Raw genomic sequence first — 128,704 nt, forward strand, 5'->3', positions numbered from 1 at the left:
TATTGTTTTGCTGCCAGCAGTGCTTTGATGTTTTTTTTTAACTTGTGATGATGAGAAATGATTGCTTTACGATGAAACTAAGAGTAAGGAAATGACTATTGTGATACCACTTTTGTTGTGGTGACCTGTGAAGACCTTCTGATGGATTGGAAAGATAATGAGGTGCAGTGTAGTGCTCCATTAAAATGGAACAATATCCGTGAATTCCTCTGAAAGGGGCAGGCGGGGGGAAAAAATACTAGCGGCAACATATTTTTCTACCTCATGGCTACCGTCATGGTGTTTACTGTCAGTCTTTCCAAATGAGGGGCGGGAGATTAAAAAAATGCACTGAAAAGTTATATAATAAGAAAAAAATGGATGACGATGAATTATAACATTTGGTCTACCTCGGATGACATTTCAACTGAGGAGCCAATTTGCATTCAACGGATGCCGGCACAGAAAAACCCACACATATGTATAATCAAGACAATATTTTGTCAGCTACTTTAGTGAATGTGTGTATATACGTATGTATATGTGTATATATATATATATATATATATATATATATATATATATATATATATATATATATATATATATATGTGTATATATATATGTATATGTATATATGTGTATATGTATATATGTGTATATATATATATATATATATATATATATATATATATATATATATATCTGAGCACTTTTTGTTTACTATTCTTGGTTCTTTTTACTTTTGTGTTTGAGTGTGCTGAATTTTATAGTGTTTTATCACACTTAACCAGTGTGTGATTGATGTTTGTTGTAAATACATGCAAATCCAAATGTGCACTTATAAGTTTTTCACATACTGCCATTCTTGTTGCCGGTAATTGTATTTTAATGTAATCAAAGGCAACAAAAAGTCATTAAAAGACAAATGACAATTTTCTTTGGGCTTAGTTCTTGTATGTGGAAATCATCTTTGTTATTTCTATTCACGATACCACATAAGTAAGCATGGTAGTAGAAGAAAGGGTACTCGGTCGTTTGGTCGCCCGGAAGGTTATTGATAATTACCATTTAAATCGTTGCTCAAATTCCCAAAATACAAACTGCGAATTATTATTTAGTCATACTTAATTCTCTATTAATTATTAGGCTAAAGAAAAGCTCCAAATTTTCCGTACTTTTATTGTTTTTTGTTGGAGAACTTGTTAAGACCCTGACTGATGTACCTTCCTAAGGGGACAACTCGTGTACATACAAACTCTTATACACTCACATGTCGGCCCAGGGAAACTGCTCAGGACCATTGTTGGCTTTTATTGATGCGTAGACCGTGTTGTTTTACCTTGTTTTGTCGCCGGTCTTTTGGTCGCCCATTGTTTGGGTCCGAGCGACCAAAAGACCGTGACTAAAAGATCGGCGACCAATCGACTGCACACGGAAGAAAGTGTTCATCAAGTGATACGCTAGACTTGAAATCAAACATTTTCTGAACCGCTTCTCAGAAGGAGGGGGGGAACAGTCTGCTGGAGCCCAGCCAACTATGGACACCAGGCGGGGGACTTCCTGAATCAGTGGCCAGCCAATCGCAGGGCAAAAATCACTGATAGCTAGCGGCAATTTAGGGTGTGCAACAAGCCTATCACTCATGTTTTTGGGATGTGCGAGTGAAATCAAACAGTTTTTCAAAATAATAGAGCAAAAATGTATGGCTTCTCGCCTACTTTTTCCGTTCGTATAATAGTTGGCCAAGATTAAATGTCTCACGTAACCCTTTTAAGAATGTGATCACAAAAAGACATTTATTTTTTTCTTTACTTATTCACATAAATACTTTTCCCCCCTTCCTTTTATCATCAGTAACCGATAGCTAAATGTTTCGCATCTACTTCTAAAAGAAAGCCAACATTGGATTTAAAATCCCGTTGCTGTGATAATACCAAGTGTTGTAACCACCCAACAAATCTCTAATAAAATTGCATCAGTGATATGTAAAATGATCTCATCAAGCCTTTAATCGTTTATAACATATTATTGAGAATGTAGCGGAAAAATCAGAAAGGTTAGTTTCTTTTTCAAAAATGTTGAAGCCCAAATGTCCTCCCATTCTGGAATGACACATTTATTATTCCAAAATATTCCTCTATGCATGCCAGCAACAGAACAACAATGAAATGCTCCTCTTTTGGATCGCACAATATACAATTTCCCTGCTAAGCCACCTGTTGATAGTCAAACAACTGAATATATCATAGCACAATGCAAAAATAGTTGAAAAATAAATTACTAGGTGAGGGAAAAGACCAAGCACATCTCATTATAAGAAAACTTTCACTTATAATCTACAGCAAAGTGGTCAAAAACATATCAGGTCAGTACATATTCTCCAAAATTAAATCATTTGAGTTGTCAACAATGAAAATGATTAGCAATTACAATGAAGACTGGCAGAATTGCACAAAAAGCTAATTCAATGTTTTTGTCTTTTGTTTTTTTAGATTTGATAGGCATGTTGCAATCAAAAAGGAGGGGACTACAGATTTTGTTACCATGACAACCAGAGATCCACTTCTATTTGTGGGTTCAGAAACAAGCACGTGAAATGAAAGCCAGCACCCATAAAGACAATAAAAAGATTTAACGTGTCATGAAGGCGCTATGCGTTGTGTATGTGGCCGTAGACTCACCAAACACAAAATGGCTCACCATCACAAACTTCATGGCGCAACCAAGTAGGTAAGAGAACCACTAATTCCTTCTAGAAATACAAAATGCATCTCTGCTTCCTTTCAGATTTGACATTATAGCCCATTGTTGATGTTTTTGCATACAATGTTCATCAAATTTTATTGATTGAAATGTAGATTCCATTTTTTTTAGACATTTCTTGTATGCTTCCTCGTTATGAATTCTTTCCTGTTATTTTATGTAACAATGCCTTCCCTCTGAAATGTAGAGTATAGTTGATGATTTAAAGCAACAACGTTTATATTGTTCTAACATTGTGGTCGGTGTGTTCCAATGCAGCTAGCCTCAGATGAGGATAAATTAAAGTGTAGGAAGACGTGTGGTTAGGTGGATGAATTGTTGGCCGGCATTCATAATTCATATTCATGGTTAATTGAAAATGATTTTTTTTTTCAATTTCAAATGTTCCCCTATAATCGAGATACATTCTCTTTATGACTTCATCGAATATCTTTATCTCTTGAAAGACTTAAAAAGGACATCATGGATGTTTTTGTTGGTGTTTTTAATCATTCAAAATCCCATCAAGATGTGTGGAAATATTACTCATGTAGTTTTTTAACAAACTGCTTTAAAGGCGTTGTTAAGACTGACACATAAACACCACTACGCTGTTATTCTTCTTTTCCTGCTCCTGAAAACCGCATCATTAGCGTATCTTGTCCAATGCTTTATACATAATTGGAAGGAACAGCTATTTTTGATGTTCTTGACCTTCCCCTTGTTTTGTTGCAGAATCTTAACTAGAGCGCACGGAACACGTCTCCGTGCACAAAACCTTTCTGTCAACCCAACTTGTTTCTTTCTTTTTGATGACTTGGCTACAACAGGAGTCCATATGTGAGGTCATATATGCAGTAAACAGATTCCTATTAATTGTATTCAACTCTTGAATTTTCTTGCTCATGTTTGTGATGTAGCAAACAATATTGCCCGAGTTTTGGACAACTTTCTTTGTAAAGTTGAGCGATTGGTGGAAAGTGTTTACGAGCAATCTTAGCGTTCTTGTAGGCTTGTGTGCTTCATTTTTTTTCTCTAAACACTGCACCGAAATAGCAAAAATAAACGCATCTATGGCTGCTTTAATGTAATCCCTACAATCTTAATGCATTGCAGATTTTCTTCCTCTCTAAAGATGAAAGTCTGTAGTATTCATATCAGGTAAGTGTGGGGGTTAAGAATGATCAACATAACGTGTCTAGAAATGTCCTCTGAAAATTGCATCCAACTACTAAGATGTGTAGAAACGAGCACCAACCTGTTGAACATACCCAGCTCATATGGAATCTCAATGTGGATGAGTGCTATAGAAAATAGATAAATAATTACAAAAATAATAACGGACTGCTAACGTACTGGGTGTTACCACGGCAACCCAAGACATTCTCCCTTTATTATATACCAGTAAAGCAAATGAAAAGAAAAGCCAGCAGTCAAATCATGTACTCGATGAATAAGGCAAGAAAAACTGGGGGAGGAGGCACTGAACCTGTACTTTGTCCACTGGTGCTCCACACTCATCAGTCAGAATCCATCTTTGTCAATCACTCGCTTCCTCCCTGGCCCCTTCCTCTCAAATACCCCTAACCTCCCACCTCAATCCTCCAAGTCCTAAACATGGCACGTGGCTTTTGCCCTAGGGCCCGTCAGACTGACAGCCGTTGGTTTAGATCTCTCCAGCACATGCCAGATGAAGAGGCATTCGGTCATTGGCAATCCTATTGCATTCTTTGACCCAAAAGCTGATTTAGCGCTACCGGACTTCAACAAGGCCCACGGTGATAAAGTCAATTGTCAACACGCATGCAAAGGTAAGATTTCCAGTACCATGTTGACAAAAATGTTACATTAAAAGACACTGTACGCTCTATTTGATGATTTGCTTCTAATGACGTGAACGTTTGAAGATACGTGCTGAAAACACGGGCACACGTTGAGAACCAATGAGTGCCAAATGTCTGAGCTATAGGCAGAAACTCTTGTTGTCTAGCTTTTTGCCAGGATTTGTTTTAGACGACTTTAAATTGCGGCCGTGTCATCACGGCCTGCTTTGGATTGGATTGGATAACTTTATTCATCCCGTATTTGGGAAATTTCATTGTGACTGTAGTAGAGGGTGATTAGACAGAACAACAAAGCCAAAGCACAAAGTACAAAGCAAATCAAAGTAAATGGGATCATTGAGAATCAACAAATCTTTCTGGTCCATCCCTATCACTACATAACCTTTACTGGTTAGTCAGTGGGTTTTCCATTTTAGCAAGGACCATTAAAATGAATGGCTTTAATATACACATCCCTTGGATCCCTCAATAAACTAAACAACATGGAGACCTTATTTAAACTGGCGAAAAGTTTGTGGATCAAAAAAGACTTGTTGGTATGCCGCCTTTGTAAAAGTGACGTGGTGCAACCCACTCAAAAATGATAAACAACATAGTGTCAGAAGTGTGAAAGGACATTTTTGTGACTGCAAAAAGACAAGCGCAAAAAGGATTTTGTATATTATACTACAAGTAGAAATTTGCAGATTAAAACAGGCGACCTGAGATGTGCATACAGAGTTGTCCATTCAATGTGTAGTACAAAACTCAAACCAAATTATAATCCATTATGCCTGTTTGTCTCTGGTTAAATTTGGTATGTGATCCGATAAATATGTGTGTAGTTTATCAAGAGGGCTTTGGTATACTAGACTAATGCAAATTTTTAGAAGGATAGTATAGTCAGCGACACACACTCAGTCAAAACCCTCCAGAAGACAAGCAAGCTACCCCTCATGTCAGTCGTTCTGCTAACGCGGCAGCCGTCCAAGAGTGACTGTGAACGCAGTGGGAAAGCATCGCCATCCTGACAAACACCCTGCTCCCCTCTGCACGCACACACACACACACGCACACACGCGCACAAACAAAAGGGTGTTTCTGAAGGTAGCCTCCTGTGACAAGACAGGTTGTTTTTTTATCCACTGATGGATGGAAGTGGCCGGTGACACTGAAACACTCCACTGAACCTACTTCAATGTTCCTTGAACATCACCCCAGAGTGTGAAAAATAACCTAGAAAGTGCACTATTTAACTTGAAAAATACCAGATTGGAGAAAAAGAACATTTCTAGTGTCTTAGTGTCAAAATGATTTGAATTAATATTCTTCCAATTTGGCAAATTTATTTTAAAATGAGATGGTTTGAAACATTTTGAACAATTTTAACAAGATACAAACTCTTTAAAATTGGAATGCTCTTGGGTGTTTTTGGTATGCTGACATTCCAAGACAAAAGTTATAGAACCTGTCACTTAAATCTAGCCGTAGCCTTCCTTAACCAAATCTCACAAATGAAAAAAAAATTTCAATGGATCAATTCATCATTATCTTATGTACATAACTGTAGCTCTAGCAATTTAAAATGTAAATCTGAGCTCCACAACGCCTGCTTGGTGCCTCTGGCCACGCTAGACCATTTTTCTTTTCCGTCTTTATCCTCCCCCCAATATCGTTTAGACTCTCAATCAAACCTGTGCCACATATTAGCTATTTGCCTCCGGATTAAATTGCGCCGTGTAGTCAACATTTTCAGAAACACGGGCGCTGATAAGGCAACATTTGTGCTATATCATTTAGACTCAATTAGGCTTCTTATAAACTATGAGATCATTTCAATTAGCAGCTATGTTTGCTTATGAGTCTCCTGCAGGGGTGTTCTGACTATATAGCTAACTGGGACCACTCTATTTCAGCCATTGTTTCAGACTAAGTTAATTAGGTACAGATAACTAATTAAACCCATTTAGCACATGCATTTAATCAAGATAGGTAGTCACTTATAGCTTTAGACTCTAGTCAAGAATGTTACAATTATCAGGGACTCGTTGCCTAAATCAGAGCTACAAGAACATCAGACTGTATGAGCTAATCTGATTCAAAGTGGTCCGTATGGCAGGTCGCAAACCTGATATGTTTTCCAATTACAGTGATACCTCTATTTACGAATGCTTCCACAGTTCAGGTTACGAAACCCTTTAATATCAAAGTACTGTTCCAATATACGAAAACAAGATCCAAGTTACGAAATCCCCCGAAACGTCAATACATTTCCTCTTTGTTATTTTATTTTGAAATTGTCACGGTAGTGTAGAGTCTTTTTTTGAGTGTTTAAAGCTTTATTTAAACATTTCTGGCGCGAATTAAATAAAGATACAAGAATATCAAATATTTGTGCATGCTTTTTATTCATTTTAATACATTAAATAATTTTCTTATCATTTTCTTATTTTAGTTTCTCATATCTTTCATACAAAATTGGGATATATTGATCATTTTTAAAGAGCTTAGTTGATTGTTTTTTTTAGGACATTGGAACAAATTAGAGAATTTGCATATAAAATATTGCTCTAAGGAATATCCAAGTTACGGAACAATTAATTTCGTAATTATAGGTACCACTGTACTTTGTAATTACAATAACTTGCCCATTTCTGATAACACGATTGTGACATTGTGCACCCGGATTGCAGGTCGATATTAGAATGTTTAGCTATTTTTTGAAAATGAGTGACATTAGAATTTACAATCCAAACAGCGTTTAGAATCCTCCTTGGAGTAGCCACGTACACACTATCAATACCCTTACATTCCCCAATTCAATTACCACATGCAATTATGAAATCTGTGGGAAAAGAGTTGTTCATTGGATTCCTTGTGAATGTCAATTGATCCGATGGAATTTGCATGGGAATCCATTCGGTCCAAGGCAAAAGAGCAGCATCGATCAGATGAACTAAAGGCCGCTACGATGTGCCGCCTCGCTTCCAAAGGTTAAGGTGAAAATTAATTTGCTTGTTTGTCAGTTCAATCCCGAGATTAGGCCTTGCAAATAATTCCAATGGGAAAAGTGAATGTGACTTTGATCGCCTTGTGTCTCCCCACCCACCTCCACACCCACGTGTGATCTATTGACTCTATGACTGTGAATCTCGAATACAAATGTTTAAATACGAACCGAAAATGAACCCTAAAGAATTTGTTCAAATGAGTATCTGATATTTAGCTGGCTACTTCGTATTAATCAGCACCCCACGAAAGCAGTTCAAAAGTAATTTACGACTCAAGGCTAAAGTCAGAACTCTTTTCAACATATCATCTTAATTTGTATTTGAGCATTTATGGACAAACAGATTTTGCGTTATTGCATTTTCAAAGGTGAAAAGAAGCAATCGTATCACACATTGCCAGGGCAAAAAATAATGATAGAGCCTGAAATTAGTTTATTTGGAAGCCCTTTGTAAATGGAGGACTGTTACAATTGAACATAACACGGCCATTTCTGTACTGTTTCGCGCCAGCTTTGTTTTATCTCATGTTGAAACATTTCACACATCCAAGAGACAAAATGCAAACATTTGAGACATTATCAAAGTGAATTACAAATGAGTACAGGTATTTATCTTTGCTCCCGTCTTGCATCTGACAATGGCAGCTATGTTTTTAACATACACATGGGTAGAGTAGAAGAAAGGTGGGGGCCTAAAGAGAAAGCACTCCCAAGTCAAGGTCCATACCTGTAGTTATTGTATGAGATAGTTCTTGTCAAAGATGACAGTTTGAAACACTTGACCCACAAAAATGAATTCTTTGCAAGGGCCAAGTGACAGCTATAAGTAATTCATTCTTTTGAAATGTTGAGGCAGATGGAGAGAGAATGTTAGGAGGGGAGGGGGGGGGGGGGGGGGGGGGGACATGGAATTTGATAGAGCGAGACAAAAGGGACGCCGAAATGAGGCAGGAATGAAAATGAGCCAAACAAAGAGGATTCATATGCAAGGACAACATGGGATGGATTAGCATTACTATGTGTGATATTCATTGCACCATAAGAACTTCACATCACCTCTTCATTTAACCTCGGTACTTTTCAAAAATCAAGTATGATGTACAGTTGTGGTCAAAAGTTTACATACACTTGTGAAGAACATAATGTCATGGCTCTCTTGAGTTAAAAGAACCAAACTTCATGAATGTTTTTTGTGACAAAGAAGTATCTGTTTCAATCACTCTATCAGAGAAAAATCAGAGTTGTAGAAATAACTGGAAACTCAAGAGAGCCATGACATTATGTTCTTCACAAGTGTATGTAAACTTTTGACCACAACTGTATTAGTATCGCAGAAATGTATGAAATAAAAAGTTCCAAAAAATAAAAAAAATCTATATACAATATCCCGTGCTCATAACTCAAAACTCTTAAATTGTCTTATCCATGTACTATTAAATACACTTTTTTTCTGAAATAATAAGGCCACATCATTCATTTAGTAGCTTCTGATAGGCTTGCGTTATATTCTTGTAGTAACAAAATTTCAAAAAAACAAACAGTGCCATTAATGCATTACGGTTGTAGAAAACCATCTTTTTGAGGCCATTCCCGATTCAAGTTATCCTCTGGTGAATCCTTGGTCGACTCGGGTGGCTATTCACCTTAGTTTACACTACATTGTGCTTCACAGATAAAAAAATATTCTACCAGTGATTAAACTTAATTAAACAACAGAAAAGCAGATAATGGCAGTTTTGGGTCAAATGCAAAAATAAGGACACAACAAGCCTTACATTTAAGCTTCTCTATGTGCCTGCCATAACATCAGCAAGCATTCATCACGTGACCCTGGAGCAACATTACACCACACTAATGGCTTATTCTAGCCTTGTGAAAAACCATTAATCCACTGTTGCACAGCAATATTTTCACTTCTAAAGTGGTGGGTGGCGACCAGCTATAGAATGCCAACACAAAAACATGCAAGCACATTGGCTATTTCACTCCATTAGAAAATGTGTAATGGCTTTTTGAAAAGCAAATTATGTCGTGATATTAACCGATGAGCTGAAAGTGAAGCGAAGTGCAAGCAGTGCACGCCACTTTGAACTGTAGCAGTGCGACTTTGTCTTGGCTTAAAGCTCATTCTCTCTTTGAGGAATTCAAGTTAGTGGAAAGGAAATCATTTAATTAATATTTACTTGCGCCTAACCACAATATATTGTATATCACTGAGTATTTGTATTGTGTCGGCAACCAATTTACAGATTTTGCCGCAGAAGTTCAGGGAGTAAATCAGTTTCAGAAAATTTGCTAAGACTAGGCTCCAAAACATAATTGTCTTCATTTTTATATGTGATATGCTATACTTTAAATTTAAATTGTTGTCTTCACATCTTCAAGTAGTTGATATGTGTGATAATAAGTCAAGCCTGATTAATTCAGTTCAATCCAAAAATATATTGGCGTTATAAATTTAAAATTGAATCCACTTGTGAGTGACAACATGTACATTTGCGTTTGTAAGTTTACGTTGCCTGGCAGAATTAGCCGTGAGCTCAGAAGGAAACATAGAAATTGTAGTGAAATTGAACAATAAATCAAATAATGAAATGTCCTTGTGTTCTTAAGAATGGAGGAAAAAAATGCAATTAAAATTTCAATTGATATATACATGTTTAATGCAGCGCATGTAATGAGATGAGATGAATTGAAATAGATACTGTATAATTATGGCTTTTGTTTTATTTTGCAATTTTTAACAGTACAATAAATATAACGCAATTTCATTTAGTTTCTGTGATTTAAATATATATATATATATATATATATATATATATATATATATATATATATATATATATATATATATATATATATATATATATATATATATATATTAATTTGCACTGCGATTGGCTGGCCACCAATTCGCGGTACTCGTAGCTAGCTGGGATAGAAGAAGCAGTTCAGAAAATGAATGAATAAATAATATTTTGCAATTGATGCTGCCTCTTTATAATAAAACTAGTGTATTGTATATGCTGACATGCACACCTTTTTCCAGCTAAAATTTCAGTCTAAAAGGGTTTCTCTTCGTGTTTAAAGTGGCAAAAATGTCAAGAACCCACTGAAATGGAAAGACTCCACATTTAAACAATGATGATGCCAGTTGGTCTCTTCACTTATTTGACAGGTGCTCCCAAAAATATGTTAAGCACAGTGTACAGAGTAGCACTGTCTTCTCCCATCAAATGTGCTGGCTCATAGGTCACCCAAACACCAACTGCTTTGACAAATATTCATCGCGCTCTTAGAAATATTTGGTTTCAAAGAAGGAAAAAAAAGAGGAAATTAAATAACCTCTGGTCATGAAAACAAACTGCGTGCTGAAAAAGGATTGACTATGCTTTGAGATAATCACAATCTACTTGTGTGATGTCCATGAAAACTTTTGAATGCTAATAGCTCGACAAGCAGCGCGCACGACGAGACGGAAGAAGGGGGGGGGGTGGTCTTTGAATGCGGCGCCGTCCTTCAGATGGCTGCTGGCTGCACGCCGCTCTTTGTTGAAATTAGCAGAACTTGGCAGCAATCAACATCCTCAAATAACGACATCTCTAATGTTCTGTGTTCTTTGCAGCCCTTGAAATTAAGACAACAAAAAAGGAGACATGCAGGAGGGACTCTAGTGATGTGTGAGGAAAGAAAATATATGAAAGTAAAGAGCTTAAAATACAAAACTGGGCTGCCATTGGAAGAATTGCTGTCACATCTGACCTTTTAACTTTTTGCAAAACGCCGCTCAATGTGACAGACAATCATTGGTGAGAAGCTTTAAAAAAAATCCGTTACGCTTAAATAAAAGGATACTAGATATAAAGGAAGACTAGACAGCAGTGAAAAGTGAAGAAAACATTGAGGTTGGGAGTTCAGATCTTGTTCTCTTACATTCCAAAAAGGTGCATATATCAACACAATATACAGTACATGTTTATGGTTGAAAATCTCATAATCAGCACATGTTAAAAATAAAGATGTTGTCCGATTCAATCTTAAAGAGGGCAGGAAGGCAAGCTAAATGTTATTCCTGGGCTAATTTGCAATCTGCATATTAACATGCTAGGTTTAAAATGTAAATATGTCATTAAGTATGCTGTGATTAAACATTGGTTGGCCCACAGGTCAAGCCCAGCCACAGTTTGCAAGCAAAAGTGTACCCTCCGTTTCTTCTCATCTCCGTCTTGAATTGTTAATAGTCTTCTATCAGTTAATGCAGCTTGACTAAAATCCTAATGAGATCTTATTTTAATATCTGCGCCTAGCAAGGCTGATCACTTGTATGCCACGGTATCATAGCACCATTTCATGATGCTAAATTGGACTTGGTTGCTGGTTAAATCAAGACCATCTCTTGCAATTTTGCTTTGAGCAAATCCATTTAGTTTGATGTCTGTTGCGTCACATTTGAAAAGTAAACACAGAAAATTCAATATGTCGCACCATTCACTTCTCTGAAAATAATTATATACGGTGGTACTGTGCTGGAATGTTAAAGATCCGCTTATTAAAGATTTAGATTTAAGCATAATTAGAAAATGTGTAAAAATATACACTATATATCGTTCTAGGTCCTTGACTGTCTTGATGAAAGCATACAATTGTAGATTTCGGTGCAATTCTTTGTGAGAACTCTAAAACTAGAAGAACGTGTGATTGAAATGCTATTGTTCATAAAGCTAAAACATATGCTAGGGAAGGTGATTTTTAAATGAGCCATTTTCCACTTTCCCTCTTCTCAGCTCAGAGTTAAGAGAGCAGCTGATGTTTTAATCATTTCTCGGGTCCTCATTGTGATGTACCGCCATCCCTGCGTTATCTAATTGTCTCTGGCCAGGCTGATCGGCCTCCGTCTGGAATGGTAAATGAACTTGTGATGAGGACGCCATAAAGTGAAGCGTGTCTGTTTGGTGTTTTTGTGTGCATATTAAGATGAGGAAATTGAGATGTGTGTGTTGGCATTGCCTCGTTCTTCCAGTTAAATTAAAAGGCTGCTCTCATCATTCAGCAAATGCCTCTACTTGAAATAATCGCATCCATTTTTTTCCTGTAATGACAAACCAACCTACTAAATGCAAATTGTAAAATTTCCCCAAATGTTGGCATTCCCAAATCCTCAAACTCGCGCGACAAAACCACCCTAAAACTCATTTTGTATTTTTTCTTTCCAGTGATCCTGATTGATTGCAAGCCTACTTTTACAAAGTCGGCTGTAGCAAGTCCAAGGTCAAATGTTGCAGTTCATAATAGTTGTCCTTATAGGTAAAGTGAAAGACTGTATTTTTTTCTTTCTTTGCTACCTCCCACACGCAAATGGCAAGAAATGGCCTTATGGCCTTATTAGTGGCGCGCTAGGTAACATCATGGACATACAGCACGTATGGCCCAATGCTGGGAGGTTTTAGTCGTCAGTCTGATTCATCGGTTACCTTTTCCTGTGTCCTCAGTAGGTGGCCTTGTCAGTCCCCGTTATAATGCGCATTTGATTTGGCTTTTGGAAAGACCCACCATAAAAAGCATTGCTAAAGCTCGAAACCTGCATCCCTTTGCTTCCCAATGCCCACAGGCTAAAACTCATTGCCCTAATCCCTCCTCATCTCCTTTTTTTTTTTTATGACAACTCTACCCTGTTGCCTTTTTGAAAGTTTATTGCCTGGCTTGAAGGTGGAAATTTAAGAAAAAAGCTCAGTTTATTGTACTCTCACATCACAATTGCAACCCCTTTCCACTTGAGAGTTGTGAGATTTGTTTCCTGGAGACTGGGAGCGAGTGTAACACTAGAAGAGTCCTTTTTGTGGTTTATCAATGCTGGAGCCTATCCCAGCTAAGTACGGGCACCAGGCGGGGGACACCCTGAATCGGTGGCCAGCCAATCGCAGGGCACAACCAATTATAGCTAGGGGCAATTTGGTACACGGTCGATTGGTCGCCCGGAAGGTAAGTGATAATTACCATTTAAATCGTTGCTCAAATTCCCTAAATACAAACTGCGAATTACTATTTAGTCATACTTAATGCCCTATTAATTTTTAGGCTAAAGAAAAGCTCCAAATTTCCCGGACTTTTATTGTTTTTTGTTGGAGAACTTGTTAAGACCCTGACGGACATAGCTTCTTAAAGGGACAACGCATGTACATACAAACTCTTATACACTCACACGTCGGCTCAGTGAAACTGCTCATGGCCATTGTTGGCTTTTATTGATGCGTAGACTGCGTTGTTTTACCTTGTCTTGTCGCCGGCGTTTTGGTCGTCAGTCTTTTGGTCGCCGGTCTTTTGTTCGTCCGTTGTCTCGGTCGGGGTGACCAAAAGACCGCGACCAAAAGACCGGCGACCAAAAGACCGGCGACCAAAAGACCGGCGACCAATCGACCGCACACGGGGCAATTTAGAGTGTTCAACCAGCCTCCCCTGCATGTTTTTGGAATATAGGAGGACCCAGTGAAAACCCACGCAAACCCAGGGGAGAACATGCAAACTCCACACACTCAGGACCAACCTGGGATCGAACCCTCGACCCCAGAACTGTGAGGCTCACTCGTCCTAATTTTATTTAATTCAATAATGTGATGTAATTTGACATAAAACAAGTTCAAATGGACTACGTCTGTCTGGCTTGCTCCCTACACATCTCCTCAACCCAGAAATGTGATAAGCACACACTAAGAGCACGCGCAACCTCCCCTGTATAACTCGGAACCTAGAGGCAACAATAAGTCTGTCGTTAATTAATCATTGTCATTGAGTTAATCCCTTCTTGGAACATATTCTTCCACTTGAGTAATTTAGGTGAGCACTTTGACAGTTTTGCCTCCTATGTACACAATATGAAATTGGATAGGAAGCCAGTGAAGTATTGGTGTAATATGCTAATATTGCTAATATGCTATCCTGGCAGCACAGTTCTGGATGTGGTACAGTTTTGGAAGACTATAAAGGGGGTGTTGCAATATGTCCACCTAAAAAAACAAAGGCGATTCAGTATCAGCGTGAGATGGGGGTGGTGCATGGTTATATTTGTAAGATGGATCAATGCAATTTTACAGAGTTGATGGACATGTATGTGGACGAAGGGGGGGCTCTTAACCTCACTCACTGTGCCGATAAGAAACTGGGAGAGACACATCACTAGACGAGTGATGGACAGGAGATAGACAGGACTGGATCAGAGTGTGTAGATAGGCAACGGCTCCACAAAGTATTTTTGTATAAAATTTGAGATCTAACTAGAATATGGTCTTTTTTTTAAACGGGGCATTAGGATGGCTGCTGACATAAATTTGCTGCTTTGTCTTCAGATTTGACTTTGAGCTCTCGAGGTTGGCTTTGTCACATTACATCAAATAAAGACAAAAAGGAACTTCAGACTACTCAGCACAGATTTAAAGTAACAGACAGACACATTTGGGCATCAAAAAAGATATACTGTAAAAGACTGAAAAAAAAAACAAGAGAAATTTCCCTTTATTTTAATGACATGTATCTTAATTATACATCAGCAAGAGTCACTCTTAATAATGAATGCATTATTGATCTCCACTAAAACTCCCACACACCACGCTAGAAACAAGAGATGTTAAGGTTAATCCAGCGAATGTGCTGAGAAAAATGATGGTTTTTGGATTGTTGATAAATCAAACAACTTATTTTATGAACAAAATAATGATAAGATAAAATTCAACACATTTAAGACTCCTTTCCCCCTAAAATATTCTGATTGAAATTGTTTTCCAAATTCTTACCACCCCCTCCAAAGTTGCAACATTGTAATGTATTGTTTAAGAGAAAAATGCAGTGCAACATTCTAAACCGTCATTAATGATTACTTTGGGCTTTCAACTAATACATCGTAGTAACGTTAACTAACTAAATGTTAAACTCGAGAAAGAAAAAAAACGGTGTCATTTATGCATAAATGCTGCTCTCCAGTGGTGGTAGGAGGAATAGCATGTAGCATATTTACATTCTCATCAGTCCATCCTTGCATTGGTTTTTCTGCGAGTAGAAAAGACGACTCCGCCCATTCAGTAATGTTATAGTTTGACCGACAGAGGGCGGCAGAGTTTGCTTTTGTTTTTCTGCTGAAGCGGGCGCCGCTTTATTAGTGCTTGGAGATAATTCAACAACCTTAAGACAACCCTAGATACTTAAAAATAAACAAATAAATAAACTAATTTTAATTGAGAAAAGTTTTAAATTTAATTTGAATTGGGACAGCAAAAATGCGTTACTACTGCAAGTGTTGGTGCTAAACTAAATATACACGAGTATTTAGCTATCTGTTTGTTGCAATCTTTTTAAAGACAAAAAAGGCTTCACTTCTTTCTAATTCACTTTCCAATATTTTGCTTTTCTGCGGTGGTTGATAAATGTTGTTTTGCATCACGTTGTCCAAATTCAACGAATTAAAATCGAACGTCTAATATTTGTCTTTTGACCTAAAATGTAGTTAATGCCCAAAGCAAATGAAATTGGCCTCCCTCAATAATTTTGGAATAGTGTAGGTGGTACAGTGCCTTTTCTCTTTTACACTTCAATTCTAGCTCAGCTATGGTACTATCATCTTTTTGCATTTTATTCTTTATTCCCACATTTTCTTACTGTTATTAGCCTCAAATCAGTATAGATTGGTGGGCCAATGATACAATATTGGAAAGATGGAGACTGGGCAAAGACAAAGTGGCCATATTCAGCAGGTCTTCGGGCCCTGGGACAATTGAAATCATAGCTTGTAAAATGATAAATTAATAAAATGATGTAGTAGTAGTTTTTATAAGTGAACAAATAGAAAACATTTATTTGTTTGCATATTTTCTCCATGTTTGAGCGAATTTCTGAACATGAAGACATTTAAAAAATCAGTTCTGAGCCCATCTGCTTCAAAACAAGAACTTAGTAATTAATTTTGAATGGCATTGGAATGAACATGGCCAACCAACTTGAGGTAAAATTGTTCAGTATGCTTTTCTCTTTGTTTTTCACGTTTGGAGTACACAGCAGTTTCCATGGCAACTGAGGCTGCCATACTCAAATCTGTAGAGCTGGCAAAACAAAGGGTCAAGATGAGACAGATAGAGAGGGGGGGTATGTTGTTATGAAGGCATTTTCATCATCATCATCGTCATCATGATATTGACTACCTAATTGGACCTTAGTTAAACAACAACACCTTGAAATGTCTAATATATAAAACCATACTTTTAAATCATTTTCACACAGAGTGCAAGTTGGCACGTGTACATATTCTAGCTAAAAATAGTATGTATAATGACCCAAGAGCCCTGCGATTGGCTGGCCACCAATTCAGGGTGCCCCTGCCTGGTTGGCTGGTATAGGCTCCTGCACCCCCCGTGACCCTTGTGAGGATGAGCGGAATGGAAAATGAATGAATGAATCACTAATGTGAGGAGATACACACTGTAGTAGCAAACTAACAATTGATGCTTTATTTCCCAATTCATTCTCTCTTGCATTCATTTTTCCCCGTGCTGTCGTAAATTTGTAGATTATCTTTGTATAATTCCAATACGTATATCCCCCCAAAAAACTCATTTAAGGGAATGTGTCATCTGTATTTTTTAACTCAGTAATTTTGAATGGATAATGTGTTTTTTCTGCACTATTACTGTTTACAAAGTTGTCTTTGCATGACACTAATTTAAAATTCCTGTTCTTTACTCAAAGTTCATTTAATAAGCATCCCGTATTAATTTAATTTGAAAAATGATTGAAAATTCTAGTGCTATGTGTTTATCACAAAATATATACTTTGCATCACTGCATGACTTACACTGACATTAATTGATTTTCACAAAAAAACTAAGGCATGATTCATTTAATAATAATCATTTGGACAGATTACAGAATTATTTACACTTGAAATAACCTTGTAGAGTAGTTTTCAACACAACACAGTATAAATCAGTGTTAAAACCCACCAAAGTAATTTTTCTTACCTCTGTTTTTAGTGTGTATTCCGGGAGAAATTAAAGTGCAAAATAATACAGATGTAAGTGTACTCAACTTTGTCTTTGTTTATTGTTTTTATTCTATTTTATTTGAATTAATCTCTTGGCTGTGACTTTAAATTTTCAAGCTAAGGGGAGTGTGGGAGCAAACTGCAAAATTAATCTTATCTGGCTCAAAAAGTGCTTGAAAAGGACAAGCGGGTCATCGGTGAGGATCTGTAGGTTGTACTTGCCAGACTTTTGAGCTGTCATGGTGACAGTGACCGGACAAAGCAGCTACTTATGCAGAAGTTCCTTGCCTGCTAAGCTGAACAGCATTGCTCTCAAAAGATACCAAGAGCCTACATACACCCAGGTGTGAATGAGGGCACTCTTGATAAATTTTCCTGACTTCTCGCCACTAAACATTTCTACACAAATTACTCCAACATGAAAGCAAGTCATGTCATTTTTATAAATTTATATAAATAGGAACTAGGAAGATAAATGCCAAATTGTTCATGGAGCTATTATGCTGTGATTCAAACCAAGAAAATTCCTGCGCAGTCCAAGCATTGGCCAAGGCTTGTTTATCTGCAGCCATTTTAGTCTCAAGATCATGATCAATTAACACGCTGCAACATTAAAAACAAATTTACCAATATGGAACTGTCTAAAATTCAATGTAATTGTTCAAAACTAATACAAAAAAACATGTCAACCAGTCTCCCTGTTCTGCTACCTATTGTTTAGGCCACACATTTGTTTCATAGTTAACATTCTTCTCATTTTTGTTTCAGTCATTCCGACCAGTTGCGATTGACAAATTCAGGGTGTCCAGTCCATGTTTTGCCTTTGTTGGGGATGTGTGCACGGTACACGGTCGATTTGTCGCCGCTCTTTTGGTCGCCGATCTTTTGGTCGCCCGGAAGGTAAGTGATAATTACCATTTAAATCGTTGCTCAAATTCCCTAAATACAAACTGTGAATTACTGTTTAGTCATACTTAATGCCCTAGTCATTATTAGGCTAAAGAAAAGCTCCAAATATCCCAGACTTTTATTGTTTTTTGTTGGAGAACTTGTTAAGACCCTGACTGACATAGCTTCTTAAAGGGACAACGCATGTACATACAAACTCTTATACACGCACATGTCGGCTCAGTGAAACTGCTCATGGCCATTGTTGGCTTTTATTGATGCGTAGACCGTGTTGTTTTACCTTGTTTTGTCGCCGGTCTTTTGGTCGCCCGTTGTCGTGGTCGGGGCGACCAAAAGACCGCGACCAAAAGACCGGCGACCAAAAGACCGGCGACCAATCGACCGCACACGGTGTGCACTATCATTCTAAAAAAAAAAACATTCTCCATCACTTGTGGATGGATCACAATGAAATTTGCTAGATGTATTCCCTGTATGTATACGAATCAATCCTATAAAAGCCTGACTTAAAAAAGAGAAAAGAAGTCAGCCTTCTATCAGGGCTGATTAATGAATATCTGGCATACTGTTGTTGCCTGTAGGTAATGAGTTAGTCAGTATAGGGTATGCTTGCTCTTCTTCATAGCCTTCAGCCTGTCGTAGCACTCTCGATTTTCCATAGAGTGGAAAAAACATCAATGATGACAGATTATTTTTTTAGTGGCTGTTGATGTTTTGAATAAATCATTCTTTAGGTATTATCTGTCAAGCACACCAAATAATATGTAGCTAATAATGTTAATATTCTTGAATAATTTGTATCCACAGAAAATGACCAGTGGAATTTTTAAAGAAAAATCCTTGCACAAGACACGCCCACCCTGCGTCTGTCAGCACTTTTCCCCCCCTCAAAGCACCCCACCATCCTTCGTCCCTTTCCTTCCCAGCCACCCAAGCAGCATCCATCCCCGATAGCATCCAATCCCCCCCCCCCATCTCCGCCCGTCTCCTGCCACACGTCTTCCTCGCAAACAATGCGGTGCGGCCCCGTGGCTGCGTGTGTGCTCCGGCGTCGACACAAAAGATCATTTTGGAAATGAGGAGCGACTGCTTTGATTTTTTACACGCAAACAGGCAGGAGCGTCAAGCGTGCGTCATGGCTGGGATTTTTTTGACCATCATGACTGACTGGTGACAAAAGAAAGCCGTTGTGTGGAAGGAGAGAGAATCATGCCGGTCCGGAGGGGTCACGTGGCGCCACAGAACACATTTCTGGGGGTCATAATTCGCAAATTCGAGGGACAAAGTAAGTACTCTTAATTAGGACTTCTTGCATTGAGATGCAAAATTGGATTTACAGAAAAAAACAAAAGCCTGGTTGTGCTATTTGATTTTCTTGTCCTTTTTAAACTCTCCTGCACAAGCCAAAATTATTTTTTTATGTTGTATTTTCCTGGAAAGAAAACACGCTAGCTATTAACAGTGTATTTTTTTTAAAATGAAAACAATATTCTGTGGTTTGGTGCTGCAAAATAGGAAATCCTGTCATAAACATATTAATGTCACAAAAAGTTGCTATTCTTTTTTGATGGTAGCCTTGTATGAAATGCAAAAGGTACTGTTTATAAAATTCCTCATATTACCAATGTCATCATTACCATTATCATAATCTGCGTCTCATATCCCCACATGGCTGGTTCAGCCAACCATTTATATACATATATTAATTATTGTTTCTAAACAGGCTATATGGTGGGGTTGTGGTTAGCAAGTCTGCCTCAGAGTTGTTGATATTGAAGGTTCAACCTCTGGGGAAACCTTCCAACATTCCTTTGTGGAGTTTGAATGTTCACACTGGGCCTGCATGGGTTTTCTCTGGGTACTCCAGATGTTGAACCAAATGAAAACTAAACTGATACCATTATTACACCTAACAGTGTTGTAATAATGACCAATTCATCTTTTTTGTTGCCAGACAAGAAATTCATTATCGCCAATGCTTGCGTGCAAAATTGCGCCATCATTTACTGCAACGATGGATTCTGCCAGATGACCGGTTTCTCTAGGCCCGATGTCATGCAAAAGTCGTGCACCTGCGACTTCCTGCACGGCCACTTCACCAGTCGGTACGCCATCACCGAAGTGGCCCAAGCCCTACTGGGCTCGGAGGAACGTAAAGTAGAGATCATGTACCAACGGAAGGATGGTAAGTGGCCCGTACTAACTTAGTCTAACTATTTAAGTGCACTGCTTTTTTTGTTTTTTTGTTTGTTTGTGTATATACCATTAGCTACTCTGAAAGCCACTTTTCTTTTTCCTCTTTTGTTTTTATCATATAACCAATATATGAATTGTCTGCTCTTCCTTGTCACCTTTGTAGATAGCACTTAATACTCTGAGCAAAACCTTATCATGCCATTCGAGACATGAATTAGTTTCACTGGATTGCTTTTACTTTCCAGCGTTATTGAAATTACCTGAGTTTGACGGAGTCACTTTTTCAGGAATCATTTGTTGGCATGTTTCCAAATGACAGGTAGGTTATTTTAAACTCAATTATCTGAAAGCAAGGAAAGCGACATGGTTCCCGTGAGTAACGTATCCCCTCCTGCCACCCTACAAATGCTCCTGGCTTCCCTCTCGGGTCTTGTCATTCGCCCGTTAATGAGCTGCTCACTGTGTAGCTAGGCACCATCCATCCTGGAGTGAGTAAGGACTACCAAAGGGAGATTGATTTCATCCCCCACCCGTACAGATTTGATCATTTATTCATAGTACATTGTATCATGTTTCATGATTAAAGTTGGGAGAATCACTCTTCCTACCACTGCCCTAGTTGAGCTAATAGCTTTAGTTGGAATTTCTTTTCAATTTATTTATGCCTTTCAAAAGGAACATTTTAAAGTTTAATTTTGAAAGGACCTATCTACGGATTCACTGTTTGAAAATCCACAATTGTTCTATTGTAGGATGAAAAAAGACCCATTAGGCCCCATTAGACATCTTTTATGCTTTTGTTGTTGTCAAAGCAGTGTTTTTTTCATGTAATTTTCAAAAGAAAAAAATGTGGAGATTAAAAGATTATTTCCTTCAGAGATAAATTGTTTACTCTAAACTATAACATTAGTAACAGTCATTCATTCATTTATTTTCCATGCTGGTGGTGCTGTAGCCCATACCATCTAAATAGATGGGATACACCCTGAATTGGTTGCCAAATCACAGGGCACGCGTTACCAAAATCAGATAACAATAGTATACACTTTTAACATTTTATTAGACGTAATCCCCTATATCCAACACAACCACCAACACAACACACACACAGTCAATCAGAAGTAGTTGAAGGTACAAGACCACATCTTACGCAGTATTGCCTGACTCCTGCCAAAGAGAACACTTCATAACTCCTCTATATCTAAGGAATGTTAAGCATGTGCTACATATAAGTCCAGTATCATTGAGGATTAGCTCTTTGGTGCATTATCGCTCAACACATGCGGTTGCAATGCAACATGATCAAAACACATGTATACAATACGCCTTGTTTATTTAATTTTGATAACGGCATTACCATCAAATAATGTCAAAATGTGTAGACTGTCATCGACAAATTTGATGTGAAAAGACGGCAGGAATCTTAACTTAACGGGGATCCATCAAATTGACCATTTGAAGACCTTTACAGTTGTTTTTTGTTTCAAATTGGTAGTCAAAATGACCTTTTGGGTGATGCACCAAACTTGATTATTTTGTCTTCAACTGTTACGTGTTGAGTGAGGTTTATAGACCATTTTAACAATTCTCTCTTTTTTTGTGGATGGGAAAAAGAAAATTACATAATTTTCTATATGGAAAGTATGATTTGCTTGCTTCCTTTTTCTAGTTGCAAACTAAAAATGACTTATTAATATACCCTCCATGTCTTGGTGACAGTGATGTAAAATTGGGGCCATAACCTTGCTTAGCTCATCAGAATCAAGGCTCACTAATGCATAAATCAATTCATCTGTGAAGTACTTGAGTCGTTATCTTACGACATTAAAAAATGTATAATTCTTAAATTGAGGGCTGGACTAACCTATCATTAGGGCATGTTCTTTATTTTCTTGGCCATTTACATTGTCAATTATTACAAAAGGTATCAAAATTATGATGGACACGTGGAATAATGTACTTAACAAAAAGGTTCATATTCTTTTATATTCTAGTTTTCTAACCACCATTTTCTATGATTACGTGTTTGCACACTCAATGAGCTTCAAGAGATAGTCGCTAAAATGGTTGTCACTTCAAAGGTATACCTTATCAAAGGGGAATTTCTTGCTTTATCAACAAGGTTTGGAGCATCATATTTTTTGGGGCCGCCAGATTGCCAAGAGTCGGTTCATAAATTGAGGCAGAGTGAGCTATAAATAACCTCCTGGCGACAGTAGACGAGCCTGGTTTGGCTGTGAAGATCTTATTTACGTGTCAATTTTCAAACTAGATAAGGAGAAGAAATCTTTCCAAGCTTTAAGAGCCGTAAATAAAAATATGGAAAAAATTGCAAAACATTGCCAGAAATTAAATATTAACTTGTCACTTGCAGGGGTTCTCACTTTTGCCAATGAATTACTTTTTCTTTTTAGAGGTCAGGAAATGACAAACCAGCAAACATATGTACTTTATTTGACCTTTAAAAAAAATGAAATACACAGTATACAGAATTAAATCCATGAGGTATATTGAGGAGAGATTTTGCTTATCTTTCAACTTACAACACACATGGATGGAGGAATGTCTTAAAAGTCCAATATTTGTAATTGTGGTAGTAACACATGATGAATTGTGGTTTAAATGCCAGTTATTTCATCCTTTTTTTTGTCAGGTTCAAAGTTCTTCTGCGCCACACACATCATCCCGATGAAGAATGAAGACGGTGTGGTTATGATGTTCATTCTTAACTTTGATAACGTTCTGGATGTGGGCAGCAGTGACTCACTGGAGAAGCTATACCATGCCTACCCGTCCAAAGCCGACCAACGTAAGTGAAAATATGGACTAACCGCTCAGAAATGGTCTAGCGAGATAAGAGGATTTTGGAACAACATAATGATATTTCATGCGAATGTAGCTTGCGATCCATTGAGATGGCAAGAACGTGGATAAGTTCTGTCTCATGAGGATTCTAAAATTGCCTCCTTCAGTTCCTGTTTGGCGGTAGACAGCCACTTACCCTTGTAGATCTTTCATTGAGAGCACTGTCTTCTCAATCGAATTAAGGTCTGAGGCTGATGATGATTGATCGCAGATTCGCAGCCACGGCTTCAACGGTATTTTGTGTTGTGTGGGTTGGAATGTTGTCTAGCCTGGCAAATTTCTCCATTGCAGATGGCACAATTTTACGCATGTGTTTGTAATTATTTTTGGTCATTCTTTGCCACTGTTTTGCATTAACCAACCATAGGATGTTAATTTGGTCTATTTCTCCAGGCAAAAGGAGGTTCTTCCATTTTCGTTTTCCCGTTTTATCGCTTTTGGGCATTAACAAGCAGTCCCTGCCTCAGGAAGACCCTGACGTGACAGTGGAGTCTCCTTGCCACAGCATTGACTCCGTGGCAATCTGCGACGAAAACCCAGTCAATGCCCCTCAAATCTGGAATCCCTCGAACCCCAATGACAGCAACACCCTCATCGCCCCAAGCTTCTGTTCCACACCCGTGTCTTGTCCATTGGATCACACGTCACCCAAAGCTCCTTGGGACAGATTACACCAAGCCGATGCTGCGACCCAGAGCCAGGTGGACACGGTGATTGTTTCTCCATGCATCCCAGGCCTCACTCCAACTGCATCCAGGGAGAGTGTATGTAGTATTCGAAGAGCCTCTTCTCTCTACAACATGGATGGTTTTAGATCCAACTCCAAAATGGACTTCAGGGATCGACACGCCAGCGAAGGTGAGGTGCTCTCCACTAACCATGCAAGACTTAAATGGTAATTTTACACAATTTTTTTGTGCTACTACGAGTCAAACAACAGCACTCTTATTTAACGTACTACGACGAGCATCACTATTGCTGGTTGGAACAGCATACCTGTCAACCTCTGCCGATAACTGCCCTTATAAATGATTATGATTCCCCTTACAAACCCCCCAAAAACCTTACAAACACCGTACGACTCGTACGGTGTTTGTAAGGTTTTTTGGGGGTTTGTAAGGGGAATCATAATCATTTATAAGGGCAGTTATCGGCAGAGGTTGACAGGTATGGAACAGAATTAGCCTGTTTTGGATTCAAACATGTCACCAACCCAAAGTTATGCTGATGTAGTTTCCCTGTTGTTGTTTTTCAAACAGCTGGAGTGTCTTTGAATATTTTCTGTGCAGGCGGTGTTAATCTGGTTACCTTTCAGTGAAGGTGCAAATCATTCTGTCTGTATACGGGCCTTGTGATTAATTTACGATCATTCCGCATTATACTGCTTTTCGCCCGATGCGAGCTGGACTACGGCGCCATTCCCCGTCACCTTTATCAAGATATACTATACAGAGAGAGGGTTTTAATGGAGTTTTCGCAACTCCTCTCAGTTCATGTCTCTCTCAATCAGATCTTTACTCGCTTTTGGGACCCTGAAATGCGTTTGGTTGGCTGCTCTCTGGTAAATTGAATGAAAACAGTCGCGCTTTAAATCCAAGTTGTCAACCTCGGATTTTGAGAGGGTGAAGAAACTGAGACGATAATCTGCTTTTTTGGTCTCATAGATTTGCTACACAAAAGTAGGGAAGTTAAGACCTACTTAAAAGGATTTACAATTCAAGTCGATTTACCGTTTTAAAGGCTTGAATTGAGAAAGTCAGCAGTGAACTCACTAGTGATACACTACGTACTTTAATCCTTTAAAGCCCAAACCACAAAATAAATGACAGCAAATTAAAATTCTTCAAACTGTGCCTAGAACTAACGGTAGAAAGATGCTGAACATGGAGACACCAGGAGAAAAGGAGGAAGAACAGAGAGGAAATGCATGGATGCAATTACACAAGTCAAGTAGTTAACTGGAGTTTTCAGCAGAATTTGTGGGAAAGAATTATTTACTGCAACAACCTCGCTGTTACAACCGTTTAAATCATTTTGATATGTTACTTTACTTTACAGATGGCCATAAAATAATCAGCATAACACAGTAAAAGTAATGAATGTTGTTTAGGAGAGCTGTAAGGGTAAAATCATGTCATATCCAATTTGCCAAAATGGAAAAACAAAGGGTTCTTTGTCTCATTTTTCCCATTCTTGTTCCTCAACGCCTTCTCTGATATTATTTCCGTCATCAAAGAAAATGGTAGCAATATCAAAGGTACCAAAGGGAAGCTTCTTGCATTTCCAATGAATTATTTCTGACACATTTGTTGCTTAACACGGATCAAGTGCACAATTAAAGCAAGCTTACTACACAAGAGGCGCTGAATGGAAATCAATGATTACATTGCGTTTGAAAAAAATGAATGAGATTTGGTCACATTGCCATGATGATGATGATGATGATGATGATGATGATGGGGCATACACACTTCACCAGCACACAGACAGAAATGGAAAAAAAATCATCATCAAATGTAATGTGGCCAGACTGTGGCAACCAAAAAAAAAGCCTGGTCTCCACACAAAAATAAAGATCATTCCATGGCTGATGACATATAAACAATGACAATCTACTTATTTGGACCACATTAGCTCATTTTATGGTTTATATAGTGAATTAAAGGGATATACCGTAACTAATTACGTATTTTCAGATGATAATAATATGATACTGGGCAATTAAGGTTACTTTTTCCCCCTTTACCTCTAGTTCCCTGCACCTGGATGGCTAGTGGTATGGCTTAAACTGGTTCCCTTGAAGTGCATGTGTCCTCACGTGGCTTGAAGCTGTACATGCATATTTCATCCTCAGCTGTCTGTTCCGTTGCCCTCAATCACTGTATTGTATGGACTTGTCAGGGTCAGGGAGCGGGTGGGCGGACCATGCGACTCGTCTCTGTCAGCCGGTGTTCACTTTTGGTTATTCATGTCAGTGTGTGACTCCCTTATTTTTTTTTTAAATGCAGGTGAAGTCCTGAATATATTAGCCACGTGTAAACACAGCGGTTCCTTGATTTACAAGTGTTATTCATTCCAACACCATTATTGCTTATTTAATCAATATTTCTTGCTCTCAGAAATCAGAGCATTAGATTTTTAATATTTTTGATGAAAAACATTTCTAGGTTGTATTATAACATACTGTAAAAACATAGCAAGAGTGTAGAGGAAGCAAGTTTGGCTAGCTGAATGTGTGTGTTCGGCCATTTTCTACTGTAAACAGATGGTCGAAATTGCATGTGTTTCTTTTAACACGTCTCCTTTTGTTGTTTTTCACTCGAGCTGTGGCTAATTTCAATCTCGCTCATTAAATCTGCAAAGCAATACAACGTGACAAAGTGACAATTTGTAATTGGAAAAATCGCAATTGGGGCACTTGAAACTCAAGGTACCTATGTTTACTCAAGATTTGGATGCGTATGTTGTTGTGTAAATGTCAGTGCTGTGACAAATATATACAGTATGCTCCATCTGTATTGACATGTGATGAAACAAACACCATGCTTCACTGCATATGTATTAAATTCATATGTATATGAACACAAGACTGCCCTCTAACATCCATTTTCATTTTTTCAGGTCCTCTCATCCAGATAAAATCAAGTATGCTCTGCTCTACCTCTGACTCCAACCTAAGCAAGTACAGCACTATCAACAAGATTCCCCTCATCACGCTTAACTTCTCGGAGGCCAACATTGAAAAGAAGTGTCCCTCACCCCCTTTGTCTGAGAAAACCGTTATTGCTTCTAAGGTCAAAGACCGCACACACAATGTCACGGACAAAGTCACACAGGTAAGATGTCGAAAAAAACACGCATGAGTGTACTATCGCCCACTACAGGCTGAAGGCGGTGCACACACGCCTTCGATTAGCTCAAATGTAACCAACAGCAACATTAGGTCCGCTTAAGTGGCAATTTGGTAAAAGGAAAAATACATAAACGCTATACAGTAACTATTGGCAAGGGATAGTGACTCCCCGATTAACTCGTCTGCCCCCTCTTTTCACACATGCCTTAACAGCTGTGTCATCACAGTATTTCTGGACATGGCATGCCGTAGGCCTATAGCTATGGTCAATCGTGTATAGTGTGAAGAAAAAGGGAGACAATATTGTCCTCTGCGGCACCCTAGTTTTGCACACAAGGGCTTGTGAGACATCTGCCCCACACTGTAGCCTGTCATTTAGATGTCTACTTGAGAAAAGTAGGATTCCCTCCCATCTATTCCATCTTCCCTGTTCAACTCCGAGGCTGAAGCGTGTCAACAGCCATTGTAAAATAAAATTTAAAAAAATCAACTGCATATATATGATGTTGCATGCACAGATAAACAAAACAAGAATACAACTAAACTATGAGAAAGAACTTCTTTTTTGGTTTTGATGGTCAAGCATCGTCATAACCATCCGTCACCCCGTCCAGGTTCTTTCCCTTGGTGCTGACGTGTTGCCCGAATACAAACTCCAGTCCCAACGCATGGACCAGTGCACTATTCTTCACTACAGTCCCTTCAAAGCTGTGTGGGACTGGCTCATTCTGCTTTTGGTCATCTACACGGCCATTTTCACCCCTTACTCTGCAGCCTTCCTCCTTAACGACATCGAGGAGCAGAAGAGACGAGAGTGCGGCTACTCTTGCTCGCCGCTTAATGTGGTGGACTTGATGGTGGACATCATGTTCATCGTAGACATCCTCATAAACTTTCGGACCACCTATGTCAACAACAATGAGGAGGTAGTGAGCCACCCTGGCAAGATAGCCATTCACTACTTTAAAGGTTGGTTCCTCATAGACATGGTCGCCGCCATCCCCTTTGACCTGCTCATCTTTGGATCGGGATCTGACGAGGTGAGGTGCTAAGTTCATTCGTATTTCAATTTGTATAAGTGTATCGCTTTTGACAATGACATCACGTGTTTGCACTACTACAAACAAACAATTACGTCATGTCACCAAGGCAGAGTTAGTGTGAAAGCAGACTAATTGGAGAAACACCATAGTTTTTTTATTTTATTTATTTTTTATTCTCCATTGGTGTTATTGTGAGTGTGAAAGGCTGTATGTCTATATTGCCTGCAACTGACTGGCAACCAGTTCAGGGTGTACTTGGCCTCCAGCTAATAGTTACTTGGAATAGGTTCCAGCAAGAATAATATTACCACTGATGTATTCAGGAATGGCAAATATTAAATGCTGTGACCATGACATTTTGATTCATGAGTCAATGTGATCGTTTGCACGTAAAATGTAAATGCATCACGTCTAAATTGAAAATGGTTGCAAGTAATGTAATAAATCAAATGTGCTCATTTGGCTTTTGACCCGAGCTAACAGTTTCATGTTGGATAGCTTTTCATTTGGCGGGTTCATGGCCAGGCGCAACCAAGGCCTGGCCAAGTTGTAAAAAGAGACATTTAACGATGCCGAGAGGCGCATTGCGTCCTTATCAAATGGGCAACTCACTGAAGTGCGTGAAGAAGAGAGATGGTTATTTTTACCTCCTACAAGTAGAAATACATGTTTTACTGCTTTAAAATGAAATGTGTGTTGCTTAGTGCTGAAACAGGGTTTATTTTTGAATCCACTGTAATAATGGGTGCTAGGGTTGCCTAGAAACCATTTTGCAATCCTTTTTTGGCACTGATTTCATTGATAATCACATGGCAAACTTTTATAACCCATTCTAGATCATTTAGTACATGATGGGAGTATTTGTTTTTCATGATCCATTTCTCAAACCTTCCTATTAGCAATGTTTAAGTGAAACTATCTTTACAGTCATACAAGTATGAAAAGAGGTCATTTTTCCTTACAACAATGCAAATATTTTCTGTGTTTTCCATGCACATTGTCGTGAGGGTTTCAGTAAAAATTTCAATTACGTTTGCATGTTGACATATCTGTAACATAATATTATACCAGATGTGCATCGACTGGACAATGAGCAATTTTTACAATGTCCTTGTTTTGCATTGCAGACCACCACCCTAATTGGTCTTTTAAAGACGGCCCGCCTTCTGCGCCTGGTACGCGTTGCACGCAAGCTGGACCGCTACTCGGAGTACGGCGCCGCCGTGCTTATGCTGCTAATGTGTATTTTTGCACTCATCGCTCATTGGCTGGCCTGCATCTGGTATGCCATCGGCAATGTAGAGAAACCTTACTTGGAGCACAAGATTGGCTGGTTGGACAACTTGGGCCTCTCCATAGGTGACTCACTGGTTAGTTATATTTCAGGAAACCTTTAACATTTCATGATGCTATCATTTTCCACTCTAGGGAAAAAATATAATTACAGTGACCCAAGCTCAGGGCCGTCCATCAAAGACAAGTATGTCACCGCACTGTACTTCACCTTTAGTAGTCTGACCAGTGTGGGCTTTGGCAACGTCTCCCCCAATACCAACTCCGAGAAGATTTTTTCTATTTGTGTCATGCTCATTGGATGTGAGTGACTTTCATGGCAAAAAGAAGGGTTTTTTTTCTTTCTGAAATGCTGTCCAAAACCTTTACTTGACTTGGCTTTGTGTTTTTCTTAGCCTTGATGTATGCCAGCATCTTTGGGAACGTGTCCGCTATCATCCAGAGGTTGTATTCCAGTACGGCCCGCTATCACCTGCAGATGCTCCGCGTCAAAGAATTCATCCGCTTCCATCAGATCCCAAACCCACTTAAGCAGCGACTTGAGGAGTATTTTCAGCATGCCTGGACATACACTAACGGCATCGACATGAACATGGTATGAGGGAAGCGCTCTAGTTTTACTGTGGCATGCAATTTACGCCTATAGGCTCTGCGTTGTAGTCAGTACCTGATCTTGTCTATATGTTGAGGGTGCATGTTTTCTGACATCTAGTCTTGGCTGTTCTTGGCTGATACTCAAAGTCATATAGGGTAGGCTACATCTCACCCATGTCAATGAATAAAATATCATTTCGGGACTTTTTTAAGCAGTGTCGGACATCTTTATGTAGAAAATGTAATTTGGGTGAGTTTCCATGGGGAAGTTTTATAACCAAATATATTTTAGGGATCATTTCAAAAAATAAGTGCCGTGTAAAGCACAGTGGACAGTGACGTTAAAAGTTGTGTTTGATTTCTACTCCGTGTCTCACATGCAGTCTCTGGTCAGTATGTAAAGTCAAGATACAGCTGGGCGCTAACACCATCTTATTCCAAGAAAGTTGATTTTTAAAAAAAGATAAGACCCCGGGTTTCGATTTTGACTAATATTATGCAATCTATTTTCGGAAAAAAATACATCTGTTTAATTAGCTGCATTCCAAAAAGTCAATGTTGAAAGCAATATTGTTGATAGTAGTTTGTCTTTTTCATGTCTGCCTCATGCCAAATGGAATGATTGGACCACTCTGGTAAGAGCAGGAGGTACATGTGTACAGTTTATTAATGCTGCTATTTTTGATATTATGTTCCAGAGGGTGACTCAAGTTTCAAGTTTTCTTTTTAAACATCTTTTTTAGCATGATTCTGATATGAAGCCCAACTAGTAAAATAGTTTGATAAGGTAATAAAGTGATATGGCTCAATTCACTATTCTAACAAATAGCAATGCCACACAAAAACACAAGCAAAAGTCAGTCAACAAATATTTCAACAAATGGTAGAAAAACAATAACAAACACATTAGGCCATTTCAGTCATCTCAAATAAACATATTGACGTGTTTAAACACACACAATGCAATAAAATATAGCTGACATTTGCAGTTAAATATTTTCAAGTTGTTTATGAAATTAGATTAGATTAATCGTATGCAGGAAATTCACTTTGCTTTGCTGGGAAGTTTACAAGAAAGAACATGTGGATATTGTGTGATATTTGTCAGATTTAAAAATGTGCTTCATATTCAAGAACTCTCATAGTTTTCGCACATCTTTGCAGAGAACATTTAAAAAAAAAATAGCAAATACTACATTAGCTCTGATCACAAATATGTGTGTTTTTAGGTCCTGAAGGGTTTCCCAGAGTGCCTACAGGCAGATATCTGCCTTCACCTCAACAAGAACCTCCTGCATGGCTGCAAGGCATTCTGCGGCGCTAGTAAAGGTTGCCTCCGGGCCCTGGCCATGAGGTTCAAGACCACACACGCACCCCCTGGAGACACACTGGTTCACAGCGGAGACGTGATCAGCATGCTATATTTTGTCACCCGTGGCTCCATCGAGATCCTCAAAGAAGATGTTGTTGTTGCTATATTAGGTAGGTCTCAAACTATTCATTCATTTTCTGGACCACTTGATTTAATAACTAAAGTAAGCCAAAAAAATAAAATAAAAAGTCTGTTGTAGGTTCTTTTTATTCCCATCTTTAGTTTGTAAACTCATAAATTGTGTGAGTAGAATGACCATCCCATGTTTCTCCATTTGTTAATTCTATCGTATCACATTCTCCATCATGGAATTTTAATTGAGCAATAAACCTGTTATAACTTTGTGTTGAAAAGCAACCATCAGATCACGAAATAGAGCAGCAACTGCAAACCAACTCACATTTGGACACATTTCCCCTGATCATTTGATCATAATGACGTGTGACAAAGTAGCTCATCGGTCAGGCGTGTCCTCTGCAGGCAAGAACGATATCTTTGGCGAAATGATCGACCTGAACGCCAAAACAGGAAAATCGTGTGCTGATGTGCGGGTGCTGAGCTACTGCGACCTGCACACCATCCAGAGAGAGGAGCTCTTGGAGGTTCTGGACATGTATCCAGAATTTGCTGACCATTTCCTCGCCAACCTGGAGCTGACTTTTGACCTCGGTGATGAAAATGCAAAGGTAGAATATAGATCCAAATTTGTTTTACTGAGGAAAAGAAAAAAAACTTGACAAGAATTGCCTTATCTGTAACAATTGGTACTCGGACGTTTCGTCGAAAGACGTTTGGTTCCCGGACGTTAGGTCCCCGGACGATTGGTCGACCGGACGTTTGGTCGACCGGACGTTTGGTAGAATGGACGTTTGGTAGAATGGACGTTTGGTCGCCGGGTTCGCGAGTCCCGAGGTTTGAGTCAGGAGACTTTCATTTGTTTAACCCTATTCACTCAATGTTAAATAATAGTCATTAAATGCCTATTCACCCAATATTAAAATCTATCAATTGCATGCAAACCTGTTCTACTAAACGTCCGTTCTACCAAACGTCCAGTCGACCAATCGTCCGGGGACCAAACGTCTTTCGACAAAATGTCCGGTCACGGTAACAATTTCTACAGGCAAAGAATGATTATATTGCATACTGGAATTGACAACAGTCCATCCCATTTCAACTGGAATTATCATTCAAAAATGTTTGCTTTATTTTACGAGTCTTAATATGACAATACAATTGATTTCTCTGCTCTTTTATCAGATGCCCTGCCAACAATACGCCGATTCCAATATGGATGCTAGAGTTTGTCGAAGGAGATACTCAGGCATAAGGAAGTCTTCCAATGGTTGGTAGTCATAGTTTCCATCATTGGCAGCAAATGACTCAATGAACTTTTTATTTTAAATACATCTTGGTCATTTCTAGAATCGCTGATATCTATATTTTTTTTTAATCAAGGTGCTCATCAAAATGAATTCAGCACGCCGCATGGAGATGAAGACAAGGAGGAGGAGGTAATTGAAGAGACAAACAAAAGGGAGGTGGAAGAGACACAGAAGCCTTGGTCCTCCAGCACGCTGGGCTACCCGGTGGTAAAAGACCAACGCTTTGGCATTGACCTCAGCAGTTGTGAAGATGACGCCCATGCAAAAGGTTGGAATGGTTTCTCAAATTTGATTTGAAAAGACATGTTCATGAATCATTGCTAATGAGTCGTACATACACAAAGATAATGAAAGTTTCGTAGACTTGTTAAAAGTGTTCAGAATAACTGTTTTCCAACAGAGCTCCTCAAAAATGACTGGACTTATGCAGGTTGTCACATGGAGGAAAAGCAATCGTCCTTGTTCCAGGCTGCAGGTGGTCAGAATGAAATGAATATGACGGATCTCAGCTACGTGGAAGTGGAGCAAAGGCTCGACAGGCTGCAACAGCACCTTGACAGGTGCGAGAAGGAAATGAATGTCTAAAAGGGCCCGGTGGGATACGATGTGATTATCCCAGCACAGAAATATCGAGTTTGATGCCATTTCATTACGCCCACAGGCTGGAATCGCAGATGACGGGAAACATACAGGCCATCCTCCAGCTCCTCCAGAGGCCAGCTACAGCGTTCCCACCTGCCTACAGTACCATCCAGCCCAGCGAATCAGAGGCTGACCATCGGGTTGCAGCCGGAGTCGACCAACCAGACGACTCCCAGAGTCGCTCGTTCGAAACCTCCATCTCTGGTAAGACAACACTAGGGGTTCTCAAACAGCTTTCCAGGACCCCTTGCAGGGAGACTTTTTGGATATCTAAAGCTCATTTTTTTAAAATCAATATGTAAAAATTCACTTTCAAATGTAAAATAGGAATCGGCACATCCTTGCCACCATCCAGAGTGCCTTAATAATGCTTAAATGTTAAAAATACTTTTAGTGGTAGTTTCCCCCAAAAAATGAGAACACCAATGAAGGAGTTTGGAAAATTTATTGGCAGTTTACTACATTCATTAAGACAACGATCACCTGCCGGACGTTTGTTCGCCCAGACGTTTGACAACATGACAGAGTTTACTGTAGAAACCAGCTCTCAAAATTATATTCATGAGAAAGTTTAATATCTAAATATCTACTGTTGAAAGCAGCTCTCAAAATTATATTCATGAGAGTTTAATATCTAAATATCTACTGTTGAAACCAGCTCTCAAAATTATATTCACCCGGGCGACCAAACGTCCGGGCGACCAAACGTCCGGCGACCAAACGTCCGGCGACCAAACGTCCAGTCACAGCCAGGTTCAATAGAGAAAGTTATGAAGCAAAATTGAAGTTACTTAGATGAATTCAATTCTACTCGATTCTCTTTTTCAGACCTGCAGCCCCGAAGAGATTGCGCTCCACACAGAGACTCTGCCAGGTGTGACCACAGCTGTACTCACGCAGAGACTCCCACTGGGAAGCGTGCACCGTGTTAAACGATACCAGCGTTCCCTGAGGCCGTCTTTCGATAACAGTCCCAGCTGCTCGCCACCGTTGGGACTCCATTGACCCTTTTCTGACCTGCAATTTCCTTAGTAGTTGCCCCCGCCAACACCCTTGAGATGTCCAAGGACATTTTCTGCACTTTGACTCAGGGTCGAAGAAATAGAATATGCAAAGGAAGGTACGTTATTTTAAACGATATCTCTTCCCAGTTGTAATTTCAATATCTCAAATCCATGTATACAGCAGTATTTTTTTAGAGCTGCAGATATTGATAACATATTTCATATCATCGACAGATCGGATGAGTAATTTAACGATTGATCAATTAATCAGATAGGTGGCACTTTCTGCAGTTACCTTCACAGTTTAATAACAGTAATACACAATACTAAAATATAAACGGTGTTTGATTTACTCACATGTAATCTTTGAACGAAAATTCACCAGTTTTTTTAAACAAAGAATGTAGCACCAATATAAAAACAACCCAGTGTAAAGAAAATGCATTTTGTGTAACACAATACTGCCACCTACTGTACACATGATTGACGGCAGATTAGAAGCAACAATTAGGTGCATGCTGCCACCTTCTGTGCAAGAATGGGCACCACCCATTTCCTTAAGCACACTGAGAACCCCCCAATAGTCGGCGAAAATAGTCGATAATCAAACTTATTTTAATTTAATTCTCGATTTTTATGGATTAGTTGCTCCAGCCTTAATTTATATACTATAGAATGCACATGTACAGTATAATTACAGTCGACTGTAAATGTATTTGAAATACAACATTGGCAGTTATAAAAGATATGCATGTTTTTTTATTTTATTTTACTTGTTATATTCTTTTGAAGAGCGTTTTTTTTTGGAGAGGGAAGGGTGTGGGGGGCTAGCTGTACCAAGTTTAGTCCAATTTGCTTTTCTATTTGTCTTCCTCACAAAGAACATCGTCTGAAATTCTTTATTGGGCATAACCACTTTATGTGCACAAAAGTTGAAACTTGCCAAGGAATTCCTTGTATATATTTCAGTGTGCCTACTTTTTTACCATATTGCCACAACAGATGTCCATTTCCAGTACAATCTTAAGTCTCATAACAAAAGACTAATGAGAGCAAGAATGTTGACCTGCTTTGTTAATGGTCACTGAACATGCTCTAGGATTATTACCACATCTATAAATCACTTACAGCCTGTCCTTTTTTTGACACACTCTTTATGTTAGAGCAACAAGCCAAAGGTTCAAGTAAGTTTGTAATTGAAGATTAAACTCCTGACAAAATGTTCGGTATGGTCAATTTCAGGTGAAATTTCACAAATAAATCTACAGTAATAAATCCCATAAGGAACTAAATATTACATTTATAAAATATGCCTTAACTGAGAAATTTCCATGACCCTCCCAGGTACATGTACACTTAAAAGGAAAGAAAACACCTGCATCGTGTCTATCCCACCAGAATAAATCCTGTTTTAATTAACAGAATTAATTTTTTTCTGATGTCTAGGAGTGGGAAAACTATTTATTCATTGCGGTCACTCATTGAAAAGAAAATAATCCTAGGGTTTGGAATGATTGGATTTTTTCAAAAAACCATTTTTAGCTTCTTTCTAAACACCTCCGGTCTTAAGACCCTAAACGTTTTTATCGATTGGAGATTTTGCCGGCAAAATTTTATTGCGTCCCCATTTCCTGGTATTAAGTTTACGCCGTTTTGCCACACAACCAATTGCGTATGCGTAAAAAAAAAATTCCTTAAGGGGAAGACAAAAAAAAACCCTTCAAAGAAATGTTTGCTTTTTTCCCTCATTCCCTACTGCTAACAGCAAAGTGTATGAGATTATGTGGGCATTTTTGCTTGTTATGAAATTAATGGACACCTTTTGTAGTACAAGGTTACTCATGGATGTGCAAATTTTTGCCCATCTAAAAAAAAAGCTGTATTGATAATATAAATAGCACATTTTTCATTTAGTGCTGGTCACGTTTAACTGATTGACTGCCATTGAGAGGGATAGACATCCAACCCAATTGAACTGGGAATTCTGGAAGCATCTTCTTTTGTCAAATTTTAAAACACAACAGAAGGGTTAATAAAAAAATAAGAACCACGTGATTGGAAGTCTATCATCGTCGATGGCACTGATAAGAGTTCATGAAATGCATTATTTTGTTGTTTGCCAGCATGTTATGCAATCCAATATTTTTCACATCTTATCTGAATGTTTGTGTTTAATGAAATTGAGCAAAATGTACAAGTACTCTTGAAAGATGCACAATTGTAAAAAGTTAATAAACACATGATGCATACAGGATTCATAGAACTGTGATTAACAAAATAGAATCTCTTCTACAACATTGGTTAGATATTTAAATCTCTGGATATATATACACAGAGAGTGTGATGCAGGTTATAAAAAGATATATTTAAATGATGAATTTGTGATAAGACAAATTGGTTGACACTTTCAGTTGATAATAAATGGCTATGACAGGGTAATAAGGCCAAAGAATGGGGGGAAAAATAGGACTAAGAGGTTAAAGGCATATTATTTGATTTTTGTTCTAGTACTATTAGTACAACTGTTCACGTAATAATACTACGACTTGAATCTCGTACTACAGTACTTCTCCTTACAATGGCACAGGTGTCAAAGATTTTTTTTCTTTTTTTCTTTTTTCAAACCACAGATATCCCTTGGCTTAACACCTTTTTAAATGTTACTATATGTGCACACCCATATATAAGCAAAGACATTCTTACAGTTATAGCAAGCTACACAGGCAACACGCTTACGTTTTGTTAATACATCCAGAAGACTGACTGGCCATGATTTGTTTTGCTGGACAGGGATTGGTCCAACAGAAATCCCTGATTGGCTCACCACAGTAAGTTGGCCTCGTTACTCTGCCCACCAGCAAGGCTCAAATTGCCATTGTGCAGAGAATAAACTACGGCAAAAAGAAAATGGACAATTTTAGAAATAAAGACTAGGCATAATTTGGATGCACGTTAAAATTCACTGAAAATTCTGAAGAGTAAAAATAAATGATCAACCCATATATACATACCTGTCAACCTCTGCCGATAACTGCCCTTATAAATGATTATGATTCCCCTTACAAACCCCCAAAAAACCTTACAAACACCGTACGAGTCGTACGGTGTTTGTAAGGTTTTTTTGGGAGTTTGTAAGGGGAATCATAATCATTTATAAGGGCAGTTATCGGCAGAGGTTGACAGGTATGTATATAGATATATAATATCAAAAAAAATTGCATATTTATAAAATAAATACATTTAAAGTTAATTTATTTAAATGTATTCCTGTCCCTACTGCTAAAAAAATAGCGGTAACATTGTATGAACTTGGAGACACAATCAGGCTGAAATTTTTTTCATAAGTTGAGAACCCTGCATTTTGTAGAGGGAAAAAATTATAAGCCATGACCAAAGAGGTCCCTAAGAGAACCAAATTGAACAATGAAAACCAAAAGGGTTGAATCCAAATTGAACAACCAAAATGGTGACTTACATCATCATAAGCAAAGAGGACAGAACCTTGCTGCCTGGTATCTCTTCTCCTAAAATGATCTGCAATGGGAATGAATACACATACATTTAGTTTAACATCAAATTCGTTTTAGCGCTACAACTGCCTCATTGCCATAATGTGAGCTCGGTACCTGTAAGCGCACGGAGCTTGACACAGCAGGCCACGTAGTCGTCAAAGTAAATGCGCCCGCCTTTATTGTAGCGCTTGATGATGGCGTTCAGAGCCTGAGGACTTATTCGGTATCCTAGTAACAGTAAGAGGGAAAAAAAAAAGGTTGACATTGGTACCAAGATTTAGGAATAAAATTACTTCTGTGACAGAGATTGTAACTTTGGATTCAAATATCAAATCAACTTTTCTCATTGAAATGAGTTACATTTCCATTATATTTTTATTTATTTCTCTCTGCTGTGTATAGTAACTTCCGATCCGATCTTAAATTATCTTCAGTCGCTCACCCATTGAGCTGATTGCCTGGGTCATCTCATGTGGTTCAACAGTACCACTCCTGTCCCGGTCAAACATTGTGAAGTTCTGCTTCCAGCCATTCAATGCCACAAACAGCTCCTTGAACTCATTAAAGCCCATCTTACCTGTAAAGTCCCTCTGGTGATGGATTTAGTCAAGGTGCAACAGCTGATCATGTGGATTTACATCCTGTGATTACCCACAGTGACAATGCAAAGGATACGTCGAGCATGGCGATCATGATTCTGCATGTCTCCAAGCTAAATGCTGCGACATGAAATAAAATGACAATATATTAAAAACTACCCCAGATTTGCATGGCTCAAGAAGCAAGGCCACATACGGCTGTACGTTCCGGTGAATCCAGCTTGAGTTAAACACCTCTGCAGCTCCACTGCATCAACCTCGCCGTCCTGTACACAATCGATCCGTTCTAATTGTACTTACGTCTGTTGATTAGTGATGCAGTTTGGCAAAGTGATAAATATACCTGTCCAGCAATGTTCGTGAAGTAACCCCACGCTGGGTCATTGACAGCAGGGCCAGCAGGGCCTGCAGTACCATATGCTGGATATCCTCCTCCATAAGCAGGGAAACTAGCACCCTGAGGCATTGGGCCCCCCATTTGGCCCCCCATTTGCCCCCCCATTGGGCCTACCATTGGTCCACTCATGTGCATCATTGGTCTTCCAGGCATTCCTTGGGGTGCCATCGGACTACCATACTGAAAGAGGAAACAATCGTTTTTAAAAAGGGACAATCCAATGGAAATCGGTGTTAACATTTCTGTACAGCTTTCAACTACATTCGGTCATTGTGAAATACAATACAGCTAAGCGTACAAAGTAATTTCGATATTACAAAGAATACAAGTAAGTTCGATGTGCCATGTAAGTTTTTCTTTTTTTAATATTGGAAAAGGGCACCTGCAAATTCCGGTTCGATCGCGTAACGAGAGCGCCAAATAAGGTCATGCTCTCGCGATTCCGCCGTCAAATCACGTTTCGCAGTGTGCGTCGGACAAAAAAAAATGCGTAAAGTTACGACCGGTCTATAAAATTGCTAGAGTTGATAAAACAGCAGTATCTTTTGTGATTTTGTTGCTAATTACAGTTATTCGTTCACAAATAAACTTTTATTTTAGTAATTTAGTTTAACACTACAGTTGACCAAGTGCTATTTTTTTCCAACCAGGAAGTCGTTTATATGGTTTACGCAGACATATTTTTCATTTTGTTATGCGTGACATGAACACAAAATACAAAAAAACAAACATGTTTGGCCAAAGATAAAAGCAAAAACAGAAAAAATGTGGCGAACGAACCACCTACTGAAATGTTGTTTTAAAATAAAAACATGAGAGCATTAACTGTACTCACACCACCGTATCCCGGGTAAGCCATAGTTGTGGGTAAAGAACAATATTAGCACGAATGGAAAACTGTGGGAATAACGCGAGTAAGGCGAAGTTTCTTCTTCCGGTAAATCGGAGCCAGTAGCGAAGGCTCAACCAAAATGGATGGGTGAGATAAGATTTAGACCGGCATCCTGTTTAACGCAAATTTGTACGTTAATTTTGTCGCCATGTTGAATGTGGCAAAGTCGAACCAACTGCCCTGCAAACGTTGTGGGCTCTTTCTGCTTTCTTTCTATCCCTTTTCAAATCTTGATTTTTTCCCCCCCGGGATTACATTGGCAATAATAACAATTTGGAAAAGGATAGTATATTGATCCTGATTATTAGATGGTGATTTCCAAAATCGGGACCAAGGCATTAACCATCGACCGTGGCGTTAAAAACGATGCTTTTTGACCACGAGGCGGCACCCAAACTGCAATTTACGTTCCACAGACTCTGGGTATTTGGGGCAGGTCCGGGTTCTATATAGTATAACTAAATAATTAAATATTTGATTAGATTGATTTGTATTTTGGGTTTTTTTAAACTCAAAGTTTTGTATATTTTATACATATTTTGGAGTTCTACCTATTAATTTTAATATTTTTCCCCCTGAACAATTTTTGGAACCACGGTTTGAGTGCAATTCAAAATCAATTTTATTTCTGTAAGAAAACAATGTTTTTGACTTCTTTTGCCACAGGACATGTGAAAAACACCATAGTTTCAAAGTAAAATTTTTGCCATTGATCAATGGAGACCTGTGTGAATCCCTCTCATGTATTTAAAATGACAATTAAAAACTACCTAAATATACTATCCAGATTTTTTTTCAATCATTTTTTTCACTCATTGTGCTAAAAAATGAAACAATTTTGCAGCTTGGCTTCTGCTGTCCAAACCGTCTACAGTCAGTTGGACCACTGTGAAAGAGAAAAAATATTACTTAAGTGGAGTCAAAGAAAAAAAAAGGAAAAAGAAATAAAACAGCCCTATTTAGGTCGTTTAGAAATCCTTTACTGCTACACTGAGACCAAATGTGTTCAAAATGTCACCTATAAAGGATTTGGTTTAGTGGCATATAAATGGAAAGGTTGTACTCCTCAAACAAAGCATGCTGCATTAGTGAAGATTTGTTTGCAGAGGATGTCTGCTCTGAGTAGAACAAGTGATGAAAATGGTGTTTATTCCCCATAAATGTGGAGCTTTTTTTTATTTGTTAAGCTTTCAACAGGCTTTTACTGTTTACTGTGACTAATCATCACCTCACACCATCCGGCATGACACAAATACACTTGGACTCCTGCGTAGCTGCACTGATGAATGATACTGTTTTCACAAATGTTCAATTTTGTTCAGTCTATTTTAATTTTTTGGGGGCAAAAAACACATCATGTGTAATTTAAAATTTTCAAATGCCTATCATTTGTGAAATATGTGTATGTATATGTATTTATATATATATATATATATATATATATATATATATATATATATATATATATATATGTATATATATACACACATATATACATATATATGTCTATATACATATATACATATATATATATATATATATATATATATATATATATATATATATATATATATATATATATATGTATATTACATGAAAAATAAAAAATAAAATGGCATATAATCTTTTTTTAAGCTGAATACTACATAGGTGGGTGGCACCTTAGAAACTGGTTGCCACATACACTTCATAGTTCTAGGATCAAGGGTTCAATTCCCAAAGGGTTCCGACCTTCCTGTGTGGAGTTTGCATGTTCTCCTCGTGCCCGCGTAGGTTTTCAGCCGGGTACTGCGATTTCCTCCCACATCCCAAAACATGCATTTGGACACTCTAAATTGCCCCGAGGTATGAGTGTGAGCTTGAATGATGAAACTATGCAAAATTTTAGCCCAGAGCACAAATTTGTTTGGAAACACATCAAGGCTGTTTCATTTTAAATGACGTTAACAATAAGCAACAAAACTGCTAAAGTTGACCAACTTGTCAAACCTTGTTCAGCTGTTTACACATTTATTGGCTTACCTTTGAAACCAAAGGTAATATTTAACAGCTATGTTGTTGGATTGACACAACGATCTGTGAGCACACTTTTCCGTTGCTCTCGCTTATGTTTTGCTTTAGTTCTGACTATCGTGCTGTTTTACTCGTTTGGTTTTCACCTGTCTGGTTTTTGTTTGTTTTTTGTTTTTTATTATGGTAAGTTCATTGACACTTCTTTTTGTGGGCAGTTTCCACCAGTATTCTCAGTTTTATGTTCTTCATCTACGTAGGTCTCCATTGGCAAGGTGGTCCTCGGGATTTTTGCACTAGTTGTTGTTGTTGTTCTCATAACTGTGCCAACTGTGATTTATCTCAACGGTATGTCTTCTCTTTACACCTTGGGTCATTTGATTTGTTGTATGATTTCATTTCTCAAGGCTATTCTTGGGGCGGAAATAAAAAGTTAAATTAAAGTTAATAGTTAACAAGTCATCAGCAGTTGTGATCTGTTTACAACCCTGAAGAAGGATGTACAGTTGCCTTCCCGCTTCCTCTCTTTGTTCATAGTTGTTATCATGTAAGGAGCATATGAAGACACTCAAAATTCAGGTCCAAATTGGATTTTCTTTACTCATTCGCCAACCTGTCTGAAATTATTACTTAATTTGGGCCTTTTGCCGGGAAAGCGCACTTTGTGGAGAAGCACCACCAATTTCGTCATATGCAGCTGGGTATGATGACAATTAGGCTTTTATCGAGTCAATGATGATGACAAAGCCTATGTCTGATTATTATTATTATTATTATTATTATTTAGGCAGTGGAAATGGCTAAATCATAAAGCCAATCAGCAATAACATCAAAGACCTGTTAAAGAAAGTGATGGAGAATATTCGTGACAGTTGTAGTAGAGGCTTTGGTCTCACAATTTAATATGCAAAAATTTCCAGAGCTCTTCAGATCTTCAGAACATCATGTTTAAATGGTCTTCAGGTTTTGAGAGAGCCCTAAGAAACATCTATATAGTCTTTTTCCATAGCACTAATGCTGAAAAATGGCCACAGGGCTGCTGGACTGCATGCTAGCTGACTTTGAGTATGTTGCAGGCAGAACTTGTTGCCAGGTAATCAGAGGGCACAAAGATAAAATATATCATTCACGTTGACATTCACATTTACAGAAAATCCAGTCTTCCTTTACTTTTTCCCCCATTTTTTGCAGTTTTTCACATTTCGCGATTTTTGCGTTTTCGTGATGTAACGCAAAAACCGTGAAACGTGAAAAACCGTTAAAAACGGGGGAAACTGTGATTTTTTTTCTGCAGTAGTCCCCCATTTTTCTCGGTATACCACAAAAAGCGTGAATATGCAAAAAACTTGTTTTTGTTTTTGTTTTGGTGAAGTAGAAGGAAAGCAGGAGTACCTAAATATATCCAGAAATTGTATGTACCCGTAATTTGGAGTCCTTGATGATTCCGAGAAGAAGCAGGAGTCCATAAAGGACAATCAGTGCTCAGTGTGCATTATCAACTTTTCATAATCATTTCAGAGGAAGACAATGCCCTTGAGCAAAGGACTTTCACGTTGGAAGATGTCTTCAACTCTTCTCTTCAACCTAAGGGTTACAACATCTGGTGGCTTTCTGGTGGGTATCTGGTGTAATCAATTTGGAACTTTTAGTGCCTATCCGAATGGTTTTCACTTTAAAATCTTTTTGTGTTTTTAATTGCAAGCTCATTTGTCTTGTAGATGACGAGTATCTGCGAAGTCAAAACGGCTCAGTCTATGTTTATAATGTGAAGACGGCGGAATCCTCTTTGTTCTTGAGCCGAGAAATATTTGTAAGTTGTATCGGGCTGACGTTGAAAGTGTGACTGACGCTTGAATTTTGACTACAAGCGCATTCCATTTTACACAAGCTAATTATTTCATCTAGGATCTTTTTCTATTCTGTAAAATCAATTGAAGAAATTGTTAATCTGACAAATAGCACAATGAATCATATTTGAAAGTGGGCCTAGAACATGGTTGTTCAGAAAATGTTTTTTCTCTATTTGCGCAGAATGAAAAGAGGGCTTCTGACTACAAGCTGGCTGCTGACCGCAGATATGCAGCATTTATGAGTAATGTCAGCGCGGTAAGGGTTAACCTTTGTTGTCATGGCCCTACATCACTTTAAAGGGCGCAAACATTTAACAGACATACTACTACATTAAAAAAAAGTCTAGTATTTAAAAAAAATGTCATCATATGCATGTTGTTGAGGATAACATGCCCATCTGTCGTAGTGAAATAACAATTGATATAAAATCATTAGCTAAATGCTGACATTCGCCCAAATGCGCTTGCTTGAGATCAAGCTCACCCGTTTTATGCTTTGCAGTTATTCTATAAATTAAAGTGTAACTTTACTTGTGTACAGTGGTAAGGATGGTTAAAATGTAAAAATCTAATTTTCAAGTAGGGCCCTTTATGGAGAAACTGATTGTGACTTTAATCCAAATCTTAAAATATACATAACACCTGTACATTTTCCGTCCATATAGGTGTGGAGGCATTCATTCACAGCTTCATACTCACTTTTTGACCGAAATTTGAAGTACGTATTGCAGAGTTCGTATTTGGAATCGTTGTCTTCCTTGTTTTTGATACTGTCGTACTTTATCCCAGCGAGTTTGTAGAATCTTTTGACCTACCTGAAAAAATCCAATATTTGGCTTGGGCACCTGTAGGGAACAAACTGGTGAGTGTGGTTGACTGACATTTTACTTGCATTATTACCTATGGGATGCATGGTAAAAACTTTGATCTGCCTTGTCCAAACACTTGTGTGTTATGCTACTAATAGATTCATAAGCCCTCGTTGACCTTTTTTCCTTTGGTTTCCTTAGGCCTATGTTTTCAAAAATGATGTGTACATAAAGACCAGCCCAGAGTCGCCACCCCTGCAAGTGACATTCAATGGCGAGGAGAATCTGATTTTAAATGGTGTTCCAGATTGGGTGTACGAGGGTAAGGAATTGTAAGCGATATATGTGTACATAGTACTAGGTCTTGGTGCCTTTCCTCACAATAATGTCCGAAAAAAATGTGAATGATTACTTTAATAACTTGACAGTGACCTATCCACTGTAAATCTACCTTTATATAATTAATGTTAATCAGCCAGTCTAAATTCATTGTGAGCCATCCGAGTTTTTGAAAGCAAAACAATATAAACATAACCTCCTTTAATGTCATCCAAGTGTATATGACTTTTTTTTTCTCCACCTCTACTAGAGGAAATGTTTTCATCCAATCAGGGTCTCTGGTGGTCCCCTGGAGGAAAATATGTGGCATATGTCCAGTTCAATGACACACAAGTCCACACTATCGAGTACTCATGGTATGGAAATAACCAATATCCCCGTACTGTTTCTATCCCATATCCGAAGGTGGGTACCCATAAATATAGTCAAACTTAAATCTAATGTTGAACATCCATCCACAAGATGTCCTGAGATAGTCTTTTGTATTGTCCCATACAGGCAGGTTCCATGAACCCAGTGGTGAAGCTCTTTGTCGTTGACACAGATAACCCCACACTCATCGCTGAAGTACTTGTTCCAGAATTATTCAGCTCAGAGTAGGATAACTTTTCCGCCTAGTAGTCTATAGGTATATGTCAATTCAATCTGACGTTTTCCCATCTCTGGGCTAATAGAGAGCACTACTTGGCTACAGTGACTTGGGGGAGTGACCAGCGTATTGCTGTCCAATGGCTAAAAAGGCTCCAAAACCACCTCATCTTACAGATTTATGAACTCCAGAATTCATCCTGGGTCGCAGCTAAGGTACAAAACAAGCGGTGCGCCGTGTGTACGTGACACACTAGAAACTAATAACAATGGTGTTTTAAACCTTTAAGCAACCAATTTCGCATTACAGTCTCTTAATAGAATTCTCCTCTGCAAATATGAGTAAGGTTGGCCATTTGAGGAGCAGCGATATTATCATTCTATTGGGGAAACAAAAAGTTACTACTCTAAATATCTGTCATTTCGGTATTAATTTTCAACTACTATTACATGGTGTCTTATTATGGTATTACAAATCATTTTTTGTGGGAGTAAAGAACAAATAAATGGCAATTTTATTCATGTAAATGGAGAAAAAGATGATTAGAGAGAAACAGTTACTGTCAGGTAGAACCATTCTAGTGTACTATTGGTGGGTAGAAAATGTTTATAAATGTTTATTAATATTGCAATTCTTCTCTGTCTTTCTTCTTGGTAGCCTCTAGAAATAAAAAGCCCCTCAGGCTGGATTGGACGGGTAAACATTTACATGCTACATACTTTAACTCTCAAACAGGAACAATCTATGAGCTTTTGCGAAATGCTAACATATTTTTTTCTGGCTAGTTTTCGCCGTCAGAACCAATATTTGCTGAAGACAAGAAGAGTTACTACTTGTTGTTGAGTGACCCCAAAGGCTACAAGCACATACATCATGTTATAGAGGTTGGCTGGACCGAAAAGCTTGACAGAATGAAAGAATGGATGGCAATAAATTGAAGGATGACGCAACTTTTTGTCAAATTTTTATTGCAGGGCAATGCTACGGCGATTACCACGGGAGAATGGGAAGTTATTGCCATTCAGAAAGTAGTTGCAGATAGTGTGTAAGACAAAGATATATATTTTTTTAATCAGTGAGCACTTTTATGGTGTCCCGTGACTCAATGTGATCATCTATTTGAAGAATGGATGTCACTTTGATTGATTAGATTCTGTTGCTTTCCCCCTCCAAATATATCACAGTTATTACTCGAGCAACCAAGAAGGTGGGAAACCCGGTGGAAGGAATGTTTATAGGTGAAGCCTCTATTCTGTTGTTATACTTTAATACTTTAAATGTGTAGGCTAATCCAAACACATGCTTATTTCAGATGGACCCAGGGAGAGGTCAAATGTCTAACATGTAACTTTGGCGGTGAAAACTGCCAATATAATTCTGCTGATTTCAGCCACAATTCAAGCTTCTACCTCATGAGATGCGGCGGTCAGTTCTTGTTTTTTTATTTAAAATATCTTAAAATGTTGTGTGACTTCGTAAATATGACATGTTTTTCATTAAAGGTCCTGGCATCCCTTATAGTTCTCTTATTGATAACAGAGAAGGCAAAGGTGAGAACTGCTAGCTCTATAAAGAAAAAGAAAAAAAAAGACAGAAGAGACTTGTGTTTAATAACCTTTCTTCATTTCAATCATTAGAGCTGAGTGTTTTGGAGGATAACATAATTTTCACCCAACTGATATCTCAAGTGCAAATGCCCACCATGCGTCGAGGAACGATCAAAATTGCTGGCTATAGTGAGTTCATTCTATCCTATTTGTATTCGCATATACATGATTTGCAGCTGGCGCCTTACTGAAAAAACAGTAATCTTTCCAAATTAAAAACAAAAATTATATTTGTGATTTTTTTTTAGCTTAACTGTTTAAGGCAATTATCACTGTTATGTGGCGTGTGCGGTCTTTTGGTCGCCGGTCTTTTGGTCGCCCGGACCCAAACAACGGGCGACCAAAAGACTAGCGACCAAAAGACCGGTGACCAAAAGACCGGCGACAAAACAAGGTAAAACAACACGGTCTACGCATCAATAAAAGCCAACAATGGCCCTGAGCAGTTTCACTGAGCGGACGTGTGACTCTATAAGAGTTTGTATGTACATGAGTTGTCCCCTTAGGAAGGTACGTTAGTCAGGGTCTTAACAAGTTCTCCAACAAAAAACAATAAAAGTCTGGGAAATTTTGAGCTTTTCTTTAGCCTAATTTTTAATAGGGCATTAAGTATGACTAAATAATAATTCACAGTTTGTATTTAGGGAATTTGAGCAACGATTTAAATGGTAATTATCAATAACCTTCCGGGCGACCAAAAGACCGGCGACCAAAAGACCGGTGACCAAAAGACCGGCGACCAAAAGACCGGCGACCAAACAACCGAGTACCGTTATGTGGTCAGCATTATATTTTCATAAATGAGGGAAGTCGAAATTTGCCCATTGGTGGGAATGGTTGTTTGTCTTTTGATACAGTGATGTGATTAACAGGTCCAGGTAATATTAGTAAGAAATTTTGACACGCCAGCTTTCATATTTAGACTACTCTAGAAGTATTATCAATAATTCTATTTAACATTTTGTCAAAAATATTCTATGATTTCAACTGAATCTTACTTTTGTTTGTTCACGACAGAGCTTTGGTACCAGATGTTTTTGCCACCAGACTTTGACGAGTCCAAGAAATACCCCTTACTGATAGACGTGTAAGCATGGAAGCAAAAAAACACACACTTCTCCACCCGAATCTGAAATTCAACCTCCTGATGTGGAAAGCTTTGTAGATTAAACCTCCAATTTACCTTCCAGGTATGCCGGTCCTTGTAGCCAGAAGGTGAACTTTGGTTACCGAGTGAGCTGGTCAACATATCTGGCCAGTACAGAGAAAGTTATCGTCGCCAGCTTTGACGGAAGAGGTAGCGGTTACCAAGGCGACAAGCTAATGCACGAAATCTATAAACGTCTTGGAACTTATGAAGTGGAAGATCAGATAACAGCAGCCCGGTAGGAAGTGTGCAGCATCAACAGAACGTTCTTCTCCTACGAGAAGGCTTGAACTAAGTGTCTATTTTTAGGGAATTCATCAAAATGGGATTCATCGACAAACATAGAATTGCTATATGGGGATGGGTGAGTAGTATTTAAGTGGGAGTTCATTTTCCAATTGGGACTTTATGGCCTTTAAGTTTTGTGTATCTATGTCAGTCATATGGTGGATATGTAGCTTCCATGGCCTTGGGGAGCGGAAGTGGAGTCTTTAAATGTGGAATGGCAGTTGCACCTGTCTCCAAATGGGAGTATTATGGTACTTATTTCATATTTTTACATTACATTTTCCCACTAGTACAAACAAAAATCAAGTGTCTACACTTTTTTTGTTTTCCAGATTCAATCTACACTGAGCGGTACATGACAAAGCCAAGTGACAATGCAGTAGCCTACACCGTAAGTTTGCATACACATACCCATGGATTTATGAGTTGTGTGTTCATATCTAATTCCATTCTGTTCAGAATTCAACAGTTACTGCCCGGGCTAAGAACTTCCACTCAGTGCAATATCTTCTGGTTCATGGAACAGCTGATGGTGAGTCAACATTGTTTAAGATTTTTTAGTCTAAGATGAGCTGTGCTTATGTGGGTTGCCGCCGTGGCTTCCTCCCACATTCCAAAAATATTAATGCTGCTTTGTCAATATAAGATTCTGAAGTTTTTGGGTTTCTTTTTTGTCCTGATGTCATTTGGAAGGATTGTTTACGCCTTGCCTATGGCTCTCAACCAGTCCAACGTGTGCACCATATTTATTTATTTTTAAAAACCAACCTTCCCAATTATTTATACAATAACAGCCTACACGGCAATGTGGTCCCACTTTCTAGACAACGTGCATTTCCAGCAGGGGGCTGAGATTTCAGAAGCTCTGGTGAGTGAGCAAGTGGACTTTGACGCAATGGTGAGCTCACTGATGATGATGATTTTCAGAATGTCAAAATGAAAGAACTAATGTGGTAATGCTGTCTTTCAGTGGTACACGGACAAGAATCATGGCCTTCCTGGTCATGCCAATCAACACGTTTATACTCACATGAGTCACTTCTTACAGAGATGCTTTGCATAAGGTCTACTAGAGCAGCACTCCAGAAGCCCTGTGGCTCACACGCAGCAGACTAACTTACTATGTTTACTCGTTTGGTTGTGTAAATGATGTACTGTGGTTAAAATGGATGTCAGTGTTGTCGCATTAATGGTAATAAAGGTTAAAACAGCACTCCACAACATTATTCAAATCATTTTATATTTATAATCTGATCTCGTAGTGTGGGCATTTTATTGTGGCATCTTGACATAATAAAAGACATTGACTGGGATTTTGTTCACGTGTCTTTGCCCGACCAGGAAAGAAGGAATAGTGTGAGAATAGTGATTAACTCAAGTTGTGTCCATTTTATCTACCAAATTAATGAATTTCACTAGGAAAAAACATGTTGCAGTGTAACACTTTCCTTTCATGAGTAAAAAACCATGATGACTATACATGTCAAAATGAATGTTTTCCCATTCTTTCTGGATATACATCTTCAGTTACCAAAGTTTTGTGTCTCGGGAAATGCGTCATAACATGCTACACGTCTTCTGTGGGAGATGCAATTGATCAGGAATGTTGACAGGCCAGTCTAATGCTCTTGTGTTGCAAAGCTAGGCTGTTGTAATATGAGGAGGGTGGCTTGCCATTCCAATCAAAATTAAGCAGGGACGCCCTAGAAAACGTCATTGCTCAGAGTTAAGTGTATGTTGCTCAAAAACCTGTATGTACAGGTTCAGCATACATACAACAAAGGATAGCTCGACGAAACGTCCGAGTACCCGTGACCGGTCGTTTTGTCGAAAGACGTTTGGTCCCCGGACGTCCGAGTACCTTGTAAAAAACAGCTAGTGATTGTCACCATGTTCCTGTATACGCTCAACTTCTGATACATGATGATGACCCCAAACTTGGTGTTCTGTAGTCGGGAACTGTTGGATTTTGTCTTCCTTTTATCCTCAATCTCAATTTAAGATGCGTCTTTTGTTTAGGCATACAAAGGAAGGAAGGGAGAGAGAGACAAAGAGAAACAGAAAAGAAAAAACTAAAAAGGACATCACAGATGCCAAAATGTTCTTTATTTTTAAAGGAATTTTTCTCCTTTATTTTCTGTTACTAGCCAATAACTACATAGGCGACTTTACAGTGTGATTCATCGTGGACACATGACATAAACACCCACCCACCCACACAGTCCAGCTGAGATCACAGTTGCCCGTTTAGGGATCCGTATATCTGTTTGCCAGGAGTATTGCATTTATTTGTTTGAACTTCGCACCTAAGCACAGGCATCACGCACCAATGGTTTTCCGATAGGTTCTCAAACCTAAATGGGTCGAGAGTAATTGGTGGGCTGTAAATAGGGGTGAAACCATCCCACTTCATCAGATACACCTTCAGTTAATCAAGTCTCGAAGGCAACGATAGGAAGAATTTGTCGCTCTTCTGAAAGAAGAAAAAGGTGAGATGATTTTTTTCAACAACAAATCCTTTTTCACCTGATGCAAGTTCGAAAGTACTGACCGTATATGCGTGTTTTTCTTTTTTTCCGGATAGTTCGCAGCAATGTTACACATCCACTCCCTGACTGGCCTCCTTGTCATCCTCAGCATGGTCCAGAGTAGCTGGCAGGTTCCTCTCCAAGATCTCGCAAGGTACAACTGTAAATGGACTTATTGTTAGGAATAAATGTGCCTCAGTCTCTTTGTGAAGGACATGTTCTCCCTCCTCCAGCTCAGAGCCACATGACAATTTAGAGAGGAGACACTCGGAGGGAACGTTTACCAATGACTACAGCAAATATCTTGAAGATCAGGGAGCTCAGGACATTGTTCGATGGCTGATGAACAACAAACACAGTGGGTTAGTGGTCCTTTTATAAAAGTGCTGGCAATCCATGTGTTTAGATTAACTTTCCCTACAGTAATAATACATGCGCTAAGCTTTAAACAAATCTGGAAATGAAAAATAACATCAAGGTCTAGTAGTTTTTCCTTATTAATCATACACACATTTGTTCAAGTCACTGAATACTGACGAGACATCTTGTGTATTATCATTATTGACAAAAGCTTAAAATAATTCGTCTATAATGTTTTACCACCTATACTATTCAGAATCATGTGTGGCTGTTGGAGTTTTTCGCAGTTGACCCAAGACACACATGAGTAGAGCAAAACACTTTCAAACTCAGATCCTCCTCTGAGCAGGTTTCCAACAATTTGTTTTTGTTACTATGAAAAACGCCCATTAACTACTGTAGTGATTTAAAACAGGGCTTATCGGCTAGGTTCATATGAAAAAAATGGCCAAAATCAGATATATTTTCTTTTTGTTGTTTTAAAACCCGTAAATTCTAGCTCTGCTCTGAAATATGAGTGGGCCAGATTATCCCAATTGTTGTATTAAATGTGGCATTTACTTTAGCACTGTATAACACTGAGTCATCCTTGCGGTATAGTTGTGGGTCGGTTGATTGGTTTGCTCAGCGCAAGCAAAACTTGTATATCGGTAGTTATTTGCAGCACCTTCATTGTTGTTGTGTAGTTGGAGATGATCTCATTGTTTTGTGTCCAGATCCATGGAAAAACGCCATGCAGAGGGGACTTACACCAGCGACGTGAGCTCGTACCTCCAGGATCAGGCCTTGAGAGACTTGGTGGCCCGTCTCATGTCAGGACAGATCCGAAGAGAGTAGGGGAACTTCTACTTCTTTCCCTTGTTCCAGTGACTGATTCCACTGGGCAACCCCTTGTACTGCTTTTCCTCGCCCGTATTCATGTTTCACCTTATCGTCCAGCAATAATAAATCACGTGAACGTGTTGAGTGGCCTGAAAACAAGTTGTATTTTAAACATAAATTAAGCTAAGGAAGATATGTCAATAGCTATCAAATAAATAGCTTCAAAAATAAATAGTATAGACATTGTACATTAAAAATTCATTTTTGCTTGACTCTAGATTGGCCTAAGATCTGAATGTTGTTGGGAACGGCTGTCTGTAGTGGCCTTCTTTCACATTAAGTCAGATGGATTAAACCAGTTAAATCATCTAAAAATTAACGTGAAATACGTAGTTTTCTGTCAAACAAGATTTCAACAAACAATTATTAATAATGTCTTTTTATCTTCACTTCAAGGTACGCTTTCAAATATTCATTAGTAATCATGAAACTTTGAAAACACCACTTGTGATTTGCTGACGGGCACAAATACGGACACCGACCGAATGACACAGTAATGGCCACGTCCTTGATGTGCGTTTACCCAGATGGGACGTCACGATGCGGGGTCAAAGGTTAAACATGAGAAGGCACGTGGACGGAAGCTTCACCAGCGATGTGAACAAGGTCCTCGACTCCATGGCTGCCAAGGAGTATTTACTCTGGGTCATGACCTCCAAGTCTTCAGGGGAGAGGTAATGACTTTTGGTTGACTTTTGCCAATTAGCTTGATCCACAATGGTTTTGTGTATTCCAGTTAAAGAATACAAGCCGTCCACTGAGGACGAGCGCTCTGTGAGGACAACGCGCAGAAACAAAGAACCGGAAGCCATATCACTCCCCGCCCCCCAACAAAAAGTACCCTTAATATTCTTCCATTATTTTGAAAGCACCTCCAGGAATATTTTTTTTACACATTTAAATTATTTCTATTTATAAAACATACAAAAAAAAGAACACAAAATGCAAATCTCAGGACTACAAAACAAAAAAAATGGAGTTGAAGTGATTCTTTACTGGAAAATAAATGTTTTCTTTTTTCAATCAACGTTTCCTCTGTTACCTCACGTTTTCACACTTTTAGTGCAAAAAAACTTTCTTGAAAAAATGGATCATTTCATACGGGTTTATTGAAATTTTTATAGACACCCTTGATCGTATCCTTCTCATTCTGCTGAACAAAACTACAATTTAACATCAAATCGGACCTGATTACATCACAATCTGCAGTCAGAATTAACAACCAGAAACACATGGCTATCATCTATTAAAAGTTTAAGGCAAAAATCAAAATTAGATATACACAGTTGCAGTCAAAATATGTGGAATTGATATCATTCTGACCTCTTATTAGCATTCAGAGAAGCATTAGACAATGGTGAAAGAAACTTCTAACATCAGAAAACTGCCTTGGACATCAATTTTAGTTGGATATTAGTAACACTGAGTAAAATAAAATATACAGTATGCATTATATATTGTTAAGACTGTTCAGCACAAATTACATTTTGCCCTTTGCAGAAAAAAATATTATTGCATCCCTAAAAGTGTTAATGGTGTCTTTAAAAACTGGCTTGAATTCAAACACAACACAGAAGACCGTAGGTCCGTGGATGGCACATATTGACAAGATAAAAGCGGTAAAGATTTGTTTCTTGTACAAGCCACTCTAAAAATTAGCAATGGTGGACAAAGGAGAAAAGACAAAGGAGGTGAAGTTATTGTGATAACCAAAAAGATGTACAAAGAGGAAGAAAAACAGCTGTAAAGTCACCCCAAAAATAACGTATATGAGATTTATAATATGTCTCTGCTCAAAATTTTGATTTGCTTTAAGACACACTTTTCACATACAGTAAATCCTACATTCTACAATAATGTTTTAATATATATTACTTAAGCCGTTTAACAATTTTGCTGAGGCAGGATTTTATAAATGTTAAAGAATTTTCAAAACATAAATACATATAAAATAGAATTAAACATTTGTCAAAATGTGTCCTTTAGTTGGCCCGTTTTGTTGCTGGTTTCACGCAAACGTGCAAGTTACTCTTTAATATAGTTGCCGATGCTGTTTCGTGTTTTTTTACACAAGTTGCACACAACACGCATAACAAAAAACAGTGTATCACAGTACAAAGGTGGTGGAGTGTGGCACAGTTTTTTTTTCAATGAAACAAATCAGACAATATGATGGCAATGTCTGCCAGTCTGCGTCATCACAAACTTGTCTCCCGGTCTAAGCTTTTGTTGTGCCGCCGACGCTTATGCCGCTTCTCAACACTCTTGGGCAAACTGGGCAGGTTGGTCGGAAAAACAAACAAGAAAATAAACAATAATACATTAACGTGTCTGAAAAATACATTTTCTGTAGTTTCCGAGGGGCAAAAATAAGATTATTACTGGGTACACAGCACAACTGCCACTACAGTGCCAAGGTGTCATGCAAACACGCCCTCTAGTGGCTATGAAAGCACGTGCAACGAAGATGATGAAGATTGCTATATAGAGAGCTCGATATTTTTTATTATTCACATACAACATTTAATTAGTTCAATGTCAACTCAAAACTCTCATATTATAACATTATTTTTCTTTTTTTGAACAAAATATAGAATATAGCCTGTGCCTGAGTACCATATTTAAAGTGTGTGTGCTCCAATAAATGTTGCAAATAGGGTTGTATCACAATATGTAATTGTTTTTTTTCATTTAGTTTGTTCATCTGAGTGTGCTATGTAGGCTCTTTTGATAATTGTTCTATGTAACTGCTTCATGTTTTCAAGTGAATTAAGTTCACTGCATGCCACCGTCTAACATTCGTAGCTCCGATGTTATCTTGTGAGTCATGCAAGGCACACCAAAAAGTCAATAACTTGCACATCAGCGTATTCTTTGCAACATGCAAAAGTCCAAAACGTATGGACGGATGCGTGCCCATGCCAAGTCTGTAGATTTTCAAAACAAAAGTATTTATTGCCAACGACTGGGTCTAAACTTGCAGCTATTCGGAACCCTAAACAAGATAGGATTCAAGACTCACCTTTGGCTTCTTAGCTCCTGAGAGGTTATGAAGGGGAGCTTGAGGGATGGAATGAGGCAGAGGGAGGCAATGCAGGAGATTCTACGTTAGTCTACAGGCCGGACAAGCATAAGGACAGGGCTTCTTAGTCCACACTAGAGGCTGACATCTTTTCGCGATGGGAGGGAATTTCACTACTAATCATAGGTTGGGGCAGAAGCTGGAGTCAAAGTCATTGGGAGTGGGAACTATGAAAACAAAGTCGACAGGTGTGCAAAAATGCATATAAAGTAAGCAAAACAGTGAAGGATTGGCTGAAAAGAGGGTAAAAATGGAATTTTGTCGCATTTTGCCACTTGTTGTGGGAATGGGAGGAAGTCGGGTGCTTCCACTAATGATTGAGAGGGAGCAGGTTTAATCTCTAAAGGGAGGGAACGGGAGGGTCAACTCTATTCCCGTGTCAGCCTCTAGTCCACACAAAAATGTGATAGTCTTTGAGACCAGATGGATCACAATATAGAAATTATCTTTAGAGTACCAAAATAATATGGCTTCACCCAGGCCAATATATTTGACTAGAAAAAATGAGTAAAGATTCTTTCATTTTCAACAGTGCTTATCAGGGTCATGGAGTGCTGGTGCCTATCCCAGCTGATTTAAGGCGAAAGGCAGACTACACCATAGATTGGTCACCAGTCAATCATAGGGCACACATAGATACAACCATTCGCACTCACAGTCACACCACCACCACCAGGTGGGAACTGATCCCACGCTGCCCACACTGTATTCAGGCGAAAGAACCACTGAACCACCGGTTGGATATTACTACAGATTTTGATTAATTTTAACAATAGTTAAAGAACAAAATAACATAACAATTGAATCCAGTGAAGACACAAGAATCAGACATTTAAATTTACTGATTGCAAATACTATCCATTCATTCGATACGCTTGTTCCTAAATACATATACAAAAATACAATTTTCCTTTTATCAGCTTTTGTTTTTAATTCCATACCTTTTCGTGGTGGGCTCTTTTTCCCCAGGATTGACACTCTTCCAAACATTCCCAAAGGAGCCTTTTGACATCTCATCAGTGATGTTCACTGTAGCAGGGTCGCTCCTTAAAATGAATCATTGCGTGGGGAAAAAATACAAACTTTAGCATCGGGTGTGTGGGAGTGCTAGTTACACATCGACCTTTAAACATACTTGTAATGTTCCTCAAGTGGCACCTGCACAATGCCTTCTTCCTCTGCAATAATGCTGTGGTCCTCCTAGGTAAAGACAGACCTTAACATCAGGAGCAGTCCAAGTACGGTAACATAAAGGAGTCGGTGTTAAGTCCAAGACAAGGACGCAGTTCTTTCTCAGTTTTTCTTTACCGCACCTCTTGCTCAGCATCTTCTAGCTTCTTCTTCTTCCACTCTGGGATCAAGTCATCCAACCAGCTCAGTTCTCTCTTAGTGAAGATTAAGTCTAGGAGCTTCCGGATGAAGACCAGTGCCAAGACCTTGTGTAAGAGAAAACACATAACACAAACTGTATGTACAATTTTTGACAAGCATTTTATGGTGCTCAGTTCAATGTTTAGCCACGCCATACATTATGTCTACACGCAATAATTTGCAGTCTCTCAGAAGATATGCCTTTCTTTCTTACCATCATTGGGAAAACTATGGCCGCTTTGGAGGTCTTTATAACCCACAGCAGCACCAAACAGCTGAGTTGGACGATGGTGAAGAGGTGTACCTTCCTCAGAGGAACATGGCGGAGGTAAATGAAGTCAGGCTGGTGCTTGGCCGGCATTCCAAACAACCTTAGACGGTCAAAGAACTGCCAACAGAGGGGTCAGTAATTATTCATCAAACGCTATGATGTGCAAAAGAATCACTCACTGTAAGTTATATTTATATGTAACTTTTTCATCCATTGATTGGAGAAATGGAGCCTTTCCCAGTCAACTATTGGCTGGAGATGCCTGGTTGGCTGCCAATTGCAGGGCAGCTAACATTTTTAGTACATTTGCATCTTGTAGAAATGGTTAGGAACTTTGTGTGCTAAAAACAAACACAATTTTTTTCCCAATATGTTCTAATGAAAAATGAGTTCTGTTCCTTTTGCTATATTCAGGCACAGTTGCCCGCTCTTTACATTAAAGAGAAAGTCATATTTGATTACAAAATAAAACAAAACGTTTTTCTCTAAAACAAAAGTATTTCTCCTTTTTTTGTAATATTCTGACCTTTTCCATTCATAACTATGTAGTATTTTCTTGTTTTTCTCTCATTAGATTCTGGCTTCATGGTTTGCGAATTTTCACCCTCATGAGCCTCGTGAGGATAAACGGCACGAGATTTGAACGAATGAGTTACTGTCGGACTAATGTTAACAATCGAAGGTACATTGGACAACAAAAAGGTCTGAAAGACTCCCAGAACTCACCTGAATGCCTCTTAATGAGGATGCCCCCATATAGAGAAACACTCCATAAAGAACAGGCATGGGGATAAACTAGAAAAACAAAAACCAATTGTGAAGTCTCCATACTTACAGTGTAGAATACGTTTTTATCATTTTGTTCTGACCTTCAACACAGAGGTCATAAAGACTGAGCAACCCATTAGGGTGAAGATCATGAGACCAGTGAAGCGCTGTTCTCGGATGCCCAGGAATTTGGGTTGCTCTCCGGGTGCGGAGCATTCTGATTCTAACTTCAGGCTGTTCACGTGAGAGATAGAGAGCACGGTGGCAGCCACAAACCATGGCAGGCCCATCACAGAGCACACGCCCAGCATCACCCCAACCACAAACAAGTCGAGATGGTAGCCACAGCCTTTCTGAAAGCCCAATATATAACAGTTTACCCTTCAGTCGGAGAAGTACTTTTAAAGTCATTTGCAGGGGAGCGTAGATGTACCTTCAGTTTGTGTTCCTTCCTGTTGATAATAACAGCTGTGATCTGTTGGTCCATGAAAATGAGGATTGTGCACAACAGAGCAGGAAGGAAGGTGATGATGGTGGTCCACCAGGGGTTGGGGCCCACGGGGTTGATGACCCAGCCACGATCATCTCTGGTTGGCTAAAAGTTGTTTGGACAGTTTGTTAGTTTGTTATTTGAAGCTCAAGAGAGTCAAATCATTGAATACATCCTTCAACAACAACATAGTTTAGTGCAAAAAAAGACTATAGAAGTACATGCTTCTATCCTTTTTTATTTTTAATATTTTGTTCAGATAGATTGGATGAAACTTACTTTAAACTTGCTAGGAACTTGTAACTTTGGTGAAGGAATGCCCAGAGCGTAGTCAACCAGAACCATGGTAAGGATGGTAATGAAGACTGCAAAATCACTGATGATGGCTCGCACCTGAAAACAAAAAATGTATAATATCCACTTTAAGATAAAAAAAAGCGTAGTTCATAGTGTAGCTAGACCACTTGTGGGGTTACAGCATTACTGGCCTTTGTAGGAAAGTAGCGCGTTGTCTTGAACTCTTTGAGGAAGGCAGACATGAAGACGGTAGAGAAGAAGAGGACCACACACCAGAATAGGACGTCAGGAATGTAAGGGCCATGGGGTCCACACGCGCTGCCCAAGAACTCTCCGTGCAGCTCTTCGCACTCCTACTGGCACCACAGGACACGATGAGGATGAAAGTGATGCAATGATGGCAAACGAGTCAATTTAGTGAGGCGTACAGCTTAATTCTATATTGGCCTTGCACACATGGTTTGTTTGCACTAAAAAGGGTGTAAGAACACTTTTGTTTTGGTCTTTCTGGTTTTGCTATGAGTTATCAGCATTTTGGTCAATCTTGAATACGGCAATAACATTTATTTTGGATACACATTTTTCTAATGGGCAATAAAATGAGTGGAATGTTTTTTTTTATTCCTAAAAGTACAGCCTTTGGCTAGATGGAACAGGATTTTGCGAGCAAACCCAGACAGTAAGTTTAAAGATTTATTTATTTACCTTAACTTCCAGCATGGTCCAGTTGACCTCCGAAGCTGTGATGTTCCTCTCCTCCCAGAACAGCCTAGTCTCATTACTGGGATTCCCGGGCTCCACACAAATGCACCTATAGAATGCAAGGTTTTCCATCTATTATTAACTCTTCATGATTTAGAATTAGAACGTTTTGTACTTAGAAAACAATCTCTAATTTCGGCGATGGTAATATGTTAAAACTGATTTTTGCAGCGCGCAAAAGTGGTTCTTTCTTGATTATGAAGGCAATAAGTATATCAGACACTTACGAATACTGTGTTAGTTTCTGCAGGTTGTTGTTTTTATTGATGGGGTAGTGCACACCCAGGTGAACTAGTTTCTCCAGGGCCTCGTAAATGAAGATGATGCAGATAAGGGAGGCAAAGGCTTCCTCTGTGAACCGAGTGATATAACAAACCAGCGAGCTGGCGTCTGTGGCCACAAGCAGGAGACAGAAAAAGGACGTCCAAAGGCCTATGCAGGCCCTTAGGGAGAGGTAGGAGAGGCCATATTCTCTGAAAAAGCATGTTGTAGAAATAGCATCACTTTGATAGAAAGTCCAACTGTGAGAACTTTATATATTCAAAGCAAATAACACACTTGCAGAACTTGAAGAGGATCTTCTCAAATACAAGAACCGGACCAGTGCTGCCAAGAATTGTTAGTGGCTGGCCAGCAAAAAGTGAGTACGCAATTCCAGTCATGGAAGCCCCAAACAAGGACTCGATGGCACTCTGAAAACGTTGAAACGTTATGGGTAAAATACGGTATTATCACAAATTATCTCATAAGTAATGCTTGGAGGGTAACCAAATGTTGCTAAAGTTCACATACTATAGTTTGGTGAATTCCCATTTATTATGTAACATACAGTGTTACCCTGCTATATCACAGATTTTGTTTTTCTGCTATGTTGCAGATTTTTATTAACGCTTTTTTTTTGTTCAGTGTTTTTTGTTGTTGTTGTTGGACACAGAAGCCTGAGTTGAGGCTTGTGTGCCTACACTGTAGTAACACGTACCACAAGAAGCAAGAGAAGGTTCTAAAGTAGACACCAGTAATAGTCATAGTCATTCAAATATGGGTGGACTCAGTATTTTCTTTTTTCTTTTTAAAAGGATGCTCTTACCACACGCCCTTCAGTAGCCTCACCCAATAGACCTCCAAAGGTGATGACAGGTGACATGCAAGCACAGTAAAGGAAGAGGAAGGAGGCCAGACACTGCAAGCTAATGGCATCCGTGTAATCAGAAAGATAGTGAGGGGCCTTCCGCTTGATGTCTAGGATAAAACCGCCAAAGAACCTGGGTGGAGAGAAACACATTTTAAAAATATTGCTTTCCTGTTTAACCAAAAAACATTTAGTATAGAGTTACTGGAATATTACCTATGGGACAATGTAAAATTCTGAGCTTGGGAGCAGGATTTAAAATACTTCACAACACTGCTTCAGGCAATTTGTCATGAACCTAATATTCAATTTACCATATTCTTGCTCTATCTAAGATCATGTTGTAAGCGTTTTAAAGCCAATTTGACATCTTTTGACACAGTGTAGGTGCTGATGTGAGTAAATGATGGAGTGAGAAGTTCAACACCCAAGACTCACCGCCTGGAGTTTGGTTATGCAATTGTTACTGCAATGTCACACTGACATCTCCACACATCTAATCGCACAATGCAATCATGTCTGTGTGAAGTTAGGCAGTGCTTTGATTTGCAAATCATAAAGTGTTGTAACGAAACAATTAAATGATAGCCACGGGATGACAACTTGGAGACAGGCCCCGAAACACATACAGTTTGAGCTCAAAACTTGCAAATGCCTGTGTGACATTTCGAGGGACTTAGAAAGTCAATTTCAGAAATATCCATGCCAAAAGATGGTGATGACAATAATTCAAATTTATTTAGGCATACGTTTTTAACCCTAGAATGGTAACCCTCTATTTCAGGGGGTACCTTTCACGCTTCTGAAATAGAGGGTTACCATGGTTACTGGGGAAAAAATGGGTCCTAAGCAAGACGGTGCAATGAAGGGTACCCATTTTTTCCCCGGTAACCATGGTAACCCTCTATTTCAGAAACGTGAAAGGTATCCCCTGAAATAGAGGGTTACCATTCTAGGGTTAAGTCATAATTGTGAGCTTGTGCATGATTCCTTATTTAAAGACTAAGATTGGCATCTTGACTTTGTATTCTCATGTCTTAACGAGAGTACACAGAACAAATAGAGTGGTGGTTCGTTTCCCTCGCTTCATTTAAAAGCAGCAACACACAATGAGCCACTTTTGGCTATTACTAAGCAAACAAGCCAGTCCCATACTGACTTCTCTCTTTCAAAACGTCCCACTCCATTGCATCTATTTTCTTAAAGGGGACACATTTTTACAGAAGTGACCATATACCACACTAAATAATACAACAGACATGCCTGGTGGTCACAGTCGATAACATATGCTATGTAATATAATACTCCACAGATGTGGCTAAGTCTTCAAGTTGATTACAAAGTACTCCGTTGAAAGGTGAGCCCAAATAAGTCACAACAAGTCAAGACATAGGATACATCTATGTCCTGCAAGAATAATTGTGTCTTTTTCTCGTCTACTTACTTTCCAGTGCGTTGAAGCTCGGGGCCGCCATGACCTCCATGTTCCCCTGCCTCGGCAAGATCTGTAACTCCATTTGGAAGAGGAGGAATCTTTCGCTTTTCCTGTATGATTAAAGGAAACATTTCTTTAAAACAACCAGGACAACTGTCAGGAAAAATGTCCATTCCTTGAGAAGGCAATTAACCATCCAATTTCACATTTTTGTTAAATACACTTAGGCACACTAAACGTTGGGATGAAGAATCTCCGTCAAACTTCCAAACTATTACACTATACAAATGATAAAAAAAACAATACCATTGTTTACCTGAGAGGGCACATTTTTGGGCGGTTCTATTCTTATGGAGGGATCCCATTCTCCGGGGGGTAACACTGTAACTTGGTCCAAGAACTCATCGATACCTGCCACTAGGTCATTTCTGTCTTTGGCTTTATATGCCACATCATGGAAAACCTGCGAGGGGAAAATGCTCTGTTAATAAATAAACTTTATATCCATTTCGTCTCAAGGATGGAAAAGAAACACCTGGCATAAATAATAGTTGCACTGTGCAAAATCCTGATGATCATCACAGCATGCCGAGTTTCATTTTTGGCACAATTTTAAAGTACAGCTTGCGCTCAAGAAAACAACCGAATCCATAATTATTACAGCTTCTTTAGTGACTGGGCAAATGCTTCACCTCATCTGTCATCAGGGTTGCAATCGACCGTCCAATTTCATGGTACTGTGGACCTTTCCCTAGGGGGCCGAGCAGAATGAAAAGAAACCTGTGAAATACATAGGGAGCAAATAGAGGGCAGAGTCAATGAGTGCACTAGATCATCTGTCCAAGAAGAAAGATAAAGTTCAGCAAGAGCAACCTGGTGGTTATGGGAACCTCAGCCAGGCCGCTGAGAAGCACAGCAGGTGCCAGGCGAACAAAGGCCACCACGGGACGCTCTAGAAACTCCAATTCTCCAACCAGGATATTGGAGGCCTCGGCACCAGGCGGGATCTTCTTCATGAAGTGAAGGTCGATCTAAAAAAAACAATACATTTCTTTGATTATGACAGAGATTGAAGTGAATTAAGGCTTTTGGGTGGTTACATCAAATGAGTCTAGTGTCAAAGATCTGTGAAGGAATTTAACTACTTTACTACTTGTCAAAATACTTCAAAAATGATATGGATTTTTCAAAAAGTGAGGCCTGTGTAAATAGTAAAGGGAAAAAAATCTGTTATTGGAATTGTGTCTTTATCGACAGATATCCTGAGTCAGGTATCGGGATTGGATCAATAGTCAAAAATGTGGATCGAAGCATCGCTAGTGTGGATGGATGAACGAATCTCAGTCAAATTTGAAATCCATCATGCGAGTAGGTATGAGTCAGTGAATAGGCTTTTATGTAAGTAGTCTACTCTATCTGTTACATTTTGTCCATTTTCCCAGGATATGATTTAAAAGTTGACCATTCCACATGGTACCAAATCCTAAATAAATAATTTGACCTGCTCTCACTTTCCTCAGATAAATAGCAGAACCAGCAGTGGCTCACCTTGCTAAAGTCGACAGCACTGTTTTCTCTACTGACATCCTGTTTGGCTTCAGTGGTAGCTGACTGTGCCTGGGATGAAACTGTTTGGCCTGTCAAGAGAGCACTCATTTTAAGTCAACCAACGTTGTCAGAAAAAAGAAGATGAGGAGAAGTTGATAAGTGTTTGAATAGTCAAGCAATGACTTGTGTGCACAGCACGTTCAACCACGTGATAAAACTGCCAATGGTGACCAGTGTGGATTAATAGTGTTGCCAAATACCTTGTGATTTTTCAAACAGAAAAGCAAACAGACAATTTTCAGAGTTGTTGGCGTGCCCTTCGTTTGCCATACAGGCTATCTTGATAAGACAGAATCATTCTTACTGCGCTCTTACTAAATCTTGACTGTAGAGTGTACGTTATATCTCTAACACATACCGTTCTTATCCATAGAATGAGGCTCTGATTGCTTCTTCCCGATGTCAGCAAAAGAGCGAACAATCGGAATGCGATTGGCAAGCTTTTTGTGGTTTTGGTGGTGATGCTGTTTGAGCAGTGCCTCGCGGATCCTCCTCCGAGCATCTTGACCCAGGGGGCCGGACGCCTCATGTTGATCCAGGACCATATCTGAAAGATTACGCAAGGTGGGCTTGATTTTGTTTTACTGTATTTTTTATTCATTCATCCATTTTCTGAACCGCTTATCCTCAAATTATTTTGAGTGTGTTGGGGGGGTTATCGCGCACTAGGCGGGATAGACCCTGAATTGGTGGCCAGCCAATTGCAAGGCACAAGAAGACGGACAATCATTCATGCTCACACTTATACCGAAGGCCAATTTAGAGTGTTCAACCAGCCTACGATGCTTGTTTTTAGGACGTGGGAGAAAAATCGAGTACCCGGAGAAAACCCACACGAGCCCGAGGAGAACATACCCCGGAACTGTGAGGCCACTCATTCACCGGGCTGCCCTGTATTATTTAGGTACTGTGAAACCATTCAAAATACATTCTTTCAGAATCAGAATCAGAGAGGGATCCAATTCAGAAACCATGAACTGCAGAATTGGTTTTTTTTTCAAATAATTGTTTTACCTGAAATCTCCTCCAGTGAATTTGCTCTCATGTCCAGCATCACAGTGCCGTTCATTATGCAGCTACGGAGCTCAAACAGACTATGTAGAGACAACGTGGCTACGTAGGGCTTACTCCATCGCTCGCCGCCATCCTCGACGTCCTCCTCAAACTTTAGCCACCTAAACATACATACACACACATAATCTATGTAGCCAGTAAGATCTGTCAAAAAATCAATGTTAGTGCAAGCCAAAGACAACCATTTTGTGCCATGCTTTCCAGTTCAAATGAGCAATTTTCTGCCACCCGGGCAACTATTGCAGGATGTGATGCAACAAAATCAGAGTCACCTGGCCGTCTCCTTCCATTCAGCATCCTCGCCCTCTCTGAGGCAGATTTCGTCAAGCTCTGTGAACAGGGCGTGTGGGATATGCTCCTCATCGCCATCCTCTGTTCCCAACAGAAACTGCACCCTCTGAGCTGGTGTGTTTGCTGCAGCAGAAAACAATGGTGGAGAACAAGCGTTCATTTCTGCTATCACTTCTACTATTTTAGCAGTGAGAGGCAAATGTAATGGAAGAAGAGAGACTGACTGTGTGATGGGGATTCTCGTCCATCATCGGCCGTGGAGTCCCTCTCCTTGGACCGCTTCCTATGTCTGTGACCGTGGTGGCGGTGGCGGCGATGTGATCTTCGACCCAGAGGAACATGTACCCCAATGTACAAAGTACGATGACCTGGATTCAGCAAAAAGGAAAATCTCTGATGCTGGTAAGTCAGACAAAACCAAGCTATCAGGTATTGTACACTGGAAAAATCCAAAAGAATGTTATTTCCATATATAGGCGTGCACAGGTTTAGTTTGTTCCATGACCATATTCTAGATATTAGTAACTCAAAGCAATGTCATCAATGTATTTAAATAGAAAGAACTCTAATCTGTTCAAGCCTCCCCACAAAATCAAAACCCAAAAATATTTTGCCCTGTATTTTCTATCATATTGTGCTTCACAAAAAACATGACATAATAACAGATTCAAATGTAAGCAGCCTGGACACTGCACAGCATTATACAGTTATATAATATATATAAACATATAATAATGACTGAACTACTGCAATGACACAGGCATCTTCAGTAGTATTAGATTTTTCACAACTGATGAAGAATTTGTGGCTGTGTATTGTTATCGTATTGATCTAAATCCATTGCTTCGCCTTTTATTTATAAATATCTGTTCCTCAAAGTGTTTTAGCACTGCCACTTAAGACCCTTACAGATATGCTCCAAAGTCTAGTAACATGACAATGTTTATGTATGAGTAGAATCTGCCGACTCTTCTTGACATTACCCAGTAATTTACCGCCTAGCGACCAAATCAGCAACGGTAAAGTTCCGCTTCAAATGCAGAGGCCGATGACGTAACTATCAAACGACAACAACGCACGAAGGAGTACTCATCGCCATTTTCTTTTTCTTCTTTATCGCTACTCACAATAGCAACTTTTGACAAGCAGTAAGCAAAGAACATAGAAATAATCAAAATGGCAAACTGGCAAAGTCTTGCCGCTGCTTGCCAATCTTGGGACTGATCACGATTAAATTTCAAAAAGGACGAACGCAAGTCAGCGATGTACGATCACATCACTACCAAATTGTGAGAGTAGGGTATGCATCGCACAAAAACTCCCCTTTCTAAACAATCTTTATACATTATTCAAAATATTTACAAACAGCAGCACCTCCAGAAAGCATTTTAAACATATTTTCCACTGCACTTGTGCGTGCAGGAGTTAAGCATGTATGCACAAGGTTGGAGTGAAGATAATCTGAGTTGACTGTCTCCTCTTTTTCACTGCAGTCGAGCTGACTGGCCATTACTGCACTCCCCTCCAACCACCCACCCTGTCCTGGCCTTCAGTTGAGTGGTCAGAGAACTGTGGATGCCCTGTTCTTGCCTTCTGCACCGTTAGGTGCCAGGACGACCAATAAAACAAATCAGTCCACAGGATGCATTTTACAATATTAATTTCACATTTTTTAAACTATACTAATCAACTAAGTGTACTGGAAACATATATTTCGTCCTAAAATAAGAATTATTGTACGCAAAAGAGTGCATATTTAGTCATTCCCCATTGCTTTTATTTCAATTTCAGTGGACACGTGGAGCAACATATGAAAAGAGAGAAAACTTTAACTTTCATCCAGACAATTTGGGGAATTAATTTCAAACATATCTTCTTCATTATTAATGACCTGTATGTCTTTAAGGTCAAGCTCCCACTGCAACAAATGCAGACAGAATAATTACCAGAGATGAAAGCCCAGAAGGCTGGACACTCTATTTCGGTACTCGGCCGTTTGGTCGCCGGACTTTTGGTCGCCAGACGTTTGGTCGCCCGGAAGGTTATTGATAATTACCATTTAAAATTATTGCTCAAATTCCCTAAATACAAACTGTGAATTATTATTTAGTCATACTTAATGCCCTATTAATTATTAGGCTAAAGAAAAGCTACAAATTTCCCGCACTTTTATTGTGTTTTGTTGGAGAACTTGTTAAGACCCTGACTGACGTCCCTTCCTAAGGGGACAACTCATGTACATACAAACTCTTATACACTCACACGTCCGCTCAGTGAAATTGCTCAGGGCCATTGTTGGCTTTGATTGATCCGTAGACCAAGACTTTTGGTCGCCGGACTTTTGGTCGCCGGACTTTTGGTTGCCGGACGTTTGGTCGCCGGTTGTTTGGGTACGGTCGACCAAACGTCCGCGACCAAACGTCCGGCGAGCAAAGGTCCGGTGACCAAACGTCCGGTGACGCTCTATTTCATATGATGGTTGGCTCAGTTCTTTCCCTGTGAATATGATGAAGCCACTGATTTACTGCGAATAGAAGGCAGGCTCAAGCAATTGGATGACACGTCAATGTGGACTCAATTTGTCTGATGATGGATCGATACAACTCCACCTCAAAACCTTTAATCAAAAGGCTTTAATGATAAGGTTCTAAACTCCTAATTGATAATGTCAGTTGATTTGTAGGTGGGGAAAAGCATCTTGTCATTTTAACAAACAGCTGGCTGAGCAGAAGAGGCATTAAATTTCAACTATTCAAGCATTTCTTGTGGGAAAAGATGATCAACAACCATTTCACTTTTGTGGGGGGGCATTCACAAAAGTCAACAATAATAACGATTGTATGCATCAAAAAATATGTCAAGAGGAAAGAAATACATGAAATAATACTTTTAAATTGCTTCAGTCACATTGAAATGAAACAATTGCCTTTTTTAGTTGGACATGCAAAAATCAAAGGAAATGAAAAAGTACATTATAACATTTTATGGCATGCTGGAAAAAAAATGTTGCTAACTCTGCTTCACACTAACATTAACATTTTACCTTCTAGTTCTTCCTTCTCAAAGTTGGTGTTCAGCATGGAACGAGTTCCGCCGCGGTCCACTACTGCCTCCTCATCTGTCCTCTGACACAAACACATAAATGAACAAAATTTGATTTCAAGTCCATTAGGAATTATAATGAATCTAAAATCTTTCAAACTCTCACTCTTCTTACAAAGTGAAAAATATGTCAGCATGTCCAAAGCTTAAATTCTGTATCACCAGCTGTAGCCATAACAACAGAGCCCGCCAATTTGAATTCCTTTTTTGAAAGGCACTTTCTCTTGTTCAGGGTCATCATGCACTCTTCGATGTGCTTTGAAAGGCTTGATAAATAAATGCACTTCCCAATACTGACAAGAGCCATTGATCATTAATAACAACCACCTTGCCTAAGGAGTTCATGCTTATCCTAATGGATACTGCACACTTTTCTGCAATTTTACATTTATTAAATAAAACGAGCCACCCGATGGTGCAGTGGTTCTTCCACCTGACTTTGGTGTGGCGAGTCTGGGTTCGATTCCCACTCGGTGGCATTAAAAGTGGTTGTCTGTCTCTCTTTGTGTGCCCTACGACTGACTGACGACCAGTCTAGGGTGTAGTCTGCCTTTGGCCCGAAGACAGTTGGGTTAGGCTCCAGCCATCCCCGCAACCCTTTGGTGGATGGGCGGTATGGAAGATGACTGAATGAATAAATAAACTGACTTTACAAGGGTGGCGAATGTCTGCATAGGACTTGCAAGCCTCCAGATGCTACACATGAGAATCGGACTATTTACAGAAACGTGATAAGCGGCCAACAAAAATAGCTTGAAAAAAGACATTCAGAGCCAGTTCAAGACAAACGGTAATACAAATATAACAAAAACGACAAAAGATGATGAATGAAAGAATATTTTTTTAAAAATGTAAAAAGACTGGAAGGTCACCTTTAAGAGACTAAACCTTTATTTGAATAATACGTACTCCTATTTTGGTTGAGTAGTTAGTTGTACACTCAATATTGTTTTCCTGCATTGTGAAATTAAAGTAAGTACACAGGCAGTGCGTAGTGACAAGCCCAGGATGGCTCTTGCTGACCATCTGACGCTGATCCCCAAAAGATTAAAAGGCAAGTGAAATGGTGGCACGACACACTCTCACACACGGACAAGCACGTGCGTGATGAGCCAGCCATAAGGTCAAAAGAGTTTGCTGGCCAGACGCAGTACAGTATTACTAATGCGGTGGCATTGAATGAACATTGGGACATTGGGTCATCACAATCATTCATGTTCCTCCTTAACTTGGCCTCCTTGACACCTTTAGGAATACAGACAGCCAGCTATGAATAAAATCCATACAGGTTTGATAAAATACATTTGCTATTTTTGCAACATTCTAGTTTGTCATATAAACCGGTGTTCGCGCTACACAATTAACAAGCGACAAAACCATCAATCAATTAATCAATTTAACCCGACAACCATCACCTTTACATCAAATGGAAAGAAACTGAAGTCACTCAACGCCTACAATCTCTGTTTCCAGACTATTCTGCACCTTGTCATTGGAATGGAGTTACACTTGATGTGACTTAATATGCTTCCACTCATTATGCCTCTATGCCTTGCCCAATGTACAAAAAAATCATATTAAAATTTCATATTTCACTGCATTCCTAGTATTATGTCATAATAGAGCAGAATCTCCTCTCAACAAGCCTTTGTATCTATTTTTAGTCTGTGGTGATACAGCAACCTCTGTTCGATATGACAGACTTTTGAATACTCCCACTAAAAAAAAAAAAAATAACCATGGCGGGCGGGGCGGAAGAAATGAATTCTGAATTCTTTAGTGTGTTCCCTCTGTTCTGATGCTGGCTTCATGGGAGGGCAGGGAGCACGTAGGCAAGACTGCATTGGGAGTTGGGATGGATGAGGTGGAGGAGGGGTGGGCATGCGACCAAGCGTGATTAAGAGACATGCTCACGTGTCCCTGTGTGTACAGTCCATCACTCTGGAAGAATTATTTGCCGACCAGCCGTCACATCATGACCGCTGGTACGATCATGACAGAATTGAATCAAATACTCTGCATTCACAAAGATAATGTTTTCAGTTTGAGTGTGGAAAACATGACCCCAAGCTGAGTCCAATGTCAGTCAGTTTCCGCTCTTGAAGGTCATGATGCTTCACTTCCTGTGTTTGAGCATACATTGGGACACAGGGCAAATGGCCAAGACACAGTTCACAATCTGTACACTGCACCTGTGTTTTGTGTTGAATTATTATTATACACATTGTATACGTATTGATGGTAAGATATTTTTTTAGATTGCTGATTTCACCGATGTATGAATGCACTGGGGACACCCTGAATTGGTTACTTGACAATCGCATATTTGTAATGCTTGTGAAGATAAGCAGAATGGGAAATGAATGAATGGATATTTTTACAAAAATCAAATCAATCAAATCAAATTTTTGCTTTTATCAGACATAAATATGGTTCTTTCATTATGGTCAAAATGGATGAAGCTGCATTAAAGCCGATATTTTCAAATGTGATCTGGGTATGTGGTTTAATTTCTTCGGAATGTGACTTAAATCTGAACAGCCCATTGACCACAAATTGGAATTCATGTGACTGTGGCGGGACAATCTTCACTCAATAAAGCTCCCAAGTTCTACGCTTGTAAATTCGATTTGGCAAGGATATCATGTAAAGCAGTCCCACTATTTTGTAGCAATCAGCACCTAATTACCCACTTGCTTTCAATAAGTAACATAGTTGTTTTAAGTTTAATGCAATCCGTGGATCCAGCTATTTGTACTCGGGCAATTTAAAAATCTTTTTCCATATGCTATCCCCTTCAAAGAACCTCAAGCTGTGCTATTCAAATCATGAATGTCACACAAGTTCTTATGAGTAATCCCGTCACAATATCATGTAACTCTCTGGGAAGCAGGTACAACATGTGACCTAATTTTCAGGCAGCAGGCTATTCATTGATGTTCCCTGCGGAGCAACATAATGAAGGTTAAATTACTATTGTTGTTCCAACTTTGAAAGTATAGTATACCTCCCATACAAAATTCCATAACACTGGGTTAGCACTGCAAAAAGAGAGAGAAATGGATGCCAATCTATTTCCTTCCAAGCTGCACAATGCAACACTTACATACAGCATGTTTTGTGGTTTGCAAAGAGAGAGAGATGGATTATCGGCGGCTGAAAGGGCCTCGGCAATTGGCGAATGGTTTTAGTTGTCATGGTTTTTTCATCCGTACAGATGGTTACCGTGGCAATGAAAACTGCTGAAAGCATCACTACTTATTAACATAGAATTGTTTCTGTTTGTAAAAAACCTGTCAAAAATATCCTGGCAAATGCACATTTATTTTCTTTCGTTTTTATTTTATTTTCTTTATTTCTTTTTTGCATCCCGATGAAATAACCGCGATCCGTGTGGGATTCATAAGCCTCAGTCTCAGAACAGAACAGTCCCATCTGTCAAGCCAAGCATCTCACGTGCACAGCCGTACCGACTGTCCCCTCAGCAAAAATTGTCCAAATAGAATAAACATGGCCCTACCTGGTAACTAAATCTCTTGCTGCAGTCCACTGAGAGCATTTTGGGTCCCAAAAAAAGGGACAAGACCGTCGATAACACCTTTTGCTTTGCAGGCAGTCGCAGGGTGAGTGGGTCAGAGGCGCTATGTGTCCCACTCGGGGAAAATAACTTAGCTCACATCGATGTCAGCTTGGAATCCAATGTGGAGAGCTCAAACCAAGATGGAGCAGTGAAAGAAGGTAGCTCAACCCAGGTCTGATTGAATCGTGTTTCTTCTCTTCCAGGGTCAAATGTTTCAGACTCGCATCCATCCACCAATCCGCCCATCACCCCCACCCTTCAACAGGGATTAGAGCTGTGACATCATTGATGCCACAGTGATGTGAGCACAGCTTGTTTCTCACTCAGCCTTGCACATTAGATACCTCAAGTCTTAGATCGGCAATTGTGTCACCGTTGCTGTCCCAAGAAGTTTCAAGTCATTTAAGGAAAAGAACAAAAACCAGAGCAATGCTGTCAAACTGAGGATATGTTCGGAATCAACTCAGCAACACAAACACCACAGGTACCACTTAATTTCAAGAGCATGCATACTTGAAATGATTCAAGCTTTTTTTGATAAACTCTGTGCCTGTTACTCTGGCAACTGAGCCTCTGGATCAAGCCTTGTCGTATCCACATTCAATTAGCAGGTATAATTTTGGGGAAGCCTTGTTATGCCACCTTTCATTCCAAATATCATCTTTTAAAAATCTGAGTAAACACTGAAAAATATTATTTATTGAATGAACATAACTTTTTTTATCATTATCAAAATTAATTTTATTTGAAGCAAGATATTGTATTGCCTTGTCGGTGAAAATGGTTGGTAAAACCTACTTTGTTGGTGCAAGTGAATAATGTGGAAATTAATAACATTACTTTCATATTACATTCTGTTAATAACTGTGGCCTCAGACTGTGAATATAGTCATTTTATGTCTTTCTGGATTTCCCACTGACTACCTCGTTGAATTTAGGTTTCTGTTTGATTTTAAAGCATTTAATCTAATCTAGCGGCCTGATGGTGCGAGTGGTTAGCGTGTCGGCCTCACAGCTCTGGGGTCATGGGTTCGAATCCAGGTCGGTCCACCTGTGTGGAGTTTGCATGTTCTCCCCGGGCCTGCGTGGGTTTCCTCCAGGTACTCTGGTTTCCTCCCACATTCCAAAAACATGCATGGTAGGCTGATTGGAGACTCTAAATTGCCCCTAGGTATGGGTGTGAGTGTGCATGGTTGTCCGTCTCCTTGTGCCCTGCGATCGGCTGGCCACCGATTCAGGATGTCCCCCACCTCTGGCCCGGAGTCAGCTGGGATAGCCGCCAGCACCCCTCGTGACCCTAATGAGGATAAAGCGGTTCACAAAATGAGATTGGATTGGATTGGATTGGATAACTTTATTCATCCCGTATTCGGGAAATTTCATTGTGGCAGTAGCAAGAGGGTGATTAGACAGAACAACAAAGCAAAAGCACAAAGTACAAAGCAAATCAAAGTAAATGGGATCATAAGACAGAAAAGCAGCAAAAACACAAAACAAGCAAGAGTGGACGGAGCTACCGCGAGATGAGATGAGATCTAATCCAATATGGGGAAAAATTTGACCCTCTGTTGCAATTAATAATTGAATCAGGGTTTGCGGTTTGGTATGCACATCCTTAACTCGTAGCGTAACTTCTTCGGGTTGCAAAGTAGTAACTCAAATCCATTGTTGTGAAAAGTCGTCTCAAAATACTATTCACTTCACGACCAACATCTCTTAATCGCCTGCCCCGCCCTCTTGACAGACAATATGGGGGCGCATTGTTGTCATGTTAAATGTTATTGTTGTTTTTTTAAGGGGGGGCTTGTATTGGACATTGTCTATTTTGTTTCCCAGTGTATATTAGGACTGATCTCAAGTCTCTTCAACGGTCAACGATGTAGTTCTCAAGCAAGGTGCAACCTTTAAGGGGGTCTGGCTTAAAATTGAGGGACAAATTATGTATCCTTTTTGGACGCTTTACTGGTCCTCAACCTGACTGTCCCACTGAGACCAGGGCATTCACAATGTGCACTTTTGGTTACATTTCAGCTGAATATTTTTGGAGCAACCTGTGTATATCAACATAAATTTCTCATTTTAATTAGCCAAACATAATCAATTTGCAATAATGGGGGATGGGAGAAATCTGAAAAGATTTCCTATTGAGAGGGTGAGGAAGGTCTTTCAGTAATTAATCGTAATCGCACTGTATCTCCTGGAGGTAATCAAGTAATTACATTGTGATTGAAGCGAATAAAGTGTGTGCTCAATGCAAACGGTGTAGAATAAAATTAGTGACTTACCACATTTTTACTTTCTTGTGTGCTTTGTTCCTGCAATGAAAAGGAAATCAGTCAACGAGAGGAGACAAAACTCATTCTTCATGCACTGAGTTTGACACAAAAAAGTGGCAGTAAATGCAGTAGCATTTATCGAATTGAAATACAAACCTTTAAAATAGCACCGTAATATCCTAATATATTCTAACATTTTAATATGCTTAAATCAATATTCTTACAAATCATACCCTGACAAGCTAGTGATGTTGAAAATGAATGCAATAATGAAATGGCCCAGTATAAAACTTGTTTCCCAAAGACTCTCATGACATCCACCGGAAGATGTGACAATACTTGGGAGCACAGTGGAATAAGCCCACCTCGCTCTCAACCAGGTAGGGTGGATAGTTTTCTGTCATTCATCAAAGCACCTAATTACCGGTGAGAGGATGCTATCGCCAAGGTTCATGATTAATTCATACGTTCTCTATTTCACTCTTTAGATGACAAAATGGAGTGAGCTCCAGATCTTTGAGGGCAGTCTGACCATGCATCACCTGAACAAGATGAACCCTAAAATGGTGAAAATATGGGAAATTTCACAAGGGTTTTCTAGCTAGTTTTGAGCATGGACTGTACAACGACATAAAAGATACTAGCACGCAAGTTGCGTAAGAAGCTGCAGGTTGTAGAGGACACATGAAGTACACTCATTGGACATGGGATCCAAATGGACACATTTGCAGTATTTATATTCCTCATAAATAAAAGAAAGCTCTGTTTTGAGTGACACTGATAGCATGGAATCAATTTAGGTTGAAGAGTTGCAATATGTGATGAGATGTATGGCTGATATTACTGTTTCCCACGGTTGGATACACGAAAGGCAAATGAATTCTCCCCAAAACACTATCCACATTTAAAACGTTCTTAAAATGATACATCTCTGTAAGTACTAGGCAAAATTATGCAGTCTTAGCATTTAATGGCACTGGATTTGGTAGGTGTGATGAATTAATTGGCCTGTGAGTGTAAATGTCAATTTCAGAGCATCCTTGAAGGTTTCAAAAGATCATTTCTAGCATGTGTGATGACGAAGGATGCAGGTTCAAACGTGTTTAAGACCAAAAGATAAATCCATCATATTGCCTTTTATTCTTAAAAAATAAAAAAAATACGAGGACCTCACACACAAATGAAAACATAACTCGTTTGACTTACCGCTGGCAACAGAGGCTCCATTTGAGCACCCTGGTCTGTAATGTCCATTTTCCCCTCCTCCTCCTTCAAAATGTGCTGCTTGCTCTTCTTTATTTGAGACGCTGCCCAAGGATGACGATGACGAGGTGGCTAATATGGCTCGCCGTCTCCTCCACTCGTCCCAGATTGTATTTACCAGTTTGGCTTTTCTCAAATGGAGGTGGCAAGCATGCCCTACATATTTTACGCATGGAGGAGGGAGGTTGCGCCTGCCCACACAAGCGTGGGGAGGGGGTTCGAGCGAGAAGACCTCCGTATTAAATTTGTCTTCCACCCATAGGCGGATATTTAACAAAAATATCATAAATAATGCCAAAATATGAGTGACTGGAGCGCTGTTTTTGTTTTGTTCATTTACGTCTGCGTACCACATCAATGTTTCTTACCGCAGCGACGTCCCTATGTAAGCCTGTAAATAGACATGATGTTAATTTGAAGACAATAAAGTCATAAAATATAATGGGATTGCGTCCACATTTCAGTCAATGCGGCACGCCATCAAGTCGAGCATCGTGACGAAGGATGCTGCGGAACCACATGATGGTACTCTGGCGCCTCTTTCTGGCAAAACTGACACTCTTCTTGTATTTGAGTAGTAAAAAAACCCACTCTGTTCTCGTCACGTTGTCAGGCCTCGTTGGCGCAGTAGGCAGCGCGTCAGTCTCATAATCTGAAGGTCGTGAGTTCGAGCCTCACACGGGGCACTTGTTTTACAAAATTTGCAGAATAATATTCTTAAAATGCCAGTCTTCATTATAATTTTGGGTGTTTTCTTTCATTAACGTTGTTCATTCTTCCCTTTCTGTTCCCCTTATCCCCACAAGCGTCGCAGGGGCGCTGGAGTCTATCCCAGCTGATTACAGGCCAGCGGCGGGGGACACCCTGAATCGGAGGCCAGCCGATCGCAGGGCACAAGGAAACAGACAACCATGCACACTCACGCCCATACCTAGGGGTAGTTTAGAGTGTCCAGCCAGCCTACCATGCATGTTTTTGGAATGTGGGAGGAAACCAGAGTACCCGGGGGAAACCCACGCAGGGGAGAACATGCAAACTCCACACAGGTGGACCGGCCTGGATTTGAATCCATGACTCCAGAGCTGTGAGGCCGACGCGCTAACCACTCGCGCCACCGGGCGGCCATACTAATACCTACATAGTTGCCTAAATTTTGACTTGTAGTATCAATTCATGTCTTATATGTATACTACTGTAATTATACCTGATCTAATTTATACACTAAATATGTTTGACGAAAGTGCGAGCAAATGATGAAATCATGCTCCATGCAACTACAACAGAAAAGGCGTGTATGTACATACGATTGTGGATTTTTAATGTTCTTGCACTTCTAAAAACAAACATTTTTTTTCGCAGCTCAGGCGGATTTCGGCAGCTCGATGTTGTCCGAATCAGAACCGCCCAGCTCAGACGTCATAACCCTGGAAAGATGGCCGGCAGTACGGGGCTAAAGTAAGGCAGGAAATCAAAACACGGGCTGCTTGGAGATCATGACGACGAGTTATTCCGAAGAATACCATCGCTTGAGGACTCCTACCTCTTGAGTTTCACAATATGTGACATGCCGGGGTCGTTGTTGTTTGAGGCCGCCACAAGCAGAAGACGTTCGGTTGTCTGCTACCATTGGCTAGCAAGGGAGCGAGCTAACAATGCTAGCTGATCAGCGAGCAAGCTAGCTGCCCGCTTGACTAAAATATCAAGACACCCATCGTTTTAAAGGTGACAGTGGTGAAAAAAGGTTGAATTTTGACCTTAAGCAACATTCGAATAGCTGCCGTCTCGAAATATCTCCCGGGCGTCGAAATCAAGAGAGGAGTGTCCTGATCCGAGTTTACCGTCTGTTTCACAGTTAGCAAGCGACCACATTCCCTCGATCGCCCTGTTAGGATGCATTTTATTTGCGTGAGTGGAGCTTCCGACATATTTTGAACTCTCCAAAAGCTAACGAACAGCGCCCGGACCTTGTTGTCCTGTGGGCCCACCTGTCTACTTACATTCACGGACATAAATAAGCCGAGGAGCTCTGGACAAGTTCAACATGGCCATCCCACCTGGGAACCTCCCCGGGATGCAGGTAAAATCGACCTATCTATTCTTTTATTTTATTTTTATTCAAACCTGTGTCTACCAAACTTTATTGAGCCACCTTTTTGTGTAAAACTAGCAATGGTTTGTTTCAACGCAAAGCAAATATTCTGTCGTATGAGAAATGTTATAGTACTGGTTTAGCTTAAAATATAGTTGACTACCAACCAACTGTAAATTTTTCTAATCCATGTTGGCCAGACGATGGATCAACCATCATGTCAACAAAGAGATTGAGTTTTCATTTGCTTTATTCAGCAGTATTGGGTGGCTCAGTGTATTGATCAACGTCCTGTTAAGATATCCAGCATGCGGTACATTCATGTATCAGCAAAATAGTACCAAAACTCAACAAAACCAAGTAGATGCTTAAACATTTTAGTCAGACACCCTGCAGGGCACAAGGAGACGGACAAACATGAACACTCACACCCACACCTAGGGGCAATTTAGAGTGTCCAATCAGCCTACCATGCATGTTTTTGGAATGTGGGAGGAAACCGGAGTACCCACGCAGGCCCGGGGAGAACATGCAAACTCTACACAGGTGGATGTGACCTGTATTTGAACCCAGGACCCCAGACCTGTGAAGCCGACATGCTAACCACACGCCCTACCGGGCCGCTGGGCCAGTACCCAAAGAGCAAAATGTTTATTTTGAAGTTTTAATATTAAATCCATTGTGTGTGACACCAGTTGTGAAACCTTTCAAACATGCACGTTAATTTGTGCGTGTCAGAGTCCCCATGGTATCACGTTAAAGAGACGTCTGTTAGATGTAACGTAAGTGTTAGTGTACAGACGCTCCCCTACTTACGAACGCAATTGGTTCCGAGCGATTGTTCATAAGTTGAATTGGTTTGTAAGTTGATTCAGTGCTATATTTTGTATTATAATTTATGTTTAAGGCCGATATAAGTATATTGAAGGTTTATATAAGTGCATTTGTATGTTTAAGGCTTGTATAAGTAACACGCATTGGTTTGTACTGAAAAAAATAATAATAATAAAATGGAGAGAATATGTACAGTACTGTAGAGAGAGAGAAAGATTTATGTATTAGAAACTGGCCAAAAGAAGCGACCTAATGACGATTGCAGTTTTCTTCTTTTTTTCATCATAAATGATGCGGTAGCACTGTATGGCATCATTCAATTGATTTGCAAACTTTGTGCAACGTTCAATATTTGGGTCCTGCTGCTCGATCTTTCTGTTTATAAATGGTACTGACGGTCGAACGATTCAATGCCCGTGAAACGCTCACCACTCTCACGCGCATCAAGCTTCGTTATTATTGCCACTCGTTTCAAATGAAATGGCTTGCCTCTTCCTTGCAACTCCCTCAATAGAAGCCTTTAGCTTTTTACCAACCATATTCAATATTGGATGCATGAGATATTTAATGATACAAATGAAAAAGGTTCTTTGCACACTGGAGATACATTCACGCACTTTCGCATTGCAACGAAGAAGAAGGTAGATGCTGGGTGAGCTGAGCTCTCACAGCGCCAGGCGTCGGTATTAGCGGCGGAAAGAAGTTCTACTCCGAAAAAGGCGTGAAATACAAAATTGGACTTGAGAACATTTTTGGACTTAAATGCAATTTGCAGACATGTTCGTATGTACCGTTGTTCGTAAGTTGAATGTTCGTAAGTAGGGGAGCGTCTGTATATAGTAAGGCTTTTTTCTTTAAAAATCGACATAGTATAGTAAGGCTAAGAAAGTCGGAGAATAAATCTGACTTCTGATTCTTCTCCTAGTTATTGCTGTGGTCCAGTGGCAAAAATATTGGTTCAGAACTTGAGGTGGGAATCAGGAGTGAGTTCAATTCCACTCTTTGCAATTCACAAATTGTTTATTGAGGTAATGAAAAGGATAAATATAACTTCCAATCACTTCATTTCAGAAGTCACTGTGGTCCAGTTGCAAAGACAAACGGTCAGAACTTCTGCTGGACTCAAGTTCAAATCAGGAGTGAGTTCAATTCCACTCTTTGCAATTCTCAAATTGTTTATTGAGGTAATGAAAAGGATAGATATAACTTCCAATCACATCATTTCAGAAGTCACTGTGGTCCAATGGCAAAGACAATGGGTCAGAACTTCAGGTGGACTCATGTTCAAATCAGGAGTGAGTTCAATTCCACTCTTTGCAATTCTCAAATTGTTTATTGAGGTGATGAAAATGATAAATATAACTTCCAATCAACTCATTTCAGAAGTCACTGTGGTCCAGTGGCAAAGACAATGGGTTGAAATTGAAGTTGGACACAAGTTCAAATCTGGAGTGAGTTCAAGTCCACTCTTTGCAAATCTCAAATTGTTTATTGAGGTGATGAAAATGATAAATATAACTTCCAATCATCTCATTTCAGAAGTCACTGTGGTCCAGTGGCAAAGACAATGGGTCAGACAGACCTCAAGTTAGTGGATTTGACTCCCATGTGGGAAATGGGGTTCGAATCCCGCTCTCATTTGACTAATCACTACACTAGTAGTTCAGTAAATGGGTAATCCTTTTTTCATTCAAATAAAGACTTAGTCATTTTTTTCAGCAAAACAATATTTCCGGTCAGCCGGGTCAGACAGACCTCAAGTTAGTGGATTTGACTCCCATGTGGGAAATGGGGTTCGAATCCCGCTCTCATTTGACTAATCACTACACTAGTAGTTCAGTAAATGGGTAATCCTTTTTTCATTCAAATAAAGACTTAGTCATTTTTTTCAGCAAAACAATATTTCCGGTCAGCCAAAGGCTGACCGGAAGACAGTTGGGAGGGGGATCCCTGGTGGTGTTCGACAGTCGGCCTGCGGCCGACTGCCGACACCATACAGTCGTTGACTTGCGACACCGGGACGTGAACCCTCGACACCCACGTCGCAGGCAGGTGACTTACCCACTACACCACAAGGCGGCCCGCCTATACATGATTGGAAGTTATATTTATCCTTTTCATTACCTAAACAAACAATTTGAGAATTGCAAAGAGTGGAATTGAACTCACTCCTGATTTGAACTTGAGCCCACCTGAAGTTCTGACCCATTGTCTTTGCCACTGGACCACAGTGACTTCTGAAATGATGTGATTGGAAGTTATATCTATCCTTTTCATTACCTCAATAAACAATTTGAGAATTGCAAAGAGTGGAATTGAACTCACTCCTGATTTGAACTTGAGCCCACCTGAAGTTCTGACCCATTGTCTTTGCCACTGGACCACAGTGACCTCTGAAATCATGTGATTGGAAGTTATATCTATCCTTTTCATTACCTCAATAAACAATTTGAGATTTGCAAAGAGTAGACTTGAACTCACTCCAGATTTGAACTTGAGCCCACCTGAAGTTCTGACCCATTGTCTTTGCCACTGGACCACAGTGACCTCTGAAATAATGTGATTGGAAGTTATATCTATCCTTTTCATTACCTCAATTAACAATTTGAGATTTGCAAAGAGTGGACTTGAACTCACTCCAGATTTGAACTTGTGTCCAACTTCAATTGCAACCCATTGTTCTTGCCACTGGACCACAGTGTCTTCTGAAATGATGTGATTGGAAGTTATATTTATCCCTTTCATTACCTCAATAAACAATTTGAGAATTGCAATGAGTGGAATCAAACTCACTTCTGATTTGAACTTGAGTCCACCTGAAGTTCTGACCCATTGTCTTTGCCACTGGACCACAGTGACTTCTGAAATGATGTGATTGGAAGTTATATTTATCCTTTTCATTACCTAAATAAACAATTTGAGAATTGCAATGAGTGGAATTGAACTCATTCCTGATTTGAACTTGAGTCCACCTGAAGTTCTGACCCATTGTCTTTGCCACTGGACCACAGTGACTTCTGAAATGACACGATTGGAAGTTATATTTATCATTTTCATCACCTCAATAAACAATTTGAGATTTGCAAAGAGTGGACTTGAACTCACTCCAGATTTGAACTTGTGTCCAACTTCAAGTTCAACCCATTGTTCTTGCCACTGGACCAGAGTGACTTCTGAAATGAGTTGATTGGAAGTTATATTTATCATTTTCATCACCTCAATAAACAATTTGAGATTTGCAAAGAGTGGACTTGAACTCACTCCAGATTTGAACTTGTGTCCAACTTCAATTTCAACCCATTGTTCTTGCCACTGGACCACAGTGTCTTCTGAAATGATGTGATTGGAAGTTATATTTATCCTTTTCATTACCTCAATAAACAATTTGAGAATTGCAAAGAGTGGAATCAAACTCACTTCTGATTTGAACTTGAGTCCACCTGAAAATCTGACCCATTGTCTTTGCCACTGCACCACAGTAAAGTTGGAAGTTGTATTTATCCTTTTCATTACCTCAATAAACAATTTGAGAATTGCAACGAGTGGAATTGAACTCACTCCTGATTCCCGCCTCATGTTCTGACCCAATGATTTCACCAGTGGACCACAGCAACAACTAGAAGGTGAAGAATCAGAAGTCAGATTTATTCTCCGACTCTCTTAGCCTTACTTGCTATGTCATTTTTTAAAGAAAAAAAGCCTTACTATACTATGTCGTTTTTTAAGAAAAGAAGCCTTACTATACAATATCGTTTTTTAAGAAAAAAAGGCTTCCTCTACTATGTCGTTTTTCAAGAAAAAAAGCCATGCTATACTATGTCGTTTTTTAGGAAAAAAAGCCTTACTATACTATGTCGTTTTTTAAAGGAAAAAAGCCATACTATACTATGTCGTTTTTTAGGGGGGAAAGCCATACTATACTATGTCGTTTTTTAGGGAAAAAGCCTTCCTCTACTATGTCGTTTTTCAAGAAAAAAAGCCATGCTATACTATGTCGTTTTTTAGGGGGGGAAAGCCATACTATACTATGTCGTTTTTTAAGAAAAAAAGCCTTACTATACTATGTCGTTTTTTAAGAAAAAAAGCCATACTATACTATGTCGTTTTTTAAAGGAAAAAAGCCATACTATACTATGTCGTTTTTTAGGGGGAAAAGCCATACTATACTATGTCGTTTTTTAGGGAAAAAGCCTTCCTCTACTATGTCGTTTTTCAAGAAAAAACTCCCAACAGAGGAAGACTGTTTGAGTTTCTGGCAGGATTGTGCCTGATGAAATTGTTTTAATCCTTCTCTTTTTTTTCTTGGTTATACTTCCACGTTCATTGCTCACCTCTATACATCCATCCATCCCTGTTAGAATGTCAGAGTGGATCCAGAGGAACTCTTCACAAAGCTGCAGCGAATCGGAAAGGGTTCGTTCGGCGAGGTATTCAAAGGCATTGACAATCGGACTCAAAAAGTGGTGGCCATCAAGATCATTGACCTGGAAGAAGCTGAGGACGAGATTGAAGACATTCAGCAGGAGATCACTGTGCTGAGCCAATGCGACAGCCCCTTTGTCACCAAGTACTATGGCTCCTACCTGAAGGTGATGCCTCGCCACACCTTTTTGTTAACCTGTTAATTGGCAAAACGTCGCCAATGCCCTAATGTTTGTTTTTTGATTGTTCTACTTTGAATGTGCCTTAATTGTACAGGATGCCAAATTATGGATCATCATGGAGTATTTAGGTGGTGGTTCTGCTTTAGATTTGGTGAGTCTCATACAATACTGTGCTGTGCTGTTGTACTGACTATATAAATGTGTTAATACTAGGGATGTCCTGATTACATCTAATCACAAATACTATGTCTAGTTTGTATTTATGTGATGGCAGTGCATCCAAACTTGGTGACATGACAGCGAATTAAAAATATCCAGTCATATATTTGGATGATTAGGTAGAGGGCATTTGCCAAGAATGAGCACAACCTTGTAGGAAAATGGAATGGAAACTCTTGGTCACGATGTTTAAATAATCAGACATAAGTAATAGCACCGTGTTTTTCAACAAAGTTTTTTTTTTTTTTTTTTACACTGATGTTTTTTCTGTTAAGATGGAGCCCGGTTCTTTGGATGAGACCCAAATCGCAACTATTCTGAGAGAGATTCTCAAGGGACTGGAGTATCTGCACTCTGAGAAGAAAATCCACCGAGATATCAAAGGTACATTTTCATACACCTGAAAACGAACGTGACAATAATTATGTTTTGCTTCCCATCATTTGGTATGTCGATTAGGAACAGATATACTTTATCAATCCAGAGCAATGTATCAATACATTCGTAGTGATAATTACAATAGCGATGATAACTGTGGTCACAATAAATAACAAACGCAAATGTTTATGCCATTTCAACTCGACGCACCACAGCCGCCAACGTGCTGCTTTCTGAGCACGGCGAGGTGAAGCTTGCCGATTTCGGTGTGGCCGGCCAGCTCACCGACACCCAGATCAAGCGCAACACCTTTGTGGGCACGCCTTTCTGGATGGCCCCGGAGGTCATTAAACAGTCTGCGTACGACTCTAAGGTAAGGAAAGTGATAATGTGACAAAACACACATCCATGCGGAGGTTGCTCAACCTTTGGGATGTTCAATTTGGAGACTGCACAACGATTATGTATGACAACACACATGCATGCATTGCAGGCCGATATCTGGTCTCTGGGCATCACAGCAATCGAGCTGGCGAAAGGCGAGCCGCCGCATTCAGACCTCCATCCCATGAAGGTTTTATTCCTGATCCCAAAGAACAACCCTCCGACTCTGGAGGGAAACTACAGCAAGCCACTCAAAGAGTTTGTCGAGGCTTGCCTCAACAAGGAGCCCAGTTTTGTAGGTATTTCCACAAGGCCATTGTGTTTCCCTTGCAGTCTTGCTATTCTAAGGGCTTTTTCCTGCTTCATTTTTGCAGAGGCCTGCTGCCAAGGAGCTGCTGAAGCATAAGCTTATTGTACGCCATGCTAAAAAGACATCCTACTTGACTGAATTGGTGGACAAATACAAACGGTGGAAGGCGGAGCAGTCGAGAACCACCGAGTCCATTTCTGATGAGTCAGACTCGTAAGTGTTAACAGCTATAGGTATTTATGCACTCGAGATTATTATGGTGGTTTGAGTATACGCGAAATCGGAATAATTTGTGTTTGACACATCACAGTGTTTTTTTAAAAAGTTGAATGTATTGAAAATAATTCCATAGTTCCAAAGCATGAAAAAATGGAGCCCCCTCACCAGCTCAATTTTAATATTTTGATGTTTTTGTGCCAAATCATTGTCTTGTAAGAGCCTCATATCCACAAGCTTCTGGATTCATTTTTTGTATAGTCTACTTTTTAAAATGATTTTATCGTTAGCTCATTGATTAGTTTTGTTACTTGAGTCGCCTATTTGGAAATGTTGGGGAGCACACTCAATACTAGTTCTTTTGCTGTTAAAATAAGGACTAAAAGTTAATTACATTTGGAAATTACTCTGTGTAAAGACGTTTTAAAAAATTGTCACTGTGCATAATTTGTATATAAATGATGATTAAAAAATTCCAATTGATTGCTTTAAAAAATAAAGCACTGTATCAATACGTCTACTTTATACTTATCATGTAATCTTGTAACACCAAATACTGAAGTGTTTTATCGTAATATGTTTGTTAGGGAGCAGGATGGACAAGCATCAGGTGGAAATGACTTTGGCAGTGACAATTGGATCTTTACTATCCGTGAAAAGGACCCAAAGAAGCTACAGAACGGCGAGGGCCCGTCGGGGGCAACTCAACAGGTGCCTTTACATAGTCGTTCCAAATCAATTTTATGTATCACTTACTTGTTGATTATCATCATTCCACCAACATCAACACAACAAAGTTTCAATTATGCTTTCTGTTTTCGAAATGAAAAACTTCATTTTAATATTGCTTACATAACTATAAGTCATAATAATTTAAAAAAATAACGTGTGAAAACTCTTGTTAAATTAAGAGCACATCAGTACAAATGTTCACTTTTACTATCGTAAGTGACATGTTCTTTTGAAGTCCGTCCTAATTACTAGAAAATTTGCCCAACTTAGATGATTCTATATTTTTGTCCACTTTTAGTGGCGTGGTGCGATACGTTTAACATTCCATATTTCTGTGCAGACTAAAGACATTCCAAAGAGGCCTTATTCACTGAGCCTGTCCACAGTCATCTCTCCTGCATTAGCCGAGGTAACAATCACGACCAAAATTGACAAATCATTTTGAACTGAATGTACTGAATAATTGTTACCCTACCCAGCTTAAGGCCAGACAGGAGCAAATGAACCGGAACCCTGTGGTCCTGGACGACTTGAAAGAGGCCATCTTGCGGGCTGAGGAGGCCTACCCTGGGATTTCAGATTCCCTGGTGGCTCACATGATCCACAGGCTCCAGAGGTACCGCTACCTCCTGTCCTGTTTATGATTCAACTACTTTAATATGAACACTGCTTTTTATTTTATTTTTTGGCAGTTTCTCCAGAAGCAGATCATCATCTTCTATCCCATAATGAGCGGCTCTCTACTCCCCAAACACGGAACAATCTTGCTCCCCTTTTGCCATTTTACTCGGTAGCAGCTGATTTTGATCAACATCTATTGTGCTGAGACTTGTATTGACATTGCTGCTATGCAGATTTTTTTTTCTCACCGAAGAGCTCCCAAAGACTTCAGCCTACTCCTCTCTTTTAACTCAAGCAAGTGGCATATCCCATGGAAACCTTTTGACAAAAGATACTTGGTGTGAATGCCATCTTTCCACCAAACAGGCCTAAAGGTAAATACCAGTGTTCATTTTTGGAAAACCTCAGGTAAAGTGCTTAAAGTTGACTGGCAAATTTCAATTTGCAGGCTCTCAATCACTGTGTACAAAATGCCCTCCTACATTTTGTAGATGCTTCTACTGAGAAAAAAAACAGAAATGGCTGAAACTGTAAAAAAAAAAAAAAATCCCATGTTTTACCAATGTGTAAGTCATGGAGCTCCCTGACAAAATGCGATGCAATATAGACATAATGTGCACACAATGCCTTTTACTTCCTTCAGCATACTTTATATGTGGCCACCAAATAGATCAATGTGCGCAGCATTATTATTATAAAGTTTAACATTACCGACAAACATGTAGTGTCTGGGTAAGCCAATGGACACCTTAACTAGAAACGGAAATAGATAAAAACATATCCTTTTTCTAAATGCTTGCTTTTAGCAGGTGTCAGTTGTCATTTGATCCTGTGCCAAAAATAAATCTATACTCATTCCTGAACATTGTGTAGCTCTATACCTGTTAAATCCGACGCACTGTCCCATAGCACATGTGCTTGACATATCCAAACACCTTTTTTTGTGGTCACAAATTAGCATTTGTGTGTACAAAATGTCTGTATTGCCATCATCTTTCCCTCCCATTTCACGGGCTCCAATTTAGTATATCAGTGTTTTGCCTGACTGTGTCCCAAATTGCAATCCTTTCATTTCAAGGGCCTGGAGAAAGCAACCTTGTTTCAAGGGTGGAGGGTATTATATGATAACAGCCAAACAATGCCACTCATCATGCCCTCCTCACACAGGAAGTGCCATTGTTTCTCCTATTTTTAATGACTGTTCAAGTCACCATTTCATTTTTTTCCCCCACCAAGGAAGTGTGGCACTTACTGAAAGAGAACCTAAAGCAAACATTTATTCTACAGTTGCTAATAGCCATGTGTTGCTATGTTTACTTGAGAGCTCCAGAATCTACTGTGCTAATGCAGCAATAATGTTGAGAAGTTGTATGACTTATCAGCACTGGTAAGAAAACAAAAACAAAAAAGAAATGTGATATTTTTATAACTGCCGTTATGGAATACTTAGCAAAATTTTAAAAAGGCTACATCAAATATTACTTTAAGGAAATAACTGTGTACATTTGTTGATCATAGCTGGCAGTTTATAGTACTGTATATAATATTTGCTTGTCATTGGAGAAGTTAAATGTAAGCTTTTAAAGTGGCACAAAAATAAAGATGCTACTGCAGATGTGTATGGCTCCCTTTATGTTTCAAGTAGAAAACACACTACATTTGTAAACTAATGAAATGATAATAACACAAACCATCCATGTAGCTGACTTTGGCCTAGAGGCAAGATACATTGTGGACTGGCAACAAGTAAAATCAGAGGGCTCATACATCCATTTACAACCACATTTAACGTAGTATACTAATAATTTAAATAGGCGATAGGAGGGACAACCCTTTGGCTCAAAGGACACAATGTGGAACCAGAGCCAAATCACTTCTTCCAACTGTAGTTGTAGTTGTGCATGGTGATCTGTGTGAGAGCTGCCTTTCCCAGACTGGAGGATTGCAACAGCTGCTGGACCGAGGCTGGATTGAGGCCAAATGCTGACAGGTCTGCTGACACACTCGCAGACTACCCCATACAAAAATGCAAAGGTAAATGGAACGTGAATCCAAATGGACTGTTGCTGTTACTACTATATTCTTTGAGCAATACCTGTTGCTTGGTCCCATGAATATTCAGGACTGCTGTGGGCGTGTGTGTATAAAGCATGGCTGAGAAATTTCCTTTCTGTGCTGGTCGAAGCAATGTTGTAATGGCATGGAGAGAAGTTGGCAGTATGGGTCCTTAAGCATATAAAAAAAACATGTTTTGTTCCTGCCTCCTGGGTTTGGATTCCGCCACTTTCCCTCACCTGTTATCTCCATGCTGCTAATATTCTCGTAGGCAGAACCAACCTGGCTCTTCACATTTATACAACGAGCCTAAAATACAGATTTTATTAATGAGCTTTGTGCTTATTTTCAAAAGCATTTGCCCCTTGTTTCCCCCAACTTCTGAAATTTTGCTACCTTTACCTTTAGCGATTGCATCGCAGCACCACGAAACGCAACGGGGGCCAGAATGGTCGGTGGTAGGCCCGCCTGAGAGCCCGCCGCTGCCACCACACTCTTACAGTTGATGAGGAAGTTGACGAGCGTAAACGTCTGCGGCCCCTCCACGAACACCACGGACCCCGGCTTGTGGTCGACACTCACTTTTCGACCACCCGTATTCCTGGATGACGGGAGTAAAGGAGGACAAAACGGCAAAGGGGACCCGGTGAGCGGCAGTCGGAGGCTGGAGGATACAGTTGGATGCTGATCCCGTCTGGCTTCTTGATCTTTTCCTGGACTCCCATCTCCTTCAGCCACGAGAGGCTGCTGCCTTCGTCCTCGTCATCATCCTCGAGACAATCCGTGGAGCACTCGTCTTCATTGCGCTCTGACCTTTAGCCATAAAAGATTATGGGTGAGTGTCTGAATAACATGTCCCATCAGTAAAATATCAAATATCTTACTCTTTCTGCTGTGGCGTTTCCTCGTCGCCAAGACTTTGTGGCTCCCTGCTAGCTGGCCTTTCTTCCACTAGCGGCAGACTGAACTCGATACCTAGCCATGGATAAGGACAGGAGTGAATTGAATGATCTCCTTATTGGCATTGGCAAAACCTCACCGTCAGCCCTCATGGCCTCTCGAAGGCCCTTGGTCGTAGGAGAAAGCAGAGCATTTATGCTGCCCGAGCCTCCCAGTCCAGCTGCCCGGAACAAGACTGTGAACTGAAAGAACACAAAAGAAATGCTCGGAGACCCACAGGAGCTCAGAGTACATCACAATTAGCAACAGTATTACGCGAAAACTTAATGTATTTACTGGTATTTAACCTATTCCTTCAAATTATGTCTTCAAATTTGCCTTGCTTGTAACGGACAGACTTTTCTCTGGTGTGTGAAATTGTTTATGTAGGTTTTCTTAAATGTATAATTTAAGGATAAGGCCTTAAGTTGCAACTTTGAACAAGAGGAACGAACAAAAGACATGACATCGGTGTTTGAAGTTACAGTCAAAAGATAAGGTACCGCTTAAGTATCGTTATTCTGCTTAGCAGCACACTATTCTATTTCTTCTAAAATAAATGTTTCGCATTTCATTAGCTATTAGGTAAAGTGATGAAGTAAATCTGTACCTGATAGGAGCAGACATAGAAGTAAGGACATAGCCTGGCTTTTAGGAGACTGTAGAGGGACGACAGACTGGCTGACCTGCACAAAAAGAAAAATCTAGGAATTTATTTGTTTGCATTTGTTAAAAAAAAGAAGTATAGAATCTAGAGCAGTGTATGTGACAGCCGAAGGCATCAATGTCAAATAACAACGCAAATATAAAAGCATAAAAATTGACCAAGCAATGACTCAGATCGTTATAAAGTGGCCTGTTTGTTGGTGTGCCGTTGGATTACTTTGATGTTGAATACGTGAATTGGTAGCAGGCTCATTCTTACCATTCACTCATAAGAACCTGCTGCATTTCTAAATCATGTGCCCAAGGGGCACTTTTTCCAGTAAATCTTCGCTCAGCGTTGATCCTGGGAAAAAGAGGCACCCAAGGCAAGCTAGGGTGTTGCCAATAGATCAGACTCTGCTGAAAGGCACAGCGAAGCTCCGTGCATGACTTTGGATCCTGTAGCAGGTGAAAAAAAACGAAATATTTTTTTTTCCATTTTTAAAACAAGCAACAATGGTCTGTACCTGCAGGTTATGGGACAAGGTGCTAAATTGGGCACGACAGTGCCGGCTGAGCCCCGAGGCTTCCTCCTGAGCTTTGGGATGCTCGCACCAAGACAGCGGCAGGGGGGACGTGAAAAGGAGACGAGTCTTCAAGCTCCAGTCGGAGGGATACTCTGTGCACAGAGGAGCTGCTATGGAACGAGGAGAAATGGCCTGTGGGCTCTGAATGGGGAGAAAGGTTGAAAAAATAAAAATAAAACAAGGAACATCAATGGAGTATGTATGATGTAGCCTGCCTCTCGTGGAATTTGGTGAGGAATTCATTCAAAATTTAACCAAAATGTCCCTTTGTAGTGAATGCAAATTCAATGTTGTCTGTCACTCTCTTGCATTAATAACCATAAACAATGTTGTAGGGTAGAACTATCCTCCCTATTTACCTTCACCAGATGTGTTTTAACATCTTCCTCGCTTTCCTCGAAGAGAGAGTCATCCTCAGAGAGAGAAACCTTCTGTTGAGGGAAACACATTAAAATTTTGAACAAACATCACCACCACAAAGTTCCAACTTGGAAGTCAAAACTGTGGACCGGAATGAAAAACGATCAAGAACTCACCTGCTTGTCGTTTTCTTGTCGGAACGCGCCTTCTAATGTGGTCAACAATTCTGACAAAGGAAAATCGTTGCTTTTAGTTGTCAGATCTTCTCTTATTGCTCTATTTTTCCCATTTTGGCCTCCCGTCTCGTCGTCTTCGTCGTTATAAATGAGACGTTTCTTCCTCGGGCCGTGTCTGTTCTCAATGTTTGCGAAGGGGTTTCTGCGTTTCAAATTTCCACTGGATCGAGTGTGGTTACTTGGGAAAAGTGGGCCGGGGGAGAAGGGACGAACACACGGGGAAGAGTTGCTTTGCTCCGGGCTGGGGAAAGCTTCGCTCCGGGCCCTTTTCCTTCGCATCCGCATAATTTCCGATGGTCGTTTGAAGCTGGGGGAATAGCTTGATCCTTCGGACATTGTGGGGACTACTAATTCGTCCATTACGTCCTACAAATTTAAAAAAAATCGTGTAGTTGTAATCCACAAATTGGTTGATTTAAAAACCTGGCGCTTTACAGTGACGACTTGCTTCTTCTTCTACGAATGAAATGGCAGTGTGCATCTAGAGTTGTGATGCATTACCGCCATCTAACATACGGAGAATGTATCACAAGAAGGGCACCGATTGTTATTATTATTTTTTTTTTTATGTACTTAATGCAATGCCTTTATAATCAATCGCTTGATTGCTCGTGTTAAGTGTCCAGGTCTGAGTGGCCAATTCCCTCTCTTCATATTTAGGTTTGAGACGAAAATATAAATAAAAGGCAACAAATCAATATTTCATCTTTTATTACATAGCAGTGAATAGTAATTTACAAAACACACATTTGAGGCAAGTTATACACAAATGTTAGACTTTGAAAATAACCAAACATGCATTTTTTTGTATTTGGATTTTTTTTATTTTATTTTGCATATTGTTAGAATATCCCACACACAAGTAAGTGGAGAACATGCAAACTCCAAACTGAAGTAAGATTCAAGCCTTTCTCGCAAAACTATGAGGCAGACATGCTAACCACTCAACTACCCTGCTTTTCAGCTAGATAGATATAAACAACAATGTTTTAGCTGATTGAAGTAATTTCTAATGTGGTCATTCAAAATATCACATTGCTTTTGGTCAATGAGGTCAACATTGTGAACTATTGACATATGTAGCTATTGTTGATGTTTATTGTATTGTTTACAATTTGGGCATTTTAATTTAATATCAAGGGTTCTTAATCTGGGGATTACTCCATTTGTGTGAGAGTCCCTTCCATGAAAGTCGGAAAATTGTAGGGATTAGTCCGCTTTCAAATGCTCAAAGGCTGGCCTCTAGGTTGGAGTTTCTGGATTATCATGGGGATTAAAGAAATAAAACCTGACTTGAACTAGAGAAACGAATGGAATGTTAAGATGCAGCAATCACATAAAATATGTTTAAAGCTCGGTCTAAACATTACAGTGGTACCTTATTTTACGAGTGCTCCAATGTACAATGCTTTCGAGACAAGAGATGTCACTTGGTCCCGAGTTGTCTTTGTGTTGCGTGCAAAAGTGACCCCTTTGTACATCACTCACAATATAAGGTCACCACCAGTTTTAAAAAAAGTGAAAGCACAGGCAACTTGTTTTGTGCTTGCATATTTCCCAAGTTATTTTGTGCCTTATTTCCCTTTTCTAATGTCAGTTCCGAAGAAAGAGAGTGTTGACAAGAAGCCATTGAATTAATCCTTGAAAACAAAATTGAGCATGCTGAATTTGAGTGAATCTGTGTAAGGATCAGTAAATTATGCAATATGTTGAAGGACCTGATTAAAATTATTTCCATGCTTCATCCATTAAAAAGATAAAGCTTCTAAAAGTGAGCAAACACTCAGACATTTTATTATGAATATTTCATTATCATACACAAAATTGTAAATTGTTGTTAATTCATTAAAAACGATGTGGGTGTTTTTTGAGTGCAATGCATGATAACCTTTACATTCATTTCAATTGAAAATATTAATTTGCAATACGTGTGATATGAATTACACTGTATGGTATGTGCATGTTATGGAAAAATATTCAACTCGTAAATCATTGTACCACTGTAAAAAAAATCAGTCAAACCAGTTGGAACTAAAAATGTACAAATATGACCTTATATTTCAGACATCTTTAATTGGACAGTGGGAGAAAACTGGAAGAACTGAAGGTCATTGAACCATTAAAACCTACTGCGATGATTCTGTGCTACATGAAATTGAATGAAAATGTCTGTTGAGTCCCGTCAGTAAGGTCTCCAGACAGCTTCCACATTTGCCGGGGAGCTACTGTGGCTAGACTCAACTTCCACTGCTACCCCTTCATTCTGACTGGGTAAAGATGGGTGCAAGAGGGGGGAACCTGTCGAGGCGTTAGTGCAAGGCGGTAGAATTCTTTGCGGGGAACGCGAATCAGCCCCGCCGCCTCCCCCTGCCATCATGGAGAACTGGTATGAGCCCGCAGCTGTAGAGTAGTACACGTGATATGGCGAGGAGGTGGATTGGAAGGGCCTGTTTTGGGCCTGATGAGGGGCATTAGACGGGTATGGAGACGGGAGGTAAGTGTGATACCTCCCGGCGGGTGTAGTGGCCATAGCTGTCGCCATGCTGATTCCAAGAGCACCGTTGGAGACGGGATTGTGTGGGGGTGTGTAGGTAAAGGCAGCTGCCGTGGGAGGGTAATGAACACGCGGGTCCGAGAAGCGTGTGTCTGGCAAGGATGGAACAGACGTGAAAGATCGTTCCAAAGTCACCCTCGGGTCACCAAATGCAGTCAGGTCTGGACCTGAATAGGAAAAATGTTAACGACTTATTATTTGATGTGAGTATGCATGTACTGTATTACCTGAAAGACGTGAGGAAAGGTCGCCAAGTGATGAACGACTTGGTGAAAGGGGATTGGTCGAGTGGATGCTGGGTGTGGCAATCTGGCCAAGGTAAGGATAAGATTGTTCGTAGGACCATGATGGAGAGGATTGCATTTGTCGCCCTTCTAAGAGAGAAATATTGAAAAGACATTCATTACTTTACATTTAGTGTCAGACTTTTCAACACTTGGGGTGTCCAAAACATTTGTCCGTCTTAAACTCACTGAAATGGTTATCGAGGCCTTTGTTACTTCAGAAAAGCATGATGTTATGTTATCGATTTGAAGTTATTTTTTTTAAATGCATGTAATCTTCCAGGATTTCTGATTTCCAATTACGTTTTACAGAACCAAAAAGAAAACCGTGCAAACCCAAATGATCAGACGGACAAGGACTTCATTTATTCCTCAAGACTCATCCCCACAAATCTTATTATGTGGGGCAATGTATAGCCTCCATGTGCCTGTATGCACTCCTTACAATGCCTGCCCATCTTGTTCCCTCGGACATGACAGGTGGTCCCTAGGGGAATCTCTTGATGTCAGCCCGCCAGCTCATGGACTACGGTTCTTCTAGCTCTAGAATCTAGATGAATGTCCCGGAGATTGATTGAACTCAGGTCTTGGAAATTGGCACGCCAGCCAAATAACATTAAGGCCTTGGCATGCAGCAACCCTTGACACGGTGAAGCTAAAACATTTTCAACCTTTTTATACTTTAAACAATGTTTGCTTACCAAGTACTAATACCAACATTATAACCTCTCATTCTGATACTACCTATTAGGCCATTAGATAAATGTGGGGGGCTATCACAGCCAACTGTGGGGAGGAGGCGGGGTGCACCTTGACTTGGTTTTCAGCCAATCCCAGGCCAGATATAGGCAAACCTTCCCCACTCACAATTACACTTACAGAGAATTTGGAGTGTCTCATCAGCCCACCATGCATGTTTTTGGCTTTGGGAGGAAGCCAGATTACTCACAGAAAACCAAAACAAATTATTTTACTTTTACTATGCTACTGAACTTTCTCAACCGACCAAGTAAGAGGAACCGATACCATAGTTCAGTGCCTCGGTGAGGTTCTGTGACGACACAAATACAAAGCCCAACAAGGAAGACTATTTTTGGAAAAAAAAGATGAACGTCAGTGCATTAATTGAGTGCGACCTTACATTCTTCATATTGCAATCGAATCCCTTCCAAATATTTTTTCTCCTGTTATGATAGAGAACTTTACCTAGCATGTAGCACAGGTGGGTGATGCATATTAAGTGCCAAGACCCCACTTCTTACCATTGGCTATCTGTGCGTGCGTAGGACTGGAGAACGAGGCCGAGTGCAACGCAGCCGCCGACTGTCGCGTGTTACAACTGGATGACTGATGATGATGGTGAGGATGCGGATGGTGGGGATGCGGGTGGTGGTGGTGGTGGTGTGGGGGGGTCACTCTCATGGAGGTCCGTCTCAGTTGCTCCAGCTCCGTGAGCCTCTCAGAAAAGGCCAACGACCCAGGCTTGATGTCATCAATTTTCTGCCGGTGACCTAATAGAAGATTTCATTACTACTTAGCTAATACAAAAAATATCAAGTCGTTCTAATATGCCTCTGGATGCCGCTAGATGACGCTATATCATTATTTTTACATTAGACAAGTCATACCAACTGACCCTTTTAACTACCAAGTTATTTTGCAAAGAGTAACAAATGCATATCAGTGAATAGGTAAGTTTTCTTTCTGTGTGAGAAAGGTTAGGTTCATTCATAGAAATGTGGATTGCTGAATTCATTGATAGCAAGTTTTGAATAGGAGTGATATTGTACCTCCAGAAAATATACCCTTAAAGCTTGTAAAATTAATTCTGTGACAAACAAAACGATGATCCGTTACTTACGCCGTGGCTCTCTGGGCCCATCCACTGTGATTTTAATTGCTCTCTGGTACGTTGCTACCTGAGAGGGGTTCGTGAACACCGTGATGGTCAGGGTGAAACTCTTGCCTATCAGAAGTGAAGAAAAAAAAAATGATTAAGCGATAAGGGGAAAAAAAAGATAAACATCCGTTTATGGCTGAAAATTTACATTAACATCTGTTTTACATTAATATCTGTTAACTTACACTGGATTATACGGAAAATGTATTACATTAGACTTGACACTAATACCAAGCAGTCTGAATCTACTTTTGCAAAACAGGAAGCTCTGAGTAATGCTCATCAAGTTCATCTTTCTTTCATCATCCTAACATCATCAGAGCTGCCAGAAAATGAGAAAAATGGTCTGGTTTATAAACAATTTGCTATCCAACCAAGGAATTTTAAAGTACACACTAGTAGTTCTCAAAATTTGTACAGTACAGCCATTACCACCACAAATAATACCAAATACTCCAGTGTAGTGTAACCGTCAATCTATAGTTCTATCTCCCTGTCATGGAATACTATTTCTCGGTTGGCAGAAATTGGAAAAGTTGGCTAGTATTCTCATTTCTTCCCTTTAATGAGTGAATAACACGTTTGATCAATTGTCATCTTATTTGAAAACATAACATTTGAGCTGGAATCACTTTTCAAGCACACTGTTATTTACAACATCTCCACACACGGCTATATTAAATAGATAAATCTATTTGCCTAACTGTTGGCCACACAGACTGTGTGTGTCTGTAAGCGAGGAGGAAGTGAGGGGTGACTACGAGGAAGTTGTTTTGAATACTGACTTTTATTCATTTGCACGTTCCCCTACATCTCTTTTTTTTTGTATGCGTATCAGCGCAGTGTGCGTATGAGTGTTGTTTTAGCGCGTGCATCTAATTTTGCACGTGAGCATACCCCTCCCACTGCGACCGACGAATCGAAGGTCGTTGAATCGGGCTACTTGGTTTTTGATAGCGGCCGAGGCGTTGCGCAGCTCTGCTGAGTAGTTCTCGTCGTTTCCTGCCATCACTGTCACCATGGTGCCATCGGGGACCTCGCCAAGAGCGACCACCTGGTGATGTTCCAAAAAAAAAAAAGATTTAAAGATTTGGACTATGATAAATGAATAATTACTACTTAAACTGTGGTAGCTAAACTATAATGAAAGGGGCATTGGTAGCCATGGAGTCATTTTTTAGTGTGTCTTACGCATCTTACACTAAAAAACAGCAATTGACGAGGCCCACATTGTCATTCTGAGACAATAAACACATCCCCTCTATTGATGCTCATTTTACTAATACAACTTTACTACTTCAAATAATAATGATAAATTGTTTTTATAAAGAATTTTCTTTGCTATGCAAAACGTATTACTTTGTTGAGAACTACATGCTTGTATTTAATTATTAGTACAAAAATGAATACTGCAATGAAATACCATAGTTTTATGCATCGTATAACAAAAAGCACAATATTTCCAAAATATTGTTGACATAGCCATAAATTAAGATATTAGGAGGTGAGAACCAATTAGTTTATAATTCTCTCTACTCCTTTTTAAAAAAGTAAGTGATCAGATACAGTGAGTGTACATGTGTAAAAAGGATATTTGTTAATTTGTTTGTGTTCAATTTTTTGTTATTTATAGTAACTAGTAAATGTTTTCATGTGTTCATTTATTTGTTGTATTTTCAAATGATTTATTCTATTGCATTGCATTCATTTGTCTGGTGTCAAATATTACAATAATGTTACAAACAAAGAGAAAATGTTTTTTGCAGATTGCTCCTGTTTTGGTTCAAAATCTTGAGAAGTGATTCTGCTAATGCTCAGAGAGGGACACACAGGCTACAGAAAAACCACAACTCCTCAAAAACCTCAAGAATTTGGAGCCATGTCGTAAAATGAATGCAATATTTCAAAATAATAACACTAAACATTCTTTTATTTGCAAGTTTAATTACATTATAGGTGAAGAATATTCAACACATCTTTGCGGTTCTTCTTTTACCTCAGTATCTGAACTTTGGAGAAACATAACCCCGTAAAATGGACGCAGAAATGTATACTATTTGATAGGTGTCGAAGTGCGCATTGGACAAATCATCTGTTATCTCAAAGAGGTAAGTGGCACTTCATTAAAATGCATAACGCAGCTTGCATGGGTGGGTTCAAAGTGTGAGCGCGAGCTAATGCAACAAACCCACTAAATGAATCAGTGGTGCGGCTAAAAGCCACTTTTCCCACAAATGCATTTTTGCCCGAAAGTGCAGGAAAGGCGTAGAAAAGCATCAACAGGATGTAACAAGAGCATTAAACCATGGCAGTATACAAGTACTAGAATATTCCATATGCGCAGGACGTAGTTAGTTAACAATACTTAGAGGTTTTGAAATAATTTTGCAAGTCATTTACTTGAATGGCACAGTGCTACAGAAGACATCATGAGCGGGTGAACTAAAACACTTGTGTCAAACTGAACCTGGGGTTCAAAATGCATCCAAATGCATCATTTTATTTGGCCTGCTAAAGCAAATGTTGTGCAGATTTTTCATGTGTTTTTCTGCTAAACTGCTGCTTACCAACATTTCATATTGTCTTTCATTATAAATAACACTAGCATAGTGTAAGCACATTTTGTTGAGCAACCTTGATTTAAAATCAAATGAACAATAGTTGTACAAAGTAATTTCACAACTATTGAGTCCATCCATTTGTTGCTCGTGTATGCAATATGATGTTGAGGTGATTGCACATTTCCTCTCATAACCGCCCACTGAAGGAAACCACAACTATTCTAAGAGAAGAATCGCAACAAAATGACACCCTTGATCTAAAACTTTTTTTCAAAGCAGCTCGTTCAAACAAGAAAAATAAAAATAGAAAGTCCTTCTCACCTTAAAAGCGATAGGCAGGGTTTTGTTGCACCTCCAATGTGAGGGCAACACTGAACACAAGAAATTGGGACTATCAGTTTTTACCAGCTCTCCCGGATGCTCCGACAGTACCTGTGAAAAAGATGAAGTATTAGGCTTTGCCATAAAGAAAGAAAAAGTAGCCATTGCTGTTAAGCCTACCATGTCGCGGTCGGCCATGCGCAATTTGCCCACTAGGGATGCGCCGCCTCCAGCCTCCTGGGCACCCAGTGCCTCAGCCATCTTTCCCCCCGAGGCCAGGGTAGTGGATGGAGGAGTGTAACGCCGGCCAGGGCAGGGGTCTGAAAGAAGCAATGATTTACAGGCTGAATTTAAAACACACCGGTAAAATCATTTCAATTTTAAATACAGGCACACAAACATACAGAGCAGTAGAATAGGAAAAGTGATATGATTGCATTTTTATTGAGCTGTCACTCAGTCATACTGCGACTACTTGCAATAATTTCAGGATCCCGGAGCTCAAATTACTCCTCAGTTTTGTGCATCATGCTGGTACAAAATCAGATCACATGACACAATGTCAATGTGTTCACAATGTATTCGTGTGCCTGTCACATCCGATAGTTAATAAGAATAAATACTCCCTTCATATACAGTGACAATAATGTTCAACTTTGAGTGACACTGCGAGAGAGCCAGGCTATTTGTTTGTAAATGTGTTAGTATTTTCATTTTAGTTATCCATGCATTTTATAAAAAGGGACAAATTAGGTCATTATTTATTATACAAACTGTATTGACCCCATAGAAGAGAAATAATCAGTGTCTACTGGTCTAATCATATTGTTTGAATTGTATTCATTAATTTCTTTTCAACCGTGCTTAACCTCGTTGGGGCCGTGGGACGCTGAAGCCTATCCCAGGTGACTTTGAGCTAAAGGCAGACGGCACCCTAGACTGGTCGCCAGTCTGTCGTAGGGCACATATAGAGACCGACAACCAGTCCCACTCACAATAACAACACCACCGAGTGGGAATCGACCCCACGCTGCCCGCACCAATGTCAGAATTCTACTTAACAACATTGCAACACAAGACTAAACTAACCAAATTAAACAATAAAAAAGAGATTGAATTTTACCTGCGTATGATATAATTCAAAACATATATAATTATTCTTTTTACTCCACTCACCCCTTAAGAAATATCTACCCAGAAAATTTACCTCCGCTTAACATTACCCTCATCTATCAATATTATAAATATAATTAATATAATATAATAAATATAACATAACATAGCATAACATAACATGACATATCATATCATATCACATCAGATAATATATTGTATTATATTATATTAAAATTTAATATCCTATAATATAATATTATAACATATAAATGAATTTTCGAACGCTTTACCGTATTTGGCGTCCCAAAGAAAGACCATTTGTGCGCTCTTAGTCAACCTCCTCCTCCTCCTTTCTTTTTTCTTCCTTCTTCTGGATGTCCGTTTCAAATTGTGTGTTCGTCAATAATAACTTCCTTTAGTTCGTTCCCCCTCTTCTCTCCCCTCGTGTAATAAAAAAAAAACAAATTCAAAAACTCCAAGCACGGCATGGAACGAGAACGGCAGAGGAAACAAGGTTGCCAAGCGTGTTCAAAATAATAATAAAGTGTTCATATCAGGACTTAAAAGGCACGTGTTGATGTGTGCGTGTTAGTTTGCGTCTCCTCGTTGAAAGAGCACTGACGCTCACAGCCACTAGTTTTTTTTCTCATAACAGCCCGAGCATGTACTACTATGCCTCTCATCCGGGCGTGTGACGAGACTGGCAAGTGCTGACAGCTGATTGGTTACTCAGCTACACAGAACCAAGCTGATTGGCCGTAAGATTAACGGTCCAATCAGTTTTTCGTCCGTCCAGGAAGGTGAGAGAAAGAGGGCGGGGATGTTTTTGATTTAAATATTGGAAGATTCTATGAAGAACATAATCAAAATATAGATTTTTTTTCAATTATTTTTATTTATCTGAAACTGTTGGTTTAAGGAATCAAGGGAAATATTTTAAATATATATATACGAACAAAATCCTTACTGCTTACACCCAATTTCCAAAAAAAAAGGACAAAATTGTGTTTCATATTCAAATTTACCTAACTGATCCAACGTACTTTATTCAAACGATTTCTACTTTAATCATTTCTGTAGAGATTTATTTATTTATTTTATTTTTTACAAATTTTCCCTAATTCTAACGTTTTATTATAGGACATTTCACAACAGATTCCATCACTTATTTAACATAGAAAAATATAATTGAGATATTTCCAAGCTGTTCCTATTATTCCACTTTTTTGACTGATTCAAGCCATTCCAACTTTTTATAGTTCTTCTCAACAACATATCCAGAGTGAAAACTATGTTAGCATAGTGTCACTAATTTTGCAACACTGAGTTTTCCCTCATTTAGAATGTCATTTAAAACATGGCAGTTTCTATTCAAATAGGAATGTGAAACCCATTGTGTTGCTCACAATCCCAAGATGTCCAAAAGAGTGTATATGTCGTTTGAAACTGCGATAAAACTATGCCAACCCACTCAAGCACCAAGAAAAACACTGAATTCCACACACAGAGAAAAGTTGCCAGAACTCAAGTGTGCCTTGCTTGAGAGGAACAAAAACAACCTCCCCCAATTGACATAACACTTCATTTCAATGAAGTAACTAATTACATTACGGTTCCACGAGCTGACATATCAAATCATAAATAATCTCATGGGAAGTTGAAGGAAGATGTGTTCTTTTTTTTTTCTCATTCACTTACACCACAAATTTGAACGCCTTGTTTCCTGTTAATGCAGAAAAAGTAGGACAATACCACTTTCCATCCAATAGGGGACAGTGAGGGATCGAAGTGATTGTTGTGTTCAAGTCAATATCCTGAATAATTACATACAGGGACGTTTTTCTCACACCGATTTATGCACATGTATGTTGGGGAATCCCGAGTCGGAAAACTGAAGGATGATAAAATACTCGCACCATTGAAAACAGTCTGAAAATCACATTCAGCATGCAGACGTTTCAATTTCTACCGTCCTGGTGTGTATAGATTAGTTGGCGTTCTGATGTCCATTCATTCTTCAATTTTGCTTTACCAAAATCATCACAAGGGCCACGGGGGTGCTGGAGCTGATTACAGCCAGCAGTAGGCAGAGTACACTGTTAATTGATTACACAATGGGACAAACAACCATCCACTTTCATCCAAAATGGAAATTTAAAGTGCTCAAGCAGCCTACTATAAATGTTTTGGGGATGTGGGAGGAAAGATGAGTACCTGGAGTAAAGCCACACAAGAGAACATGCAAAGGCCACACAGGAGGGCCAGAACCCACACGTGATAGAACCCTCGAGCTTACAACTGTGAAACGGACGTGCTAACCTCTCATTCACCATATGGTGTGTGTTCTTGTGTGATAAATATAATAAAATGGTCATTCAAACTCAGTCCTGTACATTTTACAGTTCATTTGTGCTGTACAGAAATGTTTAGCGTTGGTGGTTGACAATGTTTTTTTATGAAAGTTCTTAATAAGTGAGAATTTGATCTCATCTCATCTCATTTTCTGAACCGCTTTATCCTCATTAGGGTCACGGGGGTGCTGGAGCCTATCCCAGCTGACTCCGGGCCAGAAGCGGGGGACACCCTCAATCGTTGCCAGCTGATCGCAGGCCAAAGGGATAATTTTATGAAACATGAAAATATATAGTGGTATAAAATATATAGCTACAGACCCTGTAATTCTCTTCTTAAAATTTGGGATTCCAACCTTGATATTTGGATTGGATTGGATAACTTTATTCATCCCGTATTCGGGAAATTTTGTTGTCACAGTAGCAAGAGGGTGAGGATGCAGAAATAGGAAAGGCATTTTAGACATAAATAGATAGGTAATAAGTAAGTTAATAAATAAATAAATACATGAATACATTTAAGATCATGCTGTGAGATTTAAGCGAAGTCCACATTTTTATTGCTTCACAGCTGCTGTCGGAAGAGTTTTGAGAAAATGCCAGTCTGCCCCTGTGGCCAAAGGGGAATGATAAAAAATGTAAACACCTCTTTTCTCGTCTGCCCCAGAGCTGGACGGGATGTGATTTGCCCTCGGAAATATTTATATTTTACAATCTGAACAATTGCCCAGTTCACTTCAAAACAAGCATACTATTTCTATATTTTAAATCAAATAATCAATTGCACAAGTATTTATACAACTTTAAATCAGAGCACCGTATGTTCTACTACGGAACCTAATTGGCTTTACTGTGCAAGTCATGAAAACTGTTTTGAGAGAAAATTCATCAACGCATTCTACAATTCTGTTTAATTATTTTTTTTAGTTTAATCAGGTATAGCCAGCACTGCCCATCGACTCCTCCATATCAATTGAAAAATAACAATTAAACAAGGTGGTGAATTTTGAAACTGGTCTGGTAATTATTGCAAAGCAGACAAACTGAATCTTAGAGAAGTCTCCCAACTCTTATTAGTATATGAAACATTTTGGTCTCCACTTTGAAGAGGTTACTTGTTCAATCAGACAAAACCTTTTTTTTTCTTTGTAATTTTTAATATATGTCATTTTTTTTTTAAAAGAAAAAGCAATCATCTGTTCAAATCATATAAATCTATAGAGGTAATATAGCTTCATGTTTTATTTAAACTTAAATTTTATACTAACTGTTTATACATAAAAAAAAATTCATTTTCATGAGATGTATCAATTGCAAGAAAACATGCAAAAAGTCTAATAAAACTTTAAAAAATTCCACAGTAGACAATAAGTTTCATCTGATCATGAAATCCCCTAAAGTAAATTTCAGATAAGAATTCTTGAGATATGCAGCCATTTTCGATATTAATGCCATAAATCTTACGGGTGGCATCACAAACAAGCAAAATGTCAAGATGCTCTTTTAAAAAAACCTCTGAAAGAACATCAGAAAGAGAGGTACTAAGATTATAATGATAACTTGTAAGAAAAGCTGCTGCTTTACCAAAGAGTTCGCTGCCTGACCGGCCCTTCCTCATCAAGAACATGGCCAAGGACAGTGGACCGGAACCAGAAAAAGCTCCTGTGTTCATGCTTGGATCCTTGCTGGGTGAAGACGGCTTGTTCAAATTCCAACTCGAGCCCAATGAAAACAAAATACACAAATACAAAGAATGCCTGAAGTGGTGTTAAGGAGATGACCAATCCTAAAGAAAGAGAAGTCCCCTCCATCATCACTTTTTATACTCTCATTCATATCTCCATCCTTCCCTCTCTATCATAAAAAAACAAACAAAAAAAACAAAATGTGAAGCAAAAGAGTGGCCAGTCAAGCTGAATTCATCGCCTCCTCTAAAGCTCGTAGCCACAGGGGACGTGAGTCCACTTTGCCCTCAGGCACATTCGCAGCTGCTAATTTCATTTTCACCTGCCACTCAGTTCGGTGTACTTCATTTTTGGGGTCACACCCATCTTCTCCAAGCTCTTCCCTTAATTTTTCCAACCATAGCGCAGAGGGCTGGAAAAAAAAAGCAAATGATGAAAACATTATGAAGTGGTATGAAAAACTTGCCAGACAATATGCATTGTTGTTTATTTATTTATTTTCTTCAGGTTGTCATTTTTCATCTATGATACCGTTGACCTTTTCATGGACAGCTTATTGACACTTAAGACATATAATCTTTTTATAAAGAAAGGGAATTTTTATGTTATTTTTGTTTACATTCCAGTACCTGCAGACCTGTGTAATTAGATTGACATTAAAAAAACTTTGAGAATCAGTGTTAAAGCACTAGAGAGTTGAATCAAAAGTGTTTGTTTACAATTTAATTATTATAATTTCCATTATAAAAATGTAATAATTCTACTGAAAAGTGTTATTTTCACTCTTAAATGTCTTGGAAAACATGCAAAAGCTCAAGATGATTCTGAACAAAACAGACTTTCCAGAAGTCCAACATGACATAACAAAATGAAAATGATTTTACCTATCATGTAGTTCCATTAGAAATGTAAACTTTTACTAACTAAACATATTTTTTAGTACAGGTCGTTACACCATGCAAGCACAGGGAGAACTGGTAAAACAATTCGTGGATTTCAAACTAGTATGTAGTTGTGTGGTGCTGTCCATGGTGCTGAAAGAGCTAAGTGACCCATAATATAGTCACACTTTTTACTCAAGTTGAAGGACAAATATTTGTAAATGAAGGCTCACAGGGAAATGTGAAGGCCTTATTGTTTCATTTTCTTCTCAGTAAGGCTTTGAAACTAAATGTCTCAAGACTACGTGCCATGTGATCGGCTACCGACGCATCCAAGCGAATACTAGTTCGCACTTCACCCAAAATTGAATGGGTCAGACTGGTAGGGCCTTAAGAAAAAAACATTTAATTAAAAATAGAAAATAAACGTTGGTTTATCTCACACCAAAAAAAAATAAAAAATTTGCAGCAACGTGTCCCCTTTGCTGGATCTGCCCCAGGGCAGTGACAATGGAAAGACTGAGATCAATATTAGTATTTTACAGTCACGGACAACTTAAAATGGTCATTCAAACAAGAGGCTGACAGAGAAGTGGTGGGGTAGTTAGTGGGAATGTAGAAAAAAAAAAGGAGACATAACACTTCTTCAAAATGATATGGCGCAAAAGGTGATTTATTTGTGCATTGGATCAACTTCAGTAGATAAGCCCAGCAATTCTCACATCAAAGATGAGTGACGGAGATGCCGCTTATTATCAAGTTAGTCAGTCAGTTCTAGCACTCACACACACACCAGCACTGCAAAGACTTGCACGCCTTTTTATAATTCATGGGCTAAATAGTGTGGATCCAGTAAATTTCCATTTCAAAGTAATTAATTGATTTTCTGACATATCAGTTAGCAAGTGACGGACAAATACAAATAACCAGTAGTATTTGAAAATAAGAAAAAAATTAACATCATCATCATCATAACTTAAGCATAATTAGAACAGCCAAAGCAAAGTAATTTGTCATGTTTTATTTTTTAAAATAGATTTTTAATTACTGTATAAACTGGACATATAAAAATTAACATATTTCAAGGTGAGCTAATACATCACTTGGATGGAAAATTGCAGGTATTTTCAAGGTCATTATTTTCTTTTGGATGTTCAATGGAATTTGGCTCTTTTCTTAACAGTAGCATTAAAAAAATGATTGGTATTGTAGACAAAACAACATACATATACAATATTTATGCTTGAACCTTTCCGTTCTTTGAGTTTGGAACATTTACCACATTTCACTGATTTAGTTTAGCAATGAACTTTATTCATATAATATGTACCTTAACTATATCAGTGATTTTCCATCCTATTGCTAATCGAGTAAAACAACCTCTAAAATGATCCCCAACTAGGTAGTTGAAGTTTAGTACAAAGCAGACAGAGCATATAATGTGAACATAGTTTGCGCTAACTGAAGATTTTGAGCGAGCAAAAAAAAACACCTGAATAAATCCATATAAAAAGGCCCTGGACTTGCCTTGCCAATTTCATCTTTTCAACATTTTTTTTTGGCTTGAATATTGTCAGAAGAATGACTTTAAAAATGCAAAAAGTCTTCTCCCTTTGTGCATATGCGCAAGAATATTCAATTATTCAGCCAGACGAGCAGCTAATTCTTGCTAAACTAACGATTGATTTTCTGACACAAGAAATGAAGGACAGAGAAGAGTGAACACGGGGCGTACCGCTTCAGATGCACACGGACGACGTGGGTCTGAAGGCGGGAGTAAGATGGGGAGGGACAGGGGGAGTCAAAAGTGAACGCGCATGTGTGGAGTGACACCGGGGCAGTGTGAGGGGGCCCGCGAGATGGAGGCGGGAAGATGAAGGAGCCTCAGGCAGTGTTTAGTGCAGTTTGAATAGCTGAGCAGGTGCATTAGGCCGGGAGCGAGCACGCGTAGTCTCTCTCCCTCTCCTTGTCTCTGCATTATGATATACTAAAGTTGAGGGAGCTACAGAATTTGGAATGATCTCTTCTTAAAAGTGGCGATTTCGGCTTCCCAACACACACGAACGCGTCCTGAATCACACATGCAGTCTTTCCACAAAACATGGGCTTGTGGCTACACATCAGGCCACCAGTGCTGATACTGGACATTACAACACTCATTGGTTATTGGATATGTCAATATAAACTTTATTTTTTTTATAAGAAATGTGGATTGACCTTAAAAAAACCAGCCCATACCACTCCAAAACCTATATGTTACCTTTCGGCGTTAATGGTGGCTTCAAAGCTTTGCAATTTACCTCAGCCATGAACACCAACCTACCCTGATAATCATTGCTGGTTAATGAAATTTGCATTGTGTAATTATGTATCGTTTTTTTCTTCTTCTGCAGACCTCTTTCAAGGATATTTTCATAAATTTCTGTGGGCCACAAAAAATTGCACAGCGGGCTGCAGATGGTCCAAAGGCCAGACTTTGGACACCCTTACTTTTACACTGTGATGGTGGTTCTTAAATGCAGCGCTGAGAGATGAGGTTGTTTCAGGTAATGATGACTGTTGACACCTGACGTTATTCCACCTGTCCGTTTGCTGTGCTCGCGATAGGGTGACGCGCACACATGCCTAGCCTGAAGCCTGACAGTAATTTTTATAAATGGAGTGCTAGTTGGAGTAAATCTTTGATTGGAAAATCAGTAAACTCCATAATGTTGGGTGCCTTGTAATTGGCTGGGCATAAGGAGACGGACAACCAATCATACCTAGGGACAGTTTAGAGTTTCCAACAAGCCTAGCGTGTATGTTTTTGGGATTTGGAAGGAAAACTGGAGTACCGCTTCCTTGTGGTGTAGAGGTTCACGCACCTGACTTTGGTGCCGGTAAGCGTGGGCTCAATTCCCGCTGGTGGCATTATGATTTGAAGTGCGGATAGTCGTTTGTCTCTCCGTGTGCTCTACGACTGACTGGCGACCAGTCTAGGGTGAAGTCTGCCTTTCGCCTGAAGACAGCTGGGTTAGGCTCCGGCAACCCCCGCAACCTTTTTGAAGATGAGAGAACTGGAGTACCCGAAGAAAACCCACCCAAGCCCGGGGAAAACATGCAAACTCCACATAGGAAGATCAAAACGCTAACCACTCGGATATTCTTCTGTATTTGCGTACCTTAGACAAACATTTCCAATTACATATTCTAATTAAAATGTGCATTTGATTTGATTTTTGTTTTTTGCACCTTCATGAAAAAGCCAACAAAAAACCACGTCCCTCAACTTTGCATCAATGAATGTCTACATTAGAAACAAGCAACCATTTATACGTGTAAAAAAACAACAACAATTGCCACGCATTATCAATTTATAGCCACAAGCATTAGTTCAGTATGTCGGCAGGATTGTGCAGTACGTGATCGGGCGCTAGCATGCCAAGTACCCGAGAAGATTCCCTGTAATGCAAGTGAATCATTAAAGTGGAATAACCCAGATGAATTAGCCAATCAGACACTTAGAAAGCAACCACACATAGGCCTACGCATCAAATCCCAAACGAGCCTATGAATAAATCAGAAGGCGCAGTCAATGTGTGTAATTTACAAGAATAGAAGGATGCTAATGGGTGACAGCCACATATGTCCACATCATGACAACCTTTTGCTTCTTCATTTTTTTTAACCACAAAGTGGGGACAAATGGGGCTCACGCTAGCCAGAGTGGGTGAGGGAGAGTTTGAAAAGGGTGAGGCGACTCTTTGCACGACTTCTTTGTTAACCGCAGCACTGATGGGACCCTGCCTCGCCTCGCTCGGGACGACCGTCCGAACCAGACTTCGCCGAACGCAAAGCCGCCATCTCGCCCATTAAGGGTCGAAGGGACCTCGTGTGGTTACGAGATGTTGGGAACATCCGCAGAGCTTAACATGTTTGTAGACGACATCGATCGTGAAATGGCTGTTCGCTGTTGGTGGTTTCTGCGTCTCTCCGTCTGCGCTACTAAACTATGAACCGAGTTAAAAACAGTGCAAAAGTGCTGTGGAACAAATGGGAGCGTATAAAACACAGTTTGCGATAGTAATACAAGACATACTGGTCCAATCCACACAATGGTATCTCTAAATGTTTATTAACTTTTGTTTCATAAGGTATCAAAAAAACAACCTAAAATCTCAAGTCTTAACCGTCGTATTTAACCTTAGTTAACCTTCATATTTCCACCCAGTTACTCTGGCCAAATAAGTCAAGTGATTGCAATGATTCAGCAGCTCATCAGTGAAGTTATAAAATCCTGCCCAGTTAGCTGTTTTTTTTTTTCATTTTTATTGGTAACAAGCCAGTTATCACGTTATGAAGCTGAGTTCATGCTATCAATCAGCTCACATATGTCATGAATGTAGTTTTCCAATCTTTGCGGTTTGATTAGTATTTTAACTCACCAACATTTTGAAGGTCCTGGTCTTGTTGCAGTCTCGGACTGTCCAAAAATGAGCCTTAATTATGATGCAGTTGTGGTTAATTTGATATGAATTTTCTGACTTAAATGCCACACTTGGGATGCTTCAAACATGTCCTGGCATTGAGTAGAATGGTGGTGGGAAGAAAATCATTAATCATGCTCTGTGGCTGAGCTGGTGGCTCACCAAATTGGTCACATTAATTATAACTTTTCACACAAACTTGGCTCAGTGTGATGAAGCTTTCAATATCACATTGAAGCTTATGGCGCTGAATGCTGAGAACATTTCGAGGATTTTTACACAGAGTCCTTTGTTCCCACCCATTTTCAGTGTTTCAAAGACCACATAAATATGATTAGACATGAGGGTTTAAAAAAAACAATAAGGAAACCTCAAAGGACTTAAATCAAACAATTAACTGTTTTTTTTTGCAATGGGTTTTACAAATACAAACCATTTGAGAAATCGATCTAATTTGAAGCAACAGAAATGGAAAGAAAAACACATTTTGAACCTTCAATACATACTTTTGCTGTCTTTCTAACGATCACTGCACGACACACATCCTACCAACTTCCTTCTGTCATCACTATTTATTGTGTCTGTTAACACATATGCATGAAGGGTGCAAATATATATTAGTCAGGAAGTCTTAAATATCTGTCCAGCAGGGGATTGACGAAACATGATTGACATGGAATAAATACCATAGTGGCAAACAGTTTACAACACTTCACATCCAAAGGCACAGCCTGGGAGCAAAACAACTTACAACTGCCCTAAAGTTGAATTATGAGGTGCTAAATGGCAACGTTTGCATCTCCTCATCTTAAAATCAGCCACCAACAGACCTGTTGAGTTTCCTCTGTTGTCGTTACCTGACACACTCACACACACAAACAGCACAAGTGTAGTGTTCAGATAACCACAATTAGCTCGGCATGTCGAGGCTGAGAACAGCAAACAATGTCAGCATGTGGAAACAGATTGTGCAGCTCTCAACATCATGTGGCAAGAGGTGTAAATTCATGACAGAAATTTAACAAAACAAGCACGAATGCAGTTTGATATATTGAGACTCGGCACCGATAGAATATTCAAAACAATAGCTAGCCAGATTGATGGTTTTTATTCCCATCAAAAAGATATATGGTATGGAAACTCATGAAAACATGTTTTCTTCTACATTAGAAAATAAAAGTGCCTCAAACTGATCAAAAACATTTTAAATTACCGGCCATTTTTAATATTTCTTGAGCTAAAAAATACATCAAAGGAATTTATTTGTCAAATTTTGATAATGTGATGGTAGTTCTTTACGTTTGGGTTTTGGAAAAGAATTTTGGAAATGAATGTGAGCTCAAATTAGCTGCAACTACTCCTTGGAAAGTGCAAGTAAAATTGTTCTTTAAAATAAGTCAAAAGCAGCAGGAGTTAAAAATGTGCATGAAGGTGATGGGTTTATGTACATGAATCAACCTAAGTTAGTCAGGTTTTATTGACACAAAGTAGATGGGTAGCGAATAAAAAAAAAAAACAGATGTGTCAATATTTCTATTTGGTGATTTTGTGTTTCAAAGTGCATGTTTAAAATGCAATCTTCTTTGTTCATAGTAATAAAATGACAAATACAAATTTGTGAAGTTTAGCTTGGGTGACTGGACAGCAGGGACACTGGAAGAACATGGAGTTGTGGACATCCTACTGTGTGTGTCCTGGGAGCGCTCAGTGGGAGAAAGCTCAGTTTTGACCCCTCCCAGACAAAACATGACCCCCAGCTGCAACTTCCTGGATCTAGTCAGACATACAAGGACGAAGGAGCACTTGGTGAGGACAGAAGAACAAAAATCCCTTCAATGTCACCGTAACTACAGTCAAAAATAAAAATAAAATAAAAATAAAACAAATTTAAAAAATCAAATGTGTTACTTCTAATTTCTTCGAAAACAAATGTTCCAAACATTTGTTCCCTGCAGAAAGCATTCTCATATCCAAATAAAAATATTAGTCATAGTTACAAGTGAAGAAGAAGAAAAGAAAATAATTCTGATCCAACTCTGATCTCCCCAACTACCCAACTCTCTTTTGGTCATCCTCACTCTGCACCCTCGAATCCATCACCCCCCACCCCTACTGTGCTCCCACGACATCAAACCAAGTCTGTTTGAATACGGCTCAAATGTTTGTGCCAAGTCACTCTGTGTGTGTTCTTAGCAGCTGCTAAAATACAACAGAATGAATCCACAAACATAAGTAAACATTATGGTTAATTCTTTGGGGAAGGTACAGTTAGTGGCAGTATTCCAATAAAATCAGGAATGAATCATGTTCTACGTCAGACTCGGACTCATGCTTAGTATACTTTGACCTGGCATCCCATTATAACATTTCCTAGGATACAACGCATTTCATTTCGGATGTGGGAGGAAGTTACATGAGTGTAAACCTATCAGGTTTAAAGTATGTCCCAAATTAAGACAGCAAAACTAAATCGTGTCAATTTGGGACTGCGACTAATACTCAAGTGCGACTTATGTTTTTTTTACATGTTAACATGTGGCTATTTAGCCTGTTATTCTCCTTTTTACTATTGGTACTGTAATGTATGTTCGTTCTTGATATCTTGTGTTTTTTATTCTGAAAAATACGATACGTTTTCCAAAAAGATGCATCTGCGGTATCACCAAAAGATATAAATGTGAGTGGGAATTCTTGTCCCTGGGTTATGGTTAAAAAGAATAAAATGGACTTATTGTTTTATTTGCACTTTTAAACCCCTATTTTGTTTTAAAAACTAAACACAGAATATTAGGGAGCTATTTAATGAATGAGCTTATCCTTCCATCCTTCTTGCTTCTTGCAAAAGAAATCCCGTTGAGGAATCACAGTCATCGGCCATGAAGGAAAGAGGGATAAATGTTTAAATAAAGGGTTAGCTTAGTGAATCTGTTGTATGAAAAGCAACAGTTAGACCTCCCAGTGCCTCTGCAATCTACTGGAAGTGCTGCCATTCACAATTTTTTTCTGACATATATTGCAGGCCAAAGATACATTATTCAGCGCAAATAAATCATTGGGTTTCTCATGTTACATTGATTGTGACTCACTGCCCTAATTGAAAAAAAAAGCAATAGCGTGCTAGTATTGGCTGAAGACTGCGACAAGGACTGTTACAAGCCCTCTGACGGCTAACTCCTAAAGTAGGCAACAATGTGTCCATAATGACTAAAACAACATTAATACAAAAATTAAAATTAAAAAATTTGGTTCCAAGGATGGATGTGTATATATTCCTAGGATATACTTACCAAATTTCATTGTGATCCATCCATAAATATTGAAGGAATGGCTGAAAAAGTGGTAGTGTACACACCAACAATGACAGCAACATGAGTGGCAACTTGACAGAACTTCAGGCTGTAAAAAGAATGCAGAATTTTCTGGCCTTGATAGAGCTTCTATCACAGAAATGTAGTGTTGTGACAATTTGCATAGTTATTAGGATAGTTTTCATACTTACTGCCTGTTTACACTGAAGCGCTTATATCGACCCCCCCCCCCCTCCCAAAAAAAACCTCACTACAAGTTTGTGTCCACTTCATCAGAGCTCAATTTCCATCTTTGTTTGAACGACATCAGAAGTCCGCATGATCACGATAGAGTATTCGTGCTATGCAGTAGAGGGAAGTGCAGTTTTATGACCCAACGGGCCAAATATCTTTCAATTGTATTTTTTTCTTCCTATGTGAATACAATTTAGCTTGGAAAAACAGCATTTTATACAACAATTGCTTGGTATATGATTTTGAAATCAATTACTACTGGGAACAGACTATAGAAAAATAAGGAATTAAGAAGGAGTTAAATAATAAGAATGATCTTAATGTACTTTTATCAACATAATGGAAAGGTTTTACATGAAACCATTTGCATCATTCATAAGACAACACCGAAAAAATAATGTCATCCCAGGCTAATGAGCTATGTTTACAGTGTCTCTTCCATGGTGTCTTGTCAGTTAGTTTGGGGTGTCAGCAAATAGAATAATTGGTCTCATGAGATTTTTTTAAGTGTGTGGAATTCTGTGTGTAGCTTCATTGTTTTGGTCTTGGCCTCTCCTGACTTTTTTGTTCTGCCTTGAAGCTAATATGATCGTCATATAGTTTGCATAAAGTATGAAAACAATACTTGAACTGCAAATGAAAATGCAATAGTTATTGATATTTTTGACATATTTCCAATCCAACACACACCAACGCAAAACTTAAACCCACAAATCTGATCCACTTCCGAAAGTAAGCTCATTCATTAAATAGCTCCTTAATATTCTGTGTTTAGTTTTTTAAACAAAATAGGGGTTTAAAAGTGCAAATAAAACAATAAGTCCACTTTATTCTTTTTAACCGTAACCCAGGGACAAGAATTCCCACTCACATTTATATCTTTTGGGGATACCACAGATGCTTCTTTTTGGAAAACTTATTGTATTTTTCAGATTATAAATCACAAGAAATCAAGAACGAACATACATTACAGTAACAATAGTAAAATGGAGGACAACAGGCTAAATAGCCACATGTTAACATGTAAAAAAAACATAAGTCGCAGGCCCAAATTGACACAATTTACTAGGTTTTGCTGTCTTAATTTGGGACATACTTTAAACCTGATAGGTTTACACTCATGTAACTTCCTCCCACATCCGTCATGATGGAGATACAATACAACTTTATGACCATAGCACATGTGCGCCTTTCGGCGCTAATGATGACTTAATGCAACTGACGGGTCAGTGTGAAGAATTACGAGATGTTGCGTCTGTTCAAATTTATGACCTAATGACTACATTTAAAGGAACATCTTGATTTGATGACACACTTTTAACATGTGTGTTGTCCTTAGAGCAGCTTGAGGGTCTTGGAAGATCACACGTAATTACACCATTGGTGTGCAGTAACTGAAAACCATGTATTGTCCACTCACAGAGTGTAACGACCTTTTAGGGTCTTCACTCATGTTGTTAACATCACAAACAGCCTCGGGTAAAACAAGCACAAAAGCAATAATGCAAACACTACATCTTTGTTAGTGCTTTTGGCAAGCAGAAATTTGTATTAAAAAAAAACTTAAATTAAAAGGTCAACTTGTATCCTTTTTTCCTATGAAAAGTAAAAAAATCTTTGAAAAAAAAGTATTTATTGAGCAGGAATGACGCCAAATGAAAAGTGATATAGAAAATAAATGGATGCATGAATTACATAGAATTTTTGGAAAGGACACAGCAAGTGGCAATTTTTTGGCAAGGAACATGCTGAGAGGGAAGTTTATCTACTTTGCATTTACCCGTCTATTTTCTAAAAAGCTTAGGTCACAGCTGGACTGAAGTCTCTGAATAGAGCATAACGTATCCTGTAGTTAATGATGAGTAAATCTATTTCGCTTATCTTTGTTGTCTGATTTCATGATATATCTGGTCTGGGCAATAAAAAACTTGACCTATTGACACTCATTAAAAGTTTAACATCAATAATAAGTAGTGTGAGGCTGAGTTTAGACTCATGTTAAAATGCACCAGTCGCCACTCCAATGATGGAAAATTAAAAATACATGCAGATGAAGAAGAATAGCGCATGTTCTTCTCATTTAAATGTTTTTTTGGGTTGTCATGAACTTTTCATCTGTGTATGTCTGTCCAAATTAGCAAACAAAGCCCAAGCACACCTGTTTTTTAGAAGATCAATGCAGCACACGTTTGTGGTAAACTTAATGCTTCAGGTTAGGCCTGGACAAAGCTCCCTGCATCTGTCACTTCTCCCACTTTCAACTAATTATTAAGCACACACATGTGCCGCTTACTGTCCAATTGACGTTTAAATTGCAGACTGTTTTCTAACACAAGATGACCACGCCTTCCCAAACAGCGTCATTATTGCCAACGCGCGCATGTAATTAAAGGTAAGAAAAGACGGACGGAATGGCAGATGGCTGCGATATCATATTTTGGTATGGCTTTGAATGCACACACCAGAAACTAACATATTTACAAATGGCCATTTGCTATTTCTGGTATTTAAAAAAAAGTGAGACGCTTTTAAAACAAAACCAGGAAAAAAAGTAGTATACTCTGTCTTTTTGTTAGTGTGGCATTCCTGCAGGTTTATTTCAATGAAACAACTCTGAACAAATAATACTAATAAATAAAACGAATACTATGAAAACATTGTAGATTTTTTGAATTTAAGATTAGCAAAAATGTAGTTTGTCAATTGACGGCATGTTAGCTGGTTGGTAAGAATGTCTACCTCACAGTTTTTAGATCACAGGTTCAATCTTCTGTGGCATTTTTATGTTGCCCCCATGTTTCAGTGTTTTTTTTTTTTTTTCACAAGGGTACAAAGCAAAGAAACACTTTATTTGGGGATTAACAATCAATGTTCGCCAGCAATGCAACATATACTATATTCATTTTTGGATGAATCCACCAAGAAATTCTGTTTTTTCTTTTTTTTTAAAAATCCAGAAGCAATCAAATTTATTGACCGCAGACAAATGCAGACATATTTTGAGAGACGCACCGACTGAGCTTATGCAACATTATATGTTCGTGTGCAGTGCACTTTATTGGTCTCGGCCCATTGATCTCACATTTGGTGCCACCACGGTTTCAATTTTTGACCGATAAGAAATAGATGCGCTTTGGTTCTCGTCTGTGTTATACTATCTACTTGTCTATAGATGTTGTGTTCTAAAACAGGAAGCCGCAATGAGGTTTTAAAAAGAAGTGACTACATAATGTTTGACCACAGAGTAGCATTTGGTAACCACAGTTTTTAGGATTCTGTGGCCTTGCATTTTGTCCAAATGTACCTGTAGTAGCCACAATGAAACCTTTCCTTCTACTATTATGGCATTTCCAGGCCTCCATTCCAAGCTGATTAAAACCTTTCCTTGTTTTAAGCTTTAGTTTTATTAGTTAAAAGCATTACTGTTTACTCAACAGACTTTCACAAGCAAAATTTGTGCAACCTTAGTAGTCGGCAATATTCCCTCTAAGCTGCGCGCGTGCGCAATTGCGCACTACTCTCGTCTTCTCTGCGCACAGCAAATCATATGGAGCGCACAAAATAAAATCCCAATGTTATTTATTTATTTATTTTTTAGCTGCGAGGCCGACGTGCGAACCACTCATCCACCGGGCCGCCCATTCATAGATATTAATCATTACATTTTATTATTACTAAATTATTTATGTGTAGTAGACATACACCTGCTTATGGCAGGTGTGATACTGGTGTGTGCCCATAGCGAGCAATGATGATGTTGCTCACACCGGTACTCAGTGTGCTCAGGGAGGTTGTCTTTCTGCCCAGACAAACAAAAAATTAGAGGGAACATTGGTGGTCGGTTGACATTTTGGTCGATTTCTCATAAGTAGTCAACGACTTAAATAGTATTTTTAAAATTTGAGGTTATAACATAGGGTAGGTAGTTTGAATTAATAGCAAAATGGAAGTTGTGGTAATCTCATGTTCGAATGGATAGACAGGATGGTTTTCATGTTTTACCATATGAAGTGTAGCTAAATTAAATTATTCCAGAATGTGAAGTCATTCCTAATCAATGGTCATCCGTCTTTTTGCTGACGAAACGTCTGCAGTATTTGGGAATTTTGTTTCCACAGCATTGCTATCTGTCTCGGAGAGTGAGAAGGATGGCATCACGTTGTCCTCCCCAAAGGACAACTGAGACTCTTCCAAGGCTGGTCTTGCTCTCTTTTTTTTCCCCTGAATCGTCTCTTTTTCATCTGGTCTGTGAAGGCCATGAGTTGGCGACAGGGAGATGCATCCCAACTCTAACCAGTAGGGAATATTCATTCATTTTCCCAACCACTCATGCAAAAAGAGTCTATAATTTCTAAAAGTGGGAGATTTATTTTGAAATTTAGGTTTTCTTATTGTGTCGTGCTCAATACAGCAATTAGGCCGTGTGCGGTCGATTGGTCGCCGGTCTTTTGGTCACCGGTCTTTTGGTCGCGGTCTTTTGGTCGCCCCGACCGCGACAACGGGCGACCAAAAGACCGACGACCAAAAGACCGACGACCAAAAGACCGACGACCCAAAGACCGACGACCAAAAGACCGGCGACAAAACAAGGTAAAACAACACTGTCTACGCATCAATAAAAGCCAACAATGGCCATGAGCAGTTTCACTGAGCCGACATGTGAGTGTATAAGAGTTTGTGTGTACATGCGTTGTCCCTTTCAGAAGCTATGTCAGTCAGGGTCTTAACAAGTTCTCCAACAAAAAACAATAAGTCTGGGAAATTGGGCTTTTCTTTAGCCTAATAATTACTAGGGCATTAAGTGTGACTAAATAGTAATTCGCAGTTTGTATTTGGGGAATTTGAGCAACGATTTAAATGGTAATTATCACTTACCTTCCGGGCAACCAAAAGACCGGCAACCAAAAGATTGGCGACCAAAAGACCGGCGACCAATCGACCGTGTACCAATTAGGCAATTCCAGTTTTTGAGATCGCAATCAGACCCAAATCTTTCATCCAGTCGAGTCATCCTTGTGGTACTCGCAGCCCCGAGAGTTAAATTCAATGTGTTTTTATGCATTAATCACTATTATAGTGCTCAAACAATTTATCTTCTTTGGCTTTGTAATGTCAACAATTTTGGAGGAAACGGTAATCACTCATCGTGTCATAAGGTGAGAGAACTATGCAAATGTGCCCTCGGTGAGCGCAGGGGATCAGCGCCTGCGACGCCGGATCTCCGATTTTTTCCTCACAAACGGCAAAAGGAATATTTATACATATTTGATGCCACTCTGGATTTTGAAAAAATCAATTAGGTAATCAAGTTTTCAAAACGCAGATGCCGTTCCGGTGATGTTTTGCATATTGCCTGCCAATCATATCATTAAAAACACATCCGTCGACGTCATGGCCTTTGATTAGTTCCAGAAAATATATCGAACAGCCTTTAACATGTACACTGATTATGCTGAATCTGCATGAATTGTCTATGTGTATATATTGTGTTTTAATAAAATGAAATGAGATGTCATGCTGAGAATATACAAACTTTGTTCATGCCAAGTGTCAACAGTAGCATTTTAGATCACTGAAAGTGCAACAGGCCGCAATGTGGTCATAGACAGTTAGAAACATTTTTTTTAAAGATGCTTTGTAATTACCAGACACAAATAGAAATGTAACTGTTCATTAAAAAAACATATTTGGAATAGTTTTCTAACACGGAGAAAAAGTTATCTGAAGACAAATCATGGAGCAACACATTGGAAGACAAAGCTGTTAAACTCTCAGGGATATATCTTTGGTCCCTTCTAGGTACATAGTAGATAAATAAATTATTATGACTAAAATTATCATTAGTATAAGATTACTTGACTTTAAAGAGCAACTTCCCACACTTTTTTTTAGTCTACATGACTTCTGTAATCACTAGAGATTTAAAAAATCATCAATTAGCATTCATCAAATACAGAAAATTCCTTAGCTTCATGTAACAGTTGCTATTTTCACTCCTTTAGTCTATGAAAATGAATTTTGCAATGGTGATGATTAAATTTAACATTTGTAGGGAAATCCCTGCCACAAAAACTGTCATTCATTTTCCATTGTGGTTTCTCTCAGACAGAGGAAATTTGTTTTTGATAGTCGAGTGGCATAGAGCTGTTTCCCTCAGCTTCTGGCTGGTGATGAGGGTGAGAGGGGGGAAAAAAGACCAAAAACCCCTCTCATGTGTCAGAAATGACCGCATCACCTCTTGCTGGTCACACACACCCACAGTCGCTCACGCCTTCACGTTCCCACAAAGCCACAATGCATCTTGGGAACCATTAAGGAAACCGGAGACTACCGCAGTGGGCAAAGGACACAAACACGGGGTGAGAGGCTGAGGGCAAGTGAGACCGAGATGCAGAAAAGTGAAGGATTTATTGGGTGTTTTTCAAGGATTAGGATATTTTAATTCACAGTGAAAAGCTTGAACAGCAGATGGCAAACAGAGTAGAAGAGTGTAATAATAAGTGAACACCCAAATGGGGAAATTACACATCAAAGCGCCTGTTTGAATCTTGCCGTCATATAAAAAAATGTAGTAAGTGAAAATAATATGCCTAAAACAATAGAAATAATGTAAAATATACATGTATACTGAACAGATACATACTTGAAGTTAAAATGCTTGTATTTAGACCTAGCAATCTGCTAATCTAAGGAAGATAATTAATCTACAAGAGGGAACTGTCATTTTCCAAGATTTATCAATGTTTATCTCTTTGACCACATTGAACAAAACGTACACACTGTCTTATTTCATCTTATCTTTTTTTGGTCAGCATTCAAACATCAGAGGCAATCACTCAAATGTCGACAACAAATTCCTCTTGTCATCTTCACCATTGTAGATAAAATATTCAAGATTCCACTCTCATATTGCAGCATCTTCTTCTAAAATGACTAATCTGCGCAATTGTGATTATAGATCCGCTCCAGCAAAGGTCTCCGTTATGTCTAATTATAGCAGGTCGCCACAGGGATATGATAGCCAGGAAGTATCGTTTGCATGGAGATGCATTTTTGTCAACTGAGCCGCTTGATGATTTTCAAAACCTACGAGGTTTTAAGTGGAAATCAATGCTGACTTTGACTTTTTAATTGGTTGAAATTGGCCGATTTTGCGGATTTGAAACTTCCAAATGTATTATTTGTGACGCTTCGCTTAACCCTTTCAAGGACACTGGTCACTACTGTTGACATCGATTCAAAGATAATGATTAAAAGAGGGAAATGGATGTTGAAAACAAATATTGACAAAAATAGAAGACCAATCCATTTCAACTGGAAAAGAATGAAAGTGATCACTTCCAGCCCCTCCAGGTTGATTTAGATTGGACCACTATTGCCGTCAATGACAGCCAAAGAGTTAATTAAGCCTTGTACCTTTAACACCCCTGCCCAAAGAAAAATAAATAAATAAAATTACATTTCAGGGCAAATTTTACACGTTTAAATGTACTTTATTCTTTTTCTTTTTTTCCAATTTATTACAATTTTAAAATGAATTTTTAAAGTACATTTTTAATTTCATTTAAATTAATATTATTTACAATTGTATCATACATGCATGCCTTTCATAGTGTTTTATTTTTTAGATCATTGATTACTATTTAAATACTAATTTATTTTTTCAAAATGTATCCGTCATTGAATTAACATAAATTCTTTAAAATAACTGATATTTTTTTCTACTGCCCATCGGAAAATACATGCGGACAACAATAATATGACAATTGGATGGGGCCGCAAAAAATTGTCCCGTGGGTTGGCCATTGGGCCGTATGTCTGAAACCTCCGTCCTATATTAATTTTAAAAATTCAAATAAGAAAAAAAACACATTTTGTGAAGGGAAGGCTTAAAATGATCTTTGGTGCACAAATGGAGAGTGTGTCTTTTGGACAAATGAAAGGAAGAAAGGAGGGGGGGTTGAAGGGCAGAGACGAGTGTCCTCTTTTATATGATTAAGTCTTACTGTAAGCCTTTTTCAGAAAGACATACTGGAAATCTCATTTCTATCCTTTTTAGTAATCAATTACCAGAAGACATATCCTTACAAGTTACAATCATTTTCGGCATGACAGAAAAATCTTTCATAGATCCATTTACCATGCCAAGGTTTGGGCTAACCTGGTGGACTGATCATTATTGAATTCATGTTATGATGTTGCTCTTGATGTTCCTCCATTTTCCCCCCCATAATTGTAAGCTTGTGGCCCGGCGGATGAGTGGTTAGCCGATCAGCCTCACAGTTCCTGCGTGGTGTTTGCATAGTCGCCCCAGGCTTGCGTGGGTTTTCTCCGGGTACTCCGGTTTCCTCCCACTTCCCAAAAGCATGCAGGGTAGGCTGGTTGAACACTCTAAATTACCCCTAGGTATGAGTATGAGCGTGAATGGTTGATCTTCTCCTCGTGCCCTACGATTGGCTGGCCACCGATTCAGTACCCGATTTAGCTGGGGTAGGCTCTAGCACCCCTCGCGAACCTTGTGAGGATAAGCAGTTCAGAAGATGAATGAATGTATGGTTAAAACTTTTTTTCTACATCTTTGCGAAGTACCTGTACACATTGTTGCCCAGTAACTTGATGATTGTTATTGGGGGTTGTTTAAGGGAAAGGGCTCTATGGGGACCGCAAGCACTGGCTTCTGCGTGATAATATCAGTTTCTTATGGAGGGAAATACGAGAAGAAATCTTTAAGAGACAGAAAGGGTCCACATAGATCTCTAGGGTCACTTCTAAAATATTTCTGGCGAGGACGTTACGTCGCGCTTTGCTCAACGCCGACTGCGGGTTGTTTATTCAGGGCGTTGTTTATCACCTGCCAGTATTGGAATCAAAGCGTTCACTTTCAAATATATATTTGATGAATTAACATCACAAAATCTAATTGGCTCGGCTTTTAGATTTCTTAGTCTCTTTTCATATACGCATGTCAGTTGTCAAACTCATGCAATGACACCCCTGCTTTTTGTATTGAATGTAACATTAAAAAAACAGATGATCCAAGACCAGCAGCATATTTCGTATCGCTTGCACTTTTGCTCTTGTTTTGGCATCTGGCTTCTTTTATTTTGTTTGTGTTTGCTTCTGTTCGGTTCCGCTGGGTTGCCTTTCCTCCCGAGTGTCACTATGGGATGTCTAAGCAGGCACTAACAGGAGGCCTCGCAGGGTCGGTGCATGAGTTTTTTTTCTTTTCTAAGTATATGTGTATGTGTAGGTTCCCCTGGGTCAGAGTGAAGTGTTTAGTTCTTGGAAAATACTGTGTGGCAGGTAAACACACACACACACACACACACACACACACACACACACACACACACACAACGACCTGTCTGCAAACTACCAGTGTGAAAACAAACTGATGAGGGCAAATAAAATAGTCTATGTGCATTACTGTGTTGGTGTGCCTGCATTGTAATCCATTGGCCTGTTGGAAGATCCCAACAAATAAGAAGCCCACTTCAATTCAAGTTACTGTAGCTAATTAGTACATATCATTTTGTACTCGTATAACTAATACTCTGCTAAGTTTAAAGAGTAGAGCCAATTGGGACATGAAATGAGTAAAGTGTGACAAGGCACATCAATGAGAAATCAGAGGCATTTGATGTTTTCTTTAGCTAATTATGTGGTTAAAGTCATCATTGATTTAAGCATTATCAGCCTAAATTCAGAAGATATTGGTGAATGTTACTTTCGGGTAGCATTCCAAAACAAACAAGTGGCTGATTCTGTCCAGATATGCCGTAGATCCAACACAGCTTTCTTCATGAAGAAGTTCAGTTACAAGCACTTTAAATGACTGTGCTACATTGCCATCAATAAGGAAGTATTGATCATGTTGAGTACAGCAGATAAATAGGGATTGGGTCGAATAAACGCACAGAAGAAGAAAGTGAGAGACTCCTCAGACCAAACTTGTCACAATTAAGCCATTCGTCATGTGAACTCATTCACTGCCACCTCACAGATTTGTACAATATGTGTTGTAATAGTTCCAACAACAGTAGTAAGTTTCTATAAAAAATGTTTTAAAAAAACACCCATGTTCTCAGCCTCGTGACACTACAAAAGAAAATAGTATAGTTGATTGGATTTCTTTTCTATCGACAATTATTTATAGGTTACTCTTGAAACCTCTGTTGAAAAACAACAACATCGACCACAAGAAATTTTGTCCCAGGAACATAAAATATTGGGAAAAAGACTCAAGCTAATGTCCATGATGATGGTTTTAATAGGCAATCCGCACCTGAACATAATATTCAGGCTTCTAAATGTTGAATGTACATGACTTTGTAATGTTGCTGATATCCTTATAGAAATGAAAGTCTATGCACATTTCACAATAATACTGCTAAAATAAAGGACAAAATCAAATATACACACAGACACAAAGAATTGGAACAATTTTATTTGGAATATTAAAAAAAAAAAAAACATCTGTAGCTGTATATGATAGACATGATAAGTAAGAGCAGCCAAAGTGAATGTTGTGCATTCAAAATCGCATGAAATTGACTTTAAAATAAGAAAATTATCTGAAAAATATCTTGAAAAATAAATGATAGACCATAGATGCTTGAGTAACCCTCATATCCAGTAACAGTGACTTCCTGTCAAGTTGCAACAGTAAAACAGGATGAATCCTTGTTACTGACGATGACATGTCACCATCGCATTGAACATTGAACATCCATCTGTCCATCCTAAGAATTAATAATGATAAACTGAATACCACATAAAAAAATGATGAAGAACGGCAAACTTTTGGTCACCTTTCTACTCAGCTAACAATTTTTGGAGTATCCAGCATGACGAAAAACCATCAATTGGGGTAAATAATTCACAGGCAGAATCATGAATTCTTAATTAGACAAAGGCCTAATTGTCATTTGTTTTCAGAAGCACAGAAAACACCCGCAAATAGGACGAGTTTACTTTGGCGATGGCAAAGAATAAAAAACTGTATGCAGTGTTTCTCTATCATCACACTTTCAGTGTATCGAGTGTCCCAGACACAATCTTGTTAATTGCGCAGAGATTGCACTGATTGTGTGTGTGTGTGTGAAGGGGCACATACTCAGACTGAGCCTTTTAGTAGTAGCAGTGCACTATTGGATTGAGATCATGTTGACTGCATTAACATCTGGTAACATCTTTGTGCAGGCAAAACATTCCATCAGTGCTTGATTAGTATTTGAAAAGGACTCATTGGCCCGTCTCGGTATGAGGGTCTCCGTTGGCCCAGATATCGAGAGGGCAAAACATTAATCTAAATTGCGATGAATTAGAAAATCTATATGAAGACAGAATATACAGTGTATTAACAGTACCTCTGATATCTGTGAAAGCCATGTATTCTGTAAAAAAAGAAAATCCCAACAAAGTAAGCATCTTGTAAAGTGGTTCGCAAGGCTGACGGATAAAATTTAAACAGAAAGATTGAAAACACCCTAAATCTAGCTATTGATTTCTCATCATTGAATGTATTCTGGGGAAAAAATATCAACTTTTCGGCATAAAATGTGTCTAAATTACAAATATTCTTTTTAAAACTCCTCCCTAAAAGCCAGAATCACTCACCTTCTGTGGTCGCACTCAAGTGAAGCTTAATGTCTAGTGTGGGTCTTGTTAATAAGGTACATGTGACCTTTAGACTTTAGACCAACTAGTGGAGGAATCTAATCTTTATGGCTAGAGGACTGCGCATAGTAGACAATGAATATAAGATATTATTTTTTTTAAGTTTTTTTTCCCACTTGAAATATTAAGATACTTAATTGTTGCCATCACACTGTGTTGTCGTTAAGCAAGTATGCTGTGCGAGTCACTATACTACCTACACCTTCATGGGAAATATACACTTGTCAGGCCTCAAATATTAAAATTAATTAATAGAATTCAAGATCAATGTTGTAGTATATTTAAAAGGTATGCACCACAATAACTAGCAATTGTACTTGCCTATCTACCATTACAAATAAAAATAAATGATTGTTATGATTAGAAATCCATTTTTAGAGGGAACAAATTTCAACATAATGGGATTGATGTATTTTTGGATATTGTTGTAATGTTATAGGGAGGGTCACTATTTAAAATATACAATGTCATTTTATAGACAGGGCTTAAGGGATTACAAACTAAGACATTTTGCTTAAAGACATAACATCCTTTGATCCTTTAATCCTATAAGAGGTGAAACTGGGCATTTTAAACTAAATTTTACATTTTATGTAAAGGCAGTACATGCAGTAAAGCTACTCCTTGCAAAATGTGACCCTTGTCTTGTTCCAATCAATTCTAAGCTGTATTATTTAAAGACTTCAATGGGAGAGTTACAATTTTCAAGCCTAAAAGGAAAAAAAGCAAGTATTTAAGTATCAGCTAGTGGCATTTTTTTTATTGCACCGCTGAACAAACATTGTCCTTGACACTTGCTGGGTAAAAAGATAAATCCTGATCAAAGGTGACAAGATCCAAGTCATTTTAGAACAGCATTACCAGTTGGGAGCATGCGTTTAAGGTCCTGGGAGTCAAGGACGTTTGATTTCTGTTTTATCTTAATTAATTCATGCAAAATTAGTGCTACCTTTAGTATCAATGAGGAGAAATGTGGAAACACTGTTCCAGCTGTGGGCTTGTACATTAAATTTTTCAACCAAAGGCCTACTCAACTGTCCATAAAATAATCTGTAGGAAATAGGGAATATTTTTAATGATTGGAAATGCTTGATAATCAACAATAACCGTCAGATTGCACTTTTGCCGCTCCTAACTTTATTTATGCATGTTTTTGGGGATGTCTAATGGCGAAACTGTCACATTGCTAATGCACAATTATAGTATAATTAACTGTACTAAAAGTAGCTAGTCACCACTTACTAATTGTAAAATATTATTTTACTTATGATAGAGAATATAAAAAAATGGGGAAAACTGTAAACATGTAACATATCTTTAATCCGGGTCCAACTCATACATTCTCAACACGTGTAAATGAGTTAAAAGCTCGATTTTGTCTGGTGAATTGGTCTATTTAGTCATATAAAAGTAATTTGAATTCAACGGACGCTTGATTGTAAGCTCCTTTTGGTTCAAGCATTAACTTTACAAGTATTGCCGCAACCATAATGCGGTCTGTGGGTTACTCTTTCTTTCTCCACCTGCACTTTTTCTCTGGATTGGTGGGGGCGTTTTGGGGGAGGAGAGCACTCTCCTTCTTCTAGCCTGTGTGTCTCACTTGGTCAGGCAGTCAGGCATTTGTGGTCGGAGGGAATTGTGGCTGGGAAGAGGCAGTGGAATAAACACCACATTTCAACATGCGTAACGTCCAGTCTTGCACTGACGGCCTGCACATATTTACACTATGTCTCGTCCTTTATGACGGCCAAACATGATCTTTTACTTAAACGTAATCTTAAAAATGATCACATTATAAATATGTTATGTCTTGGAATTTACATGCTGGTACACTAGTGACTTTGTTTGTTGATTAGCCTCAAAGTTCATAGTTAAAGAAAAAAATAACAATAGATGAGCTGGTTGTGACACTTATTCTGTTTCATAGTGACGTTAGAAGCAATCAGAGGTGTTCAATGTCCAGCCTTCAAATAAAACTACAGTTTGAACATTCCTTATGTGCAGTTGGGCACATAATTTTAAAAAAAGCACTCAGTCCCTATTATTGAGACGTTTAATAATTTTCTAGAACAATTAAGGATATTTTGCAGGCTCACGCCTCTTTTAAGCTCACCATTATCCTTTATGTTAAAATGTAAGAACTTTTACAAAAAGCATCATGTGAATGGAAATGACATGGATACAAATGTACGTGTGTACCGTACAGAGGCCTATACACAGAAGCACACTTGTGGCATGTGGCTCTCCATCATCATTTCGCTTGTACGCTACAAATTCTCCATCTCTCTCAATTACTTCTCTTCTGCTGCCATCTCGCTTTTGTCTCCAATGCCGCCCCACCCCCGACTGCCACTGCCAAAAGACACGCAATTGAAGTGGAAGCAAATCAATCAGGTATCGAGCAGGGATTGGATTTGGACGGGCCTTCAGATCGTGGGTGGGTGGTTTTTGATTTTAACTCTGCTCCAATGAAGGAAGATCAGATGTATTATTATTATAGACATACTGTAAGTCTGTGCGTGTGTGTGTGATGGTTTGACACACAGTGGTCTACAAGAGATGCTACGCATTTTAGACATGACAATGCCATCAAGAATGTCCAATGAGATGGACTTTCTCCAAATTTAAATTTGTGGTCCTGTAGCTTCGACCTTGTCATGGCACAATCTTCATGAAGATTTGTTTTTTCGTGGTCAAAGCAAAAATGAGCATTATAGGCATAACTTAAGCTGTGGAAGAGTCCTCATTCTATGCATTGAACGATTTATGTATAAATGTGGCTTTTTCAACTAAAATACAGCAGTGGCTGCCAAAAAATAACAGTTAAATCAAAACTTAATCAAGTAGTCCAGGGGTCGGGAACCTTTTTGATGGAAAGAGCCATAAACAATTCATATTTTTTAAATGTTGAGAGCCATGCTCCGAATTTAAAAGTCAACATACATGAAAATGTGTGCCTTTTTTAGTCATTTCACCACTTTTAAAGTACAAAAAGTCTTTGAATTCTTTTGACAACATTGTTACGTTGTTGCTAATCAATGGATATCAATGAGAAAAACCATGCAAAAGAGTGTAATGAAAAAAAAATGATTATAAGGCGCTGGGGTAGTGTCAATGCCATAATACCAACGTAACGCTCCTATTCCTGCACTTTCTCACCAGCGGTTTCCATAGTTTACCTCACAGGTTAGTGGAGAGCCATATGCACCCATCAAAAGAGCCATATGTGGCTCCCGAGCCATAGGTTCCCTACCCCTGAAGTAGTCCTTTATGTCAAAAGGGCCCATTTCATTCATACATTTTCAGTGGCGCTTATCTTCAGGGTTGCAGGGTTGCTGGAGTCTATCCCAGCCAAACATAGTAGATGGGGGACACCCTGAATTGGTTGCAAGCCCATCGCAAAGTGACAATTTTTGACACATTTTTTTGAAAAAAAGGGCTTGGGGGGAAAGAAAGGCAGAAGATTCCACTACTTGTCGCGGAAGATGTGCGTTAATAATTAAATCACTGTTAGATGTGGAGTGGGAGCACTTCTACATCAGTCCCCCAGAGGTCAAAGTTTACAGTTCAAAATTCCGCATGCTCTTTCATCAGTTTGAGATTTACTGTTCTGATAAATTTGTAAATGTTTGCTTAGAACTGAATTGATTAGGGTAGGAAGGCAACGGTTAGAGTCGGTCTTCGTCACGGATTTGTGCAGAAAAGTTTTGTGGAATCAGAACCAAGCAATAATAAAGAAAGATGGCAGGCAGCTGATGTGCTTCCATTCCTCTTAGACTCTCCATCTAGGCATCTTTCACTTACAAGACATACGTCAGTGCTCGTGTGTGAGACGGTCACCATTGATCCCCTGTCATCCTGATCACATTACAACCCCAACCCTAGCCCACCACTCTGATTAAATCTACATTTTTAATTTTTCTCCACAGATGACCAAAAAAAAAAAAGATCATAAAACAAAACTGCCGATGATGTTTGGGGCTTGAGGAGATTTGCGGGGCAAAACATCTGGGGTGTCAGTGTAAAAAAAAAAAAAAAAAACATAACCTAAAAAGCTTTTAGTTATAAAGACAATGTAAGACGTGGCCACTGGATTTGGCTGCAATGTCAAACTAAATGTGTTTACTTTATTGCAGTAGGCATACCACAGTGACAAAGATGTCTTCGGACTGACCTGTGAGGAGGACACATGTGCACTTGACCTGCTCTACTTTAATACTGTTAATATTCCGACTTGTTTTCATTAAAGTCAGCATCCACTACATAATACTACATAATCCCTTACACAAGGACTGCATTACGCTGACTAAGTGAAATGGATGTCTTCCTGGTCACTCCCCCCCAAATTAGAGTGGTGACCTTGGACAACCTCGTCAAGTTTTTTTTTTATAGCTACGTGCTTAAAAAGCTAATCTGATAATCGGACCGATTTTCAACCCGATCCCCTTTTGGCTCAAATCAGCAATTGCTGGGTTTTCGGATTGTGAGGACGTCCTTTTGGTACAAGCAATGAATGACCGAACATGTAGCGCTACGTGACACCCCATGAGTACGTAGACTTGATCCTGACAATGTAGTCGGTGGGGCTAATGTTCGTTTGTATGCTAATTCTAGCTCTGTATTGCTCGCACTGCTACTTTGGTAAAGATGGACAATTACCTAATTGCACGCCATTATGGATCATTACAAATGGCCAACGTTAAAGACTCACCCTCAACCTCATTAGTGGCCCATGGTGAACTCCAATCATAGATTTTTTGTGACCAAGCCAAAGAAAACAGGTTTTTATTAGTAATACTGAATACGGGTAACT

The 128,704-nt window shown here is 39.1% G+C and overlaps 8 protein-coding genes, 1 long non-coding RNA gene and 1 other non-coding gene across 19 annotated transcripts; 6 read left to right on the forward strand and 4 right to left on the reverse strand.

Annotated features, from left to right (window-relative positions):
* The first annotated feature begins 2,753 nt into the window (after window positions 1-2,753).
* Window positions 2,754-17,615, forward strand: LOC144083515 (uncharacterized). Its single transcript, XR_013303566.1, has 3 exons — window positions 2,754-3,885; window positions 4,365-4,535; window positions 17,568-17,615. It is a non-coding gene; the product is annotated as an uncharacterized LOC144083515 (long non-coding RNA).
* Window positions 17,616-19,216: 1,601 nt separating this feature from the next.
* On the forward strand, window positions 19,217-36,988 carry LOC144081599 (voltage-gated inwardly rectifying potassium channel KCNH7-like). 4 transcript variants are annotated; one of them, XM_077608457.1, is made up of 17 exons: window positions 19,217-19,772; window positions 20,442-20,672; window positions 23,337-23,492; window positions 23,942-24,406; window positions 26,301-26,324; window positions 27,170-27,384; window positions 28,016-28,441; window positions 29,572-29,803; window positions 29,873-30,040; window positions 30,133-30,333; window positions 31,559-31,813; window positions 32,184-32,389; window positions 32,964-33,048; window positions 33,162-33,356; window positions 33,519-33,648; window positions 33,750-33,934; window positions 34,559-36,988. In XM_077608457.1, the coding sequence occupies exons 1-17, from the start codon at window positions 19,697-19,699 to the stop codon at window positions 34,660-34,662; spliced, it is 3,354 nt and encodes a 1,117-aa protein (XP_077464583.1). In that variant the 5' UTR covers window positions 19,217-19,696; the 3' UTR covers window positions 34,663-36,988. The 4 variants fall into 4 exon arrangements, with proteins under 4 accessions (XP_077464583.1, XP_077464580.1, XP_077464581.1 ...); XM_077608454.1 differs by having other exon boundaries at window positions 19,219-19,772; window positions 30,133-30,332; window positions 31,561-31,813; window positions 33,489-33,648; XM_077608455.1 differs by having other exon boundaries at window positions 19,219-19,772; window positions 30,133-30,332; window positions 31,570-31,813; window positions 33,489-33,648.
* LOC144081645 (grancalcin-like) lies at window positions 36,888-40,245 on the reverse strand. Its single transcript, XM_077608459.1, has 8 exons — window positions 40,078-40,245; window positions 39,189-39,422; window positions 39,042-39,111; window positions 38,922-38,965; window positions 38,689-38,836; window positions 38,361-38,474; window positions 38,210-38,268; window positions 36,888-37,625 (listed from the first exon to the last, which is right to left on the reverse strand). The coding sequence occupies exons 1-8, from the start codon at window positions 40,099-40,101 to the stop codon at window positions 37,599-37,601; spliced, it is 720 nt and encodes a 239-aa protein (XP_077464585.1). The 5' UTR covers window positions 40,102-40,245; the 3' UTR covers window positions 36,888-37,598.
* Window positions 40,246-42,196: 1,951 nt separating this feature from the next.
* LOC144085200 (dipeptidyl peptidase 4-like) lies at window positions 42,197-49,986 on the forward strand. The gene is made up of 26 exons (XM_077614302.1): window positions 42,197-42,330; window positions 42,405-42,492; window positions 43,663-43,758; window positions 43,863-43,954; window positions 44,176-44,250; window positions 44,660-44,712; window positions 44,784-44,856; window positions 45,005-45,125; window positions 45,393-45,547; window positions 45,641-45,738; window positions 45,817-45,946; window positions 46,389-46,427; window positions 46,517-46,615; window positions 46,706-46,776; window positions 46,916-46,969; window positions 47,044-47,156; window positions 47,234-47,281; window positions 47,369-47,467; window positions 48,356-48,425; window positions 48,529-48,723; window positions 48,795-48,849; window positions 48,925-49,024; window positions 49,106-49,164; window positions 49,233-49,305; window positions 49,598-49,671; window positions 49,744-49,986. Exons 1-26 carry the CDS (start codon window positions 42,328-42,330, stop codon window positions 49,834-49,836), a joined length of 2,226 nt encoding a protein of 741 aa, XP_077470428.1. The 5' UTR covers window positions 42,197-42,327; the 3' UTR covers window positions 49,837-49,986.
* A 1,029-nt stretch (window positions 49,987-51,015) lies between these two features.
* LOC144081707 (uncharacterized) lies at window positions 51,016-53,566 on the forward strand. The gene is made up of 6 exons (XM_077608464.1): window positions 51,016-51,262; window positions 51,358-51,455; window positions 51,535-51,663; window positions 52,378-52,494; window positions 53,071-53,217; window positions 53,280-53,566. The coding sequence occupies exons 2-6, from the start codon at window positions 51,367-51,369 to the stop codon at window positions 53,281-53,283; spliced, it is 486 nt and encodes a 161-aa protein (XP_077464590.1). The 5' UTR covers window positions 51,016-51,262; window positions 51,358-51,366; the 3' UTR covers window positions 53,284-53,566.
* A 68-nt stretch (window positions 53,567-53,634) lies between these two features.
* On the reverse strand, window positions 53,635-75,825 carry LOC144081661 (sodium-driven chloride bicarbonate exchanger-like). 4 transcript variants are annotated; one of them, XM_077608462.1, is made up of 27 exons: window positions 75,286-75,816; window positions 74,089-74,118; window positions 68,165-68,246; window positions 65,346-65,489; window positions 65,103-65,244; window positions 64,771-64,931; window positions 64,115-64,303; window positions 63,697-63,785; window positions 63,022-63,179; window positions 62,841-62,928; window positions 62,465-62,611; window positions 62,158-62,258; window positions 60,672-60,846; window positions 60,143-60,276; window positions 59,812-60,057; window positions 59,528-59,633; window positions 59,014-59,175; window positions 58,805-58,918; window positions 58,469-58,630; window positions 58,137-58,388; window positions 57,994-58,062; window positions 57,211-57,384; window positions 56,939-57,061; window positions 56,761-56,825; window positions 56,567-56,671; window positions 55,566-55,603; window positions 53,635-54,817 (listed from the first exon to the last, which is right to left on the reverse strand). In XM_077608462.1, the coding sequence occupies exons 1-26, from the start codon at window positions 75,331-75,333 to the stop codon at window positions 55,591-55,593; spliced, it is 3,279 nt and encodes a 1,092-aa protein (XP_077464588.1). In that variant the 5' UTR covers window positions 75,334-75,816; the 3' UTR covers window positions 53,635-54,817; window positions 55,566-55,590. The 4 variants fall into 4 exon arrangements, with proteins under 4 accessions (XP_077464588.1, XP_077464586.1, XP_077464587.1 ...); XM_077608460.1 differs by lacking the exon at window positions 55,566-55,603 and having other exon boundaries at window positions 75,286-75,817; XM_077608461.1 differs by lacking the exons at window positions 55,566-55,603; window positions 74,089-74,118; window positions 75,286-75,816 and adding an exon at window positions 71,744-72,052.
* Window positions 75,826-75,955: 130 nt separating this feature from the next.
* trnam-cau (transfer RNA methionine (anticodon CAU)) lies at window positions 75,956-76,028 on the forward strand. Its single transcript has one exon. It is a non-coding gene; the product is annotated as a tRNA-Met (tRNA).
* A 701-nt stretch (window positions 76,029-76,729) lies between these two features.
* On the forward strand, window positions 76,730-87,342 carry stk24b (serine/threonine kinase 24b (STE20 homolog, yeast)). Its single transcript, XM_077608466.1, has 12 exons — window positions 76,730-77,064; window positions 77,195-77,419; window positions 82,624-82,854; window positions 82,964-83,020; window positions 83,364-83,472; window positions 83,682-83,839; window positions 83,960-84,145; window positions 84,225-84,373; window positions 84,964-85,087; window positions 85,449-85,517; window positions 85,588-85,724; window positions 85,801-87,342. Exons 2-12 carry the CDS (start codon window positions 77,384-77,386, stop codon window positions 85,835-85,837), a joined length of 1,293 nt encoding a protein of 430 aa, XP_077464592.1. The 5' UTR covers window positions 76,730-77,064; window positions 77,195-77,383; the 3' UTR covers window positions 85,838-87,342.
* A 2-nt stretch (window positions 87,343-87,344) lies between these two features.
* Window positions 87,345-91,050, reverse strand: donson (DNA replication fork stabilization factor DONSON). Its single transcript, XM_077608465.1, has 12 exons — window positions 90,492-91,050; window positions 90,315-90,386; window positions 89,896-90,096; window positions 89,649-89,827; window positions 89,334-89,409; window positions 88,824-88,926; window positions 88,669-88,759; window positions 88,460-88,597; window positions 88,187-88,385; window positions 88,024-88,093; window positions 87,825-87,955; window positions 87,345-87,740 (listed from the first exon to the last, which is right to left on the reverse strand). The coding sequence occupies exons 1-12, from the start codon at window positions 90,909-90,911 to the stop codon at window positions 87,600-87,602; spliced, it is 1,821 nt and encodes a 606-aa protein (XP_077464591.1). The 5' UTR covers window positions 90,912-91,050; the 3' UTR covers window positions 87,345-87,599.
* Window positions 91,051-91,500: 450 nt separating this feature from the next.
* On the reverse strand, window positions 91,501-103,476 carry runx1 (RUNX family transcription factor 1). Of its 4 annotated transcripts, none has more exons than XM_077616740.1 (8): window positions 103,223-103,470; window positions 98,352-98,491; window positions 98,172-98,282; window positions 96,187-96,343; window positions 95,251-95,355; window positions 94,652-94,900; window positions 93,333-93,479; window positions 91,501-93,272 (listed from the first exon to the last, which is right to left on the reverse strand). In XM_077616740.1, the coding sequence occupies exons 1-8, from the start codon at window positions 103,308-103,310 to the stop codon at window positions 92,734-92,736; spliced, it is 1,536 nt and encodes a 511-aa protein (XP_077472866.1). In that variant the 5' UTR covers window positions 103,311-103,470; the 3' UTR covers window positions 91,501-92,733. The 4 variants fall into 4 exon arrangements, with proteins under 4 accessions (XP_077472866.1, XP_077472947.1, XP_077472694.1 ...); XM_077616821.1 differs by lacking the exon at window positions 103,223-103,470 and adding an exon at window positions 99,578-99,929; XM_077616568.1 differs by having other exon boundaries at window positions 98,172-98,491; window positions 103,223-103,476.
* Window positions 103,477-128,704: the final 25,228 nt, after the last annotated feature.

This window comes from Stigmatopora argus, chromosome 1 (genome assembly GCF_051989625.1).
Source record: "Stigmatopora argus isolate UIUO_Sarg chromosome 1, RoL_Sarg_1.0, whole genome shotgun sequence".
NCBI lineage: Eukaryota > Metazoa > Chordata > Actinopteri > Syngnathiformes > Syngnathidae > Stigmatopora > Stigmatopora argus.

What these genes read in the sequence shown, in the direction of transcription:
- LOC144081599 (XM_077608454.1), top strand. Translation starts at nt 19,697, where the DNA reads ATGCCGGTCCGGAGGGGTCACGTGGCGCCACAGAACACATTTCTGGGG. An exon ending in GGATCGACACGCCAGCGAAG is followed by an intron (nt 24,407 to 26,300) that starts GTGAGGTGCTCT and finishes CTTTACCTCTAG; the next exon opens with TTCCCTGCACCTGGATGGCT. An exon ending in CTGCACCTGGATGGCTAGTG is followed by an intron (nt 26,325 to 27,169) that starts GTATGGCTTAAA and finishes TCATTTTTTCAG; the next exon opens with GTCCTCTCATCCAGATAAAA.
- LOC144081645 (XM_077608459.1), bottom strand. Translation starts at nt 40,101, where the DNA reads ATGGCTTACCCGGGATACGGTGGT. An exon ending in TCATGATCGCCATGCTCGAC is followed by an intron (nt 38,837 to 38,921) that starts GTATCCTTTGCA and finishes ATCCATCACCAG; the next exon opens with AGGGACTTTACAGGTAAGAT. An exon ending in CAAGCTCCGTGCGCTTACAG is followed by an intron (nt 38,269 to 38,360) that starts GTACCGAGCTCA and finishes TTCCCATTGCAG; the next exon opens with ATCATTTTAGGAGAAGAGAT.
- LOC144085200 (XM_077614302.1), top strand. An exon ending in CCAGAATTATTCAGCTCAGA is followed by an intron (nt 45,739 to 45,816) that starts GTAGGATAACTT and finishes CTGGGCTAATAG; the next exon opens with AGAGCACTACTTGGCTACAG. An exon ending in CCTCAGGCTGGATTGGACGG is followed by an intron (nt 46,428 to 46,516) that starts GTAAACATTTAC and finishes TTTTCTGGCTAG; the next exon opens with TTTTCGCCGTCAGAACCAAT.
- LOC144081707 (XM_077608464.1), top strand. Translation starts at nt 51,367, where the DNA reads ATGTTACACATCCACTCCCTGACTGGCCTCCTTGTCATCCTCAGCATG. An exon ending in CCTCTCCAAGATCTCGCAAG is followed by an intron (nt 51,456 to 51,534) that starts GTACAACTGTAA and finishes TCCCTCCTCCAG; the next exon opens with CTCAGAGCCACATGACAATT. An exon ending in ATGAACAACAAACACAGTGG is followed by an intron (nt 51,664 to 52,377) that starts GTTAGTGGTCCT and finishes TTTTGTGTCCAG; the next exon opens with ATCCATGGAAAAACGCCATG.
- LOC144081661 (XM_077608460.1), bottom strand. Translation starts at nt 75,333, where the DNA reads ATGGACATTACAGACCAGGGTGCTCAAATGGAGCCTCTGTTGCCAGCG. An exon ending in TGAGAAGGAAGAACTAGAAG is followed by an intron (nt 65,490 to 68,164) that starts GTAAAATGTTAA and finishes TGCTGAATCCAG; the next exon opens with GTCATCGTACTTTGTACATT. An exon ending in GGACCATGCTGGAAGTTAAG is followed by an intron (nt 59,176 to 59,527) that starts GTAAATAAATAA and finishes TGGTGCCAGTAG; the next exon opens with GAGTGCGAAGAGCTGCACGG.
- stk24b (XM_077608466.1), top strand. Translation starts at nt 77,384, where the DNA reads ATGGCCATCCCACCTGGGAACCTCCCCGGGATGCAG. An exon ending in ACTATGGCTCCTACCTGAAG is followed by an intron (nt 82,855 to 82,963) that starts GTGATGCCTCGC and finishes TTAATTGTACAG; the next exon opens with GATGCCAAATTATGGATCAT. An exon ending in AATCCACCGAGATATCAAAG is followed by an intron (nt 83,473 to 83,681) that starts GTACATTTTCAT and finishes GACGCACCACAG; the next exon opens with CCGCCAACGTGCTGCTTTCT.
- donson (XM_077608465.1), bottom strand. Translation starts at nt 90,911, where the DNA reads ATGGACGAATTAGTAGTCCCCACAATGTCCGAAGGATCAAGCTATTCC. An exon ending in CAGGTTCTTATGAGTGAATG is followed by an intron (nt 89,410 to 89,648) that starts GTAAGAATGAGC and finishes CTTTTTGTGCAG; the next exon opens with GTCAGCCAGTCTGTCGTCCC. An exon ending in GACGGGATCAGCATCCAACT is followed by an intron (nt 88,386 to 88,459) that starts GTATCCTCCAGC and finishes CCCGTCATCCAG; the next exon opens with GAATACGGGTGGTCGAAAAG.
- runx1 (XM_077616568.1), bottom strand. Translation starts at nt 103,310, where the DNA reads ATGAACACAGGAGCTTTTTCTGGTTCCGGTCCACTGTCCTTGGCCATG. An exon ending in GTCAGGCAGCGAACTCTTTG is followed by an intron (nt 98,492 to 103,222) that starts GTAAAGCAGCAG and finishes TGCTTCTTTCAG; the next exon opens with ACCCCTGCCCTGGCCGGCGT. An exon ending in GCACGCACAGATAGCCAATG is followed by an intron (nt 93,480 to 94,651) that starts GTAAGAAGTGGG and finishes TTTCTCTCTTAG; the next exon opens with AAGGGCGACAAATGCAATCC.